This window comes from Zosterops lateralis (assembly GCF_965231275.1).
Source record: "Zosterops lateralis genome assembly, chromosome: 4".
Taxonomy (NCBI): domain Eukaryota; kingdom Metazoa; phylum Chordata; class Aves; order Passeriformes; family Zosteropidae; genus Zosterops; species Zosterops lateralis.
The window spans coordinates 38,979,295-39,123,473 of record NC_139765.1 but is presented as its reverse complement, the minus strand read 5'-3'; the positions used below and the strand labels follow the sequence as shown (position 1 = coordinate 39,123,473).

General features: G+C 39.3%; 3 protein-coding genes across 6 annotated transcripts in view; 2 read left to right on the top strand and 1 right to left on the bottom strand.

Moving 5' to 3' along the window:
• BEST3 (bestrophin 3) overlaps positions 1 to 17,099 on the bottom strand; it is a 21,809-nt gene extending 4,710 nt beyond the window's left edge. For 2 of the 3 annotated variants that reach the window (XM_083859642.1, XM_083859644.1), the window contains exons 1-9: positions 16,976 to 17,099; positions 15,484 to 15,541; positions 13,098 to 13,267; positions 11,319 to 11,413; positions 10,535 to 10,768; positions 5,241 to 5,395; positions 4,472 to 4,549; positions 3,902 to 4,054; positions 687 to 767 (exon numbers count right to left, since the gene is read on the bottom strand). In XM_083859642.1, coding sequence (XP_083715768.1) covers positions 687 to 767; positions 3,902 to 4,054; positions 4,472 to 4,549; positions 5,241 to 5,395; positions 10,535 to 10,768; positions 11,319 to 11,413; positions 13,098 to 13,249 — 948 coding nt within the window. In that variant the 5' untranslated portion in view covers positions 13,250 to 13,267; positions 15,484 to 15,541; positions 16,976 to 17,099. The remainder of the gene's footprint in view (positions 1 to 686; positions 768 to 3,901; positions 4,055 to 4,471; positions 4,550 to 5,240; positions 5,396 to 10,534; positions 10,769 to 11,318; positions 11,414 to 13,097; positions 13,268 to 15,483; positions 15,542 to 16,975) is intronic. The other variant, XM_083859643.1, reaches the window with a different exon arrangement.
• Positions 17,100 to 27,841: 10,742 nt separating this feature from the next.
• RAB3IP (RAB3A interacting protein) lies at positions 27,842 to 59,135 on the top strand. Of its 2 annotated transcripts, XM_083858734.1 has the most exons (11): positions 27,842 to 27,908; positions 35,786 to 36,058; positions 36,267 to 36,528; positions 41,997 to 42,092; positions 44,555 to 44,632; positions 45,021 to 45,224; positions 49,950 to 50,078; positions 52,293 to 52,405; positions 55,790 to 55,889; positions 55,991 to 56,060; positions 58,769 to 59,135. In XM_083858734.1, the coding sequence occupies exons 2-11, from the start codon at positions 35,811 to 35,813 to the stop codon at positions 58,849 to 58,851; spliced, it is 1,383 nt and encodes a 460-aa protein (XP_083714860.1). In that variant the 5' UTR covers positions 27,842 to 27,908; positions 35,786 to 35,810; the 3' UTR covers positions 58,852 to 59,135. The 2 variants fall into 2 exon arrangements, with proteins under 2 accessions (XP_083714860.1, XP_083714861.1); XM_083858735.1 differs by lacking the exon at positions 41,997 to 42,092.
• Positions 59,136 to 61,672: 2,537 nt separating this feature from the next.
• MYRFL (myelin regulatory factor like) lies at positions 61,673 to 101,448 on the top strand (the record flags this gene model as incomplete). Its single annotated transcript, XM_083860708.1, has 25 exons — positions 61,673 to 61,718; positions 68,375 to 68,465; positions 71,379 to 71,446; positions 71,540 to 71,798; positions 72,578 to 72,669; positions 74,478 to 74,625; positions 77,791 to 77,986; positions 78,461 to 78,537; positions 79,797 to 79,907; positions 80,464 to 80,554; positions 83,337 to 83,537; positions 83,922 to 84,030; positions 84,535 to 84,644; positions 88,035 to 88,198; positions 88,791 to 88,854; positions 89,577 to 89,662; positions 90,459 to 90,530; positions 90,651 to 90,702; positions 90,816 to 90,972; positions 95,193 to 95,267; positions 97,445 to 97,532; positions 97,754 to 97,828; positions 98,784 to 98,892; positions 100,929 to 101,003; positions 101,097 to 101,448. The coding sequence occupies 25 exons, from the start codon at positions 61,673 to 61,675 to the stop codon at positions 101,181 to 101,183; spliced, it is 2,703 nt and encodes a 900-aa protein (XP_083716834.1). The 3' UTR covers positions 101,184 to 101,448.
• Between the last annotated feature and the right edge of the window lie 42,731 nt (positions 101,449 to 144,179).

Below are 144,179 nucleotides of genomic sequence, written 5' to 3'. Positions count from 1 at the left end.
TTTGCTGAAGTGGAGTCTGACAGCAGCTCAGCCAGCCCTGTGCTTGGTTCTGTGCAGGGGGAGCAGTGGGTGCTGTGGGACCTCCTCATGTCTCTGAGCTCCTTGACAGCACAACAGCCAGAGCTCTTTGGGAATCAGGGGTAACTGGAATGAAACTGTACCCTTGTCATGTCACAGCCCCTGTGACAGGGGACACTGGCTCCTGTGCTGACCACAAATACTGCTGAGGGTGACAGTATCTGAACATGAATCCTGGTACTGGTTAGTTCAGGGCCCTGCTTGGTCTTTTTACTATTTTTGCCACCATTCTTTTTAAAGGAAAGTTCATATGCAATATTTTAATCTCGGGACATTCAGATTAGCAAAATGTGTTCTTATCTATATGGGAATGACTTTTGGATTTTGCAGGATTGACCTACATTACAAGTTTTTCCAGACATAGAGTGGTCTTATAATTTAAGGTCAGCTGTTTGCATGTTTAGTCAGGCATCGTAAATGCCAAATACCAAAATCAAGATGAATTAGCTTGTGAAAACAAACTCTGTGGATCACAGTCACAGGTAATCCTTCAGGGAAAGAACATGTTTTGCTGGCACTTGTTGCCCTGATTTATTCCTGAATATAAGACATAGTTAGATGTAATGATAACCTATGCTAAAGATGGAAGTAGAAATAACAACAGCAACCTGTAAATTTCTATCAATGCACCAGTTAGTTTCAAAATCATCATCATCTTCTCCAAACGGATTAATGAGTTGTTCAGCCACCTGGAAAGAAAATGAGACAGTGAAGAGAGGTTGGCATGCCATGTCAGGACTACTGCTGCAGAGAAAGTAGGATTGGATTTTCTCTCTCTCCCTGCCTGTCACTTGCAATCATAGCTTGAGCTCCAGTGTGATGGTTCTGCCAGCCTAGCGAAGGAACAGCTTGCTTTCACTATAGATTCATATCTCTGTGCCTCGCTGTCAATCACCATCATCAGCACTGGCCTACTGGGAACTGAGACATGTCTGGGCCAAGGTAATTGTCACATCCAATAGTCATTACCTTTCCTTACTGCTGTCTTTGGCTCATTTAAATGAATGGTTCAGCAGCTAGAGGCTCTATTATTGCACTGTTGTCTGCAATAGTCCATGAGCCCATGGGGTTACTATTCCCAAGCCTTGCAGCTGAAGTTGGCTGGAGGGTGTAGAGCTCATCTCTCCACCTCAGCCCTTAGCCCTTGCTTCTTTATCAGCAGTAACCCTGATGGCAACCTTCCAAGGCTTTTTGAAGAAAAGCAGCCTAGAAAAAAACTTGACTCAAGTGAACTCTGTGCATCATGCTAACCAAATCCCAGAGACAGAATCCGAGTCTGTTCTTAATTCAGCCTGCTGGCTTGGGTTTCTGTACCTGGAGTGGTTGAAACTGCAGAGCAGAAGCTTATCCTGTGGAGGACACAATCAGACAGTGAGCTCAGACACATTTGTGGTGAGGTACCTTAGTCAGGGAACTAGTCTGGAAAGGGAACCCCCTCTGGCTCCCCATATCCAGTGAAAAACCCCTAAGAGACTGTCCCCCACCACTGTGATCACTAAAGTACATTGTGTGGAGAGTAAGCACATGGCTGCTGATGGAGAAAAAAAAAAGATTAAATAGAGAAAACAAAAAAACAAAAAAACAAAAAAACAAAAAAAAAAAAAAAAAAGAAATTCAAACTGCTTCTCTATTTCCTATTTTCTTGGTTCTTCCTCTCCGCTCCATTCTGTTTATTTTTTTAAGCCCTGGTTTTGAAGCTGATCACATTATTGATAACCTTCCAAGCTTTGTTTGTGGTTACCAAGGCCATGCACGGGAGCAGCAGTCGGGTCCTTGGTTTAATGTGGATATGGGTAAAGCAACTGTATGATTAATCAGTCCTGTTTGTTAACCCCACTATGGACAGCTATAATCTAAATAAGTTATAGCTGTAAGGCCATTGCTCCCTGGATATTTTTCCTTTGTGCCTCTAGGTTGTACCTGTGGAAAAGCACTTGCAGAGTCCCCAAGGCCACCACTTCCCAGGCCAGCATTGGCATACAACAAAAAAACTGCTGAGTAGATTAACACTACAAAAACGCCTGTAAGGTGGGAGCAATGAAAGGAGACAGAGGTCACCTCTGCTCACACTCCTTGACATAGTATTAGATTATAGGTACATCTATGAAAGTAGTGCAATGGGGAGGAACCAGAACACAGTCTGTGTTGCGGCTCTCCAGGGAAGACATGGATCAACTTTGTGTAATCCAGAGGACCACCACCCAAAAATCCACCATAAAACATATCACATGACCTTAAAAAAGTGAGGACTGGAACAGAGCAGACAGTGGTGGTGGCTTTTTTTGGCTGACCTGGTCCTGGCATATGAGACATGACTTTATTTTTCAGAAAGGAATGTAGTGCTGGACAAGTAAACTCTGTATTTGGACAGTTCATCTGTCCCTGTAATGAAAATAGGGATTTAGAAGTGTCTTATGTAATGAGAAACTTTGGCCCTGTATTATAGGTGCAACAGACCAGGCTTGAGGCCAAGGAATGAGCTCAGTTTACACATTATTTCTGAGGAATTGCCAAGTTACTGGAAGTCAATACCTCAGGGCCCTTTTTACTGCCAGGCAGCCAAAGTCCAACATGCTTAGCAGGAAACTGGCTGTAACCTTCAAGACAAAAGTATCCCAACTTGGGACACTGAAGGTTTGGATGAACCTCCAGTCTGAGGAAACATGGCTGATATTAAATTAACTTTTAAAAACTTCTCCTCCCTTTCATTTCCTTATGCAGAAGATTTTTCAGTTACAATGGCATCTCATACCTGCCACAGCCAGGAGCTGGCTGGAAGCTCTGAGCCTAACTGGAAGAGATGCTATAAACATCCTTGGGTGCTGAAGAAGGGAAACCCATTTCCTCCCAGGAGCAACAGCAGGGCAGTCAGGAGGAACAGCTTACTGTTTTTAACCCTCTAGTATAACAGGAATATACTGCCTAGACATAAAACTTCACTTTTCTCCAGGAGAAGTTGTTACCTTCACTTAGGTACCAGCCTCCCTTTCTCTCTCTCCTGCTCCCATCCAGGCTGGTCCCTATGAGGCAAAATCCTTTTCCCCCTCATTTCCTAGGAGACAACACTAGAGGAGCTTGTCCGGCACACACTTTACTTTTCCTCACATCCGCTAGCTTGGTGTCCTGTCTTCTCTACTCTGCCCTTTGGAGTTGACTGTGGGAAGGTGTCTCTAAAACTGGCCAACTTTGTTCAATTTGTATTCTAATAGAAAAGTTAGCTCTTAATTTCCATCCATGATTAATAAACACAAAAGGGAATCTAATGTACATGGACCCCAATTAAACTTTTTCTAGTCAATCTATTGCAGAAGAGAGAACCATCTTGAGATATGTGGCATAATTACTCAACTATCAGATTGATTGTGATACGTTAGCCTAGCAGTCATCAACAGACTGATGGGCAGCATCCGATTCGTCCATGACTCTTCTTTTTAATGAACATTTTTATGCAGGGAGTTCTAGCCAATACTGTCCATCATTCTTTCATAGCCCTCTGGAACTGGAGGCCTTTAATTGCCTGCATCTGATGAGGGTAACAGCAGATACTATCAGCTTTGACCATGAAAAGAATGTATCATTCAGTCCCTTTCAGCTGATGCCAGGTCCACAGCCATAGTTCTTCATTGCAGAATGGTGTGGGAGAAAGGTTTTTTCTGTCACTGTATTGCATGATAATTCTATATGACCACAGAACACTTCAGGCTGAATTCACCTCTGGTGTAATTTCAGTATTCATTGGTGATTTTAAAGGTGTGTCACAGATCTGACACCTTGACCAGCCTCCAGGGATTCCCCCCATCACCTGTCCAGAAATTCAGTTTACCTTGAGCCATCCTGCGTAGAAGAAGAACTGCAGCAGTGTGAAGATTGGAATGTAAATATCTAAGTCATGTCCCTGGTACCCTTGGTCAGTATCCAAAAACTGACGTCCTATCAGGCAGGCAAAGAAAAAAGTATAGACTGCGAGAGTAACAACCTGCAAAGAACAGAACTTCATTGAAATAATGAACTAATACAATCTTACGCATAAGGCCACCCATACCCAAAGGTCTTTGTCTGCCTTTTGCCATACAATTTATAAATCTGTAGGAAGTATTGCAAATACAGAGGCCACAGGAATAATTATGGCCAGGAAGAACACTCAGGAAACAGAAAAACATTTCAGTGCTTCCCTCCCCTCTTCCAAATTATGCAAGATTTTCAAAACAGCTCTTCATTAAATACACCTTAAATAGTTAGCCAGGCCTTCATGATCCTGTGTGAGTGAACCAGTGCTCAATATTTCAGAAACTCTGGTCGAGACTATGAATGTTTTATACCATGAATGTTTGGTACCAACTCCCCTTTTATAGAAACTGTGTTTTAAATTTTCAACAGGATAATAGCTTAGTACCTGGGTATAGACCAGTGGAATTCCAACCCAGTCATAACCAAACAAAAGGCTACACCAAGACCGGTACTTATTCATCTCCTAAAAGGGGGGAAAAAACCAAAACGTAACCAGCAAGAAACCACAATGAAATAAAATTGCATGAGGTACAATTCTGAATTATAAATATTTTGCTGCAGTTCATTTTTGCAGATATAAAACAATGGGAGAAAAGAAAGTAAAGTATATGTAAATTGATACTATAACTGTACCCAGCACCCCATTTGAATGTTGACTTGCTTTATGGAGTTGGAGTTCTTAGTATACTTTGTAGTTCTTCACAATTCGTCTTCTGTTTTTATCTTATTCACAGTCTAGTCGTACATGAAAGAGAATATATTATGTCATAAAAAGGATATTTTACCACTTAATGAAATATTCAGGGAGATTATCTTCTCTGAAGCTGATAATAAAAATCTTCAAAATGCCAAATTATTCTCATTTCTCATAGTTTTAACAATGGAACGAGAATGAATTTAGAGTGATTTAACAATAATTTTTTACTCATCAATATTTTGCTTCTTTCAATACTTTCTTAGTCATATTAGAGGGAATTGCAGTGAACACTGCTGTGTGTGTTTAAGTGTACATTGGTACACAAAGAAAAGTGGGATAAATCCTGAGTGAAGTTATTTAGATGACACAGGAGATCTGTGCCTACTAAATAATACCAATTATGTAAGTGAAAAGCAATTTCAGATTAGTTTTTTGTAGATTTCCTTTTTCAACTTACATTCATCAGTGTCTGCAGATCCACACTGTCTCGAATTCTTCCCTCTTTTCGTGCCTTTGATGCCAAATTTCCAAACCAGACAAATGGGACCCAGTATTTCAGGTGGGGAGACTTAAGGTCATCAAAAAGTTTTCTTTCATATTTTGTCATAAAACCTGTTACCAAAAAACCAAAACAACCTTCATTTATTCTGTGCTTTCAGTACTACTGATACTATAACTCTGGAATATGTTTCTATCTGTTTACATAATATTTGCATAGAACTCTTTTAAACATAACTCATAATTCTAACTAGTAACCTCCTTTTTAAAACAAGAAAAACCCAAACAAACAAACAAACAAACAAACAAACAAACAATTCCAGGACAGATCTTGCTTGAAAGAACTTTTTTTTGCATTAATTACCTATGCTAAATTCCTCTTTACCAATATAGGCAAAAATTTGCTATAAATGTATTCTCATATCTAACTGGTGACATATGGTAGTTACATAGAATGCTATGAATTGTACAACTTACTCTCTAGTTTCATGTTCTGCTTTCATAAAAATTAGGAACTGGATATATCAGTCAAGAAACATTTTTCACCAATGATGGCTTTCCAGAAGCATTTTAACATATATTGTAAGGGCAGTTATATGACCTGATTCTGATTTTTTGTTGTATCTACAAAGCAGTGAGCAAGCAACAGAGGATACAAGTGCATACACGAAACAGAGCCCAACAGAGTGTGTGCCTTCTGCCAGTGAAATACTTCACTGACAGATTGTTTGATGTTTCTTTGGGGTTATGAAGGCATGCAAAAAGATGAAGAGGGAATTGTGCACAGAAATCCCGCTCCTAAGGGGGCCAGGTGACACGCTGTGTGCCTGCAAGCTGAAGCTGCTCTCTGCCTGGCAATTGGCCTTGCTGGGGTGCTGAGAAGGTATTAGGTTTCCTGAAGAGTTCTCCTGCCTCGTGAAGCCCTGCTTCCCCCTGCTGCAAGCAAGTCCAAGGTCACATAACCAGGGAGCCAGGGCTGTGTGTGACAAATCTTGCACCAGAGCCAATCTCTGCCTGGGACTGGCAAGGGAGCAGCTGGCTTTTGGAACAACACCTCTACCCTCCTGGGGAAGAAAGCTCTGCTCTGCTGTCCTCCTTCCACCCAGGCTTTGACAAAAACAACCTCAGAAAATGCACACTATCCTTTGTCCAAATCCTGGATTTTCTGGTATTGGAGTAATTGTCATGTTTGGAGGATCTGAGTTTTTGCTCAGGTGTGTAACATCTATCAGGGTGGGTATAAAGCTTCTTTTTGTATTGACATTAGCTCTGAAATAAGACAAAGTTAGTAAAATGACATCCCCAAAATAGGGACCTCAGCCAACCAATTACAAGTCTGAATGCTGAAAATTCAGTGAGGGAATTGACAGTAGGCTCCAACTAGTAACTAAGAATATATCTGTTATCGCTAACATTGCCAAAGATACATGACACAGCAAACAAATAAATATAAAGAAAATAATTTGTGTTGCATAGAAATGTGAATTAAATTAAAAGAGCTTTGCCAGTGCCAGTGATCTTAAATATTCTGTTGTTGAGGAAAGTGTCTGTATCGTACAGTTGGAACAAGCTTACACAGGAGGTATGAAATACTGCAACTACTGAGAAGGAAGGCAAGGACAGGACAGAAAAACACCGTGAAAGAGGAAATATCCAGTAGCAAGAACCAGTACATAGAATTTCAGAACAGAATAAGATAAGGCTTTTAAAAATTCCCTGGGCATTTCGCAGCCACTCCTCATAATCAACCTCACAGAAGCAATCAGGCAACCCTGATAAATTCACCTGCTAGTCATGACTCCTGACTCCTAAAAGACAGTCTTTCAGACTGCCTTTAGTTTTTGTCCTGCCAACCTGCTTATTACAGGAGAGGAAAAGATGCTTCTGTCAGGCTGAAACAGACAGACAGAAAAACCAAAAAATTGAGTCTGGAGTAAACACTGGATGCAAGTCACTTGGAAGTTCCGGAAAGACACAGACTGAAGGGGTCCCAAAGAACAGCAAGGATCAGTTTGGCTTGCCATTGAAACCAGGCGCCTTTTGTTTAAAAAGATCAACAAAGTCTTTGTTTTTAAAATTATAAAGTTAAAATTGGCATTGAAGTATTTGTGTTAATATTGATGAAATATTCTCTTTGATGAATATCAATAATGCCTAATATTCTTATTGCAGAAAATACTAATTGCTCTTACTGTTGGCAATAAGACAACATACAGTTCAGAATACCTCATTGTTATTTCAGTGGTAAAGAAACACTTTATATTCCATCAAATATAGAGGTTAGGATATCAAACTTCAGTTATTAAAATTCCATGGTTTCTCAATATGGTCACACTATTTTTATTTAGGAGTATTCAAAGAATTAACCAAGAAACTCTATAAACAAGAATACTGGTTTTGACAAGCACTGGAAGACTGGTGCACCTCCAGAAAATGGGAAATATTTGTCAAATATTGTGCCAAGATCTTGAAAAGAATGATCTAAGGAATGACAGGGCACTGAATCCTTGTGAAAGTATCAGAAGAGTGACATGGAGTACAATCAATAAATAATCAAAAGACACTAATGTGAACAGTGTCAGCCAAAGAGATCTAACAGGGAAATGATTGATGAGAACACAAGCCTGGCTGGTGAAAAATCACTCATGCTCTTCCATAAGTGATTCAAAGAGTATTCAGTTCTCCTGTTGAGACTCAGTGGTTTGAGACAAGACTGGTTCAGGTTATTCACATTAAATATTTTTAGTACTAGTGGTTAGAGAAGAAGGAACATGATCAAGTAGCTAAAAGTTTCATTTTCTGCTTCTGTGTTTTGTGGGAAAGAGTTAATTCAGGTTCTTCCTTCCAGCAGAGGATTTGGGACTGCAATCTTCAGCCATCAATAGGTATTCATGTTGCTGAGCTCACACCTCTTGTTTCTCTTCAGTGTTTCCCAACAGTTGTATTCTTGAGCATCCAACTTCCCTCTTGCACCTTGCAGCGAAGAGGATTGCTGTGCTCAGGATGGCTGCAAGGCATTTGACACTTACAGCATCTGTGCCCCAGCAGTCAGCATCATAAAGGAGTGAATATATGTGGAACTACTGTCTACAGTTCCATAAAGAATGTTAAAACATGAAAAAGAGTCAAAAAGAAGGTCCACCACTTGAGACTGTATCCTATAGGGAGAGACTACAGTTGGTGTAGCTTCTGAGTTTCATTCAAGCCTTTATGCAGTCTGCTAGCAGGTAACTATTGAGCAAAAAGGTATGGTTAAAAATAGAAGAACTCAAACCTCTTCCAAAATCCAGTGAATAGAAGATAACACTGTGTAAGTTCAGACTGAGAATAAGACGTCACTCTTCAGCAGCAAGTTTACTGTTGTGAATGTCTGTTCACCTAGGATGAGGTGTAGTCTCCAGTATATCCATCTGAATTTTAAATCTGATTATATTCCTAGAAGGTATTAGAGCTCAGTCAGAAATTGCAGCATGTTAAAGGGTGCTGCTAGCTCTTGTCCCTTGTATTATGGGTGAGTCAGACTAGATTATTGTGGTACTGTTCTCAAATTTAAAATCTATGAATTTAAGCATTTCTTTGCTGAAAAAAGAAGCTTGTAGCAATAGTTATGTCATAGCACTTCTCAGTTTGACAGCAAAACGCAAAATCATTGTAAGTTGTTTTAATGATGACTGTGCTGTAAGTATCAAATTTGTGCTGTTCACATTCATATTAAATGCCTCCCTCCCATGCAGTCTGATATGCAATGCCACAGGGAGCTAGGGAGGGGATGATTACAGAGTATTGTCTAAGTCACTGGATATTAATAGGAGCAAAATATACCCTGAAATGCTCAGTACTGCATCAATAAAAATTCTGCAGTACAATATGCATTAAAACCTACAAAATAAGTGCTGAAATCCAGAGCTGACTACACTATCTACATTTATATACACAGTTTATGGGAGAAGATTTTTCACTGTAAAAAATAACAACAATCAAAACTTGCTTTCCAGTCTACAATTTTGGTACAATGCTGTGACATTCTGTCTCTTTGGAACAGATTGTCTTTAGCAATAGGGAGGCAGAGCTGGATTAGCTGCCTGGAAATGTTGTAATTTTCCAGTGCGTAGTAGAAGCAGATTGCTGGGGAGAGTGACAGAAGCTTCCTTGACCTCATCGCAGGCCCAGGTAAACAGTTTTGTTACACAGCACAAGGAAGAGACCTTTAAAATTCAATGAATCCAACATAAATGGTTTGGGTTTTTTTCAGTGTTTGGTGCATTCTGCCTGGCTTTTCTTTTTTTTAATATCCAAAGCTTCTCACACATATTTGAAATGTGTGTAACACACTGCATATTTTAACTTGCTATGACTTTGCTTACTAATCTCTGAAAAAGGAATAATTTTAAGAAATTCAAGACATTTAGTAGAAAACATGACTTCTGTTTGGAACAGATCCCCATATCTTTGCATTGCTGTTCTACCTCTGACACTGACCATGCCTGTCAGAAGGCAGAGTGACACACCTTGCCTTTAAATACTGAATAGTTAGTCCTTGATAGACAATCAAAGGGTTACATGACTGAACTCTCTTCACCATCATTACACTCACTGTGTTATTGAAAGAAACAGAAAACAAAGACATTTTTAATACTTAGTATATTTATCCTTGAAAAACTAAGTTTAAGTTAAGTTTTTCAATATAAAGAAAAAACCCTTGGGGCTGAGGGCTTTTTTTGCGTAAATCACAACACTTAAAATGTGCTATCTATTTAAAATGCAGTCTACTTAAATAAAAATCTAGATAAAGCTGTATTTGTGAAGCACCTGCAGAGATCAGTCTCTGATACACCAGACCAACTTATACCCTAGACATTGAGGCAATACAATATAACAAGTCACCGCTCCTACCACATCATACTATATTGCCACTTTGGCGGGTTTCTGCTTTAAAGAATGTTGTACCTGCTCCATATGCCTGAGTGTTTGGGGCATGCCTATTGACTCCATGGGGCATGAACACAGATTCACGTAAGAGTGTCAAACTCATTTGATTTCTATAGTGTTGCTAAAGACTTTAAGAACATTAAAGATGTACTCTTAAGGTTATGTCATTTAAGTCACTTAACAAAAAGGTGATTGCTTTGACGCCAGTCAGTATGAGGCACACATGGGGCCACAGGCAAGAAAAAATGAGGCTGGCTCCTTCCCTCCCTGAGCCCCCACCTATGAGGGAAAGAAAAGCAATTTTGGGGAGGCAAAGTGCAGTACCTGCTCCTACCACATGGTCCATGGTGGGGAACCTTTTGTACACAGCTGTGCTGACAGAGCGAAAGATCAGCAGAGATGTTAAATTCACATAACGCATGAGAGTCCTCCTTAACAAGCGCCCGTACTCATCCCTGCCCTGGACACAGCTGGAGATGAGCAACATCAGACGATCTGGCCATGGTAAGTTCACAAACTGGTTCCACCAGCGATTCACCACCAAAGTAACATAGAAACCTGAGGGTCAGAAGGAAATAAAGTCCAGTGCCTATCAAGATTTCAGTCACTTTAATTTTAGTTTTCAGAGTGTTGTTCATATTACTAAGCTGCTACATTTCCCAGAATAAATGCAATAAGCCACATCAAAACCCAGGATGCAATAAATACTAATTATTCAATGGACATTGCAATGTAACAGTACATTCCAGCTGAGTATCTCATACCCACAAATTTCCAAATTTCCTCTTCTGTAGTAAAATTTAGGGTGCATTTAGTTCATTGTACAAGGTACAAGGTATCGCTGTTACTGGGCATGATCTAGAGATATGTATCTAGATCCAGATATATGGAAACCTTTATTGTTAGTATATTAAGAACATGAGCATAAATGTTGCCATGATAAAAGCAACTTGAACTTGAGAAAACCAGTTGGAAGCAGGTGATTTATTGTGAAACTCTAAGCTCCCACATGCCTCTCAGCTCTGAAATGCTTCCATACACCAACATTCACAAAATGCCTGAAGAGAGACAGAGTTGGAGAATAATTTCACATTTAACCGGTACTTACCAAGCACAAAAGTTACTGGGATTTGTTCGGCATATTTGTCACAGTAAATTGATAATTTTTCAAAGAACCGTTTTTGGCTACCTGTAAGAAAAAATCTGCAGCAAAAATAAAATGTATCTGTCCTTCCATAATATTCTGGCACTAGCTACTGAGTGCAAATGCATATAAATAATCAGATATTGCACTGGGGAGCAATCTTGAAGGCTAATGCCTTCAAGCAAATTCTTAAAGGTAAAGGTCTGAACACTTTTGGCAAGTATTAAAGAAGCTGGAAGAAACAACAGTATCATTCCCTTCTTTGTGGTTTTCTCAGGACTAATTTGACTGGCACTACTAATTGGATCAATATATCTGAAGAATCAGTTTGCTGTCCCATACAGAGCAAACATGACTGCAAGCTCTAAGTCTTCAAGTAGAGCTTACTCTTGTTTTTCAGACTGGTACTTAATGGAAATGCTTAGGTATGCTTGAATTGCAAAAGTTACCTATTGAATTCCTCTGATTTGAAAATGTTATATTGTTGCGACAGGTTTTTTATTCTTGCTCCGATGATTTTTTTCTTTTCCACAAGATTAAAATACAACTGTATTTATTTTGCAATCAGGAAAATATTCACCAAATGATAGCAAATAGACCATGGTTGTAGATTCAGCCCACGGGAAAAGTTATCTGATGAAATACAAACAGCTTCAGTATAATCCTTTTTTCATTTGTATAGGTGAGTATTATGGTTACTCTTTGATTTCTTATAAAAGGAACATATAACAAATATATGGTGGGTTTTGCTTACAATTGTGCAATAAAAACTGGAGCACATATAGAAAGCTTTCTGTGGTGTATTTACCATGGTCTTCAATTGCCTGACATTTCAATAAAAACTAGATTAATTTAAATAACTGTGAGACTTTCATGTTCCTTTACGTATTAATGCAATAATTTTCTTTCTTTGCTTACAGGTATGATTACTGAACAAAAAATTAGTAATTAATCAGAGAAAAATTGAAGCTTATTTTCTTTTTATTTTGAATAAAAAGCAGAGATCTAATTAGAGATCGTGGAAAGAACTGAACCACAATTTTGATATTTGTATGTAATGTACTTCATAAATTAAAAGTTTCACTGTACTAATTGATGCATTGCATCTGTCATATGGTGTTTAATTCACACCGTGGTGGAAAAAGCAATTCTTCTTCTAATGTGTTCCTCCCAGGTGCTGGGTGACAGACAGATAATGACCATGTCTGGCTTCCATGCAGTTTTCCTTGGTTCTTTCCAAGCTTAAAAATCAAGTTTGAATGCCTTCCTAGACTGAAGCAAAACTTTGCTTTTCCTGGCTATTCACGTTCACTCTAAAATTATTACCTCTCAGTGCTGTTAAATTCCCACCAAGCAACCAAAGAGTTCTGCAAGGAGAACAAAAGGTCTATACCTATGATCTAAAGCAGGGAGGCATGCTCACAACTGACAGCTCAAAGTCAGAATGACAAAAGCTGTATAATCTAGGCTAGCCCTGAGTTTTTATTCAGTCTAAGTTCAGTAGGATATTTGCTCAATGCTAGGCTAAAAGTACAATCAGCTGAATATGATAAACAGTATTGACACTCTACATACTTCCTCAGGAACCTTACAGTAAACATGGAAAGGTAAGCACATTAGAAAATGTCCAAGGAAAGGACAACAAGTAAATAGTAACCTCCCCCCATCATTCATCAGCCTAACACTAGGAAGTCTGAAACTTCAGTATAACATTTAATGAGATGTGAATTGGAAAGAGTGTACCTGTATAATACACTTATCGCTGTGTAAAGAGTAGCAAAAACAATAAATTCTCTGTACAGCAATTTGTAGATGCTGCCTTTCCACCTTAGGAGTAATCTGTGAAATCCAAAGAAAGTGGCATTTGCTACTTTGCTGGAATAAGTGACTGTCATCGTCGTGGTAGGCTGGGCCTAGAAACAGTAGAAGAGAAGCAGGACACCAACAACATTTTAGACAGCATATCCTAACCTGAATGTACCCTTGTATAGATAGATACATGGATATACATGTAAATATATAATAGTATGTGTACATAAATACATGGTGACTGTATTCATATATATATGGAAAGAGAGGGAAAAATAAAAATCTTGCATTTACAAGCCCTGTTGAGACCTGCAGACTGACTTACACGAGGCTGTATTTGGGCTTTATGTCAGTGACACCCAAACCCAGCAGTTAACATGGAATGTGGCCACCCTTCTGGATGGCAGTGGCAGGAACCTGTTACATCTCTAAGTCTCTGTTTACTCTCAGTTTGCTCCACACTAGTGTGAACAAAGGATAGGAAGAAAATTTGCTTGACATTTTTTTCAAAATTTTTCAGCCTCTTGGTAAGAGAAGTAAAGCTAAATTCCACAAATGCATGTACATCTCCAGCCAGTATTTTTAGCTGGCTGTGGTAATTATAATCATTGAAAAACCAAATGAGCTTTGGAGACTGCCCTTTTCATTAACAGTTACGACAGCAGCTGAAATCAGCTGGATAAATGTTGTTATTTCTCTCCTTGGCAGCTAGACACACTTGTCAATACTTCATCATTGCATGGCCATGCAAAACAAGCCATAGAGCTTCTCAGGTAGGTAGTGTGAGACACACTGTAATTAAAGTACAACTGAAAATACACAGGTAAATACTTTGTGCTGGGTTTGGTACTTACTTACCCAGTGCAAGGAGATGCTACAGAAACTGTCATATGCTTACAAAACAAATCCTAGCTCTAAATGTGAATGAAAGCACTTTTATACAGCACGCAAGAAAGAGAGTAATTAGGAGAAGCATAAAAAAATCTCAAGAAAGTTACTGTGCATCACAAATATGATTCTTGTTTATATTTTCATGACGCCACTGTAGCAAATTTACTGGGGGGGTGGGGGAGAAAAATCTGAACTCCTAGCAACTGTTTTTTACATCTTAGCTGTGTCTCTGATGCAGAGCATAAAGTAAGCCATTAAAATTCACCTGTAAAAGTGCCACTTTTTATTTTATGCACCAAGAGAATCAGCAGGGAAAAAACACCACAGGCCTTGTATTGCTGACAGGCTGTCTCTTTTCCTCTGCAGAATGACTGCTCAATATTTGCCAGCATGGCCCTAAAGATTTTTTTTTAAGAAGCATGAGTTCATGGGTTTTGGTCTTTAGAATCCAAATGATAGTTTTTCTTTTCCTGAGCCTTGGCATAGACCTTTAATTTTTTTGCTGTCATTGTAAGAGCCAACTTGTCTGACTGGCATGCATGGAAATGCAGTCCCATCTGCTAAAAATCTTGTGGTCAGGATGCAATATTTAAGAAAATGAAGGCACAGATGTCCATTCTCCACCAAAAGTGGGGCTTTATAAACAATGAAAGAAATCTATGGCTGGGCTAAAGGGGAGGAATGGGGTAAAAAAAAAAGCTTAAAAATCTACTGTGTTTCCTGGAATTGCTGTAGTAGCCTTTAGATCTCGCCCATTGATGCTGTGGAGAATGTGTTTAAGCCATATAACCAACAAGTGTATCTCTATCCTCCCATTAATATCCACTTTGTAATGGAAATCTCCAGTAGGAATGACTGAATGGGGGGACTTCCATCTAGAAATGATGTCTGATAATGGGAGGGCTTATAGCCTGGCAAGAACCCAGACCATCGGCACAACACAGGGCCACAAGGAGAGGATGAAGTTAGACAAACGCAGGATGAAATAAAATATAAATTGCTATTTATGCTATTTATTGCTGTGGGGGCAGCCAAATATCAGAAAAGGGGACTGGATAGTCACTCTTTGTTTAGGATCTTTAAGCTGAGGGCAAATTGTAGGACAGAAGATGATCTGCAGGAAGAATTCACGTAACTGAGACAGACGGGGGCTAAGGGATTCTGCTGGTCTCCCCTGTGATACGGGCACCTGTTAAACTTTCTATGAGGTCTCTTCTGATGTGAGCCACAGAGGAAAAAAGATTGCTTTCAGCACCTTCACAGCACCTGCATCTCTGCTGGAAGGCAGCCATTAGTGTCAAAAACATGACTCGGTTTCTGCATAGGAGGTTCAGGAAGGATTGGTTCCTCCCAGCTATCAGAAAGTGGAAAGTGCCAGAAACTGGTCAGTAGCTAAGCTGGACAAAGTGGGTCTACCTTCTCTACAGACCTGAAGCAAATCCTGTCTTGCGAGGCCTGGTGGATGGGCTTTGGCCACAAATGCAGGGCTGTAGTGATAAGAGGAATCAGGATTAAGAACATTTCCCCATGCAATAGACAGAGACAAAAGTTTTATCCATAAAATGCAATTTTTCTTCTTGATTCTAGCAACTATATTTCACTTAATCACACTCCAGCCATCTCTCATCACCTTACTCAATTCCCTTGACTCTGAATAAAAACTCTTGGAAGACACTGGATGCATCTGTTTTTTCTTTCTCCCTCTGAAATGGGGCAAAGAAAAGTGGGACTGTTACAGCAATTTTAGGCTTTGGTTCCTTAGTTTCCCTGCCTTTCCTTGCCTGTGGTACACTCCTGTTTTATCTTCCTGCTAAGCAAATGCTTTCCATAACATTTATCATTGGGTTCAAATAGGGACTTCAGGACAACATAATTCAATGTCTTTAAATATACATTAGGTCAGATTAGGTTATTACAGAACAGTTTAGACTACAAAAGCTATGCAAGACAGCTATGTGTTTGTCTGGTTAGAGTTCTCAACACAGCAAACACAAATTTAAATCTGCATTTTTTTTTTTCTCTGAGAACAACTTCTCTGAGAACTACCATTTAGGTACAGCCTCTCCTTACAACAGGAAGTTTTGGCATAAAGCCTTGCACTGACTTTGGCTCTTGCACGGTGGTCCCAAGCCCTTGGTTCACAGGCAGAATGTTGGCAGAGAGTCCTTCCTACATTACTTATGGCCACAGGAAATTAAAAAGCTAAAACTGAGATGGACAGGAAGAGCAAAGCATAATGATGCCCCCCAGCACATTCCTCCCTGAGCACTCTTTTGGCCAGGGCTGAAGAAGGACAGAGTACATTAGATCAGATACCACAGGCACCAGTGTCATGAAAAACATTTGTAATTATCATGTTGCCCTTAAATTCATCAGCAGATATAGGGCTAGGCTTTTTGCTGGTATGAATTTGTGAGTTTTGAGGACGTAACACAAGTTTATGCCCATTTCATTTGTGTAGAGACCTTGACTCATATCTATGATGCTGCTTTTTCTTTTACTCTGTGTTTATTTCCTTTCTGAAACTTTCTCAAACACAGACTGAAATGTGAGTTATATATTACTCCACTTTTGCTAAGATCATCAGAAGACTTTAGGCATAAACAGCTAAAAATAAAAGTGTGTCCTCTCTATTAATATTGAACCCAATTGTAAATGGATTTTTACCTGGCTGAGAATTTCAGGAGGCATTAGGATTTCAGAGAGAAACCACAGTACAAAATAACAGCCATCAGTGTTTCCTAACTGACCAAGAAAGTCTCGTTACAGAATGTACAAATAAATAGTATCTCTATGCAGACCTACTCCTTGTCATTGTTCACCTTATTTTTTAGTTTACAGCATAGAAGAGAAAGTAACTGAGAGATATTTGAGTTAAGCCAACTATAAAAACATATTAAGCTTATGCTGTATCCACTGACCTGCTATTTTGATTCAGCAATCCAAGCCTGAAGGCAAATCCTGGACCCTTCCTCTTTCTTAAAAGTCCTAAACCAAGTCCCGTTCAGATCTTTAATAATCACCTTGCTCTTCCCTTAACCTGAAGCAAGGGGTTGCTGGTGCTGAGCACTAAGAGGAATGGACTGACAAGAACAGGGGTTAAAATGTCTTTCCACTTCTGGAAGTCTGTTTTTGCCAAGTACTCTGTCCTGTCAGTTACACAGGGAACAAACACAAGCAGCAGCAGCAGCAGCAGCTGCTGATCTTGCTCTTTTCTAGTCTATAATTATAACGCCACTTGCCATCGGAAGGACCTTTCATTCATTTGAATGAAGAATCTTGCAGTGGTTTTGGCTGGCATATACAGGTTTTTTGCATTTTATTTCCTCCAAGATGGGATGGACAAGAAGGAAGCATTTTGTTCTGAGACTTGTCTTGAAAAGTGGTGTGTCTCTAACATGATACTGTGAAGACACATCAATGAATAGCACTGATTAACTACTTCTAAATAAGAAGACCAGAGACAACCCCACCAAACCTGAAAATGTGTTCCAGCTGCACCTTGGTCCCATCCTGGAGTACAGCATTTGCTGCATTTCTGCTTTGCTGATTTGATTTGGGAAATCAGGTCTCTGGGGCATGCTGTAGAAATCACTCATCCCTCAAAACAGGCAGAGTTGCTGCTGCCAAAAGTCTCAGTGGACCTATTCACAACTGTATATTTCAGCACGTGAAGACCCTTCTGCAACTGGAGGTTTTATATAGGACTTCTTTCCCTCTTCCCCTTTGTAAAATGAGATGAACTCTGTCTTTTATGACCCATGGCATTAAGAGTGAACTGTAAAAGGTAATAGACTGTGAAAGCCCAGGAGATATCATGTAATGTTGTCATAAACTTCAGTAGAGAATGAAATAATATGACTGTGAAGTAAATAAAAAAATGCAGGGAGAGAGAATAAGCAAGATTTATAGATTTAATTCATTTTATGATGAAAGGTTTTCCCCCCTGCCTTAGTCCCATTAAGCCACTTGAAGCCATTTATTTAATTAAAACTCCCAGAAAGAATGGAAGTTTCTGCCATTGTTTGCCTTTCTTCTTGTTAATGGCTGAAGAAAGACACTTTGATGTCAAAGCAGGCAAGATATTAGACTGTGGCATGTGTGTGTTAGGCAGTGGCCTGTGGCGAAAGATGACAAATCATTTTAGCATTCAGTGACTTGGCATGAAGAAACATACTGCCTGATCCTATTACAGAGACTGCCCTGTGCAAGGAAAATTCTTAACAACAGGGATATTTTAAGGTCACTGGTAAAAATAATTACTTAGACCTAAAACATTTTTCTTTGCTGGTCTTACTGAGCAGTAAATAATAGCACCTCTGTGTGTCAGTGGGTATCAGGTGGTTTTCCTAATATATTCATGTTAGAGGTAATAATGCTCTTCAGTATTCCTGCAGATCGGAGTGGTTGAGATTGCTTTACTGGCTCTGAGCTGTTTTGCAGAGGACATGAGATTTAGAGCGCCTATGTTTTCAGAGGCAGAAATTGGGACTGGTTCTGTAGGAAGTACTCCTTTTTAATCTCTAAAGTGTCTCTCTTTCCTTGTTGGATATTTCCAAAGATAGGCAATGTTTTTAGCTCTCTTCCTCTGTTTCCCTCTAGGGAAATGTGGTTTCATCTACAAAAATAGTTTTCAGAAGTTCCTTTCTAAATGCAGTTCTACTAATGATCACTGATAATGTGTATTTTGCATTCATTTTCTCTTGATGTACTTTGAACACATACAAGAGACAAAAACATTTTAGCACTGTGTAACTAGACAGGTTTCTGCTACAGGTTTCGTCTATGGGTGTTTAACAAGACAGCTGAATGCAACAGATAGAAATCCGTCAAATAAAACTTATTTAATATACGTATGCTTTTGACTTTTCTTACCTCTTTTTGAGCCCATTTCTACTGGAATATTTCTGAAAGAGACAATTAATACGTATTGTATGCTAGTGAAGCTTCAAGCAAGCACTTCAGTATCTGTAACAACAACACATAATGCCAATATCCAAAGAAATACAGTAAAAATATGCTAAAATGTGGTCTGAACAACATGAAAGAATTTTCTTATTGAAAGGAAGTGAGTAATTTAAGTGTTGGGAAGAGAGCAGTATTAAAGAACCTGCTGTCAGATTTTCTCAAATGAGAATATATTGAGTTTTGCTATACTTTTCTACTTACTGGCATTTGCTGCTGGAATTCATGTCTTAAATAAATCAGTAAATTAACATAAAATGTCCTCTGCCCATAGAATGAATGTGTAGAGACTTGCAGGGCTATCTTACAGTCTCTTTCATGAGAGAAATTGCAATAATTAAAAGTTAATCTAGTGGGAGAGATACCACTGTACTTAGCATTACTCAATGTGGGTTATGGAAATATAGTTTAAAGGAGGCTCTTTTATCTCTAGAAGTCACATGGTAGAATACTTGAGAGGATTACAAATGAATTTGTCTGCAGGATAAAGCCTGCTGTCCTGACAGATTAATTCTCTGAGTACTGTAAAACTGCAATCAAAAATACTATGCTTTGCAACTTCCATCTACATAAACATCATTTGTTATGCAGTAGTGCTGAGTTTGCTATTAGAAATATTGTTACTGTGACTCTTATCATCCTCAAGAATCCTTTTATTGGCAAAAGGCCCAGACACACAATGTCACCATAGGACTTATTAGACAGAAGATGAGATCAACAATGCATCAAGGAATAAGGTGTTCAGGGACTGGATTCAAAAGCCTGGTTTGACTGGGAGAGCTTTCTCATAACTTAAGGCTTATGTCTCCAAAGTGCTCCATATCATGCTCACCTGAAACAATCTGGGTAGTTTATTTAATATGTGCTAGCATAGTTTAAGTGAAAGTGAAATGGTTGAAAGGCAATCACGGAAGGAGAGGTGCTTGATTTTGCTCTATAGGTTGGCTTTTCTGAAGTCAGTGTCATTCTACTTTGCAATATGACCAGGGTTTCAAAACTTACTGCACATTATCAAATGTTAGATATTAGACAATGTCTTTACTTACCTAAAAATGCAGATGATTGCACAGCCATTTGCATAATCATTCTTCTTTCTTTAGATGATGCAAAACTGTAATTTCTTTTCTTTTTAGTGAAGAAGTTATGTTAACAAAATTTTGTATTGTTCTGGACATTGAAGAATACTGATAGTTGAGAGTCAGCACTTAATAATATATACTAATATCTCCTGCATTTCTTAGGGAGTTAAATTAGAGAAAGACAAATATTTTCTCCCATTTAAATGTTTATTTTGCACCACAAATATTCATCTAATATATTCATGTTAGAGTTAATAATGCATCTTTGTTTGCACAACAGGCATTTTTGTGCTCTCAGTCAAGATTTCTGAGTATCATTGGAAGCCTCATAAATTCATGCTCTTTATGGCTTAATGGTCTAGCTTTTCAGTGGGGGATGTTATATCTCAGAACAGCAAATGATGACCCATGTTCTCTGCATGGAAAATAATAACAACAACGACAACAATAATAAAAATAGTACATAAAAATTGACAATACACATAACACTACCACTGAGCCATTGTGCTTCTCCCACTTTTTAAGGACAGTTTTGCTTATTTGGAGGAATTCTTCATATGATTATATTTTGGTTTGTGTATATGAAAATCCACCCACAAGAATGATGATCCCAATTAGTGCACCACTTAAGACAATAACACCATGTAGTGATGAGTGATACAAAACTGTGGAGTAATTCACCCTATATAACACTCCTAGAGGTGTGATAAAACCATGCAGCAACTGATGGGAGAAAGTACACCCTTCATTATCTCTATTCAAATTAAAGGGGACTCCAACCCAAAATTTAGACTCATGGTACCAGCAAATGCAAATAGGACTTGTAAGGATAGAGGATTTTCTTGAGTTTGTCTCTTGGACAGAGAGATTTGTTGCAATACCTTCTTGTATGAGAGACAAAGGGAAAGGTAAGACAGAAGAGATTCCAGAAACAAAAGAGCAACGAAGAACAGAAGAACATTTCCAGGGAAATGTGTCTAGAAAAGGTGAGTTCTTTAGAGTTATTGTCTGGAAAGAATTCGGAATAGTTATTGTTGCTATATTTGTGAGAATAGGATTATTGGTATTTGTGCTAAAAAAGGATTACATTGAGATAGCTAATGATCATAAATTTATTTTTGTAAAGGGAAAAACTCACACAAGTTTCCTCTTATTTAACTAGTTTTATTTCAAAGAACCCTATTAATACATTCTGGTATTCAAAGTAGCAGTAGTACATACATGAAAAGGATAAAACTGAGGACTTTATTCCATCAGCCAGGTGGTTCTGCCAGCCCTGTATTAAAGCTAACTCTAGCTTTCCTCTTTTGCATACTTCAATGCCATACATCTCCCTCAGAAATTCATTTGTTCACTTTTTAGATATTGTTTAAGAGGGGAAAAAACAGAAAGAGTGTAAAAAGAGCAAGTAGCATGCAGGAAAAAGAATAGCGTGTTTAGTGAACCAACAGAGGCAAACAACTAGCCTTTTTCTGTGGACAAGCCTGATAATTTCCACCTGAATTTCAACAAACACCCTCATTCTCTGTTCTCTGCAACTTTTGACTTAAAAAAAATGCCTGAACAGCACATAAAGTCTCATTGTTCCCCCAGACATAACGTTCAATCAGTTAACCAAGAGCAGATGGAACAAACCTTCTGCTTGCTGTGCTGCTGCTGAGCCAGTTCGTGGCCCAGAACATGCACGGGCATTGAATGGTGCTAGCTGGGGAATTTATCCTTCACTCTCCTCTGGGTAAATCCATGCTTTGACTATTTTAATGAGGTGACAGAAAATGTTTCCTACCACGGTGAGTGTGAGAGAACATTTCCAATCAAGGTAACAGAGATGTATATGATACTGGAGACAAGACCTCTGGGAGGCCTAGCACTTTTAAGGTCACTTTGAAAAGTGTAACTAATCGCTCTCTTTTGTGCAACTGAAACTGCTCTGGTTTCAATACTACTTAAGCATTTTTTACCGTCTATGCAACTGAGTAAGGAATTCAGATTACTTTTCAGAAATGCCTCTCTGCTGCACTGAACTTGCAGAGCCTTGGCATCATGAGTGTGCTGAGCTCGAGAAGACAGAAAAAGACAAGGAGAAGAAAAGGCTGCTCTAAACTGGGATGCATTCCTATGTCCCACAGAGTGATGCCCATACCAACTAGGTAACTAAACAGAAGGTGAAGAAAACAGTATTTTTATCATGTAGGGAAATGGTTGGTACCTGTAGAAACTTATCCATAAAATCAGCTTCACTTCATGGGACAGAACACAACAATAACTGGCAGGCTTGACTGAAGTCTGATTTTTAATTTCTGCATTGTTGAGCAAAAATAAAGAAAAAACAGCCCATTAAAGCCACATATTCCATTTATATAGCAACTTCAGTCTGAAAGGATGAAGACCTTTGAAAACTTATTTAAATTTTATCATGTCAGTATGTGTTATGGGGAATGGGAAGAAGTTTCATTAATTTAATTTAGAGATGGAAAAAAAATTAAGGCACAGGGAAGGTACCCAGGCCCAAAGCAGGCTTGTGAATAAAGTAGGATTCACAGGATTCAGGATTCTTGAATTCTCACCTGATGCCTTTCATGGCTTTTATTTTCAGTATTTGGTGGAGCTGTTTCTGGAGTCTCATCAAGTAAAAGAATTCTTGAGTTTTAAGAACAGGTTTGTTGGGGCTGCAAAGTTTGTTTGGATTATTGGAGCGCTAACTTTCATGGGAAATGGATTTCATATTTTTATTTTCTGATTTCTGATTTCAGGTTTGGTATCTCTGCTGTCTTCCAACTAAGGATGAACATGCTGTACTATTTTTAATCGCACTCTGGATCCGTCCCTGGCTTGCTTCTAAAGATAAACGAAACCACATGTCAGTCCTTACATAAGTTGGTAAACCCATTTCAGTTGTTATGTTTCTTCTACTTAGTATTGTTACATTTATAAGCACCTTCAAAGAAATCTAGAGGCTTTATTTATTTCACATTCAACAGCAGAATCTGTCTGGTTGGGCAGCTTGTATACAGAATCAGTCTTACTGTCAAAGAGGACAATTGTAATCTAACGTGCTTGAATGGGAAATTTATTTTTAATCCTTGTCATTTTAATAGTTAATGAACAATTGATATTCTTTATTAATTTTTATCTTTCCTGGTTAGGTTGTGTTCTGCGTATTCATGAAACAGTGGAGGTTTTTTTGGTTTGGGTTTTTATTTTTTTTAACAGTAAAAACCATGCTATTGTTTTAATATGGTGTCAGTGAGTTCTGCTGGTTGTGTATAGATACATGCTGTTTACAAAAGGAATTTATTTGTCAAGTTCGTATTTTTTAGTATGCAAGCCTTGACTTTCAATTAACAAATACAGGGCTTTAATGAACATTTCCTTTTTAGACATCTTGTTTCAAGTTCTTGTTTCTGACATTAGTTTAGTATATGGACAAGAGAGGTGATAACATTGATAACAGAGGTGAAGACTATGAAGCAGTTTGAGGTTTTGATGCTGCAACATATTTGTTGCATGATTTGAGTACATCATTTGAAGACAGAAAGGAAAGAATCAATATATGTGATACAGATAGAGTTTGCTAAGGCTTTTGAAATTCCCTCCTGTGACATTTCGTAAGAACGGGAGGGGCACACTGTCCACATAAACTACTGTAAAAACAATACAAGATGGGTATGAAAACCCCACTCAAACCCCATGGTTTTAGAAGGTCAATACTTCAAGAGGAGCATCTCAGTTCAGAGGATCCTTCTGGATCTGATAACATGCAGTATTTTAATTAATGACTTGGCTGATGGAATTGACAGTTCACTTATCAAATCTGCAAAATATGAAGAGTCTTAAACATTTTTTTCCAGAACAAGATTAGAATTCATTAAGAAGCAGTGGACATAGAAGAAAATTCACAAGTAAATTTTCCACAAGCTGGAGAAGGACTGGTTAGACAGTGGAGTGGAGTTCTGCTGCCATAAGAGAAAAATCAAAGGATCTTTGGTGGGATGTACCAGCAGATATGTGATATCTTAAAGCCAGTGGTGGGTCAGACTTCAGCTGGAGTGCTGTGCCTGGTTCTGAGCACTGTTCCAATAAAGACCCACAGGAAGAAACCCAGAGAGAACAATAAAAACAATTGGAGGTCTAAAAAAATCACCTATGAGAAAAGATTAAAATAATTGTTTATTCTTTGACAAAATCGAGGATATAGATGATACTATCAAATGCCCTGAAGATGGCTGCTTCCTCTGTCCACTGAGATAAGCTTGTTACCTCCTCTACACTGGAGCACAGGAGATGAGGTTAGACTTTGGAAGATATTTGTAATTCCAAGGTTAGTTCAGCACTGGAATGTACTGCTTAGTGAAGCTGTTCTGTCTTTCACCTTTGGAAGTTTTGAGAAAGAGCTTCAGGAGCAGTTAATATCAATCCTTATTTTCTATTATTCTAGGTGTTTTTTAGTGGGTAGATTTGAAAAATAACACAGACCTCACTGGTTTAACATTCTATTAGTTGGATAGGGAGGGCAGCATAGAGATAAGTTTTAGGGCTCCAGTAAGCTGGAAATTTATTTATGCCAATGTACCAATTGGATTTGCTTTCAAAATGCTTAGCTAAACCTTGAAGAAATATGGCTGAGTGGGGAATTATAGTTCCCAATACTGGTAGCACTGGTTCAGGTGAGCTAGTAGAAGGGGTGGGGAGGGATTTCCAAAACAGATAAGACTTACAGTCTCTGTAACTTTTTTTGTATATAGTGGATCGTTCTTTGGGTTTTTGGTTTTTTTTTTTTTTGTTTTTTTTTTGTTTTTTTTTTTTTTTTTGTTTTTTTTTTACTATACTGTGGGGTTTCAATGCATACGTGACTACTATTGATAGATTCATCCTCTGGCTTTCTGGAGTATATTGTTTTATAACATCTTGACAAAAAGGGAGGTAATCAGTACAGTAGAATCAATATTAAAATAAATGAATAAAATAAACAAGTAAGCAGTACCACAGGCAAGTAGAAAGTGAGATTTCAAATTTTGTTTGCTTTATTTATCCATGACATTGTTGGGAAATCCTCTCCTACTATACACTTGAACATCTGCAAAGAGAACAACCATCTCTTTCTTTTATTCCTCCCAACCTGTAGGGGGAAAAATTACATTAGCTGGCGTTTGTGCTTCTGTGTGGACATGAGAAACTTTAACTAAATTCAGATCAAAGAAAAATGATGCTCCTGGTTTTTCTAAAGTCCTGCAGCCATCCTTGCCTTCAACAGGGAGCCCTGCCATGGTCTGGGACTACCTTCTGCAAAACAGCTTTGTCTCTTCTGTTTTCTCCTCCCTGAAACAGGTTTCTTAGGTTGAGTGAACTGTAACTATTAGGAAAGAAAACAACCACGTTTGAAGATAATGTCTCTCAGACAGATGGTTCAAACGTGATAGAAGACATTGACAGACAGACCTGCAGTTCAGGGGGACTCTGTGCAGTGCAGGAAGTGTTTGCAATTATTTTTATCACACTTTCCATCAGTATGACTGATGAGAAGCTACACAAGTGAGTTTTTAGTATATAGATTGCTCCCGTCAAGTCTGTGCCAAGGTACCTATTCCGTGTTCTATCTAGCTGGAGAATGGGAATTTCTGAGCTGGGGCCTTTAACCACACTAGGGAGCTCAAAACAAACAGACAAATTGTACTTTGTTTTGTGTGAGTCTGTCTCGGATGGTCCTTCCTTGGATGAGCCTCAGACCTACATTACAGGTGTAGGTCCACACACAGGTTGTATGTGTCTCCAGTACTGCCTCCTGCTCATCCTGACAAGACTTCCTGAATGGATCCTGGACCTGATTTGACATCTCACCTTGGATCACTGGTGTATGGCAAAGCTTGTTGCTATTGCCACCTGGTTCTGCTCTTGGCTGTGCCTCATTGGTGACCTTGGTTCTCAGTTCATGATGCCTGGAGGAATAGCTCTGCTCCGAAACTGATGTGCAGCTCAGGAAGGAGCAAAGGGGTAGATAAAAATACTCTTCTAAAATATCTTCTTCTTTTCCCCCAGACCCTCTCAAAATACTCTTTCTCTTATTTATAATTCTGGATTTAATTCAATTTATTTATTCAATTTATTTTAGCTTTTAATTTTAACCATGTAAATTATGCTTTCTGTGGTTTGTTGCTGCCTGACTTTTTAAAGTATTACACACAGCAAAACACAGGAATACTTTGACAACATAAATCTGTTGGTGATTAATTTTAGCAGTCAAATGTCTTTGGAACAGTACTGCTTTTATTTCTTGAAATGCAAGATGTCTAATCTGATTAAGACAGCAGATTGTCATGCCAAGCACAGTCATTGTACAGGATTAAGAACTATAGGATTACAGATCCTAATTATAGACTCTTGTTGGTTTACTATGTCTTAATAGGTTGTTTTCAACCTCTGATTCCATTTGTCATCTCTTTTGCAATCATGTTTTTAATAAACTTTCTGATGCATCTTTTACTTTGTCAAGCCTGTATTTTGATAGCACTGTCTGGATTCTACTTCAATTTTAGCAAATTAAATAATTTAAAGTTCAAGGTCCTTATAATGAACATTTCTGCTCTTTTGGGTTTTTTACAACAAGTCAGTGTAGATTTACATACTGGAAAGTAAATTAGAAGATATTAGTACTTATAGGTACTCTATTTACTTTATGATACATTTGCCTTTTGACATCACCTTTGTCATATTATTTTGCTCTCAGTGAACTTCCTGCTTGGTGGACTCCATGGGGAATGTGCCACAGAGAACATTATTTGTCTGTGGCTATGCCCTGCAGGACTGGCCAAACAGGATTCTTTCCCATTCAGTGGAAAGCTGTCAAGATAATTAGAGTTTCAATTATTGGCTGGAATGTGGCCTAAATTCCTTAGCTGATGAATGGGAAAAGGTCTTATTTACCTTAGATTTTTGCTCAAGTTCCTCACCACACAGCTCAGTTCAGCTGCACTAACAGCAAGCAAAGGACACGGTCCAGCTAATATTGCTGTCATGTGAAGCATATTTTTTGGCACTGTAATCAGACCAGTGGTGAAATGGAGTCTTATTTATAGCAGCTTTATAACATTTTGCCTATCACCTCTAAAGACACAGGACACACAGAACAGCGCAGACCAGGATTTCAAGTGCACTAAGGGCCACGCTTGAGTCAAGGTGGCAATGGGGATGGCTCAGGCCGAGCCCAGATGAGACACAGCAGTAATCGCTCTTTATCGAACTACTGGAGCCGGAAAAACACCTCTCCTTTTAAGTGAGTGCTTTTATAGCTCTGTACGTGGCCTCATTTCAGGAATTTTGTGTGTACAGTTCAGTCTTTAATTATGACATACATTAGGGAGACTCAGAAACTGATTTGGAGCAGTGCATGCCCCATGAATGAAAATTGCTGGATAACCACCTGGCACATCCTTCATTTTCTCATTTTTAATTGCACAATCCCGTGCCTTTGTTACTGCATACCATTAAACACAGAATTATCAACTTGTGTTTTTCACGGCAACAAAACACTCAGCGTTTACAGCGCTGTCCCCGCCTGCCCTTGAACAGCACCAATGTTGGGGGTTCCAGCCCTCCGGCCCCGGTGAGGCCCGGGCCGCCCCCGCCCCGCCCCGCTCCCTCACGGAGCTCACCCGCCCCGCCGCTAGGGGGCGCCAGCGGGGCCGCGCGCACCTGCCCCCCCACCCCGCTGCGGGCGCTGCGCTGCGCCGCGCATGCGCGGCCCGGCCCCGCAGGTCGGCCGAGGGGACGCGGCGGCGACGGCGGCGGCCGCTCCTCTCTCGAGGCTCGGCAGGTACGTGGGGCGGGGGCTGCGCGGCCCCGGCTCTGCCAGCGGGAGCGTGGGGTGCCTGCCCGGGCTGCGGCTCCCCGCTAGTGCTGCCGCACCTGCCCGCCGACGCGTCTGCGGGAGGCTGTGCCCAGGCGGGCGGAGCCGGCGCCGCCGGGGAGCGCTGCCCCTCGCCGGGCGCCGTGACCGGGCGCGGGCTGGCGGTGGCGGCTGGGGGTCCCTGCCCGGCAGAGCGTGGGGACGAGTGACGGCCCGGGCAGTGCCGCTCTGCCCATCTGCGGCGGGAGGGGTCCTCGGGTCCGTCGGGGCTTGCGTGGGCGCGGAAGGGGCACTCGGCGCCAGGGATTCGCTTGTCCCCGAGTCCAGTCGCGGTCGGAGGCAAAACTGGGCAAAAGTATTTCTCAGGGATCTCCCCGGGAAGTGCCGGGAGCACCTGCCCCAGGGGAAGCGGCGGCGGCGGACAAAGGGCTATCGCATCCCCGTGGCCGGCGGGTCGGAGCACCTGCCGTGCTCTCCCCGTAGTGCCCGCCCGAGGGAAGGGCGGCCTGAGGACCGAGACGAGGAGAGAGGGATGCGAGAAGAAGCTGAGCTGGTGCTGAGATCCTCGCCTCCGCCCGCAGAGCTCTCGGCCGGCGGGGCGGCAGGTGCGGAGCGGGGCAGAGCGCCGAAAGGGGCACACAGGAGCGGGGTGGGCCGGGCAGGGCCTCTCGAGGCGTCCGCAGATTTATTTCCCCGCTCTCCAGGGGTGCCGGAGCAGCGTGGGCGGCACCGGAGGGGCCTTTTGCCTCTGGGACAGTGGGGCTGCGCTCGGCTGTCGCGTTTGTGGTTGCTTTGTGGTCTGTCCAGTAATATTGAGGGTCATACTTAGTCGCCCATAAGTGCTCGTGTAAGCTGAAGTGGTAAAGTGGCATATTTGACTTAGCCTTAATTTCCGATGTCGTTATGTTGGACAGTAAGGCTCAGAAAGTAAATTTTGGTAACAAGTTGATTTCAAGCAATGAGCTATGCAGAAATTGGTGTTGCCGGGGCGATGATGCTCCAATTCCCGAGAGTCGCAGGGCTTTGGAAGTAGGAGAACACAGAGTGGCCAAAGTGTTAATGATGCCCTCAGAGTTTGTCTTGCTGACAAAAAGCTACAGTGTTTCCATGAGTTTGAAAGTGTTGTCTGTTTTGTTTGCAGATAACAAGTTTTATGCTGCTTGGTTTGTTTGCTGTGCTCATTTTAAAACATGTTCTTAGGAAGTCTCAAAAACAGTTATCTAGATAGATAAAATAATTAATCTTCTGCAGACTTGCTGTAACTGAAATTATCAGCTTCTCTTTTGAAGCAGATGTGAGGTTATTCAGACTAGAAGTATGTATTGGCAGCTACCATCTGTTCAAATATTTGTATTCCTCACTATAGGGCAAAACCTGAAATCTTGTTGCTTTAATATTTTTATTGTTGTTTCTATTATAGATTTGTTTAATGAGTTTTTGGAAGGGTTAAAGTTTGGCCTTCTGTATTTGTCTCTTGGCAGTCATTCATCTGTTGTGCTTGGTTAATGTTACCTAGCGAGCAAAGAAGGATAAATAATTTACTGTTCTCATTATGCTTTTAATAAATAACAAATGGGAAGGCACCTCACAGCTGCGACTGGAATATCCGTCCTCTTATGCCATATTTAAAAGGGGAATTTTTTTTCCGTAGGAGAACAGAACGGTCCCAAGAAGCGTTTTGATTATAGATTGCAGCTATCTTCATCGCTTTTATTGACTTGGTTTAAAAATTCATGTAAAATACCAGATGAGATGGTCACTCAGTGTTCCACTTAGGTTTATGGATTTTCTCAAAAAAGAGATGTGTACTTCTGATTTTTATTTTTAAGACCCTTTTTAAAACAGCATGTAAAATATTGTCTTACTGTAACCTGTCAAGACTTGTAATAGAGACTTTATTAGCACTAATATGCTAACCATTTTTTAGTTAATTAAGAAAATATTTCTTTAAATGCATTTGCAGATACAATGTCAGGAAATTATCAGTAATTTTACTGAAGTTTAAGTTTACTTACTGAATATTTTCAGTATTAACTGAAAACGAGAGGGTCTTTAGGTCTAAGTCTTGGCAAGAATGACACTACAGTCATTGTGATCAGGTTTAAACCTGAGATGGGCTTGTGAAATTGTTTCCAAGATAAGGCAGAACAATGTTCTGCTTTAAAAAGAACAGCAACTGCAAAGAGAATAATATTTTCAGTTTAATTAACTTGGTTTGAGAGTCTTTGTGAACAGGACAGCATTCTTTGAATGTTTGTTTACAATGAAAGTTTATGGTATTCTTTGCATTTGCAAAGCACTGACTTTTCACTCTAGTAAGAGGTGTACTATCCACCAGACTCTAGACCATATTTATTTATAAGTTTCACAAGAGCTTCATAAATATAGGTCATTGAATCTCGTGTGCTGCTTGTTTCTGTAAGAGACACACTTTCTGACTGTACCTATATTTTTCTAGTTGAAGATGCACCTATAATAAAGTTTTTAAAAGAGGTTTTTTTAATCATCGGTTCATCAAAACAAAAGTCCTTTTAACTTCATAAATTCCTTCTATCAGGTAGAGTGTGTTTCTTTTAATACAGTGCAAAATAGTGTTTTCAATGCTTAAAGTGAGAGTAAAAATAGAAGACCTGCATCACAGTATTATATGACAACACTAGAGGGAATGCAGTAGAAAAATATTCTCACATTAAACCAAGTGTGTTTCTGGTAGCTGTGAAATTCTGTAGACTTGCCAAACTTACAGATTACCTTTCTTTTACTGTCTTGCCTAATTCATAATTTGTTGGTGAATATGTGGTGTGAAGTCACTTGAAAATAACAGTAGAATATATAAAGACTGGAGTAGTCCAGTGCTTTCTTATTGACTCAAAAAAAAATTGTTTTGGGTTTCTGGAGCAGAAATTTCTATCACAGTTGCAAAATTCTAGGACTGGGAATTATTTTTTGCAAACCTTAAAGAAATTGCTATGCCAAATATTGAATTGTGTGTATGCAATCAACTGGCATTGATAATGGTGTTTAAACATGCTTGAAGTCTCTGGCTAAGCTTAAGTATAAAACAGTTTAGGAAGAAAATCTACCAAACTTTCTCCCGTGCCTACAGCTCATGTATATCTTATACTGGATAGAGCTTGAAATTAATGCCCGTATATGCCTTACAACAATTTAAATTTTAAGCTGCCTGTTTGCATCTGATAGATTTGAAGTAGCACTACTTAATTGAACTGCTTCTTTAAAAGGTATTCATTAGTCCACAATTCCTAATTCCCTACTGAGGTCTCTAGGATGTAAAACATATTACATTCCAGGCTCTATAATGCCAAATACTTAAAAAAAAAAAAAACAAATTCCGTAAACCGACCGAGAAGAATGCAGGCCCAGTGGTGGGCTAATGGCAGTCGCTTTGAGGAAAAACCCACTTTCCAGACCCCTCCCAAATCAGCCGAAGCAGATGTTGGAGTCTAATGAAGTCTTTGAGACTGAGTTACGTGTTAAAAGGCTGTGCTATGTGCAGGTTAAACCACAGTGGCTAATAGGCACATTCCTTTGATAAATACTAACTAGAATTTTGTCTTGGTGAAAATGTTTAGAGGTGTTAACTTTCTTCCTTAGGGGATTGTTTTTCTTCCTGCTCGAACAGGTAGCCATTCTGTTGTTAGGATTGTACTCTTTTACTATTAAAGCTAAAATGAGATTACTGATGTGTGAAATGTTTGGTGTTGGCGTTGCTTTCAATAGCTAAACCCCTCTTAGAGTTATAACAGAAAAACTAGGTTAAGCATTTTGATTTGACTGCTCTTAAAAATGTTTGTGGTTCTTGATTTCTCTTAGATGCTTTAGGAGGTTTTAAACCAACTGTTATTAAACTGATTTCTTTGTAGTACCTCTTACTTAGTTTACTATTAGAGAAAATACCAGATTAGAACATAGTTTCCTCATGAAGTTGTGGTTAGTCAGCAGTGCAGGTGTGGCAGTAAAGAGGTAATAAAAAGTGACATTTTGTCAGCTCCCTCCAAATTTGCATTATTTCCAGATGAAAGCATAAGGAAATGACTTATTTTATTGTTTCATCCCGATTTATTACAGTACTTGACATTTTTATGTGATTCTAATTGCATAATATCAACTAAGACAAAAGTAATTACGTTTGGTAGGCAGTAATGTGATTCCAAGCTTTCACCTTATATTAATGTGATAGAAAAAGTACTAAGAAAAATAATTATTTTATTTAACATGTGTGCTGTCCTGAAATGTCAGAATATCAGCTTTTGTTCACAGTAGCAGAATTACTACTAAAGAGGGCTGTGCCAACAGTGTGTGGATTTTTGCACACAGTCAGCTTGACTCCTGGTGAAGCTCTCTGCTTACCGTTTGCTTCATGTTCCTGCAGAGCAAGGCTGTTCATCGCTGCCTTAGTCAATAACATGAATCCTTTCTGCAAGCCTTAAGGAAGCCTCTAATCTTTAATGAAATCTAATGTGCATTTTTAATCCTCCTGCTTTTGGTTACCATTACTTTGAAGAGTTCTTTCCCAAAAGAGAGCTTTTAATTTTAAAACCACCTGGCTTTTTGCATGTATGTTTGGTTTATTAATGTGTGATGTGTCTTAGTAATGGTGTTGGTGAGTCTTGAAACTGAGATACTTAATATGATCTTCTTTGTCCTGTCTGGGTGGTGTACCCAGCTTCTGCCTGCTCCCTGCCTAGTGAGAAGTAATCTTAGGAAAGAAAAAAGTTGTGAATGGAAAGTGTTTTATGCAGATGGTTTGCTTATGAGTGCCCATTTGACTGGCTATGGGAAAAATATAGCTGAGGGACTTTATTTTCAGCTCTTCCAGAATAACTTGTATAACTTTTAAAACTTTTTTCCTTCCTGTATCAGAAAGAGCTTGTTTTTTGATAGCTGAGAAGTTCTGCATGGATATATTTACTGTTTAGGCTGAAGTCAATATTTAATATATAAGCAGAGTGATAGTCCTGTACCCTAATCTTTTTGATTTAGACTTTCTTTTTTTTACTGTTAAAAATACTACAGTACGCAGGCAGGTTAGGTGGAAAAGCTGTAGAAAAGATTAAAGTGGAACATTTCTCAAAAGAGTGGGACCACGTATGTAGGATAGATTCCTCCCATCCATCCCCTGAACATACTACTTTGCCAGGGTAAATTGGTGTGATGGTCCAGAGGGACAGCTAGAAATGCATTTGAACATTTGAAAGATAATAAGTAGACTTTCAATTGTTTTTTCTCTGTGTGAGCCAGCATGGCCGTCTGGGCTTCAGAATGTAGATGAATTTGTCTGTTATCACAAATATATGGGATCTTTTAACCTGTTGCTTACTGTGTAGTTAAAGTATTTGCTCCAAACAAAGACCCCTAAGATTTGAACAGAAATAATAAAATAAACTAAAAAACAACAAATAAGCTTTTCTTGAGCCTTTTTTTATTCTTGGAAAAGGCTAACTAGTATTTTTTTAAAAAGATTTTTGAAAAAACTTCGCATAGTAAAGTTCAGCCCAATGGGGTTTGCAACTTTAAACAGTCAGTGGTTATATATATATATACCAGTGATATAAAGTTCCATGATACTTCTATTGAGTATCAAGGCAGACCATGAGTTTAAGAGTGACCAGCAATGCATCTTTCAGACTTGAAATAGAAACTAGTCAACAGCAGGGACTACATGGCAGAAGCACGTTCCTGTGTTGGTCTCAGGTGGGTCTCAGTTTCTGCTTCTGTTGTGTGGATTGGGGTGCACTTTCCCAGGTGCTGTAGCAAAGGCAAGGCATCCAGGCAGCCCTTCTGCATCCATGTTCAGAGCCTGTGTCTTTTGTTTGTTAGGCTGGAATCTAAACAATCGGGAACGGTGGTGTTGGGTATGGCTGCCTGGGTGGTCAGAGAAGAGGAGAGTGGTGGGAACTAAGAAAGGGAAAGTGTTTGTGTAGATGTGACCCTTTGAAATATGTGACATGGATATTTTTCATCTGGGGTGATGAGCTATAAAGATTGCAGTATTTCAGCTTATTAAATGTAAAAAAAAAATTGATGTAATAATTTCATTGTAGAGCTGAAAATATTCTTGCAATTAAACTTTGAAGAAATGTCCTGTAGCTGTGTCAACTCCTTCATTTTAATTTGTCTACTTAACAGGCTTTATCATCATGTAGAGCATGACACTTCTAATAGTTAAGAAGAACTATAGGGGAAGCAAACAGCAATATTTGCCAAAGTTACTTACACTCAAAAATAAGCCTTTCATCAGTGTTATAAGAAAGCTTCACAGCCCTAAACTGTGACCGTGTTTTTTGGGTTTTTTTGCGTAAATCGTATTTGTGCAACTGCTCTTGATAGTTCAAAATAAAACAAATTTCTGCATCAAATTTTCTGCAGAAAAGAAACCCAAAGGTTTTATTCATGTAGGGTCCTTTTTGTCCCTTAAGTCTGGGCAGTTTCTCAGAGGGGTGTGAATTTTTTGAATTTTTTTCTTTTTGTTTTCTTTCCCTTTTTTTCTTTCCCCTCCCCCCCCCCTTTTTTTTTTTTTCTTAGCAATTGACATATTCTTGCTGTCTGAATGGCTGAATTTCTCCCACGTGTACCTGCTGGTGTGGCAAAGCTCCTTGTTTCACCCTGGTGTATACACACTGTAATTCTTGAGATGCAGAACAGTTTTGAATAGTGTTCTTTGAGTTTAAAGTGACCAGAAAGTCTTAATTTAACTAAAACATTACTTCATATGTAATTTTGGAATTCCATTTTAAATGTCTTCCTGTGTGTTTTGTGAAGTGGATGTACATGTAAGTTGATGGCATCCTCTCTTCATGGTTATGACAATCATCTTTCCAGATCTTCTCCCTACCTTGTCTTTTCAAGTGTAGGATCCAAGCAACTTTCTCTGTAAAATAGAATGTATTATTTTATTTAGATTTTTTTTTTGTGCACATTAAATATCTTTTTTGAGCCTTTTCTCTATTCTGTATTTATGTAATGTTGAAAAGGTTTGGGATTTTTTTGCAGTGAATAATCAGTGCTAAGTAATTCCTTCACAAATTTCTTCATACTACTTCCAACATACAGTTTTGAATTATGCAAAGATTTTTGTCGCCTTTGATAAACTGCTGGAAAGTAGGATTAGTAAAAATCATATGTTGCACATGTTTTCTGTTGCTCTTATGAAAAGCATATGTAATTAAAAAATTGAAAGATTGTCAATTAAATTGAGATTTCATAGTACTTTTTACTTATATTTTTTGTATACTTGTTCACAATTGTCACGTTGACTTGATCGTGTGATGTGTTAAATATATACTATCATACTTCATGAGAATTCTTACTGGCTATGTCTGTCATTTCAGTTAACAGTTAAAAGATCAGATGAGTAATTTAAGCAAAATCACTATGGACTGTAATTTATTTAAAGGTTCACTGATTTCTGTCCTAGATTATTTGCTTCATTGAGATGAAAAGTGGAAGTTTTAGGTTTAGAATTTTTTTTTCTTTTCTGATTCCCAGATCTACCCCTCTTTCATGAATGAAATATATTTGTTTTCATATGAAACAGCTCTAGATTATATTAAAAATTACATTGTTTTATGCCATAGAGCATGTTCTTGATTTCATCATCCCATTTAGATGCAGATCTGTTAGATCTTCTGGACTCAACAGTACAGTGGGTAGGAAAAATATTTTTGGTGGTTGAAGTTGGTACTTTTGCAGGAGTAGTCCACAGTTTCCATTCTATCATGAAGTACTCTGAACATATTTGAGTGTTTTTTAAATTCAAATAGCTCTCAGATATATTTAAGTATTTCCTGTTTACTTTCTGATAATGTGATTATTTCATTTAGGGATTCATATAATGAGGCTTTTATTATGGCCAGTGACCCCTTGGAAGGCTTTCATGAAGTGAACCTCGCTTCGCCTACTACACCGGATCTTCTTGGAGTGAATGAGCCCGGGACTCAGGAACAAACTACCTCACCCAGTGTCATCTACCGACCACACCCTTCTGTTGTGTCCACACCCATCCAACCCAATGCATTAAATGTTTCTGACCTTCCCACACAACCTGTTTATTCATCTCCCAGACAACTGAACTGTGGAGAAGTATCAGGTGTCAGGTAAATGTCATGTGTCTTTTTATTTAAATCGTTGATGTTTGTTGCGTATAAACTATTTGCTTCATTAAAGATATAATTTTAATATTATTTACAACGTCGTAATATTAAATTTTGTCCATAATTACATATTCAACATCACTACTGCCATTTCTAAAATACTTATTCTTAATGTATTATATGAATAAAAATTATATTGCTTTCTTTACAGCATCAATGTTACCGACGCAGTACTTTGTTCTACCTCTGGACCCCAGAGTGGGTCATTCAATCACAGTAATGCCAGGAAGGAGAGCAATAACGTAGAGAGAGAGCTTTTGCAGGGTACTACAGTAGCAGATGTTGCTGAAGGAAATGAAGATATTTTTGGGTTGAGTACAGACAGTTTATCTCACTTACGCAGCCCATCTGTACTGGAAGTAAGAGAAAAGGGCTATGAACGATTGAAAGAAGAACTTGCAAAAGCTCAGAGGGTAAGGTTCGTTGTCTTGTTTCTTCCCTCTTTTCCTCTCTTCAAAGTATTTCTAATATTGCTGAATGATAGATGGGCCAAAAGGTGCACTTGAAGTCTGCTCATTTCTTATAGATTTATTATGATGTAATTATTTAATGTAAAATTTTCTAAGTGCAGTGCTGATGTCTTAGAATTATTCTTTGATAATGTGTTTTTTTTTCTAGTGCTGCTGCTGCTTAACCATGGAAACTTTTGCTTCAATATCTGCTTAAACACACTGTTTTTGAAATGTAGGCTTTCCTTCATCCTGATATGTGAGAATAGGAGTAATTTTCTGTCAGTCTGTTGTTACAGAATAAGTATTTATAGACACTGATTATATACCTTTCAAGTCTTTCCTCTAGAGTTTAGAAGTGTAGCATGTGTCATGAAATTTATAAATGCTTTAGAAACAGGAATGTTTCATAAGGGAATGCCTGCATAGGAAAGAAGCAGTAAAAATGTCTCTGGTGTTCTTTAGAGTACTGTTACACCACACTTCAAATTGAATATGGATACCTTTGAAGACACTGAGTCTCAATTCATTAATATTTGTAAAGCGCTTTGTCTTGTTTGGATGGATGGTGCTATATAAATGCAAAGCCATTATTTATCATTTTAACATTTCACTGTGCTTAAGTTTTTGAGTAGATTTTGTGCTATTTGTGCCCTTTCTTCTCCTCTAGGTGGTTCCATTCTTGTTTAGGTTTAAGCTCATCTTGTGTCTGAACTTGCTACCCTCTGTTTGTTACATTATCTTGTTGGATGCAGTCATCATTACTGTCACAGTGAACCTTAACTATGGATTCAGACATTGTTTTTTCTTTTGATTGTTTTGTTGCTGAGTAGTGGCTTCCTTTGCTAATGCGTGTGTTTGCTTAGCTTTTGACCAGTGAAAGAAAACATTAACCTGAGCTGAACTTGAGGGCCTTGCATGTGAATATATAATCCTAGCAGTTAAACTTGGAACCCTAGAAAGTAAGAACAAATTAGCATCTAAGCTTTAGAAAACTTCTTTGCAATATACCAAATTACAGCTCATGACCTTGAAAACCACAACTTGGATCTGCTACTGATAGCTTGAAATGATGTAAAAATATTACTTCAATGTATACCACTTTGTCTCTTAAAGATTGAAATGGTTCCTATTTCACTCTGAAATTTGTTAAAGCTGTTCTTAAGGAAATGGCACGAAGGCTGCTAGGACATACTTAACTGCATGTTATATGTTTTCAAACTCTTTGTGTGATCTTAACAAAAGTGATTCAGCACTAACTTGAGACTGCTGATGTCAGAGTTCTTGGTAATTCTCAACTCTTCATGTGATTCTAACCAGTGTTACTGGAGAGGTAACTTGCTTTGCTTGTCTTTCTAAACTTGCACTGTTTCAGAATCGCTTAGTCGCGGCAGGGGTCTGTACAGACTGTACAACAAAAAACCCTGTTCCTTTCATTATATCCACTTTCTTCCTCTTCCTGCATGAGGACTTTTTTTTCATATCTCTAACTCATCTCTGGTGTCTTTCTTCCAAAACTCATGGCTGTTCACACAGTACTGTGTCCTTTCTGTGCAATTCATATGTCATGCAATCTTTAAACTTCTGTTTCCAAGCATATTCACTTTTGTTGATGAGTACTCAGTTCAAACCTGTAGGGATGTCATGACTAGGTAGTGCCTTATTTAACCAGTTGCTTTTGTGTAATGGTTTTAAATTTTCTCTAATTCTCTGTGCTGTTTACTAGTGAGAAAAATGAGAGTTACAATTTGCACTTGAATTTAGTGCACTTACTGAGCCTGGAAACTTTACAGGCTACAGAGAGTGAACAAAGTAAATGCAAATTTGCTATTTTGCATTTTTCGTTTGTTCCAAATTTCCTACTCAAACTGTGTGCTATTGTACTCTACAGTAAAGATTGATTTGAATTTGTTGCAATTGTGATCAGAAAAGGAACTAGAAAGGAGATGGAAATTTTAAAGTTTAAGGATCCACTGGTTTTTTTTTCACTTTGCTTGGAGTGCGACTTTTTTCTTAAAGTGTTGTCAGGTTTTTTTATATTAGATACTGTATGTATGCCATGTAATTGTTCGACTTTTCAATATGGTTCCTGAATAAATTATTCAGTATATAGAACAAGTATTTTTTTTCCTGCTTTGTGTGTGCCTTGGATTTCTCGAGACTATAGACTTCTTAAAATGAAGGGTGTTAGAACTGTATTGAAGTGCTTTCAATGCTCAAATCAAATTGCAGTTGAATTGTAAGGCCACAGGCATGTGATGGTTAAAGATGCATTGGTTCTTCGAAGGTGTTTTAGCAGTTCCTGGCTGTCTTTGATGAAAGTTTCCACACCTCTTATGCTGTTGCAGTGCATTGTAGGCAGAGAAATTTTCTCAGGCGAGTAGAAAGAAGACTACATGAAAGCAAAATAGAAACATCTTCACCCATACCATAAAATAATTCAATAGTGTGTGAAATGCTGCTCTTTGAAAGGAGATCCTGGATTGCCTGTTACATCAGATCACTCCCTTGTGAATTTGGTTGAAAGGACCGATTTTTATGTAGCTTGTTTAACTTGTGTGCTGAGTGAAGACCAGTCAAATAGGAGTGCATCTAATAGAAATACTTCTTTGACAACTTCAGAATTTAGCAGTATCCCACAGTTCAGAATTTAGGTGGTATCTGTAGAAAATGTTCTTTCTTTGGTATTATGTGTCTAGTTCTGACTTGGTTAAATTGCTGAGCTAGATGTAGGATGATTTTCTTCTTAGAATGTAAAGTGTGAATGGTTTTGAAGCAGTAATTTGCAATTCTTATCTCACAGTTCATTTTAAATACACACCCTGTAGTCTGAGAAGATCAAAGAGAAATAAACAACAATATGACCCTTTGATACAAACTTCTTTTAACTGTAAGGCTTTTCTTTTCCATGCAAGTTACTTTTTTTCTTGCCTGCTGTGAGTTTGTAGTGTACTTTATGTTAGTTCCTCATCTTAATGTAGTTACTTTTTCAGAACAGTAATGTGTAAAGGACTGCAGCATGAATGGTTAGCACACACAGTTATGTTTTCTGCTTCTTTATTGGGTATGGCTGGGAAGTCTCCAGTAATGCCTCTAAGCCACAGGCAGTACTAATGTTTCTAATAACTTCTAAGCTTTTTGCTTTGGGCACTCTTCATTTCTGCCCTGCCTACAAAACCTGAGCTTAAATTTGCTTGACAAAAATAATGTCTTACATTATGCTTCTCCTGAATCATGTCATGGAAGCTTGCCTAGTGTTTGACAAATTCAGCTTAGCAGCCATGTGTAGTAGACTGCCTGCTGTTGTCTTTTTGTTTTAGTTAAGAAACTTCACTCATCATAAATTTTAATCTAATTTCTCCTAATCTTTCCAGTTTTCAAGGCAAAATGTAACTGTTTTATGTAAGTAGCATAATGATAGTGGTAGGTGAACCTGGAGTAGTTTTCCATGCATTGTTAATTTGACAACTCTTGACCTGAATATTGATAGAACCTGCTTTAAAGATGTATTGATGTGTATGTAGCATTGTTCTATAAATCAGGGAAGTAAGCCAAAGGAAATGTTCATGTTTCCTCTGCATTTATCGGAAAAATTTCAACTCTTTTTTTGAGTTTTAAGCATTTTGCATCAGAATCTTCCATTTCCTGATTAAGAACCATACTTTATATGGGAAATACTTTAAACCAACGCAAAATAATTATTTTTTCCCTTTTTTAAACCTCCTTTTTCCTCTTTTTTTGTGCTTAGTTTTTTGTATTCCTTTCTCCTTCTCATGCCTCCATCTGTAGCTATCTTCCTGGTGCATATTCAGGGTTTTGTTTTGAGAAAGAGATAGGTCACTGTGTGCAGAAGAGTAGCTAGCAAGTAAGATTTGAATAGAATTTGAGAAATACCATGTTTGGAAAAATCCCCATCATTTAAATGGTACCTCACAAAATAGTTGCCTATTGAAAGCAAAAAAAAATCCAAATGACAAATGACCTAGACTAAAAATCAGTCCAAATGTTCAAAGTTGAAAACAAATAAAAGAAGGGTAGAATAATGCCTTTGATACTAAATGATTCTAGAAGAGTCCCTAAACTCTTGTCCAGTCTAGGAGCTGAAGTCAGACAGGACCCTTCACCTTACAGAAAAATCTATTGCCAATTTCACTGCTGAAATTGAGAGCAAGACCTAATTACCAGCAAGCTACAAGGCAAGATGCAGTTTCCCACATAGTTGTATGCAACTTCATTACTTCAGTCATGAAGACTTTGGAAGAAATACTAACCACCTTCCAAAACCACAACAGAAGCTGCCATTTGGGCCTTTTTTATACCTCTCTTGTGATTGCCTCCCACATTTTTCTGAAGGCAGCTATTTTTTACTGGCTTGTGGAGGTTTTCAGACCAAATCATTGCTAGATTGTATTTGAAGTCTTTAACCTACTAGTGACAGTTTTTGGTCTTGCATTTCAGGAGTGATGGCAGTGTAAGACCTTTCTTGGCAGGGGGAAGAGGAAAAAGAGGAGTTGGATGGGGATGAGAAGGGGGCTAGGGCCAAAAAAAGTTTGAAAGGTCAGAATTGGCTACTTTTCTTCCTTCATCTTTACATCCTTCTATTTCTGCAAGAGATTCCAGGGTTTAATGGATTTGGAAGGGGAGAAGAACTTTCTTTCAAATTTCTTGTCAGCCTTTTTCTACTTCTTTGCAAAGTACCCACTTTCTCCTCAATGGGGATGAAATTGGGCATATGTAACCCTTATACTGCCAAACCTGTGTTAAAATCTTACTGTAAAAATGGTTGCGGTCAGACCTTCACTCTAATTTTAGTGGGGTAGACACCAAATTTTTGAATTTATTAAGTTGCTTTATTTATAAATTGCATAAACAAGGGCAAGGATATAATTAAAGTATGATTTTTAGGAACATTGTAAGGAGATATTTGGAAGACAGTATTTATATAAAATACATTCTAAGATTTGTATAGAATTGCGGATTGTCCTGAGCCAGTGCTTTTTTGGTTTTTTTAAATCAATTTTTAAATTTTTTTAAGGATGACTTTAAGCATATTTTAAGAACTAGGTAGCTGAACTGGTGTTCTGTCTGCTCCAATAATTAATTTGATCTATATTTTAAGTGAATACAGCCTTTTATACTTCCAGGAAAAATAAAGGGTTTTTTATTTTGAAAATGTTGGTGTTTAGCTTAGGTATACATTAGGTTGTCCTGGTATAATTCTGTAAAGCAGGAAGAAACAGCTATATATGCATAGCATTAATTTAATTGTTTTTAGTGTTAAGATGACGATTTTGAAAGGCTTTGTTTAGCAAAGGTTTTATACTCCTCTGATTATTTGCTTTTATTTTTTGTCCCCCCTCTCTTGTGGTATTAGCTTTAAAAGGCCAAATTACTACTCTAAGTCAGAATAAATAACTTTCAATTTTCCATAGGAGCTGAAGTTAAAAGATGAAGAATGTGAAAGGCTTTCTAAAGTGCGAGATCAACTTGGACAGGAATTGGAAGAACTTACAGCTAGTCTGTTTGAGGTTTGTTGGAGTCTTCGATGTGATATACTTAAGGGAAGCTGAGCCAGATGTTTTGCGTAGAACCAGTATATTGTATGCTGAACTTTTCTGCAATAAGCACATAAAGGGATTTGTGTCCTGAAGACTTGGGTGTGTTGAAGTAAAAGCTTAAGAGAAGGCAGCAGGCTTTTCACTCAGATGCGAGACACCTTAGTGAGCTTGTCAATCTGCCTAGACACAAAATGAAGAAAATAAGGGAAATATATCAGCTTATTTTTTGGCATAACTATTTTGAGACAGCTTTTCTGTCTGACAACAAGGCTATCTAGATAAGAGCTAAATTTGGGGTTGCCATGGTGACTAAATAAAAAAATAACATAGTTCCAGATGAATGGAGGTAGCAAGTACATAACTTAACCATGCTTTCAGCTTCTGGATTTTGGCTCTGGCAGCATGTAACACTCACAGACTTCAAAAGAAACATTAGTGCTGAGTGATGCACCAGAGTGAAACCTGGTTACCAAGTGAGAGGCCTGAACTTCCAGTGGGACCTTTGCATTTGAGGAAAATGCAGTAATACCAGCAAAGATTGTGGGGTTGTATTAGACAGAAATAAAATGCTGAATCTATAACTTGGAGGATTGGTTCTCATGTTATCTTAGGAATATGTAGAGGAATGCTTTGGGCCTAAATTGTGGTATCTTTAACTGTCAGAATAGATTTCATAATCCATGGATGATTTATACATTGCTAAATTGTGAGTATAGGCTTTTGGCGTATGCATAAAGATACGACGTTAGACATGTTTTAGAAGCAGTGTTTAAGCCTATGAGCTTGTATAAAAGTGCTGTTAAACATTTGAAAATACTGGCATTCAAAAATCAAATTACAAACTACATCCTGGTAGACCAAGTTTACTTAAGCAGTTCCTTTGTGTAAAAAAGTAAATAGAAGCATGGAAGGGTATTTTATAGTATAAATATTTGTGTATGCTGGGGGGAGGAAAATGTCAGGCAGGTATTTTGACTCTGGAGGAGTAAAAGGAAAATTATCAGTGAAAATTTTTAATCTGTGACATTGCATTGCTCAGAACAGTGTGTCAGTTTGTTGAAAATATGTTTCAAATACAGTTTATAAGTAATAAAAAATAGTTTGAGTTTGAATTGTCCGGAATGTTACTCTAAGTTTTCTTTTGTGATTGGATTTCACTTAGAGGCACTAACAAGACAGGGTGGTGAGGTTTATTGATTGTTTGCACTGGGATCTGCAGCCCTTGAATTCATGTTTAATTTTGAATCCCACTAATTTCAGCAGCCATATAAATGGATATGCTAGGGCTTATATTGTTGCATCCCAGTGGAGGACTGAGACTTGTTTTGTACAGCTGGGTGCATATATTACACTATTACACTGTAATAGCACAGTAACATGCTTTGCTTTCAAAGATGCATCACTACACAGAAACTGCATGGTCAATGTTAAATGTATTTGTACACATTGTATAAATGTGTATGTTCCCATTCCTGCATGTGTCGTGTTACTTATGAGAATTTTACAAACCCATATTATACAGCTGTATTGTATGTAGCGGGAGCCAGATCTTTTGGTATGACAATGTATGAACTTTTTTGTTTTATTTATATAGTGTCCAGATGTGCTAGGCGCTTTACAGATATGAAAAGGATACTATCCTAAGTAATTTGGTTCATGGCTCTGATATTTTGATTTTTCTTGCCTTCAGTAAGTACCACATGAGAACAGTAATTTGACTGTAGGCACAAATTGCTGGATCAGAGCCTAAACAAATACATTATACAAACAAAAGGCTTAGAGTTATGAGGTAAAAGGATGTTGGGAAAACCCTCATTCCTTTTATGCTTCCTTCTTTATTGGCTTAGCCTTGTTTCTTTATTGGATTGTTTTATTAGTGCTTTTTCCATTCTACTTAAAAAATGTTTATTAAATGATGAAATGTTTTTATGCTGTTGTTCTGTCTGCTATATTGATGGCAAGAATTTAGGCTTCATAGTTGTTAGACTGGTTCCTTCATGCCGAAATTTACAGTTGTCTAAAACTGGTTGTTCTGGCTACAAGAAGGGAGAAGTTCTTTTGGATATGCCTGTGTTGATATTGTTGCTACTGGTTTAGTCTCTCTCATGGGGGTCAAGGACCTTGTCAGCCACTGAAGCGTGACTGGAGCCTGGTGTTCATGACAGGTATTGTTCCTGCTGGAGTGGGGTGGGTGGAGTTGCTGAATTTCTGAATCTCTGGGTTCAGGACCAAGGAGAACCTTACTTGGCCAACGATGAATCAAAATCATAGATTTATAGGGATTTTTTTTTTTTAATGTAGCTATTTCATTTCAGACTAATCCACATCTTAATAGTCACAAGTAGTCTTCATGAAGCAAAAGTATGTCATTAGTTGTTGGATTTTTCGTAAATCTGCGTGAAGCATTTACACCAGCTAAACATCTTTTATAGGAAGCACACAAAATGGTTAAAGAAGCAAATGTCAAACAAGCTGCAGCAGAAAAACAGTTAAAAGAAGCACAAGGAAAGGTGAGTTTTTTACGAACTTGTTTGCTTTGTATGTTCACATGGTTTTAAAACTGAAGTGTGAATCATAAATATGTAGATAGAGCATTACCTTTATACATTTTTAGAGTATATACTCAGTTGTTTTGTGTTGTTTGACATATTCTTAGCGAACCCCCATGGACACGGTGTTTGAGTGTCGTGTCAATCCAGCCGGGTGCATAGGAAACCAGTGCTACAACAGTATGCAATTGCCTAGGTATCTGTTAGTACTAACAGTGTTAGTACTGTTGGAAGATGAAGTTTTCATTTGCACTGAGATAGCTGGGCATCTTTTAAATTGATTTAATGTATTTGTAAACTAATATATTTTTATTTTGTTAATGACTTTATTCTCCCCTGCCCCGTGAAGATTGATGTCCTCCAGGCTGAAGTAGCAGCATTGAAAACATTAGTACTGTCTACGTCACCAACATCTCCAACTAAGGAGTTCCAGTCGGGTGGAAGAACTCCTTTTAAGAAAGGCCACACAAGAAACAAGAGTACAAGCAGCGCTATGGGTGGCAGTCATCAGGACCTTACTATGATGCAGCCAATTGTAAAAGACTGTAAAGAGGTAATGTACAAAGATTATTCTCTTTTTGCTGATAAACTGTCTTTATTGTTTTGTTTTACTCACAATAAATAGAGCATATCTTAAATCTTCATTTAATGCTTACTATCTTAGAGTTGTTTTTAATTAATGAAAGAACTTTTCTTACATACCAGTACGTGGAGATTTTTCCAAGTTTTATTTACCTTTAAGTCATTTAGGCAAGATGAGATAAAATTTCAAATATTGGAATTGCATGTGGTGATTAAAAAACCCCAAACAATAAACCAAACAATATAACTGAATAAATCCTGATTTTTTTTTATGAAGTCCATCTCTAAAAGTTCATAAACTTCATAGAGTTTATACTTGCTTCACAAGCATCATATAAACTGTCATAGAAAAGAGGAAGAGGCATTTTATAGGTCAGTAGTGGGTAAAAGAGGTGAGGGAAAAGATGAAATCAGTAATTCATTAGAGAACAGGTGATGAGTCCCTGGAATCCTGGGGCCTGTGGGGGGCGTGTTGTGTGGATTGGGTTGTTTTTTTTTTTTTTTTTTTTTTTTTTTTTTTTTTTTTTTGTTTCATTGGTTTTTTGGTTGGTTTGTTTGCTTGTTTTTTAAATCTACTCATGTCACGGAAAATGGGGAAATAATGAGGCAAGGGGTTGGCACTTGAGTCCTTGGAATGGTAGTAGCAAAGATTGACCAAAGTGTTGAGGAGGAGCTTATTTTACTGGGTGGTCAGTAGAACAGCAGATGAAATCCAAAAATCAATAAATGAGAAACGAGGCATTTATGAAAAAAATTCAACTGGCAAGCTTGCAGTTGTGAACTTGGGAAGAGCTGCATTGTGCTGGGGAAAAACTTAGTGTCCTTGTTGATCATTGTCTGAAAACCCTCTCTCAGTGTTCAGCGATTGTCAAAGACCTACAGAGACTTAGGAGTTCTTAGGAAAGGAATAAATGACAAAGGAAGTATTATACTGCTGTATAAACATGTAGTAAGAGGGTTTCTGTACATGCAGCTATGATATATTCATTTCAGAAAGGAAATACCAGAAAATGTGAAATAGATGGTCAAACCTAATGGAAAGATTTCTGTGTAGAGATACTTGAGGTGGAATAAAAATGACTGCAATCTCAGGTGACATGGGGAAAATGAATGATGAACAATTCTTAATGAATTAATGAAAACTCTGGGAGCTAAAAGGAAAATAGTTTTTAGTCAGTACATAATGAAACATTGTCACGAGGAAGCAAGATTAAAAATATGTTTAAAATAAAGTCATGCAAAGTGACAAAAGAAAAGCTTCTCAAGCTATATAGAAGATAGATATGACATTTGGTTTAGCAAACTTCTTTAGCTACTGGCTGCTAGAAGTTTTGAGACTGTAAAAAATACGCATCACTTCCCTTCCTCTCAGATGTCTCTTCAGCCAGCTCTGTGACTGCTGGCTATTGTCAGAGGAGTAATATGCTGACTGGATCTTTACACTTTATTTTGCCAGTCATCATTAACTGCATGTGTGCTAGACACCATTTTACTATAAACCTAGAAAATTAAGTCACCTCACAGTTTGTGTTTTACACTCCAAAAAAATCAGATGATTTACAACCTGCTCGCCCACTTTTAGTGGTATCCCGGATTTTTCCTTACTAGAACTGAATCCTTGTTGCCCTTCAGAAAAGGGAAGAACTGGAATGGAATCCAGTTACTTTGTAAGCAGCACACCGAGGTCACAACTCAGTGAAATTTTAAAGTGTTGCACAAGAGTGAGAGACCAGAGAAACCTGTTTTGCCTCAGTTTCTCATGGAGAGAAGGTGGTGATCATGGAGGACATACTGCAGAAGAACCACTGTGCCTGACACTTTTCTTTAGTTAATTCACTTTTTGTTGGCATGAGGAGGCACTTCAAGGCTGCTCAAACTGGTGACTTTTTCTTCCAGTGATGTCCCAGGGAATCAGTAAGAAACACATGGTTTTTCCACCCACTGGGTCTTGAGTATTTTTACTTCTCTTCTGAGCAGGAGTATTTAATGGAATGTATGATGGAGTGAAAAAAGCAAGAGTGCCTTTGGCATGGTAGCTAGGACATTGTTTTAAGCAGGGCATACATGCCTTCCCAGCTGTTCCTGTTGTCCAGTGCTTTGTCATCTTGTTTACTGGTTTTATTTATAGCTGCGCTAAGGTAAATTTTTTTACGTTTCTGGGAGCTTGTCTCTGAAACCCTAGTTCAGTCCCCTTCTTGTTTGTGCCACTGAGTTGTTACTGTTTGGATCTTATTCTTCTGATTTTAAGTGACTTGACTTCTAAAGAGGGTCAAGAGTACCTTTGCTCAGGGGTGTGTAATGGCCCTTTAGATCCTTTTGCAGAGTCTACCACCTAGAGCTTTGTGTTGTGGGCTGGAGCTGCATGTAAATACAGACCAGCTCTCAGATTTCTCTGTGGAATGTAGGCAGAGTCACAAGTGTCTGGCTGTCCACCCTAAATTGCAGTGGAGCTAGAAAGCTACCAACATCCCAGAGCAATATTTCCTAGCATGTGGTAGTAATCTCTAGGAGAAATAGACATGTCTAATGAATTTAGATATTAAAAAGATTGAGATAAGCTGATTAGCTGCCCAGTTCTTAAGCAAACAAGTATCATCCCCTCACCAGAAATGTTGATAAATGTATCAGTGTTCAAAGAGCTGAGATATTTCGCTAATGTCATATTTACTGTAATGAAAGTATAAAAATTTTAACTGGAATTATTATTACATTTGACTGTATATTTAATTTCAGGTAATCAAAACTGGATCTAGTGAAAGGATATGTAAAGGCAGGGAGGAGATACACTTGCATCACACATTGTAGATTGAAAATTAAGATCATCAAGCTAGGGTCACTGAACAGTTTTTTTCAAGGCAGCTTCTTTATAAACTGTGGTTTGGGTAAAATTGAGTACATCTAGAAAATAACCAAGTTAATAAGAAATGCATCTTAATTTTTAGACTTCTAGAATACAAAAAGCCAGACTTAAGATGGTTTTAAGTTATGGGAAATGTTCCTTTAAGGGAGCAAGTTACACCTATTGAATTCCACTTGTACAGTGAGGCTGGTGGCTTAGCAACTAGAACACTTATGGATTAGCTTAATTAAGATAGTTGTTCCTGATTGTACTTGAGCATACTGCAAGTGGCTCTAATGAAAACAAATTTTCCAGTCTAATTTTTGTAGGTGACTTTTCAAGGAAAAAAACGAAAAGAAAAAGCATAAAGTTTAACCAAAAGCCCCTGAAAGTGATGAAAGAACTCCCCAAAGCATATATGTAAAAGAATGGCAAAGTGCTGAGAACTCAAAAGGGGTGATGCATGGGGAATGAAAGAAATACTGAGGTTGGTTCAAAGCAGCATACTGATCTTTTAAATAGGATTAAAAATCAATTTTTACTATATGCTATTTCCACATTTCATTACCTTTTCTGTATTTTTTTTAAATTATACAATATTTTAAATTGACATCCTGGCTTATATTTCTCCTGCAGTATACATAATTTCTATAGTTTAGGAGTATAGGTCTGCTGTAGTTCAAGAAAGGGATTTAAAAGGGCAAAAGGTGCTGAAGCAGAATGTCAAAACCGATCTGAGGATGGTGTCACACCTGAGGAGCCAGGATGGTGCTGCATATCCCTTTGGGACTGGAGTTAGTTTTATATGCTGCATTAGGAGCATGTGTCAGAAGCACTCACCACCACTCTGCTTGGCTTGTGTCCTGCAGCAGTGTTGGAGCCCATGAAAGGTCTTTCTCAAGTAACCCTACAGCTGATGATGTGCTGTGGCTGTTAGTGGGTAGCAACCCCGTGGGACAGACTGCCCCATAATGCAAATAGATTTTTAGTAACAACTTAGTACCTCTCTGTGGACCACCACACTGGGTAGGTGCCATCCTACTGCTAACTGACCTCAGCCTAGAGATGACAAAACAAGGTGTTTTCAAAGCAGGTACAATTACCTTTCTCCTAACACAGAACAGAGTTCATCCAAGCGTGATTTAGTGTGTAATTTTAGCATTTCCTCTTTGACTAGAGGAGCTGTGGGGGAGCAGGCTAATAAATCATTCCCAGCAAACATCCTTGCCTTTCTGTTGTAGGGAGGTGTAGGAGAGAGTTTTGGCATAAAGATGAAAAATGAAGAATAACAGTGTACCTTTAACTGAGTTGTACATTGACCTGATGTTTTCTTTTCTTAGTATATTTAGTGTGTCAGTCTGTTTTCTTTTAGTGTTTGGATACCAGCATATTGGAGTCAGATGCAGCATGAACATGTAAAATATCTAGGATTGCAGTTGTTTTCTTTGAATTACTCTGCTTTTCTTAACTTACATAAACGGAGGTGAACTAAAATGCTGTTATGAAGATGTATGAAGATGGAAACTGTTTTCTGGCTCTTCCCAAGTTTTTCAAAGCTATCTGTAAGCTTAGGAAATGGGGGAAAGGTAATTAACTTCGCTCTGGTGTAGTGGTAACCAGTAGATGCATAATCTTTGTGTATTGAAATTTTTATGTTTTAATTTGCTTGAATTTACAAGCTTAGGAAAGTGGATTTAAGAAGGTATTCATAGCTGAACTGTGACAGCATTCTTTCAGTTTTTTACAGTACAAGAGAAAACATTTTAATGCTTATTAGTGACCTGTGGATATTTGCAAATGATAGACACTAGTGTGATAATTACATTACTGAAATAGGTGAATCTCTGTGTCTTCTAGGCTGACCTGTCTCTGTACAATGACTTCAGATCTTGGAAGGATGAGCCTACTATGGACAGAACATGTCCTTTCTTGGACAAAATTTATCGGGAAGATATTTTTCCATGTTTAACTTTCTCCAAAAGCGAGGTAAAGGAAATGGTCACTGATGTCTTCCCTTTAAATTTGTTACATGGAGCCAAAATACTATTATATTGTTTTCAATATGCAGTTTAGTAATTTTTGTTTCATTAGTGTGTGACAATTTACAGTGAAATCCGTAAGTTTGGTCTGGAGTATTAAAATGACCTTTTTTTTCTTCACTATTCTATTCCATTTCTGCTCTTTCAGATATGGCCTTTCTATGTCTGTTTCTTCTAATGTTACTCCTGTCTGCTAGAATTCAGTCTTTGTAGGAGTAGATGGAAGTTTTCTTCCTGATACTTCAAATACAGTGTAAAAGTTGTGTTCCGTCTCTTTCTATAAGGGGCAATAGAGACCAATATATTTATTTTTGTGGACTGATTTTTTCTCATATCAGTCAAAGCAGACTGCAAGCACAGTCTGGGTCTTTTCTTGAAGAGAGGTTTGAGTTACAAGAATTAGACTTTGGTATTTAAGATTCAACAGGGAGAGTTGGTAAATATGGTTTTAGAGGAATCAAATTATGAGACTTTTTCCTTGTGTTATTCTCATACATTCTCCCATACAGAAGTAAGACTGTAGTTTTACCTGTCCTGGGAATAACATGGAACTGATTCCAGATCCAACTGCCTTACTTAGTTTTTATTCTTAAGCACGATTTACTGGGTGTACTTGTAGTATCAGTTAGTAGGGAAAAGGGAGCATGTTCTCAGATCTTTATTAAAATAAGAACAAGAAGTTTTCGAGTCCTACGTCTTGATGTTCTTTCCCAATAAAATTAAACACCTCACATAGAAAATCCTATTTTTTTTTTTTCATGATGTTTGTCTGTTGTTTTCAGGAGGTGTTCTTTTCCCATGCTTTTCATCTACTGTTACATGCTGGCCATAAGCACATGCAGTCTTTTAGTTAATTGTATACCGGTTTGTTATGGTTGGTGTACAGCATCATATGAACCTCTCCCACTAAAGAGTTTACTTGGTTACTATGGGAATGGCATTATATCTGCAGTATATATAAGTAGGCCATCCTGTTGACTTTTGCAGCAACTTAATTTTGGATTTTGTTCTTCACTGGTAATATAATTACTGTAGATTTGTATTGCCTTTTGAAGGAAGAATGAGACTTCTAGGACTTGTCAGTTATACCATTTATTGTTTCCAGATGCTGTGTGTAGTGACCAACTTCTGTTTTACTTGGCTATTGGTAGGCTAATGTTCAGTTAAACCAAACAATAAATTACACATGTATTGTGTTTTTGAATAATTGAAAGTGCAGTTATGTGAATAGTTGAAGTATTACATTAACTCTCAGTAGCCTCTTGTGTGTATGTATGGTGTTCTGCTTTTGGGAGATGGCAGAGAGAGTATTTCATATGAACTACTTTAATAGTAACATTCTGGTCTTAAAATAATTAAAATACAATAGGAAAAATACCTTTATTACTTAGTAGGAAGGAACCTTGCCACAAAATTACTTAATTAGTAATGTAAATTCCACCTTTTTTTAAAATCAGGTAATGGCTTTTACTTGAAACAGAGGTCCTGGGCAAGTGTTCAGTCCAGTCAAGCAAAATGGTCACATTTCCAGTGTCTCATGATTGTTTATAAGGAGTAAACATAGAAAACCTGAGCAAAGTTACACTTTAGATAGACTAGTGTTTGAAAGTTGCAGCTGGCTTTTCTATATATTGTTCAGTCTTACTTGTTTGAACATCTTGCTAGAGGTATCTTCAGCTGAAATACAGTGACATAACATTTACTTGTTTTATTCAAGATAAAGATGTATGCAGCATAATTTTGTATTTGTCATAGAACACAATAAAATTAACCAATTTTTGAAGACAAAGTTTGTCCCATATTGTCTCTGACAAGAGCACAGCATGTACAAATACATATGCTGTTTGGGTGTATGAGGAAAGGCTGAAAATACAGTTAGTGTTTTAAACATGCTTCGCTACGTTCCTGTCTGTAAAGGAAGTTAGGTTGCTTCAGGGAAGGCAGGGTTATTTGTAGGGCAGAATTTAAACAGGAGCTTGGAAATGGGACCTCTTGCTCATGATGAAAGTGAAATGTTATTTATAATAGAAATTTTGTTTGGTGGGTTAATTTTTTTTTTCTCCTGTGTTCTTAACTTTCCAGAAGAAGAAATATGTCACTGCTTTGAGAAAATGGATGAAGCAGAGCTGTTTTTTAACTGCCTTCTAAATTTCTCTTGCAGTTGGCCTCAGCTGTTCTGGAAGCTGTTGAAAACAACACTCTGAGCATTGAACCTGTTGGCTTGCAACCTGTTCGATTTGTGAAAGCTTCTGCAGTTGAATGTGGGGGACCAAAGTATGTTGAGCTAACAAGGGGGATAATCTTGACTCATTTGAGATCTCTTGGCTTGAGAAAACTGCCATCAACTGATTACATCAGTCAAATTTGTGTGTCTTAAATTTAATTTCCTAAAATCTAAGACTTCAAGATTGTTGTTACTTTAAATTTTATGGGAAAGTAAGCCACTAATAAATGAAACTCAAATAAACCCCTAATATAGTAGAAACCTTATCATTTGGAGAGAGGTTAACTTTAGCTTGTTTTGATGCATTGACCGCAAAAGTAACATTCATCTCTTTGGAGAAGACCATTCTGATACATAAACCAGATGGTTTTGAACTGGGGCCTCTCAGCTGGAAAGCATCATGAAAGATAGGTCTTGAAATAATACAGGCTGGGTTTATGACACCTGGAGTATTTGTGGCATAAAAAATTTAGGACATACATAAGACACTGACAAAGCTAGCTGAAATATTTGAGAAATACAGAGAGAGTTAATCCTCTGAATTTTAGCAGGAGGAATGTAAGTGGGAATGAAGATGAATGAGTTTGAACCTACAGTAGGAAGTACGCTTGAATGACAGAAAGGAAGGTTATTTTAGAAATTCTGGAATGGTCCTAGAGAAATTTGAAGCAAGACTTGTTGTTGGGTACGAACACTGAAATTGGGTGGGAGGGACTTGCCTGAGGCACTGGGCCTTTGATGACATGGAGAAGGAAAGTGGTTGTAGGATGCCTTAGTGGATCGAGAAAGCAAAGTCAGTCTTGATATTAATCTGAAGCCTTTCAAATCTTGAAAAAGACTTGACCTTTCTCTTGGAGGTATTTTGGACAAGTAGACAATTTACTCTGTAATACTTGATTTGAGAGAGCTCAATTTTACAATAGAAAACTTCCATCAAAATGTTTTCATCTGACTCTAAGATTTTTTTTTCTTTCTCATTGCCATTGCTTTTTAACCCTTATTTTTCCTCTGTTGAGTGGAAGAGAAACTACAACTGACACATCTCAAAAATCTTTATTTTGTCTTTCAAGAGGCTGTGTAAAATGGAAATTTATGTTTTGTGTATTTTATGACTTAGTCTTTGATCCATTCTAGCCTGCAAAGTTCAGGCATTCAAATAGATTTTCAGCTTCCTCCTATCACTAGAACACACTTCTTGAGCTGTAGCAGCCTCTCGTTGGAAGGTCCTACACCAGTAATGGAGCTACTCAGGGGGTAGTGAATTTCTATCTAACATCTGCCACTGTAAGCTGTGTTCCATGAATGAAGTAGAGAATCTGAACAGTCAGGAACCACTGAAACAAGTAATTTGTCATCGAAGAACAACTGGCAAATGGATTTAAAGTCATTGTGGTTCAGGCAACTTTGCTACATCTTGATGCGGTGAAGTACTTAGCCTGACAGGAGACTCAGCTGCATCATTCAGAAATTTTAACCTTTTTTCTCCAGTGTAGGCTAACTTTTAAATCAGAACTTAGTAAATGCTTAAATATTTGGCAATATAGAGATTAATGGTTTGAGATGACAATGCACAGGTTATAATTCAGTTATTTTAGATATACCAAAAGGTCAGGCAAATTCTTTTCTCCCTTTTCCAACTCTTCTGTACTGACAAAAACTTCTGTGGTGCTGCTTGTAGATAAGTAATAGGTAAGGAGTCTGCAGTATTTAAGTGTAATTTGACAGCAATTGTGCTTTGCCTTTTATATTATTACTGGCACTGAGTGGGAAACAGGTGTTGCAGTTTTCACAAATCAGCGTAGCAGTTTCAGGTTTTTATTTTTATATAGTGAGAAAAGCTTTGTTATTGCAACTATCTTCTTAAATGGGTAACTTAATATGGACAAACTGAAAATAAACAGTAACAAAAGTGAGAGTAATGTTTTTAAAGAAATCAATTTGTTGTACATTTGCATTTTGTTGTACACTCATGTGGGGTAACACATTGATAAAGTAGTGGATTACAGCTCAAGTAGTGTAGTGAAGGATGGAGGACAGGGAGCTGTGATAGTAGTACAGAAAGGTTCTGAATATATGGAAATTACTGAATGGTAAATGTGATGGTGTGTAGTGAGTGCTGCCTTAACAAAAGACAGCTGGGTTTCCCCAGAAGAGTCATGTAATTGTCCCCATGGGGAACAAAGTGCTGAGCTGCGTGTGCTGTGCAGCACAAAACTGAGTCACCAGCAGGAGCCCTCAGCACTTAACTGGTGTGATGGAAGACAAGATAGAGAAGGCAATTATGTAACCAGGATTTTAAAAAAAGGGGTTTATTTTCCTGGCATTGAAAGTTTGTCTTCTGACAAAAGCTAGACTGAGATTGTGATCCAGCCTGCTTCAGCTACTTTAGGCTTTCTTGTATCAATGGACTGCTGTCAGTCCTCATAAATTGCTATGGAAAATTGTATACACACTTCAATTATCTTCTGTTTTAGATGGTTCTGTGGACCAGCTGCAGGCAATTTAAAAGGGCCTATGAGCCACTGTTCAGAACCACAGAAGCTTAGTAATTTTTGTTTCACTTTTGAAAGACAGCTTGTTCTTAGACTCCCCAATTTCATGAGGTAGAAATGGGAGAAAGAAGAACTAGCAGCTTTTAAAATTAATGAAACAGTGGTTGTCATGACAACCCAATTCATCTGAGATGCTGTAATACAGACATTCTGAATAAATCAAATTCTTCTCATCTTTAAAAATTCATTGTTTTCCTGAATTGGTTTTTTTTGGGAACAGTTTGTGGTGATTAATGACCTTTCCTGAATACTGCACAGTTGCAGTCACCAGAAGTAAATTTGATTATTTTACTTTCACTTTTTGTAATGGTAACAGGAAGAATTACTACCAGACAGTCCATTTTCCTTTGTCCCAAAAGATTTTATATTCTGAATGTAAAATATGATTTCAATTTGGGCATAAATGCAAAACTGGATTTAAAATGGATCTCAGAGAATTGACTGCTCTTCTGTGGAGCTGATTTTTTTTTAGGATGAAATACAATATCGAGCAGAACTTTAAAAAAATCTTTTTAAATGTTGGCATCAACTGATAATTTAAAAAATGTTTATTTGACATATCAAGAGTTAATTAAAGAAATCCCACTATGCCAGAGTTGTCAAGCCAATTTAAATTAGTGAATATGGAAGTGTATTCCCAGAGCTGAAGAAAGTTTTAGAATTCAAAAAAAGCATCATAACACACCAGTATTGAAATTAAATTAGGCCTTGTGGAACTAAAATAACTGACAGCATAATGTAATAATTGCAGCTTGTAAAATGAAGATAGAGACTCATCTATCTGTGCCAATATGAAGCAGTTACATTAACACCAGAAATATGTGCATGTGTTTAGACATTGTCAGATTTGTTTATTGAATCATGTGACCTTTATATTTGTAGGAAATGTGCTCTCAGTGGACAAAGTAAGTCATGCAAGCATAGAATCAAATTAGGAGATTCGAGCAGTTATTACTACATTTCTCCTTTCTGTCGTTACAGGGTGAGTAGATTTACTATGATTTAATTTTGTCTAGTAGTAATTTTTTTTCCATACTTCTATACAAAATTACATTAACCACCATTATTTTTATATGAGTTTAGATCACTTCTGTGTGTAACTTCTTTACATATATTCGATACATCCAGCAAGGACTGTTGAAGCAGCAAGATGGTAAGTATAAAAAAAATTGTATTTGACCTACAATAGAGAGACATTTACATAATGCTTGTTCCTAAAAGTTGCTCTCTGTGCAACAAAGTTGCTAGCTGTGGTTATCAGCTAGGTTATCAGTTTATAGTTATTATTGTAATTTCAAGAATAGGATGATATTTTACTCTCCAATGAAGTTATTTTTTAAAACAGCAAATTATAATGCATTGATTTCAGGCCATTTAAAAACCCCTTATACAGTAAGAAATGTTATAACAAAATCTATTTAGGGGAGTTAGTCACAGTTTTTCCACACAGTAGTCAAAAATCAAATCTCTGTCACAGAATGTGGAAGTATTTTGGTTGCAAAAAACTTCCGTTTGGTTTGATCTGGGCCATATTTTCTTTAGCTTGGTGTTTTGGCATGTCTTCTCATTTTGTGCAGTGGTAATTGAGACAGCTGTTCTTGTCAGACTGTTTTTTTTCAGGGGAGACTGGCAAGAAAGACAATATTTTGGGTTAAATCGCAAAATGTAAACAGGTAACCTTTTATATATATGGAAAACCTGCAATCATTCATCTGAGTGCAGGTGAGAAATGAGATCATGGTAGTAGCATGGCCAAATCTTGATTAGGGGTCTGGTTATAATGTAAGGCTTGATCACCCTCCACCCCAAAAGAAAAATGTGTTTTTTACTGCCATTGCTTCAGGCTGTGGCTTGGGGGGGAGGGTTCCCTGCCTTTGTTACCCAGTTGCTTTGGTCGTGTCAAAATATTCCACAACTGCCTATTTAAACTGTGTCTGCACAGTAATTCAGAAACTTGCTTAGCTGTGCTATGTCGTTCCAATATGTCCATATAAAAGAAGATGTTTGTGAAAACATATTTGTAGTACACCTAATTACTTAATTCTAGAATTTAAAAATATATTGCATGTTGGAGGCATAGTTTTGTCTTCATTTTCTAGACCATTTTACCTGTTTATCAGTATAAAAGGAAAAGAAGATAATTTGATTGTGTTTAAACTGCACACAATTCATTTAATTGTATTTCCTGTCCAGGTCAACAAATATTGCCCAACAGCTTCCAGTCCAAAGTTTTTTTGAAACCGGTCATATCACTCAGGCTCCCAGAAATACTGAGCACAGATAGTGGGAAAAGTGCCATTAGCCCTGTGTCAATAGGAAATTAAAATACTTGTTTTCACTGTGAAGATGTAAATATATTTTTAGCTCAGTTGCATTTTTGAAAGTAAAGTAAAACATTGTAATATTTATGGATGTCTGTGCATTTCGTTATTCCAGTTTTCAAGTCTCTTTGGATTTGCTTCATCAAGAATTTGGCTAGAATTAGCTCCGCTTTGCTACTTCAGCTATAGTCATCTCTTCCTGATGTTTCCAAATTTCAAGAGCTCAGGATTTTAGCTACACCCAAATATTTCTAACCTGAAGTACTCCTGAGGTGATAGATAGATGTACTTACAAAAAATAATGCTGTTAATTTTCAATGTTAAAGGGTCAAGGAATTCACCAGAAATTCAGTTATTTCCTATACTTAATTATGTTTAATAAAACTTTCAAATGGTGGTAATTTTTACTGATTTACTAGCATCACTTAAGATCTCGAAAATGTGTTATTTGAGTTTTAATATGGTTTGTAGTTAAAAGGCTTTTATTTTGACCAAAAAGACCTGTGAAATTTCAACTGAAAATTGTTTACTTTGCTATTAGGATAAAAAAACTTAATGAGTTTTTTACATCATATAATGAAAATTTTTCAACATTATCAGATTGAGTTATTCTTCTCAAGAAGTTTGTAAAAAAAAGTTTGGTGTTTCAGCTCAGTTCTTATCTTTATCACTAGAACATACAATTTGCATTTCTGGCTTTATGTAAGGATTTCAACAATACATCAACAAGAATGTAGGCACTCATCATAATTGTCTGTTTAATGTGCTGCATGCATTTCTATTAAGACACCATATAATTTTTAAGACAGAGGTCACTTTTGTAAAAGTATTTTTTGAACTATGATGGGGAGACCTTGTACTTGTTGTTCAGGTTAATGATATTTGTAGACATTTTACATCAGGATCTTGACTGCATGGAAATTTTGTCTTGAATAATTATATACCCCATGATTTTGATTTGTATTGCTGCGACATCTAGAAGCTTAAGCTATGCATTAGGCTTTTCACATTTAGGAAGATACAGATGAAATAAGAAAAAAGTGTCTTTCTTCCTACCCAGTTTATTGTTGCTAGCAGATTAGTATAGAAAAAAAAGGGAGCAAGAAAGATTATAAAAATTATAACAAAATTACAGATTCTTTGGTGAAACAATTCTTATTCAACAAGCTGTACTTTTTTTTTTCTTTTTGTAGTCATTTAGTTTCACAGAAAATGAGTCAAGGGGCAGGGAAGCTTAAATAAGAAACTGCAATTAATTGAAGCTGACAAGAAGTACTGATATAGTTCTGTTCTCCATTTTAAAGAAATCTAAAATCTGAGGAATTTTTTATAGGACTCTCATTTAGAATGCTTAGAATATGTAGTTAATCAAATTTTATCATAACCAAGCACAATTAGCCCTTACACATACTAATGCTGGTTTTATCAGATGTTTGTTGTGAAGTTCCCTGAAAGTCATGTAGAGTAAGGCAGCCTGAACACATCAGTAGAAACAAAACGTGAATTTGGTGTATTTAATGATATTTCTGTCTTTTTTTAGTGGATCAGATGTTCTGGGAAGTTATGCAGCTGAGACGAGAGATGTCACTAGCAAAACTTGGCTATTACAAGGAAGAGCTCTAAAACTTTTTACTCTTCAGCGTGCATGAACTTCATTGAATATACATAACTGAAATTGCAGAACCTTTTTTTTCACTTGATATTTATTTCCACAAAGTGGGTCCAAGATCTTTCTCCATTTGCAGATGGCACTAAGAAGTACTGTGATTGTTTTAAACTGACCTATGCTGTATATGCGTACATATAATACTTAGTTGAACAAATGTGGTAAGCACTTGCAGGTGTATTAGTGATTGTAATTTGCATTTAAAAACAAAACTTCTGATTAAAGTGTTAATCTGAAACAATCTCTGTCTTCTGTTCTTTGTGATGCAGAATGATGTGAACCTCCCCAGTAGGACACTCCCAAAATGTAAAACTGATTTTATGAAAAGCAAATAAATGCCTGGTATTTTCTTCACTGTAGTGTTTAGGTACACAAATGTAGCTCCCTATGCATGTATGCCAGTACAGTTAATAGACAGCTAGGAAAACTTGGAACTGTTTGAAGTGCTGCTTTCCTATACTTGTAATTTTTAAAAATATGTTTGTAAGAAGAGAAACATACTGTGAAGAGTCACAGCACAATAAACCTGAGTATCTTCTCTTTGAGGAGGACTGCTTCTCAAATATGAAGGAACAATAAAAATATCTTGTTTGCTCTTTCTAGAAATCTATTCTGACGCCTATATGACTGCTAAAAACTTTCTCTTTTCCTCTAATTTTCTTTCAGTAGAATTTTTTCATTCTTTTAAATTATTTTTTTTCTCCTACTCTTCTGGGATTTCCAGTTTTCAATTCTTACGCATAGTTTTCATGATTTGTTCTTGAAACTCAGAAATTTCCATTATGTGCTTCCTTTAACATGCTGATGCTAATTTCCATATTATATTACAATCTGTGTGTATAAAAAAAAAATGGCGTCAGAGAACCCCAAAAAAGGATCCTGGCCTCTTGAGAGATGCTTTTTCTGTTGGAAGTGTTTCTTTGGCACTTGAAGTTCAAGTGGTCATCTCTTTCCTGGGCTGTCTCAGCTAAAAGCAGACAGTTGATGATGTTACAAGGAACATGTCTGTGGGTATGTACTAGACTGCCTTTTTGGAAAAACTTTGGATCTTAGTGCTGGCAACTATTTTTCAGTTGCACACAAGGTTAAAACTTTGACAGGTAAACTGACTAGAAGGTGAGCTTAAACAAGGTGAGCTTGTTTTTTTAACAAGAAGCATTTCAGTGGATACAGATCTCTTTGATGCTGAACAAAACCAACCCTATTCATCATGGTGCTGCAATGTTCTCTGTTTTCATGAAAGTCAAGAGAAGGAGCAGTGAAATTTAATACCATGCTTGTGTTGCTTGTATATACATGAAGACACTTTCCAAGTGTTGGCTTTGACTGGACACTTAAGGTAAAAACAAACAACTGAACCTAGATATTATTAGTAATGGAGTATGTATGTCTAACCTGGGCTGTTTAAGTACTGAGGGAATACTTTTCTCAATCTCCTCTCACTGGGTGCTACTTGCTGTTGTAGAAACCTGGAATAATTCTACCAGTGGTTGTTAAAGGATTGTTTATCCATTCAATAATGCTAAGGAAGTCTGGTTTTACTCACTCTTAGAAAACAAGCTGTGTTTATTGGTATTAATGTTTTATGTTAGGCTCATAAATGCTTCCTAAATGTTTGTTAATCCTTAGTTTAGATAATGAGGTAGAACTTTTTCCATGATTAGCTAACAGTAAGCAAATGGTAGCCAGTACCTGGTGCTATTCTGACTTAATATCCTTTACAACAACAAAATCCTGTTGGTCATTTAAGCGGAGAGAAGAGTCCTTTTGTATACATGGTAATATCCCAGATGTATTATGCTGAGGTGATTTTCTTGTACAAAGATGCACCCCATGTGGTGCATCTCAGTAGTAACGACTGGCTCAATTACATCAACCAACGTCTTGTAAATGCTGACTGACTTCTGTCTTCGTGTCCCTACTCCCAAATTTTTATATTTTTCATATGAGCTATTTATCATGAGAAACCTGTCTCATTGTAAGTGCTTGGGGCTTGTAAAAATTGGACAGCAATTACTTGTCTGGTGGATATAATTACTTCCAAGTATGTCCCAATTCCATACTTCATTGGAACTTTTGTTCATAGCCAAATGCCTTTTTTAGATGTCTACTCAAAACATTTGAGTGTTTTTCTCTTGTTTGCTTAATGGTGACAGAGTGGGCAATTTTCAGTGTTTAAAGATGAACTAAGAGCAAGTGAAGTAGAGTTTGCTCCTAGCCTTAAAAGAGCTTTATTCCATGTTCTGCTTTTCCATATGTTTTCTAATGTTACCTTAGACAAGCAGGCTAATGTGTGATTTAGTTTTGTGAATAATAGTTACAACATAGAAGTTCTACTTCCCTACCCATGATGGCTTTGCTCTTGCATTTTTGATTACTGTTGCTTTCATCGATAGTATTAATTACATGACCTATGTGAAAGTACAAAGACAAGATAAGTAATTTTTATTGCTGCATTTTTTGCGCATGTGTAATTAGTACTGGGACCAAAGGTCCTTAAAATGAGAACATTAGACTTACTGACTGGCTAGAACCCACATCATCTTGCCTCTAAAGCCTTGTTAGTTCTTTATGTGTAGTTTAAGTCCTTTACATAAAGCCTAAGTATTATCCTGACTCTAGTTATGGAGGAATGAAATCAGCTGGGATAAAGTCATTGAAACCTCTGACGAAAACATGATGTCTTCCTTGGCATGTTCATAATCATCTGGAAGAGAGTGCATTTGTCCCAGCAGGAGCTCTTCAAGTAGTAGGAAAGCAAAACACTTCTGGCTTTTCATGGATGTGGTGGGAGAAAATGAGGCCTTGCAGCAGTTCTTTGAAGGTAAGATTAGTTTCAAGAGACGCCTTAACAGTTTTTGGTGGCAGCAAAACCAGTTGTTTGGGGGTAATTGAGGAAGAAGGGAGGAAGAAAAAATGCTCTGAAATCCAAAGCTGTATTTACACTAAGTTATTGTGGAAGACAATACCAGAGTGAAGTATTACAAATAGTACAAATGTGTTGCAGTGCCTTTTTTTCTTTGTGCTTTGGCCAGAATATCAAGGGAAGGCAGACCCAACAAAGCCTGCAGTAGAGCGAGGTAGTTGCCTTGAAGAAAATCTGAGAAGTGCCTGAGGACTCTTTGCAATGTTACACTTCTGAAATCTTAGTGATTTTCGTGTAGTTAGAGATCTCACTTCATTCTCAGTTTTAACATGTCAGGTGCAGAGGATTTTTTTGCCACTAACCTTCTGAAATGACCTGATTGTAACTGGTAAAATGGTAATTGTGTCAGTATCATCAGGACCCTTCTGAAGGAGTTAAACTTGGATATTTTTGTCTTTTGGCTGGGTTCATCTGTCCTGCTTTTTTCTCCAAGACATTTTTTTTCAAGCTGGTCCAGTTAGTTTCCTAACTTTCTTTTACTACACTGTTGACTTCCTAATAGATTCCATAATAAAACTGCATTTTTTAGACTCTCTGATAATGTGTTCAAAGGCTTTTTACTTTTATATTTTTTACCTAAGTATTTTCTTTCCCTTCTTCCAGTTTGCACTTCGCTTTTTGTTTTGTTTTTAATATGTTAACCATTCTGTTCTAAGCTGCTTTTATTGTATTTGCTTTCCATCTATTACCTATGCAGGTATTCACTGATCTCAGAGTAACTTGGGAAACTACCTTTTCTGTTGGGATTTTCTTTCTGTGGTTGTTTTTTTTTTTTTTTTTTTTTTTTTTTTTTCTTTCCTGACCCTCTGTTGGCCTCGGTGAAAGGTGACAGCTGTAACTTTTAAGTTTTAATTTCAAACTAGGACATTAAAAAATTGATCAATGAAATGCATTTAAGCCAAGAAATTTAATTGGTGAGCTATAGTCTAGGCTGCTAGCCAGCAAATGTATCTTTTATAGATGGTAGCAAATTCATACCATTCCTTAAGTTCAGTTAACGTCATGGAGTTGAAAGGCTAACAAACTTTTTTGGCATTGCTTTCAGCAGCATAGTACTTGTTTTTATCAGGCTGCTCTTTTTTTTTTTATTATTTTCTCCCAACTGCTGCATTGCATAGCTGTTAAATATCAAAATAATGTCGAATATGAATTATATTTAAAAATCCCCACATTTTTTAGGAATCCTCTTAGAAAACATGACTTTCTAGGGAGTATAGGTTAGGTACTGTTGACTTACCTGACAGTGATACTTTGAGGGTAAGAAGGTCTGGCAGGGGTTTTAGCTGTATGAGCTCTTTAATGAGAATTACTATTTTTAATTATATAATTATTATTTCAGGCTTCTTTTTAAAAGGTCTTTTGGTAGTCTGTGTGGGGGAGAAGACCTTTTGATTCCTTTTAATTACAGGAAAAAGGAAACATCTTGGGATGTCATGTCCCTTCCGTAATATGTGGTTCTGCTGTGTTCCATTAGAAAGTGACAAAGGTCTACTAAGGTCATACAGGGTGCAGTGATTTTGTTAGATGGCTGAATTTTATTATCTGGACGCAGATACGTGTTAAGGCTGCAAGAGCTAATCATTCATTCAGCATGGAGCAGACTCTCTTGCTGTTACAAACCATAGGTAAGTCTGAAAAGGGATCAAGCTGAAGTAAAGAGGTGGTTAGCTCTCTTTTCAAGCAGGGGTTATATTTACTGAACACAAAGCCAGTTTTAAGTAGAGGTGGTTGCAGCTGAACATTTCAGCTTGTGGCCTGGCTTTGTAGCACCTCAATGAGGCAAAACCTCATGAAGCAAGAGTCATAAATTTCTAGTGTTGATTTGATGGTCTCTGTGATTAGTCATAGCAGTGTTAGAGCATTGTTTTTCAAGGCTATGAAAAATGTGGATCTTTTAATACCAGGTGGAGAATGCTGCTACTGAGTGGTTCTTCAGTGGTTCAGTTTTGGTTTACAAATGCATCAGCTGGCAGTTAATGAATCTATAGATTTGCTTTGTAAGATTATATGAAATTCATGAACAAAAAGAGTCCCCTCTGCCCTGCGCTTTAGTTCCTTGCAGTGCTTTTTTGTTTTGACACTCACTAGTAAGACAAAGTTGCATCTGCAGTATTGAGAGGGGACAGTCTGAAACAGTAATTCTTTTTCAGGGAAAGTGAGATAATGTTTGTTTTCGTGGCAATCACTTCTTTGAATAGGTGATAGATCTTTTAGATTAGATATGACTCTGGGATTCGACCTTGGCTTTTTCTCATTTAAGTAAATGGCTTTTGTCTTATGCGACTGGGAAATTCTCATTTTTTTCTGTTTCATTTCATTTGCGCGTTAGAAATCTCATCTTTGATTCAGGGTTTTTTTCCTATTATGAGGAAATAATATTTATTGAGTATTTATAATTAAAAATCAGTATAATTAAAATATTTTGCATTTTAGAGTCAGTAAGTTTCTATTTGTCAAGGGAAGGTCAGAGCTCCTGATTAGCACTTCCGCCTGTGCGTGGCAGAACAACCTGTTCTTGCTGATGTTATCAATGGGTTGAGAGACCTGGTAGACCTTCAGGCTAGTTACACTGTTGAAGTCGGTCTTTTCTGTTGTAAGGTACTCTGATGTGTCTGAAATGCATGTTTCATCTGTGCTGTCTGTGATCTAAAGAAGTCTCTTCCTTAGTGGAATCATCACCTCTCTGTATACTTATGCCTCTGCATGGGTAACATGGAATATAGATTTGAGTTTGTGGTAAGTAATGAAGGCACTGGAGAAACAGAATACAAAACACTTAATCCCCAGAGGTGCTGCATACCATTCTAAGGATGAGAATTTGAAACAGGGATAAAAGATTAAATGAAAAGTATAAATTATTGGTGGTAAGATATGTTTCTATAGAAAATGTTATTTTGAAGAAAAAGAGCCTCTCTTAACACAAACTCACTCCTTAAAATTTGGAGTAACAGGTCTTCCTGAAGTTGAATAACTTAGGCTGTTATTCAGCCTAAGTCAGCTGCCTGGCTGACTGCACCTGGTTTATACTTATAACTCTGTACCTCTGCAGCTTGTGCCAACAACAGCAGGTCTGTTCCAGTCAAAATGAGTTGGACATTTGTGCACAATTTAAATGGCAACCAGTCCTTGGAGTCCTTTAGCATGAATGAAGGGCCTATAAGCCCCATAAGTAACACCTTAATGTAAGTCAATGAGGTTAAGCTGGGCTTTGCATTGAGCCTGCATAGTGGAGCTCTTAAAGTGCTGAAGCCTGTTTTTGTAAAAAAAGACTTACTTTCATGGTAAAGTGTCTTTAAAAGGAAGTCAGTTATTAATTCTCAAGCAGAAACATATCCCTCAAGTTGCAAGGCTTTGTAGCAAGCATGAATTTGTCTGTTCAGGAAGCATTACTGAACACTGACCATATTCTCTGTGCCGTTCTTACACCTTGAGCTGTATAAAAGGATTGTTTCCTGTGTAAAATAGTTGATATTTTAACACTGATCTTACTGCTGATAGCTGGGCTTGGCTGGGGGCTTCCTGGCTTCCTCTTCTAATGTCAGGAAACTATTAGTTTAGTATTGATTTTTAGTCAGTACTGTTTCTCTATCTCCCATCCTTCACTTTCCATTTAGATACCACTGGAAAGGAGGCAGCTGATTTAAATGCAGATATACATAAGGCTACAGGAAAGTGTTAGGAGAATTGATCAGGATAGATTTTTCAGGGATTGAGACTTGGTCACAAGACCATAGAGTCAAGCTGAGAAGCCAGGTGATGGGAGCCTCATGTGTGGAGGAAAGAAGGGGATGTCTGCCAAAGAGTAACTACCAAATTAAGAGGCTGGAGTTCATACTTTTCCTTGAGGGACTGTGGCTTGGTATTGGGGACAGGCTAGGTGAGAGTGGACAGGGAAACAGAAGACTGTAGTACTGACAGGTTTTGGACTTGGGGACCAAATAACTGAAGTATCAAGCTTATGTTGAAATGAGAAAAATAAAAAGAAAAAGCCTGTGACTGCAGTGTGTGCGCTGCAAACATCTGTGTGCAAACCCCCTGCCATGGCACTGCCTTGTCCTTTCACCTTAATCTGTTTGTTGGGTAGCTGGTAGTCCTTTGCACAGTGACACTGAAGCTGAATGTGTCACTCAGTGCAGACTCTTCCAGAGATGCCTGGGCACATTGCAGCATGAACTGAAAACGGCAAGCAGAGAAGGCTGATGATTGAGGCTGCTGACTCCATGTATCCTCCAGCAGCTCGTAGCTAGGCACATGGTTCTGTGCAGGAAGCTGTGTTCACCGAGGCCTCACTGCAGGGCTTGTCCTGCCACATACATGCAATTCTCTGCTCTTACAAGCATGTACCATCCAGCTGAGTGACTGTCTTGCATACTGCCCGCATCTGTTAAGTACTTACTGTGATCAAATGCCTGTGAAATAGATGCCACCATTCAAAATAAATTTGCATGTGATCCAACAAGTCCTCTGCTGAAACAGATGCCAGTGCAAGCATGTGATGCCACTGACCTGGAAAGTACATTAACAAAGTTCTACAGGGCAGCAAAATGTACCCACTCTTCTGTGCACCTGCATCACAAACATTCATTAGTGGTGGCTTGTCTTCCCAGTGTGCTTCCTTCCTCTCCCAGCACTGCTTATTCTTTCTTTCTCCTCCTCCCCATTTAGCGGTTCATGCAAAATGGAGAGATTAAGAAGAAATGATAGATATTTCTGTTATCATCACTTAGCAACAGAGCTGATCTCTGAACTGTGGGATGTCCATTTGAAAGGCCTTGTCCATGTTCGATTTAGAGCTGTATTCTTTGATTCAAAAGAGCCTGTCTCTGATCTTGGTTAAAATGAAGGATTCTTGGTTGTGTGGCACAGGAAAAACATTTTGTATTTGACTTTTTGCCTCAAGTTAGTAGTGAAATGATATCATTCTGTGTGAGGGTTTGGTGATTTGAACAGGAAGAGCAGGCAGGGTAAAAAGAGAAGGTGACTGAATTATTTTCCTGTGGAGTACATTAGTAAAAGAGAAAGGTTTGTAATTCAAGGTAGAGGGACCCCACATTAAGACAGGAAGAATGAAAAGATGAGAATCCAAAAGGTTTGAGGAAGACTGCTAAGGAAAGCCAGGCTCTTTTGCACTCTCTGGCTGGTTTTGCAAAGTGATCTGCTGCTGCTTCCAGAATTTGTGTGTTCCAATTTTGCTGAGATAAGCTGCACCTATTGAATATCTTCTCTGGTGTGTGTGAGACAGGTTTGTACAAACATCAATACATTGCAATGTGAGGATCTATCAGTAGCACACCTCCAAGTTGCTATCCCCCAGTGAAAGGCAGTCAAAATTAAGCCTGCAGCACCAACAAGGAAACAATACCTAGATTAATCTAGGATCACAAAGCCATTTGGGGAATGTTTATTAGCAATGTGGATTTATGTATTAAGACAGATATTCTGCTTGTATGAATGTCCTTTCTAAAAACAGACAAATCAGAAAAGGAACTGAAGATATATTAGGATAAGTGTCCTATGCAAGGTAGGACAGTGAGAAGACGGCAAACGCACCAAAGGCAGTGGCTATTCCTTGGCTCAGAGGCAGCAATTAACCTTTTGTGTTCTCACGTGCTGCTGCTGAACTCAGGGGACATGGTTGGTGTCACACTCTAGGGCTGAGCCTCACAGCTCTGGATGTGTGGGCTGGTCCATTTTATCCTGTGTAAAGTGGGATTTGCAGCTCAGGCATTTGCAGCTCAAGCAGGAAAGTCAAGGTCCTTGTCTTGTTTGCATTCTGACTGGCCACACCTGTATTTATGGAAGGCTTGCTGCAGAGGTGGAGCCTGCAGAGTAGGGCTGCTTGGCTGGGCTTTTTTTGTAATGAGTGCCCGTTGACTTTCTATGAAAGTTGTCATGAATTCCGGAAACTTTATAATCATAAAATCTCTTTATAGCCTTCAGTTACTAAGCAATAAAGGACAAAGTACTGAACATTTCCATTCGCTAATACATTTAACATGTTAGTGGGCTGGTTTTTCTAGGCAGAATAAAAGGAAGCCACCAATCAAACATTTTTTAAGCTTTATTTGGGCTTTATTTAAACTCAGGTGGTGAATTTTTAAATGGAGTTTTAAATCAGAAATTCATTTGCAATACTTGTGAGTACTGATGCGACAAGTGGATCTGTGTAAGACAATGTCTGAGCTTCAACCCAACAAACTGTTTAGACCTCAATGTAAGAGATTTGGAAATTATGTCCAGAACCCTTTTTCTCAGTTGCAGACTGAGGTCTTTCATCATCCTCCTGTAGTAATTCCCTGAAGCCTTAATGCCATGCATAGAGTGGTGTTTGCCCAGTGCTACACTGTCGTCTGCAGTGCCCCTGCACATTGTTAATTACTCTGCATTTCTCATCCTTTTTTCCCAGAGTGACTAAACCAGAAGCATAACCCTTTTGTTACACATGAGACAGGATACATTTTGTTTTCCTTTGTGTAGGACCATCAGCAACATCACTTATTCTGAAACACTGACAATTCCCTCTGAATTTCTGTCTTTTTGACTTTTAACCTTAGGGCAAGATGTCCATGGAGCCTTGGAAAATCCCATGATGGATACAAGCCTCTTGGAAGAATTCATTAGTAGTGACATAGAGTTTGGAACTTTGTAAGTATTATAGCAACATGTACTTCCTCTCCTTATCCACAGCTCTTGAATTGTTTTAGTTAGTGCCATGATAAAGTCTGAGTTGCAATGCTCTCTTGGCATTGTTTCTTGAAGCTGCATAGGAAGACGTAGAAAAAATGAACTACAAACAGGAATGGAAATATGGTTGTCTTCTTGTTCAACAGAACAAATGATAATGAAGTCTGAGTTGATTCACAACTGTTGAGCTAATTGTGACATTAAATGCAGAGCTGTTACTTTAACATTCCTTTAAGTGCTAATTTTCTGTTTATGTACAGAATAGGTGATAAAAGTGAGACTACTGTATAATAAATTGAGAGAACATTGGAAGTCTCCTAGTTTGAAGGAAGCAGTTTGAAGTTTGTTTTCACCCTAATGCTTAGTTCGGAACAGAAACTGTCCACCAGTCTCTTTTGAGATTAACTTTTATAGTTTTAAAGGATGCATAGTGCAAAGGCTTATGGTCAAGGGTGGAAAATTATGTAGTCTAGAGCTGTCAGATACCTAAACCCCAAATCTTTCATCTAGACAACTGGCAGATGATTGTTGTTCAAGGCAAAATACTACTAATAGGCTGACACTCGCACTTGCCAAGAAGCAGAGCAAGAAGGGATGTGTTAAAAATAATTTAAACATGGAATTTTTCATTCTAGACAGGTTCAGCAGCATATGTTTACTTAAAGTGGCCGAATAGGCTTCTACCTGCTCTAAATCATGAACAATGATTTGATTCTCTTCGTCCACACTATAAAAGTAAAGAAGAATGAAGAGGACATTGTATATAAATATCCATAACCTTTATTTTTAGTGACTAAATGTGGTTTAGGTTAACAAGATTATTGAACTCCTGTATAACAACCTTAAAATGTTATTATTTTGCTTTCATACTCAAAATACAGCAAAACTGTAAATGTGTGTATATATGCTAATATGTACCTTAAGTAAGTTAGATATTATAGTGCTACAAATTACTTACATGCCAGAAAACCACCTGTCAAACCATTATGGGTTTGGAGGCTGAACAGGATTTTACATTAATACTACAGTCCTATTTTGCTATTTATGGGATTAAGAACATTTACTGAATCATTAGATCTGGACCGGTCAAATAATTAAGCATTTATCTGTAGTGCAGAAAATTTGTGCATAAACAATAGAATCTCATAAAGGAACATGTCAAAAGAGAAAAATATTGAAAGTCTCCATACATACATATAAAATGCAGAACTTCATAATGTCATATGCAATGAAAAGGGTGCTGTTACCACCAAGGTCTTGGGTGTACCTTGAAATTTCTGTTAAAGATCATCTTGCATCAGAAAGGCCACCAGCATTACATTTATTCTTCTCTCACATCATGTGTGAAGCACCATGTGATTTCCTCAGCTTTTCCCACAGAAGTACCTTCCACATTATCAGTGAAAGGAGAAAAAGGTTGTCATGTCCTTTGCTAAGTAGGCATTTCACTGATATACTGTGTTTGTAATATAGAATCATTTAAACTACAGATTATTTTCCTTTCCTTCAAAAAGCGCAGTGTCAGTTTCAGTAAAGTTCTAACTTGGAGATATATCCCTACTACCTCTGCACTTCATAAATACTCTGTCCTAGAAAGTGTCTGTCACTCTATTTTACTGAAATAATCTATGTTAAAGCAGAAATTGAGTACCCAAGGCAACATTTGAAGCTAGAATATGAACAGAATGTGCAGAAGGGAAGTCTTAGACTTTTATGTATGTATCTTTTAAAATTTTACAAAGCACAATTGGAATTCAGTATATATGGATCAGGTATACCACAAGAAAGAAAAAAAGATTACTATTATTCAAAGTTGAAACCAAGGTTTACAGTGTAGTCATGGTATTTAAAAGCATCAGAGATTCTATTTTGAAGGAAATTAAAGAATATTCTAAAGTGGAATTTTAAAGTTTATTTTTAAAGTGGAGCCATGTGGTTGAAGCTAACCCAAAATGCAGGGTTGTGGATGTGACACATTAGAAGACCAGTAGCAATACCATTAAGAAATGTAGAAGCACATGTCTAAAGTAACCAAAATGAAACTGCTGTCTTTAATGCTATCCAAGCTCAGAAATACAAAACTTGAAATGGAAACAATAGAGTGAAAAATTTCCATTGATACGTGAAAATATTTGCTCTCTGTGTGTGTGAACAAGTTTTTTATGCATATGAGGTTGTCTCTTTAAGGAATTTTATTTTTATTCAGCTTATGTGTGAACACTCAGCTTTGGTAAAGGAGGGGTGTCTCATTTCTGTCATCCTTCCTCTGCTGCAGCATTTTTAGTGTAACATGCATCTTAAGACCTGTGTTTCAGATTGGGCTTCAGAGCAGTGTTTGAGCTGACAATTCATAGGAACACCTGAAAGGGTTGAGAATCCATTTTTTGAACCTCTATCTATTCCAAATGTAACAAAGGCACCCTCTGTAGCTCCTTTAAATGGCAGTAAGGTGGCATAGGATTTTCTCTTCCTTAAGACAGATGAAGATGCCACAGATCTTTAAACTTTAGTCTAGAGAGAATGGGGCTTAAATCCCTTGTGAGCGCTGTATGTGAGAGTTACTGGTGTGCCTGGAGCTAACTAAGGAACCACTCATGGGAAGGAGGATTGAAGTCAGCAGATTGTGAAGGGGGGATTTGAGTAAGAAGGGATGGGGACTGGGCCTTCCTGCATGGCAGAGAACCACAGGAGACGGTCTGATGAAGTATAGGTGACATTGCTCCTGTGAAAAGAGATGTCAAACATGGTGAGCAATGCTTCCTGAAAACCCTTGTCAGTAGCCTGGTTGTCCCCCTCCACTTGCTTTCAGCATCAGTTGCTGTTGTCCTCCATGTCTTGTTCCAGTAGAAATTAAAATCTCTTTTTTATCCCTAGGCAAAGCCAGTTGCCAGACTCCCCACCAGACTCTGGATCAGAACCATGTTCCCCACCACAGCTACAAAGTAGGTGACATGAATTTGCCTCTCAAAAGCTTGTAGGAAGATCGCCAGCTCCTCTTCCTTGTTTTTATTTTCTTACCTGTTTATTTCCTTCAGCCCCAAGGTATGATGCTCTGTGGCCCAGTGGACTGCAGCCTCCGCAGCCATACCCATCTGGTGTGGCACCCAGCAAGCTTCCCTGCAGGTTCATGGAGACTTGCTCTGACCCCAGTGCCACGGGGTATCCTTGCACCATCTCCCAAAGCTACTGCCTGAAATCAGAAAACGCTGTGACTCCGTGGAATCATTCTACATCCTCCGGCTGTTTGGGTTTTAATTATTCATGCTTACAGGCTAATGCATCTCAGAGTTCTGGGTAAATGATAAAGCTTTTTTATGCAAAGGGTGAGACATGCAAAAAGCAGTAGAACTAGTTTAAGATTGGTTGTAGATCCCTGTGCGTGTCGGATTTTCCACAGGATGGCAGTGTTCAGACATTTTTGAGACACTTGTGGTTGAGGGCTCTTTAAAACATCTTGGTTCAGGTTTAGATTGGAAGTAGGAATGCATTTGAATTTTTAAAACAATAGAAGGCAAATGAGATATCAACCGGTTTTTCATAACTGGATTATAAAAACATTAAGCTGTTTTGCAATACCTGTTGTAGAGTTTGTGCATGAGTATCTTGTAAGTGTTCTAGCAAATTACATAAGAGAAAAGGAATTGTCATGTCTATGTAAGCAAGTGAAGCAGTAATCATATTCTGTCTGCCATACTAACCCACCAATATGTTCTGGATGCTCAATTATTTAAAATGTTCTGGTGTTTTAACATTAACTGGTAAAAAGTAAAATTATTCAAGATAAAAGCTGTGATTTTAAATCAAATGTCAGGAAACTAAACCCCTGCCACTTATGCACTGTCTAAAATTTTAAAATTCTTTATTCATGTGAAATTTAAAAAAAAATTGGAAGGAAAAAATTGGATAATTAAATTTTAAAACCCCACCAACAATCTCCTCTCTCAGCAAATCAGAATTTGGATGACAGTGCAGTTAAAATGAGATAAGAGGTAGCTGGGTGTTCTTTTGTAATGATTCTGTAATATCTGTATTTAAACTTATAAATGAGTAATGCAACATGTGTCTTTACAAAGTATTTCTGCAGCATCGAGCAAAAAAAGGAAGCTCTCCCAATTACTAGGAGATGGGATTGATTTTCCAGCGCAGTCTCAGGATTCCAGACAAGGTGAGCAAGTATGTGAAGAGGAAATTTAATCTTATGCCATAGACAAGTGAATACTTGAGAACATAGCTCCTGCTGGCTCAGAAAAGGTAATGGTATTAATGGCCTGTAGTACACTACCTGGTTTGGAGGAATTTTTTTTGAAAACCAGGATTTATTTATATTTGGCAAAGAGAGAGGAGCATTAGAGGTTCATGTTTCCTGAGGCTTTTCTGGATAGAATATTCTGTCCCTTTTCCATATGTGAACCTCCACTACAGAGATGATAATATGTTTTGCTTACTTTGCTTGGCACTAACTTGACTGGGCAAAGAAACCATTTTGGGTCAGCTGAACAGGGAATTAATAGGGTGTATAAGCAAAGAGACTGCCATTTCCCATAATCTCCTCCACTCTGCTTTTTTTCTACAAAGTCTATGCATAAGCAAGGTTGGTAAAAGCTGTAGGATCTTTCCTGCTCTTCCCCATACTGGTTTGGGTCATTGTTTTATCCAGATAAAAATAATAAGCTTCTACCAATTGATACAAAAAACCTTATCAGGCATGTAGAGAAATGACTCAGCTTCTGTGAAGTGTGAGGCTCTCTCTGAATGAACAATTTATAATGACTGGTTTACCTGAGGAATTTCACCCATGTCTGTTAGTGAAAAAATCTGGATTGCTTGTTATTTCTTCAGAGTAAGTTATTTCTCTGCGTTAAATCAATCTTTTAGAACACTTGTAATGAATACCAACCGGATTTAGTAAGTTGCTTTTCCTTTGATATCTTTTGTTTAATCAGTGTTTCTTGATTGTGACTAGTCCTCTAAGTCAACCACTGCTGAAAGGAGAAGACAAGCAGACACTTCTGTATCTGAAATTGCTATTGCTGTTTCTAATACTGAAAGATATAGCTTTGAAACAAGCTTTATTTTGGTGTCATTCTTAGTAAAATCTCAGTGACACATACATTGGAAAAAGAACAGAGACATGTATGAAAATGGCATGGAGATAATTTAGAAGTGAGGTGTGAATTTCTTTACTGTGGTGTTTTTATATCTATCTGTCTGTCTATCTGTCTATCTTTACTCTGCTGTATGTCAGAAGTGGGGACTTGCAAATGAAGCTTGGCCCTGAAGTGATTCTGAAAGCTCTATCTTACTATGCTGTCACTGGCTGTGGATGAATCTTAGTTATATGCTCCACGATGTATTTTCTCCTATCCTTACTGCACTCTATTTATCTCTCTTTTCACATTCTTCTCTGTCTTCATGAAATGTGTATCTCAGAGAATTGAGGTTGACCCTGTCTGTCAAAGAATTCTCTAATGTATAGGCAGAAAGCAGTAAGGAGATGGACCAGATGTAGTGGCAAATGTGCTTGCTAGTAGAAGAGCGTGCTTCCTGTAATATATTCTTCAATTCAAACCTGTAGTAGAGGGAATGGGAAACAAATGCAATTATTTTGCTTAATTGCTTCTTGCAGTGTTGCAATGTACAGTAGAAATCTTAGCTTTCCTTCTTTAGTCCCGCACTCCCCTGCCCCAAGGAAACTGTTCATCCTTTTGGAGAGAATGAAAAATAGGAAGTTCTACTTGTGTACAAATTTGTATTTTGCAAATCAGCAAAGCTGAAAAATTTATTTTCTAGAGCAAGAGAATATAACACAATCTTGTGGAATAACTGCAAAAGATAATCACATTTAAATATGTATGCAATGCATTTGTGATTTATATGTATGTGCATTTATGTTAATATATTTATAAAAATGTCTATGCAGGATTTTTGGCTAGTGCCAAAAGAAATAACTGAATTATCACTATCTCTCTACAGCAACTGTAAAGGACTATGCTGCTGAAGTGCAAGAATATGACAGTGATGGACAGAATGCAGCTTTGGAAAAATGCAGTCAAGCTCTTACATGGCAACCATATCAAACTTCTCAGTGGAACAGCTTATTTGACTCTAATAATGAAAAACTGTAAGCACTGATGTTTGCACTTGAAAAAAACCGGTTTCTTCTGGGTTTGTTTTTTTCCTTTTTTATATGTTGTAGTTTTGTAGGAATAAATGATGCATTTGGCATCCCTTGTTCTTACTGGAAATAAAACTGGAAGTAAAACAGATATGATGAAATACGAATTTGCAGGTCCATCAGATAAGATGAACTTGAAACTCTGCTTGAAATTAATGCCAGGTTTTCTGATTTCCCTTCAGAGGTTTAGGGGCAGAACAAAAGTAAGTTAAGATACCTGGTAAACTTTTGTTTATTTTGTTAAATGCATTTGGGCAAGTAATTACTAAGCATATGGCACCTTTCCCTCTAGTGGTCTAAAACATTCAAGGAAAACATTAGAAGTTACCAGTATTACTTCTGGGCTCGTACAACTTAAGTCTTAATAATTGTAGACATGTGTGTGTGACAAGTGACTGTTCAATCAAAAATTTAGTGTTTTCCTGTGTTAATCAAACTGTAAATAATTTTGTTTTGACCACACAATCTGGAAAAGTTCATTCCAAGGTCACTTTACATCCCTGATTTTCTCCATTCTGATATTTAGCATATGAACCCTTTTAACAAATTCGCCCTTTTCTACAGCATCTAGTGAATTCTTCCAGATTGACGCAAAAAATTTGTCACTGTCTACATGGGACTTATGTAGCACAGTAAATTTTAATGTTCCTCTTACCCAGCCTGCCAAAATATCTCCTGGGAGCTGGGTGCATATCAGTGTCATCTCTGGGCACTGATGTTCCCTGTTTGCACACAGGAGATGGGGGCATTGCACATTTTACTGTGTCCCACACAACCCTTCTCCTCAGGTATTGATTGACATGACAAGAGAGCAGATCTTTACACTCCTTGGTAGCTGGATGGACCCAGAAACTTCCAGCTGCATCTGTGATATGACTATTCACTCTAAATGAAAGTGGCTTCCAACTCCTGTTGCACTTTCAATAACTACATGAGGGCTGTGTGGCGATGGTGGGAGATTGCTCTCCTCCCACTACCCAGTTATTTTTTGCTTCCCATACAGCTAAAATTAAGGTTCCAGACACATTTTTTTGTGAATGAAGACTATGTGAAGCTGAACAATAAAGTATCCCAATACACGCTCTGTTGCCATTACTGTGGGAGGGGGTTGAGGCGTTATTTGCAGAGGAATTCAGCATTACTTTTAAGTGAGGTCAATGGCAGTGCTGTTGTTCTAAGATGCACTGTAATTATCGAGCATTGCACAGATTTTCTGAGTAGTGATCCTATATTCTGTTGGCCTCAAACCACTCACATGCTTCTCATTGCTTAGCATAGATGGATTGATCCCATCCCTCCAAATTGCTGCACTCATTTTTTTTAAACCTGAGGGGTGTTTCTCAGGTTAATTATTATTTTCCATTTGATTCATACAGTACTTGAATGTCTTAGCTATTTCATTTTCACAACAAAAGTGCTGTTAGCTGAGGTAGACTCATTAGAAAAGGTTACTCTACCATTAATTCTGCCCTTTGTTGTGTCTGCTTGGCACATTCTTGGCCCTTGTCTGATATTGGTGGTGCTCTGTCCCAAAGATGTCTGAAGACTTAAATTCTGAATAGAAAGAGGAATTTGAAGCATATTTCTAGTAGGGATGTTTGTGGGACAGGGGTATCTGTTGCTACCTAAAAGTTATTCCAAATTTTGCTGTACTGCTTGGTAAGAGTTGTCATTTTTTGTGCACCAAGAACAAAATATATGTTTGCTATTATTTACTGTAAACTACATACCCAGAAAATTATAATGTGAAATTGCACATTGGGAGCCATTGTTCCAAATGCTGCAGCTTGGAGACGTGGATGTTTGTAATTCAAGCTGCTAGCCTGTGTGTAGGCAAATAGTCTGAAATTGCATTAAGAATATCCGCTAATGAACTTGCTGACACCTAAATATGAAAAACTACTTGTTTCCCTACTATGAAATATACTAATTTCCTATATAAATTTAAAAAAATACCCATTGTAGGAAAAAATTAGTTTTACTTCTTTAATAATGATGGTTTAAGGAGGTGGTAGAACCTTCATTATAGTTTTAAATATGAAGTAACACATGACTTAGTAGTTTTGAAGTAGTTATAAAGTAGTTTTCTCTTTATTCCCTGTCCCAGGTAATCAATAGTTGTTTGAAAGGGGACTTCTGATCAAAATTTATGAAGCAATAATAAAGTCTGTATATTTCCTATGAAGTCTGTACATTTTGATTTTTCCAGCTAATAATGGAGGAGGAATGAAAATCCATCTTCAGTAATTGTGTTAATGAGAGGTTCTCAGTAGCATCATAAAAGGCTATCATTATCAAAGTTATCATTAACAAGAAAAGCCAATATCTATGTAAGAGAACCTTGCCACATAATTCTGTTATTTCAGAATTACCCATTGCTTAAATCAGAGGACTTTAAACGTTGTTGGGATGATGAGTTCACTGTCTCTAATGGAAAGATCTTTTGATACCTTTCCTTGTTTACTGTGAATCATAGAGACAGAAACTCTTGCTCTTTGGGTGACAAATCGCCCTTTGAAGAAATAAAATAGAGTTGCTTTAGCTAGAATAGGATGGACAACTTATAGTCGGGTGAGGGGGTGTTATATCTGGGGTACCAATAGCTTTTCTTTTAGCTTAAGTAAAGCCTTATTGGAATCCTGGTAGCTTCTGCAGGAGCACTTGCTGTGGGAATTTGTGAAAAAAGTGGGGAGTCTTGCTGGCTCATTAGCTCATTGTCTGCAGCACTAACTGCAGACTGCTGTTTGTAGCAGTGGTCTAATGAATGATTGAATACACTAAAAGGTTAGTTTGTGCTCTTAGATGCACAGAGTTCTTTATATCAGAGTTGTTAGTGAGGATTATGTAAGCTTCTCAACCTCTGGTTTCCAAACATTTTGTTTTCAGACTAGAATTAGAGAACATTTTATATGTGTTTTCATTTTCTCACCTTTGACAGTCTCAGAAGAAAATGCTGGTAGAACTTGTGATTGTAACAATGTATTTTTAGTCCAGTTCTGTCACAAAAAATCAAATGGATTTTTGGACCACATTAAAAAAACATAGGAACTCAAGATGTCACTCAAGTATGTCAGTATTTATAGTTGCTGTTCCTTCTCCTTGTTTTTGTAGACCTGCTGTAGGATATCACATTGTCACAGATAAAGGATTTAATTTTTCAACAGCAGATGATGCCTTTGTGTGCCAAAAGAAGAATCATTTCCAAATCACAGTTCATATTAGAATCACTGGACATCCAAAATATGTCAAAACTCAGCAGGGGAGGAAACCAATAGAAAAGTTTTACTTGAAAGCTTATGGAATTAAGGCAAGTGTGTCTCCTCTTTGAGATTATTACTTTTAATTGTCCATGTAATGAAGTAAACAATTGAAGTCAACTGTTTTCTTAGTAATTTTTTGACCAAGAACTTGTAACTACCTTATGTAGGTTCTGTTCTCATATTGAATATTTGCATTTATGCTTGGGCATGGAATGACCCAATAACAGTCTGGATTCAGTATCAGTCTGGATTAATCTTTTCTTTTGTAAATGAATGCACTTACTTTCCTTTGGGTTTTTCCCCTCCTCTTTCAAATTACATCTGCAAAAAGACTCGGGTCTTCAGATTAGATATCAATTTTCAATTGATCACTAATCAGTTCCTCTATTAATTTCTATGTTGTTCCATTAGAAATGAGGGCATTTTCACTGTTTTAGGCACAATTTGCCTTTTAATTTCAATTTTTATGTGTTTGAAAATTTAATATTCTGTCATTTTTGAAAATTATTTTTATTTTATAGGTGGAAGCTCCAAATCAAACAATTACTATTGAACAGTCTCAATCAGATCGAAGCAAAAAGCCTTTTCATCCTGTTAAGTAAGATTTTTGAGAAAATTATTCCATTTTGTTTCAATACGCATTCTTGGTTTGAAATATGAATTAGTTGTTTCTTGAAATCTTACAGTAGCTCTAAAATAGTTTTCTGATTTTTATCAAGATTCATTGTGGTCGCACGCATGGAATCACAGTAGCTATATGTACCTGATAACACTTCATTAAGGAAAATTTTCAACAGCTTTACAAATGTGTTACGTATGTCTATCCAAAATATTTATATTCAGCTAGAAACTCTCTTACGCTGCTTAGAGCTGTAAGGCAGATGCATTTCCAAGCTTAAAAAATGTCAGAATGTTCCTGTCCTCTATGGACATGAGATACATTTACAGCATTTTTTAAGGGGGAATGCCTCTGCTAGAAACACATATGCAGCATCTTTCTGGAGCTCTGCCATTCTTGAGCATTTAACTCCCTGGCAGAATCAATGTTTATTCTTCTGGCATAAGTTTCCTATGTTGGAGCTACTCTGTTCTCTATTAATAATTAAATAAGCTCTATAGTACAAAGAGAGAAGACAGTGTTAAGTTAGACAGGACAGTGCTGGGATAAAGGCTGAACTATATTATCACCTAAACTGAACTTTGAGCTTGGAAGAAGAGCTCGATTTTCACTAAATTGTCTCTCTCATTACATTTTTCTTCCTTTTGTGTACTGACAAATAGCTTCTGTGTGTATGTAATTATTTTATGTGTGACCATTTGGAGAAATGGTAATTTTATCTACAAAGACTCTTTATTTGTATTATTTATCACTTTCTGGAGGACTACCACTATGTATTTGAAACATAGGTATCTACTGTGTGCTTCCAGACATGTAAATTAGGTGCAGATGAGCAGAAGGACAAACAGTAAGATCTATTAATTTTCCTGTGGAAATTCAGGCCCAATAATAAGCAAGCAGTTATTAATCCTGTCAAGCAGCAAATAGCCATCATATGGAACACATGCAGTTTTATTATATTCAAGACTGTGTACAAACAGACTAAGAAACATAAGACTCTTATTACTAAGAACAGTTTCCTACTGCTGGCACTTTATCCTGTTTATCTCCTTGATGTAGCCACTGTTTTTAATACATTTTTTTAGAAACCAGGGTTGCTGCGTTTTTACTGGGGTTCCTCTGTTTTATTGATTTGTCAGTTTTTCTCAGAGTTGTTTTAATGAGTTTGGGAAACCTGGTTTGAACAGATCGATCTCCAAAGACTTACTTCCCTGATCTTGTTTCCTTTTCTGTTTTAGAGTTGATCTGCCAGGGGACCAGATAACTAAAGTAACGCTGGGACGTCTGCATTTCAGTGAAACAACAGCAAATAATATGAGAAAAAAGGGGAAACCTAATCCTAATCAGAGGTATTGCTGTAGCTAGTTGACCTGTGTGTTAGAAGTAGAAAAGAGAAGGTCTACTTGAGAATGGAGCCAATGTTTGTGAAAAATCTCTGCTATCAAATCTGTGGGTTTTTTCAGTAATACTTGGTATGTGCTTTAAAGCCTCTTTCTCTACAGAATCACAGAATCTCGTATCACAGAATGATACGAGAATAAAACACCCCAAACTTCATCCTCATGGTTTGAGATAGTTTCTGGAAATCATAGCTAGAATAATGGCTGACAAAATCAGGAAAGAAAAAAACCCAAATAATGGTCATTTTCTTCTGAGGCAGGAAAGGTTTTCATCTTTGAGGCTTCATTACTTGAATTTGTGAAAATTATTGTAGTCTTCACTAATTTGCGGTGATAGTGAGGTTTCTGAGAGCATATTTCTTAAAGAGAGAAAGAATGTTGTAAGAAATACATTTTAAAAACCGTTGTCTTTTTACATATCAATAACATCTGTATTTAAAACTTCCTTTTTCTGTGAGAAACAATTACTTCAATTATTCTCTTGATTAAATCCATTTCAAATTAGATACTTCATGCTGGTAGTTGGACTGTATGCTGTCTCTCAGGACCAGTTCTACTTACTCTCTGCAAATGTCTCTGAAAAGATCATTGTGAGGGTAGGTATAAATTTGTATTACTTTCATGTAAAAGTATTTACTGTTTTGATATTCACAGGAGATTGAGGGGTCATGATTCTTGGGAATAAAAATTACCACTTAGTCAAAAAGGTTGAGAAAAAACCTACTGTTGCATGTTGTATGAGTATGTTACCTTTTAATTATCAGAAATTAAAGATGTTATAAGTAGAGCTATAGAAGGATTTTAAAACAAAGGTTGTTATAAGTTCCAATACAATATATATATATTTCCAGACTTTTTTGTATTTGCTATGAAACAATTTACTTCACTGGCCAGGAATTTATTAAAAGCTTTCATTAGCTAGAGTCTTCATTTTCCAAGGAGGATGAGAAGGAAAAAAAGGAAGGAAGATCAAGCAGCTCTAGGAAGGTTAAGAGCCATAGCTTCACCTTTCCAGTGTATATCCAGAGTGTCCCACCTCTCAATTAGATGGTAGCAATATAGGTTTCAAATTTAAAAAATGGAAGAATAATCTCTTTTCCTCTTAACTGTTACTTTTAAGTTGCCTGGTTCACAGAACACTTTTCTTTTAGTGCTCAGCTTTAGCCTACAGTTAGACTCAGAGAAGAGAAAAACCCCTGATCTGTAGTGCTGACAAGAGCTATGGAGAATTAGGGTTAGGAGAGAGAGAAAACGCAGAGCCCCACAATGAGTGGGATTGAAAGGGGACTGCCAAGAGAAGGTGAGGACTGCTGAAAGCTTTCAGTCCTGCCCCCTTTTTCTTGTGATCAGTGGATGGTGGTTGATGTTTGAACTGGGCATAAACTGGAGTTACAGTTATTTCTAGGGGAATATTACATTTAAGGCTTAGAAAGATGGGAAATATGTAATGTGCCATGTGGCCGGGCTGCCAAAGATGGAGAGGGCCTCTGGAAGATTGCAGCTCACTGAACTCTTGCATGTGGGTCAACTGAAGAGCTGCTGCTTGTTTGCATGGACTCTTTCTAGCCCTCAGCTGATGGAGAGGAATAGGCTTGGCATTTTGGCTTGGAGTCAAGCAAGACTGAAGCTCAGGTGTATTAAGTAGAGCTGGGAAGAGGCTTCTAAAGAAAGCTGAGGGCTGTCAAAAGCTTTTAGTCCTGGCATTGTTTTTTACAGGCTATTGCTTGCATCCTTTTTGGCAGCCCATCCTCTGCCTAGGCTTGTGACTATGGTCTGGTTTAGCATTTGGGTTTGGAGGGAGCAAAAGGGCAAATCTTCAGCAAGTGAGTTGTTGCTCAGGGGTTTCCAAAGGAAGATGGAGGCTTTCAGATGGTTTTCAGTCCTGGTTCCGTTTTCATCTGAGCATCCTCTTGTGCCATAAACCCTCTTTCTGTAGTTAAAGTTAGGTTTTTGAGGGGCATTATGGCCCAGAGCTCATTTCTGGGTGGAGCTGTAAAAAGGCTTTGAAAGCAATATGTGGAGTTCAGAAGTTTTCTGCCTCACTGAGACGTTTTATCAACCTGGCTGCTGCTGTGGGGTTTTTTTGCTTCGGGAAACTGAAGCAGTGTTTGCATCATTCCTTCATGTATTATATAGTTATTCTCCTTTATTTGTCCATTAATTTCCACAATCCTGTTTTCATCTGGTTTTCTCCTTCTGGATCTGACAGTGTTACAGATGTCACTACATTAATAATTTGGGGAAGCTGTTGAATTTTCACATTTGTCTCATACTTGTTACTTTACAAGATATATCTTTTTAATGTAAGATTTAGAAATTTATATTTCCCACGATTTTTAATATTAAATTCCTTTGAAATTCCAATGAAGAGGGCTCCTTCCATGCATGTGAGACAGTTTTTGAACAGGAATTAGTGGAATGAGATTTTTCAAACCTGTCCACTATTTCAGACAAAGGAAAAAGAAGGCAGTAAGGCAGCAAGGTCAAGAGGCTCTGGTCTGAAGTGGTGAAAATATCTACAGGAAAAACAGAAGGAAAAGAAGTAATTTTCTAGCTGTCTAACAGGGCTTCAGTGGCAGGGTCAAGCGAGTCAGCCACTGGCTGCCTAAAAGTGGCAAAGCCATGCAAATGCACTGCGAGAAAAAGCAGCTCATCATCTGGCCCTTTACACACTGCAACACAACAAAGCTACCAGCTGAGTGGTGCTCATCAGGCATATCAGATCATGCTCTAATTGTGACAAACAGTGGTGAGTACACAGTGCCTGGCCTTGTAGCTGGCAAAGCCTTGAGAAAGACTGGCTTTTTTTTATCATGATTGTGCTTTGGCCTGAATTCAAAGTTTAAAAAAACCCAAAACAACCCAAAATGAACTACTGAAACCAAATACCTTTTCTTGTTATACACATTCGGTTGTTTTATTGGTGTTCTCTAAAAGACCTTGTTTCCTTAACATGAAATTTTCAGTATGAGTTGATTTAAAACATTACAGAAGATTTTATGAATCACATATGTTTAATCTGTGCCTTGCCTTATCTTTTCTGATTTCCAGTCACAGCTAAAATTTAGTGGTAGATAAAGAATGGTTATGTGTTATAATGTCAGAGTTAAAATTTGGAAAGCTTTGGACTGAGTCAATTTAGCTTAAGGTGCTAGTGAAGTAGAATTCAAGGGAAAAAAGCACGAGGTCAGTGCTGTGTGAGCAGAAACACTTAAAAGTAACTCCACTCTGGTTCTTTCTGTTAGTGTGCTAAAAAAGCTTTTGAATACAATTTCAATATTTAAGATTTGGCTTTTCATTTTCCCTGAATTTCTAGCAGAATACACAATAGTTTATCTACACTATACTGTATCTTTAAGCAAAAATTTTTTCTTCCAGGCATCTAACCCGGGGCAGTTTGAGAATGACAGTGATGTGCTGTGGCAGCGAGGGCATGTTCCAGAGACAATAGCCTATCATGGTCGAGTAGGAATTAACACAGATGCACCAGATGAAGCTCTGGTTGTCTGCGGAAATGCCAAAGTTATGGGCAGAGTCATGCACCCATCTGACAGCCGCGCAAAACAGAACATCCGGGAGGTGAGGGCCGTGCAGTATTTAGGGCACGTATGTTTGCACCACAGCACGTGTGGATCATTGTTCTGACACATGAAGCAGCTCCTATATCCTGGCTGTGCTGAAAAGCTGGCTTAAAGAAACCCAATATACCATTGTGCTCTGTAGAACTATCACCTACAGACTTTGGAGAAGGCTCTCTCTAGAAACTGGGAGTTGTCAAACAGAAGGGTAACTGGCAATACAAATACAAATAGCACTCTGGTAGTGGGGAATGGGAAGATTGTCTTTTTTTTTTCAACGTGATGATTGGCCAAATGACTTTGTCAGGCTAGTTGCTCTCTCAGTTGTGTCCTAGGTGTCATGCTTAGTGTTTCAACATATAAATCTTGGTATTTTTCCAACTAGGTCGATACAAATGAGCAGTTGAGGAGAATAACACAAATGAGGCTGGTGGAATATGACTACAAGCCTGAATTTGCATCTGTTATGGGAATAAAAGATACCCATGAAACAGGTATAAAGTCAGCTCTGTTCCCATTTTGCATTAACATCTACTGATATTTATTGTGCCATAGGGTCTTTTAATATCCTGCTATTTCATCCTCATTATTAGGTTTCTGCAATTGCACACTTTGCTGTGTATTTCTTGCGGTATAAAAATGCCAAAATTGGGTATTGCTTGTAATTTTACAATATCTGTTTCAATTTTTAAAGATGAGAAGTATTTTCCAGAAGTTTAATGAGAATTAATTATGTCCTTACAAACAATTTTGTTCTGTCTGCAGAGAAAAGAATTCTAAAGGTTTCTGGTGGTGGTGGTTTTTTTTTTTTTTTTTTTTTTTTTTTTTTTTTTTTTTGTTTGTTTGTTTGTTTGGTTTGGTTTGGTTTTTTTGGTGGTTTTTTTTTTTCCCACCACAGAGAAATTCTAGATAATTTTTGCTTTGCCCGTAGTTTTTAGAATGGTCAGTGGATATGCCAGTGTGTTTCCTGACATTAGTTTTTGTTACCTCCTGAACAGGAATAATAGCCCAGGAAGTGAAGAGGCTTTTACCCGAAGCTGTTAGAGAAGTTGGAGATGTTGCTTGTAATGATGGAGAAAAAATAGAAAACTTTCTCATGGTTGACAAGGTATGGTCTTGAGGGAGAAAGTGGGGGTGTGTATTGAGACTGTTCTTTCATGTGCCCCACACACTGTGTCCCATAGGAAACTGTAGTCCCCCACATGTTACAGAAATGATGTTCAGTGAATCATTGAGAAAAACTGAACCACCAGCTGTTAGTAAAGGGCTGAATCTTTTAATGAGAAGAAGTATCTATATTAAAAACTGATTACAATACTACATAAACATACAGTTAAAAAAAAAAGCCCTAACTTTTCTGAACAAAAGTGGGCAGTGATTTCATAGCATTGGTTCAACAAGTGGTACTCCAAAACATTATTTTGTGTTTAAGTGTTTCAGTTAATTAAGTGTTCCGCAAGTGAATTAAGCAATGATGGCATTCAATATGTTAAATAAAAACTTACTCCAGTCCTGGTATAACCTGTACATACCAAATCCAAGTGCTAGCTCTGTGTGTAGGGGCTTTTTTTTTTTTTTTTTGGTTAACTGAAATGCTTTTTATAGGTTCAAATTCATATACTATGAAATGGCACACAAAATAGTTACCATGCTCATAGATCGAAAACACTGCCGAGGTGTTGTCCTGTACTTGCTTCTCCTCCATTTCCTGTAGAAATATGACTGCAAGTCAGTCACAGAGTCCTGCAAGGCTGCAGACAGCACTTGTCCCAAAGCAGCCCCTCTGCTGAGTGCCGGTTCACTGCATGCCGAAGACCACTTCCCAGCTTTTTCCCATTTGCAGCTGATAATGAGAAGAGGGAGGTTTTAGAGAAAGGTGACCTTATCTTGTCTGGATGATATAATGAACACAATCCTGCATTCATTATCGTAATGCATTCTTTTATTATTCTATAGAAAATGCCACCAAACTTGGAGAAAATATCTACAAAAATGTTGCATTTCATTTATCATCTTTTAATAGGCTATAAATAATTTAAATTCATAGTTTAAATCTTCTAGGTTGCATTCCATATAAAAGAAGTATGAATTAGATATCTTGAATAAAACTGAAAGAAGACTTTTAGAAAATTTGCTCTATTTGGTCAGGGTTCCAGCCTGTAGCTGATTTCTACATGCTAGTAGAAGAGCTATGGTGGTAGATGACTCCAGGTTAGTTTTGCCCTTTAGGCCTTCCTATTATATTGTATGACAGCAGTAGAATCATTTGCATTTTTGAATGCCTCCAAAATTTCTTTGGGGTAGTTAGGTTTTTTGTCTGACAGAAGTTGAGGTTGGAGAATTGAACTTTTGATTCATATCTCCTCCTTGTTGAAATATCACACGAAATACCATCTCTAACAGTGCCTCACAGCACTGTGGTTTGGGCCCATCATTCTCTTTCTTCTCTGTATCTTGGGTCTCTGGAGAGTGCTTGCCAGGATGTCTTCCAGGGATGTGACCTACAAATGGAAAATGCCTACTTTCTGTTCATCCCTGTAGGGTGTAATTCTGCTGTGTATGTGGCCCAAACAGGAATGGATTGTTACAGCAATGGCTTATTTGCTGCTTAGCATTTTCTTGACTACTTGTCTAGATCTGGATCTGGGATTACTTCACAGGCACTTTGGTGCTTTAATATGGTCAGATAAATCTGGGCTTTCTCCTCTTTCTCCTAACACTTGTGACTGAGTGTAGGAATGTCAGTTCCATGACCTTTGAGGTGACAGGATCAGGAGAGATCTGTATCTAACAGTTTAAGGTTTATATTGAATTCGGAGATTTGGAACATATCTTGTTCAGGTGGAACATCTGATTTGAATTTCTGGAGTTTCCAGCAGCTTCAATAGTAAATGGCAGCTTCATATTTTTTCTTTCAGTTTGGCAGGTGATGAGACCTTGAACTTTGTTATCTCGTATTCCATATTTATTTCCAGATAAGTAGGGTTGTTGTTCGCTGTTGTTGCATCTCTTTGTCATTTTGGAGCTGTTGAACTCTGTAAAATTAATTGATTGCATTACACATTTGAACCAGCCTCTGCTACTTTCTAGAGAAATATCTCAACTATGTGCAATTTGTTTTTTTGAGACAGAATCTTTTTCTTCTCAGTTGTAGTGTGCTCAGTACTTTGTCACTAGAGGGGCAGTAAAATTCTGATCAGTTTTTTTTCCCCTCAAATAGAGTATTCCTTCTATTTGCGAGAAGAGCAATTTTCTCAGCTAGTTGAAGCCACCTAGAAGCAATTCATGCTTGATTTGAAGACTATGGAAAGGGCAGCTGCTGCATATCATTGATATGAGGGCAAGTGTCCATGTAAGTGATTTCACTTACAGGAATTCTAGGAATTCTAGGTACAAGAGATTATTTTGAAGTCACTTTTTATTTAAAGGGACAATTGGTATTCTGGCAGTAGGGAAGTTTGTGACTTGACACTGATAATGTGCTCTGATTCAGATTACATGAAATGCTGTCTGGTTTTGTGGAATGCAGTCCTTTAAAAGAAAGGTATGCATGGCTTTTACAATGTGAAAGGCAAAACTGCTTTTACCTTACTTGTGCATAACTTGACTAGACTGGAACACTTAGCAACATTAACTGCAGTAATGGCTTCCTCCAATGGCACCAGTCTGGTTGTACATTAGTATGAGAAAGCCATTCTTTCAAACACAGCAAACAAAGTACTTTTCTACTATGCTCCTGCAGTGGATCAGTAACCATTTTTGACTCAGAAATGGACAAAATAGTTACTACTTGGATGGCTATACTGAGGGCTTCTCCAGCATCAGATAGATACCTAGATCATGAGCAGGCGTAGGAGAATAGGAGGCTTTTCCTGGGTAAAATATCTGGGAGTAAATGGAGGGTGTCTGAACTGTTTTATTTGCATAGATGATCATGTTATTAGAACCTCCAAGATTCCTGTAAGAGACTGGAGAGGGTGAAGGGGAGAGCAAAATATTGTACAATCACAGCTTGACATCTGGTTTGGTTTTTAATCTCTTTCATTTATCTCTGTGTGATTAACATTATGTGTACAACATGGATAGAAACTCTGGTTTGTCTGAGCCTACCTAATGCCTGTAGGGAGATGGTTGGATGTACATTCCGCTAAGGGATTCTAAAATCTATGTTCAGCTGCAGCACTGGAAATCAAGTAGTAGATGCCTGTTGGAACAGTGTTAAGGTTTCAACACAGTATGAAAGTAAAATACAGTTTAAATTTTTGGTGTAAAAAGCCTTTCAGCCTCTTCAAATTTTTCTGCAAGTCATCATTTTCATTTTACTCCAAATTAAATGTCTAACAAAAGGGTTTTATTGTCATACCTGCATGCCATCTACAGTGAGATAACTTGTATTTATATAGGTAAATTCTGCACTCATTTTCTGCTTGTTACATCTGATTGATGAATGTACTATGTATCTACTATGTACCTACTTTTGTCATTGCTTTCTTCTCAGGATCAGATCTTTATGGAGAATGTTGGTGCTGTAAAGCAGCTTTGTAAACTAACAAACAATCTTGAAGTCAGAATAGAAGAATTGGAACAGTGGAACCGGAAGCTGGCCAGGCTGAAACGGCTCAACAGTTTAAAGTCAACAGTCAGTGAAGAGAGCAAAGTCAGGTACCTCTGTCTGAGATGTTCTCTAATAGTTGTCACACAAATTGTTAAACTGATCTCTGTGATAGAAGTGAAAACTGATTTTGCTTGACAGTAGAGTTCAGCTATTTTCCAGTATTTAAGTTGTGCAAAAGACCCCAAATTTCCCATATTTATTTTAGTCACTGACAAAATTAATGTTTGAAATGGCTATTAAACTGCAGTAAGTTTTGTAATTACTTCTGTTGCGTAAAGTAAAGGGTAGATTTTGTCCAGTTACAGCTCTGGGACTTGGAAATTGCTTCTGAGGCAAATCCACAGAGCTTCTTCTTCAAGAAAGAATCTTGACTGGTGCTTCAGTGGAAGTGGTGAACATTTCCTGTTTCTAAGCCATTTCCCCAGGTTTTCTTCAAAATCAAATGTAGCATTTAAGACCATTCACCTGAATGAGTTAACTGGAGACCTCTGTCCTTGAAAATGAATCTGACACTTCTGCCTTTCCTTTTGTAAATGTTAAAATTGCAAAAGCAAGTGACATTAACACATTAAAAATGTATTTTCTTCATTAATTAGTTGCTGAAGAATTTGAATGTTAAAAAGATCTTGTCTCTTACAGCAGGTATAGTCAAGCTAATAGTCTCTTGCCATCAATAAAATCAGTCCCACTAAAATCCAGGAAGGTGAGTGAAATTAAATCCTTGTCTGAGTCATTCATTGTGATTTGCTTTCATTTTCTCTTGCCTATATTGTGGTATAGGAAGTGGATACCTCTTTTTAAAGGGATCATATGAGTGAGGAAATACATATATTGACCTTTTTCAAGACAGTTTTCCTAGGCTGCCAAGCCCTGTTCCTTAAGGTAAACCAACACTCATTTGCCTACCTTGCTTTTAACAGTGCCAAAAGAGAAAATATTAAGTCAAATATGCTTTGTATCATAATGACAGTCAAATGCTCCATCATCTAAGATTATCCTACTTGTTTGGAAAGTGCCTTTCTTCTGTATTTATACCAGTCTTGCTTTAACACAGTCTGAGCATGTACTGAAAGCTGCTGAGCTTTTAGTCCTGGACATTTACTGGGCTCTTAATTTGATTTTGAAATACTTCAAAAGTATGAAAAATGGCAGGAAGAAAGGATGAGGAGCTGTTATTTTTATCTATCCTTTCTTCCTCTGTAATGTTTGTGTCCCCACACTATCAACAATGCACAGTGCACTCACAGTCTTAGGGGCCTTTTCATTACTAAAGTTTTCCTCTCTAGATATTGACCCCTATATAAGGGTGCCCATGAAAGAAACAAGGGTGATGTAAAGTCAACCTAGTGTAACATTTCTTAATCTACTACTAGTTGCTTAGATATGTGCCACTTGAATTAACCAAACTTTTTTTTTTTACCCTAGGTTTGTTTGTCAAAGACCAAAGAATCTTGCTCTGTGAAGATTTTCCGTGTGACTATAATAGCTTTGATTGCTATTATGGCACTATGGTAACAACTGATTAACAACAATTTGACTTGTTTCTCCTTCCCCCTTTCTATTTATCTGAAAGAATATAGCACTTTTTCTCCTCCTCTTCCCTTCCTAGTCGAAGAACCCAATGTATTAAAATTAACAATGAATATCCCTGGTAATACTGAAAAGTTGAAACCACTGTTTAAAAGTAAGGTACTTGCGTGATGGACACACAGCTGATCTCTCTCCATGTCACAATGTATGGTGAACTTTCAATGTACTTCAGTGGCTTGTATTACAGGTGTAAAACTGGACTCTACATGTTTTATCCAATCATTCTGTGCCTAAGTACAATTTCTGATGTACAGAGTGATTCTGTTATGTGAAATGAAGCTGAATTCAATCCCACTGTGGTGGGGAATTATGTGACTGTAAATGTAACTTGTGACATTGGACTTGTGCAAAGGAAAGTATGGACTTCTTGAAGTCTCTGGACTTCTGAGATTGCCATTTTCTGTCTCCAGTCCAAAAACCCATGGCTTACAATCTCTTTGTGACCTGAATACTTTGACCTGACAATGTGATTCTATTTAGGTTGGAAACTGGCCATATTTTGTGTTGAATACAAGTATATGAACACAACATTACTGTATACAAGTATCTGATCTATTAACCCCATTAAATTCAGCTGAAATTTTTCCCACTAAAGAGAAAGGGATCAGATAGTTAACACTTGCATGTCTGCATTTTGACACAATGCTGTCAAGGTATTATTCATATTGTTTTGCATAAAAGATGATGTAGATCTACAGAACAATTCTCTTTCTACAGTGCTTTGACAATATGGAGCCTATATTTACTTAGCATTCATGACAGCCGTTTTGAAAAACATCCAGTTTACAGGCAAGTAGTTAAATTTATTAGTGAATTCAAATTAGTAGAATCAGTAATAGACTGTGGATCAATTTGTTTTGGTCCTCCGCTCTAATGTCCATTTCTTAATGAATTGTTTCTCTTCATCAGCAGTACCTCAAGTTCTGTTGTAGTCTCTCCCTCTACCACCACAGCAGGTACTGTGTCTTTGCTGATCAGCATACACATAATGGGCTATTATAAAATGCACTGGCATTTGTGAGAATTATATTTTGGTTTACGTTTTTTTTGGGTTTTTTTCCCTTAGCATTGCAGAGGGAAACCACAGTTTCTCAGAGCACACAGCCCATCAGCAGGATCCCTGAAGTGAATTTCTGTGACATTTTGCCTTGTGACAAGGCCTATTGTTGTCCAATTCATCAATCAAAAGTCAAATCTCTGAGTTATGAAAGAAACAATGCAAAAGAAATACGTAAGTTGAAAATTTAATTATTTATAATTTGAGCAGAGACTGTATGGAAAATGTGGGGGAAGGTGAAAGAATCTTTAAAGATAGTTAGCTTTCTACAAAAGAGCTTAGCTCAGAGGATTAAAAAATCTTTATATAACTAATAATCACTACAGTCAATATGTTTTTGAAAAATCTGGCCTGGTTACCCTTAAGAATTTGGGGCGCTAAGATATTTTGTCTGGTGGCAGTGTTCTTCCTGGCCATTCTTGGTAAATTATTTCATGTGAACTGAAAAGTCACTAATCCCTTTAATTAACCTTTGGTTACAGTTGGATGGAAGTTGATTAGGGGTAGTAGAGAATGAATTAACAGATGTAAAAACCCCCAAAACACTGAATTGTGTCACAATATGGTGGTACTACATCTTTTCTATGGGCAGAAACAGAATGCCAACTGCCTGAAAACATAAAACTTGCACTTAAAACTCTGATTGTTAAGGCAGGGGTTTTGAGTAGCATTATTTGAAGGCAGAGCACTATAAAATGAAATACTTTTACTGAAATGCATTTTTTTACTGATATTGTCTGCCAGATGTTATATATGTACCTTATGAGAAGATGTGTTGTTTATAACTTTTATAATATTTGTAAGAAAGGGTTAATGCATAAAGGTATGCATAAGTTATAGGAATCTGTATTCCTCTTTCCCAGCCGTTAACACTTCCAGGGTCTGGAAGCAAGTGTTAATATTACTAAACCAGCATTCATACTGTTCCTATCTTGGCCGTGGGAACAATTCTTGCAGCACAATTGACAAAGTGAAGTGAAACTGGGGATGGATGCAGTTCAGCCTCTGAGGTACCAATGTCTGCCAGCGCAGGCATTACCAACTGCTGTGACACTCTCACCATGAACTGTTTTAGCGGGGCTCACCCACTTGCCATTTTTTACTCTGCAGACAAGCTGTATGTGAGTGGTCCTTGTGATTCGTGTGATCCGTGCTGCAGTAAGCCCTGTGGCAGATAGAGCTCAATACAGTGCTCTCGAGAGGTCATTCCTGAGTGATTTGTATTGCTCTGAAGCCTGAAAGAGTGTTGATTAATTAAGAAGACATTAATCTCATTTATAAGTGAGGGAATTGTAGTTGGATGAAAATGAAGTATGAAAACCTATCCTCAGCTGGCTGCTTTTGATATTAGGTGGAAAGAGAAGGTAAGAATAAACACAAAGCATTACCTTCTCAAGGTCTTATGCTCCAAATAGCATTAAAGGTGGATCCAAGAGTGAAAAATCAGCACAGTACAAAAGCTACTGAAAGATCTCAGTTCTGCACAAGTTTAATGAACCTGAATATATCCCCAGATGGAAGGTAACAATGTCAATATTAAATCCAAACAGAAGGAAAACCAACAAGCTGTTTAATGTAGCTGTAGCTAAGATAAATTAAAAGGAAAATGTTTTCAGAACAAAATGCTAAGAGTTAAATATAGGGAATAATCAAGATAAAAAGTGGGTACTTTAGAATCAGCTGAATAGTCCGATTCATGGAAAGGTAGAACTGTTTGAAATTGCAATTAAATTAAATACTAATTTAGGAGTTATTACAGACCTTTTGCTGCTCCACAGTGCAATACCTGAATTCAGTGGGTGCAGACTATTATGGAGTGCATCCACTGTAGCTCCTAATCCTTTGCATCCTGGATTTGTTGATGAAAAGGCTGTTCAAAAAGTTCAAGTAGTAACAAAAGCATTCATAAGGAAAAGAAAATTTATTAAACAAAGACTCAGCACATCTGTATGTCATCTAGCTTAATGTGACCTTTTTTCCTCATATTTTCTTTTAACTGATTTGTCTGGAGGCTTTAGGCTTTTGAACTTCCTTTGATTTCAGTGGAATTGAGGACTGTGAATACCCTTCAGCATTTGGGCTTTTTCTGCTCTCTGCTTTCATGCCATTAGTGCTCATTGCTCTCCCCTTAATGTTAAGTGTCACCAATAACCAGGAACTGTCCTTGTTGTTTTTCCCCAGTGTTTCTCCTATCACAGTAAAAGGCTAGTGAGAGCTCCTGCTGGATTTTGGTCAGCTTCATGCATTCACATTTATTGCCTTCAGAAGGTAGTTAACAGATCCATTAGTAAAGTACCACCATGATGAGAAATCATCAGCAGATTTTTCCCACGCTGCTTACAGAATATTACAATTCACTTGAATCAAAACCATAGAGTATTTGAGGGGAAAAAAAAGTCTTAAGTTTATTGGATGAGTTTTTCTTAATCTTATCTGAAGATTATGGTTTTCCTCATTACATTCTTGTCATGCTTGTAGTTCTATATTTGGTATTGAATTGGGTCTTCACATCCCACATGGGCCTTTGAGAAAGCTCTCAGTGTTACTATATGTGAAAGAGTGGAATTTTATTTACAATTTATAGAAGGTTGCTGTGGTGCTTTGTGGTAGTTCTTGGTGTTCTCAATTGGCACCTTGTATTCAAAATTTAGATTGCAATATCTGAAAAAACAATGAAATGGTAATTTATGATGAGGGAAAACCCAAGCGAAAATAAAGTTCTATGCTGGTTACTGACTCAGTTTAAATAGACAAAATCTTAGTGAAGTAAATCTGTCTTTGTCCTAGTTTTTGTACAAAATTCTGATACCGATTAATGCTTTCTTCTACTATCTGCAAAAGAATCACAGTTTTAAGTGTTTACTAATTCTAAGTTTTTAATAAATATTCCTACTGACACTTGCACAGGCTGAAATATTTTATCTATATAAGAGTAATCTTTTACCTCTACTAAGGGATATAGGTTTTCTACAGAATAGCTCTCTGTTATTGAAAATAAAAAATTACAGAATTTAATACATTGATAGCATTAATCTGGACTACTAAGAGAAATCAGGAGAAAATGAATGTGTGACAATTAGTTTTTGAATTAAAGGGAGGAATGAGAGAATGGACAGACTTTTATTAGATATGCCCCAAGATGACTATACATGTGTAAGTGATTGCATGTGTCCAGTAGCCATTTTTCTAGGTGTGTGGAACTGCATAATGAAATGGGACAGCAGATGACTACAAAATGTAGCAGTTACCACCAACTCTGGCAGAATCTGTAGATCTGTATAATGAGCTAGAAAATAGGAAATGGATTCAAGGAATAGCTGTCAGCAGTATGAGAAGTTTCTAAAAAAACACAAGGCAGATTTAAATCCCAGAGACGATTTTGTATTACATTGCTTCTGGGCCCTTGGATTCCAGATGTTACAGTTGCTTTATGCTCTTGGTCACCTACTAGCGTGAGAAAAGTATGGATTTTCTTATTTCCCAATACTGAAATAAAATCCAAATCTGGAATGAATACGAAAACAATAAGGTCAATCCAGCTGTCTTGTTTCAATCTCAGTAATAATGCATTTTGATCCCTCTTTCCTTTCATGAAACAGTAATTCTGAAATCAGAAAGTTTCCTTTGGAAAACATGGTAATGGAGTATTTTGGTATTCTATGATGTTCAATGAAGCACATTAGTTTAGGCAAGATCAGCATTTCCCAGGGCCAGTTTACTTGCAATGTGTCTCTGAACAGATTCTTCCCTGGCAATCTGCATAGAAGCACAGGAATAGCATTACACCATGTCCTATGGGCTTGAAGGGCCATTTGCCTGCCCCAGGTTCTACTACGTAGTAATTATGAATAAGACCTTTAAAGTTCACTTTTCTAGGCAAGTGTTGAGAAAATTAATAGAATAACAATTAAAAGAAGAAGTCACCATCTTATATTACACAGCCTAGTTCCATGTTTGGAGTTAGAGAGGTGACATCAGTGAACATGGTGATCATGTTGTTAGAGATGTGTATTAGCTTTTTACATTTGGTTATGCACACTCTCTCTGAAGTACTGGCTCAGCCCTCAGTAACTTAATATCTCACATTCAAAAATCCAAGTTGTTCCCCCAGCCTGTATTTGCATGCCAGATGCCTATAATTCCTAATGCCATTTTCTCACTAATAAGAAAGGTGTAGCTTTTTCTTCAGATTAGTGCTGAAGTGCCTGGCTGCATATTGACTTTAAGCTTGGCTCTCTGTTTCTATAGAAATTGGTGATGTTCTCTGTGTGTGATGAAGTCTTTTCTATTAGGCTGTGTTTTGGAAATATTTTTATTCTAGTTTTGTATTTACACTTTCCTGTTACAGTCGTGCAAGACTAATGGGCAATATTTGTACATTCATCCTTTCACAGGAAACAAAAGTGACCTGTTACCCAAACGAGATCCGGTCAAAAAACCTGGTGCAAAACCTGGTCTTGGAAATGACTGTAAGTCCTCTATTTAAATGAAAAAAAAAAATTACTTGGATAACTTTCAAGATCTACTTTTAGGCTTGGAATTCTGGTTCTGGAATTTAGAGACATTTCAGTTATAATTCTCCATTATAGAGGATTAGAATTAGCCCTTGTGAGTCTAGTTCCTGTGAACCACAGGAAACTTGTGAATCACTGTAAATTTCAGTTTTTTCTTACATCTTCATTAGATTTTTATAGACATTCTGATTGCCCTCCCTAGAGAGTTCTTAGGCTTGGCTTCAGATACAATAAAATGACAAGTGGCATTTTCCTTGATGAGCTAAAATCTTGTGCTTAAGGATATGAGTGTGATATTCATGTGCAGGAAACTCATGATACGGTGTGAAGGAAGTGTTTGGGGTTTGCCTCACCTAAGGGATTAAAATATCAGCTGCTCAAAGAGGCCATCTCTACCTTCAGATCCTGACACTGCCTTCAGAGGAGATGAAATTAAGTTCCTTGACACAGGAAGTTTGGCTTGATTTCAGGTTCTCCTTTTAGTGACTGTAAACTGCTGTCAGAGACAGCCTGGCTGAAAATATTGATTTTTTTTTTAATGTAAAGATGAGTGTCTGCTGACTACATATGTTGTAACAGCATGCTCTGGCATTCATTCAGTATGAGCAGGATGATGCCTTGTGTCTTTTTGGTTTATGTGGATCCTCTGCTTTAAAGCTTGGTGTTTTTTGTATTTTTTTTTTTAAATAAATATTTGATTAAAGACTAGGCAGTATTTGGATGATAAAACATCTAGACTTAGACATCTACACCATGCACTTAAAGCAGGTGAGGAATAGAACACAGGTTCTGCTTGCCTGGATGTGCCCCAGTGGGATGATCTGGAAAAAATCATTCCCCTTCTGATTTTTTTTTCCCATGGTTACACACACCTCAGATGAGATCCTTTGAGGCATCACTGTTACAGGATGTAATGAGTTGTTGTGCCATAGGGAAATGTTCTCCTGTGCTACTTCTCTGAGATGAACGTGCTCAATTTCCCTCTGTCACTTGTAGATATTTGCATGCTGAAAATTAAGTATATACTACCACACAGAGATTTGATAATCAGTGAACAGGTCACCCTATACTCATCAAGTTTCTCTGCAAAGTAGGGAATGGTTGCTGTAGACCAGAGGAATAGAAACACAAACCCAGTGTGCATAGTGTGATGTGAAGAGCTTGGGCCTGCTGAACCCAGTCCTCCTTGTGCTTTCTGCACCACATTTTAAGAGCAGGTGAAGGCTCTGCAGAGGAAGCTGCTCCTCATGAAGCAGCTGAGATCACTTGGTTTGTTCAGCGTAGAGAAGAGGATACTGAGGGCAGACTTCCTGGTGGCCCACAGCTTCCTCATGAGGGGAAGCAGAGGGGCAGACACTGATTTCTTTGCTCTGGAGATCAATGATAAGACCCAAGAAAACAGTATAAAGTTGTGTCAGGGGAGGTTTAGACTGGATATTAGGAAAAGATTCTTCACCCTGAGGTTGGTCAGGCACTGGAACAAGCTCCCCAGAGACGTGGTCATGACACTAAGGCTGCCAGAGTTCTGGAAGGATTTGGACAGCCCTCTCAGACATGTGGTGTCCACCAAAGGGAAAAACAATGTTTTCGTGGCTATACTCATCATCTATCTGTAGAATATTACAAAACTCTAGCAAAAACAAAAGTTCTTCCAAATTCAAGGCAACATTATATGCAGAAATTATAATTTTCATTTAACTTGGGTAGTTTTCTTCCACAGAGAGTTAGAAACAATTTTTGTTGCATTCATATTCCTCTCAACAAAGAGTAGATTTTTCAAGTTAGTGATTACTCGAATGAGTATAGCTTCTAATACATTAAAATAAATGTTGAGATATTTGAGTTTTACTTGGGCAGCTACCAAAGTAGCCTTCAATGTCTGTGCAAAAAAAAAAAAAAAAAAGGGCAATGTTAGGTTCCCAGGATATTTGTCCTTACAAACTGAACAAAGATCTTATCTCCAATGGCAGAATGAAGGTAATCAACCAGAGGTTTTTAACTGAGTGCTAGTTTAGACCTGCAGCAAATCCTGTTGTGGCAATCAAGGCAGTAGACTAACTAAAGCTTTATTATGCTTTTATCTAAGATTTCTGGAATAACCAAGAATAAACCACTATTCTTAATATTTTTAGGGATTGATACGACAGTCAGTTCCATACAGATTTTGGAAACTCAGCAAAGAATTGACCATCGCCATTGTAGTAAAAATCCGCAGTGCAGGTAGGTGAATTCTTTTATTATGCTGTGGTGGAATAAAACACCATTAATGTGGCCTGGTTAGCTCCTGCTCACAGTTGCTTCCTCTAGCATGCAGTAGTCTTTGATACCTTTCTATTTTTTGTTTGTTTGTTTGTTCGTTTAAATTTAAGTGCAATTTCCAGGTTTTAGTGAAGATACTGTCTATCTCAAAATTCCATGTGTATTAATGCAACCTTTTTCAGCTCTGGAAACTACAGCTGTGTTATTCCTGTTAACAAATACACACCCATGGATGTAGAAATCTCACTGGAAATAAAGTAAGTACAATCAAAAGGAATACATACAAAAGAAAACAGTGATTCTTTATTTGATAGAAATTCTTGCCTGATATCTATTGTTACACAAATTTGTCCTTATCAGAGGAGTGGGAAAAATCTATGCAAAACTAAATTGTTAATGTAGACTTTTGGGGTAGATTCCTTGCTGTTGCATGGGCCCAATACCAGTCTGAGCTCAAGGAGAATTTCACTTGAAGTTGCAGGTATTGAAATACAGAAGTCTTAAGCTTTTATTCTAATAATCATTTAAGCAGACGTGTATGTGTGCTCAAATGTATTGGCAGGATTGTGGTCTCCAGCCAAGGGTTCTGATTTGTCTTTTGTCTTAGAGAAACATTGTTAGGAATATAGCATAAGTAACTCCAGAGAGTACCTTCTTTGGGCCTGTTGTACCAAGCCCTATAAAAGGGGGATTCTTGTGCAGGAACTTCTGCTAATGCATAAAATTGTGACTTACAGCAGGGAAAAGCAGCAGACTTACTCCTTTCAGCAGGTATTTTCTCCTCAAAAGCCCACCTCCACCATGTTCTCCTGGAGGGAACAAATCCTTTCTTTTGGACTTTTTATTCTGAGAAAGGCCAGCAATAGCCAGAACAGCTGCCAAACCATCTGCTTGACAACAATTTATGACTCCTGTCTCTGCAAGATAGGACCTGTCCAGCATTTTGATCTTCAGTGTTAGCCCTATAAACATCTGCCTTTTTCGGATGAAATATAACTACTCCTGATATGTCTGCTTGTTTTCTACAGCCACTGAAAATTTGTCTTTTAAATGTATGTCATTATAATCCAATAGTACAGCCCCCCCATGTAGGATTAATACATCATATTCAGAGTTTCACTGAGTATGATTTTATTTTGAATATTGGTTTGTGGACAAATTATTTTATTTTTAATAAAGTAATTTATTCTTATTTTTCTCTGTTTCTTGAAGCACCACAGAGCCATTAATTATATTTCTCTGTAAAGTCACATTTGGAAATTATTGCTCTTATTATTCTTCAAGCCAAAACAGTAGGAAGGATTTCCAAGAAACCACACAGGTAAGATTTTTGTAGCAATACTCTGGCTTTTGGGAATCATTTTGATAAAACTAATGGCTGCAAAATTCTGATCTTTGTTGGAGTGCTAGAAATCCAAATGCTGGTACTTTGAATCTGTCAGTCATGCCTGGTTTTGGCATGACCATAATAAGATGCAATCTTTTTGTAGGAGCCAGTCTTCTGCTGACTTTTATAAAAATCTATCCAATGATTCTCTGCAAGGACAATTTTGATTCTGCTTCAGCCGAAGTCACCACTACAACTCATTATATAACTTCAGCGATACTTAAGAAATGGGAATAACTTATCACTCAGAGCTTTAGGAGACTCCTCTAAACTCTCATCTACTTTACAGTTTTCATTATTATCTTATGGGTAATGAATTCCAGTTTTAAAGTCTAGAATTTGCTGGTAACAATGGTAGTATTTTGCTCTATTTCTGCGCGAACACGAGTTTACCAATAAATCCCTCTAGGGAAAATTCTTCATTTTAAAAGTAAAAGTTGTTAATGTGTCATTCACTGGATTGCCTCAATGGGGACTGGCAAAAGCTGGCAAAACAGGTTAGCTTTTCCCAGTTAAAAAATATTTGGTGACCAGGTCTTGCAAATATTTAAGCATCTCCAGTAAATTGATGAAGGTTTTAGACTCTCTTCAGGTTCCCTGGACATACAGGACTCCTTCAAGTCTCCCGTTTGTCAATGTTTTTTGGAAATGTTTATTCTGGTTAAAACAGTAGGAAAAGCAGAAGCAATGATAATAGCATTTCTGAACACATTGTAGGAGAAACATCCCTGAATCTGGAAGTAGTTTCAGAGTCTTCTTCAGAATTCTGATCTATGCTCCCATACATAACATGTTTTTAATTGATTTTAATTTTTTTTTTTGTGCTTAGTCAAGTTACAGCACTTGAAATACCTCCAGTCTTAAGCTGACTTTTTGCTAACTTTTCAAATGTCTTTGCAAAAAGTTTTAGGCTTCTCTGTAACAGTGGCAACATCATCTGAAAGCCCAAATTTTGACCTGTCTGCCATAATGTCAACAGAATTGGAATTAAGTCAGATGTAGAGAGTTTTTTAATGCAGAAATGTCCTTGAAGCTTACTGACAAAACTGGTCAAAGAGATTTCCTGTGTCAAGCTGAAATCCACATCAAAAGACTAAAGCTAACTAGCCTCCAGCAGCAGTGAGCTTTCAGATTTGATGTGACTTAGAATAGAAATGCTGCCTGGTTGAAGAAGTTTCTTTCAAGAGGATTTTTCTAGGGCTAGGAAGGCTTATTCCCTACCAAAAGGCAAAATAGCAATCATTTGGACTCATCAGTCCCAAGTAAGTTTTGTCATGTGACATCTCCAGCAGAGAGGATGTGTCAGAAAGTGAAGTGAGGAAAGAAGGATGGATTTGAGACACTAGAAATTTAAGTTACAGTGGATCATTAAGTAAAAGCAAGGCGAGGATTGAATTTTGTTTTATTCATTGTAGCATAAAAATTTCAGGTACAAAATATGTTGTTTCACTTTTGCATGGCAGAACACTAGCATGTGAAAAAAATAGCATGAAATCTTGCAGGTATGTTTTTGAAATACTGAGTGAAGACGCTACCCATATCTTTAGAATATATGGAGGAAATTTTCTGTCTTCTGGGCACTGCTAAAGTTGCCGTTCCAAAGTCAGCAGAACTGCCATTTGCTCATATTACAAATTAAAGCTCTTAGGCCATGTGGCACATCAGGAACAATCCCTATTTATTGGGGGATTTGCTTAGAAAAGAAGCGATGGAATCCAGTTATTCAGAGCCAGCTGAGTGTCACTGGGAGTCAGATGCCTGCCAGTTCCCATGTGGAGCTGATCAGAGTAAACCCACATTTGTAGGGTTTAAAGTCAGCCCTTGGTCTTTAACTACTCTGACTGTAGTTATCAGGGCTTGGTATAATTACCTTGCACTGCATTTGTCAATTAAATATTGCCAGAGTCTATCCTCCTCTCCAATTTCCCAGGAAATGAGGTTATCTAATCTGTCTCTCATTTCTCACCCAGGGGCGCCAGCACGTTTGGGCTCTCCCTGTAGCTAAGTTGTTTGACAGCGCATACTCTTTCCGCGTAGCTGTGCCGGTAAGCCTTTCCAAATGACAACACACCAAAAGACAAATTGCGTTTGAACTGACAAAAGTTCCTATATGAATCTCCTTTATTCTTTTTTGGCAGGGTTTTGCTAGCTGCTCAACAGACCGTTACTTTGCTGGAATATTTTTTACTGATTACTACTTCTACTTTTATCGGCAGTGTAACTAAAATGTTGTAAATATTCAGTTCTTTGCGGAAAAAGATGAAGAAACAATTAATATGAAAAAGAGACTTGCAAATAACCCTGGATGGGACTTTCTTGGGTTTTTTCACTTTTAAATTAAAAAAAAAAAAGGTTGAAAAATAAAGTGTTTGATAACAACCATAGGTCTGCATTTCCAGAAACTGTTTCTAAAAAAAAATGAGATAATGGAGTATATGATGTTGTTTTGGGTGGAGTGGGAGCTTTGAAGTTTACTAGAGAAGCCTTCCCATTGAGGCACAAGGTGCAGAATGACCTCTGGCTTTCTAAACTTCTCAGTGAGGAGGCTAGGTGTGGTTGGATCCAGTCTTAGCTTCAGATTTGATCAATGGTTTAACTCTAAGGAATTATACACATGTGATTGTACAATTTTGTCATGCAGATATATAAATATAAATTATTTATTATGATAAATTATTAGACAAAAATACCTAAATCAGAATTATTTACTACATGGTATAGAAGCTAACCCTACTAATACAGAACATGATAGTGTACTATATCAAAGCAATGATATTAAAGACATCAAAAAAGAAACAAATTTTGAGTAGAGATCAATGTTACTCACCCATACCAATGATTGTGGGCAAACATCTTTAGCTCACCTTAAGAGGCATCCCCACCCAAGGGAGGAATCTCCACACACACTCCAAGGAGTGTCGCAGTAAGGGACACGAAAAGAACCATACTCACCCATCAGGTAGAAGCAGGGAAAAGAAGGCAGTTTATTATGATTCAGGGTTTATATAGTATTTGGGATTTGGTCAAGGATTGGTCAATGAGAGGAACACCTCTCTGACCCCAGTGGTCAATCCACAAGTCCATCACTGAGAGGAATGAAAGCAATATACATTGTTTTGAGAGACTCCAAGGGAAAATATGTAAACAATCATCAGAAGGCTAAGGATTAGGGTGACATCTCACTCTTTCTGCATTAGGAAAAAAGAAAAATGATCATTGTTCAGTCTGGTGGAAGGACCAGCGGAGTGAACACTCACATCTCGCATCTGAATCATCACTTGATGGTTCGTCCATTTGCTGCCTTTCATTTGGTCACAGTTTCCAGCTTTCAACATGGCAGGGTTAATAGAATTCTGTGGCACCAGTCAGGTGCTTGATGGCATGCAAAGCTTTGCCAATCAACTGTGGGGTTTCACCCTGCATTCCCCATTTTTGTTTAGAAGTTGTTGGGTTTTTTGGGTTTTTTTGCCTCAACAACACAACACAGAGTCATCAACAAATGAAGCAAAGCAGCATCGCTGACTCTCTTCAAAACTGAATGACTCAACTGCTGTGCCATGTTGGCAACACAAGCGAAGTCCGTGACTAAATGGAAAGGTTCCTGGGAAAATTTGGAAATGCCATGACAGTAAGCCCTCAATACAATTGGGATGACCCATCTTCATGACCTACCAAACTGGCCACTCAGATCCATCCTCCAAGTACCAATGGCCTTTTGTGTCCTTCCCAAACCATCAGTAACGACAGTGCACTGGCTCCTCGGTATTATTATAGAATTTTGCCATGTGCAACAGCTCATGGCGGGGCAGATGACAGGTGATCTGCCCTAAAAAACTTTCAGAGCACTTAGCAGAAAAACACTGCTTACAAAGCTCCGTTCAAATGCCTCCCATAAAACTGAGAGTACGAATTTTACAAAAATCTGCACCCATCAGTTGCAAACACTGTTGCCTGCATTTAATTATCAATTGAGCAATGAGCTCAAACAAAAAGATTTCCGTCTTTTGTGGCTGAAATCGAGCGATCAGCTCAAACAATGAATTTTGCCGTCTTTTGCGGCAGATGGGGCAGGATGACCCAGTCCAAAAACGTGCAAGGGATGGGACATTCATCATTCCATTGGCCCATGATACCTGTAGGATGCAACTGAATCACAAACAATCTTTCGGATTCACAATGAGGATCGGCCAATCTGCGGGAAGCCTGGTGGCGACAGCCTATCAGCCTGAAACCTCCCCATGCTGTCCACCACGGCATTAACTTTTTGGAGGTCTTGCAACAACCTCCATTTCCCAGAGTTCTGTTTTGATGCAGAAAACAGGAGTGTCCCAAGGACCGGTCGAAGGTTCCAGATGACCCTGGTCCAACAGCTCTTGAACAAGTCTCAAAGGGCGACTAGGTTGTCTTGAGAGAAAGCCCTTTCCAGAGTGCCAAGCGGCAGGGGGAGGATCACAATGTCCGCTCCAGGGACAGACAGGGTATAAATCGTTCAGAACAGTCTCTGGCCAGAACCACAATTCAGTGAGCTTGAGCCAGCCCGGCAGCTTCAGAACAAGCCGTCCTCTCGCCACCGGCTCTCTGTTCTGTGAAAACTCAGAGAACACAAGGTGAACAGTCGAAATCTCCCCAGGGCGGCACCGGCCCTCTGGAGCCCATGTCCCCGCCTGTGCCCAAAGCGCATCCCCCGGGGCCGGCAACTGCTGCAGCCCCGGGTTCTGCGGGAGGCGGCGGGGCCGGGCCCGTCGGCTCCGGGGGCGCTGCAGCCCCAGTGGAGCCCGTGTCCGCCGGAGCCCGTGTCCGCCGGCGTGCAGGAGCGCTGGTCACTGCAGCCCGCACGGGACCCCGCTTAGAGCCACGGGCCGAGCCGGGGCCTGCGAACCCGGCGGGGACGGACCGAGGCCGCCCCGCTGCCCCTCCCCGATCCGACACGGAAGAGGGGCGGAGCGCCGGGAGGAGCGCGGCTGGCAGAGACACGGGTCCGCCACAGCCACAACCTCAGCCTCGGCAGGCGGCGGGGAGCCGACACAGGCCGCTCGGGCCCGGCCCAGCCCCTGCGGCGTGGGCAGCCACGGGGAGGGGCCGGCACGGTCCCCTGTGCCGCGGGGACCCATCGGGGTCATCGGGCCGGAGCGCTCACCCCTCGGGGTCTCCGTCACCTGTCCGGGCGCAGAGCCCGCCCGGGGCCTCCGGCACAGCCTCCGCCGCCTCCCATCCTCGGACGGAGTTAACTGCACGTCCGCCGCTCCGAGGGGCTATTCGGTGGCTGTGGCACATGGAGCCGCCCCGGCTCCGGCCTCCGACAGAGGCGCGGGTCGAGCCAAGGACCCCCCATCCCCCCGGCGCCGGGAGGGAGCGGAGAGGGAACACCCCCCAATCCCCCGCCTCCCGGGCACAGGGACGGGCGGGATGGGCGGCCACAGGGGCGACACAGGCCCCCACGGGAGCCCCCGAGCTCTTACATCTCCTTGTAGCATTATCGCACTCTCTCAAAGCACCGCCAGCTCCGCCATGCATCGCGAGTGCGGCCAAGGCCCCGGTCAGATAATCTCCAGGGCGGCCCCGGGCACCTCTCGAGGCCCCCGCCCCGTCACAGCAAAGAGGCCTTTCACCTTTCCATAATAATATAGACGCCGTAAATCAGCGTCCGAAATGGGAGCCTTTGCCCCATCCAGCAAACCCCGCCAGACCTTCAAGGCCTCGGCATCAATCACGGAGATACAGAATATCATTTCTGCAAAGGCCGCTCACACCCACAGCCGGCACCCGAGAACAGTCTGACTGCACGCCCTGCAATCTCCCCCGCGGTCACCAGTGACCCGGCTGCCGCCCAGACACGGACGGGGTCACCAGATGTCACAGTTCGGGACATGAAAAGAACCACACTCACCCGTCAGGCAGAAGCAGGGAAAAGAAGGCAGTTTATTATGATTTAGGGTTTATATAGTATTTGGGATTTGGTCAAGGATTGGTCAATGAGGAGAACACCTCTCTGACCCCAGTGGTCAATCCAGAAGTCCATCACCGAGAGGAATGAAAACAATCAAATTGTTTTGAGCTACTCCAAAGGAATATACGTAAACAATCATCAGGTTAAGGATTAGGGCGACAAAGGAGCATTCTAGAAATCCATGCCAGCTGAAAGTGGCCCTTGTATAGTGTCAGTCATATGTCTCCAGATCCGCTGTGTCAGCTCAGTGTCTTTAGATAAGAACACTTCACCATATCTGCCACACCTTCACCTCACTCTCAGCCTGTTTGACTTTGGGGTTGATGACTCAGATTTGGTTTTGCATAATTTAACACCAAAAGCTGCATGACACTTCCTCTTGGTTCAGCAGTGATAGCTTTGCCAAATTTGCTTTGCTTAAGTTTTTACTGCATCCCAGACAGAACATCCTGCTACAGATGTGTAAATAAAATGATGGTATGGATCATGGTGAAGCAGACGAGCAAATGGGTAGGAGCACTGCTGAGCTGGGATACCCTTCCGTTTTCAAAAAATGGGAAAATGATTAAATGTTATTTGCAATAAGGAGGCCTACTTCTGTCCTACAGGCATATGCCTTCTTTTTGTATCTGTATCTGCTGCCTTTTTTTAGATAGGAATCCTTTTTTTTTTTTTTTTTTTTTGGTAACAGAACCAAAACAAACCAAAACTCTAAAAGAGAAATGTAGCACTCTGCAAATGCCCTCTAAAATAAGTGTAAGTTAGAAAACAACAGGTCAATTCAGTTGTTTCCATTTCAGAAAGCAGTTACCACCATCATTACCACCACAGCTGTGTGATTTAACAATGCTACTGCTATTTCAATGGGTTATATTTTAGCTACCTTTTTTTCTCCTCTGAAACTGTACACCAGGAATGAACTATTTACTCCTAAATTCAGGTTATATTTTTTCTTTATGATTTGTGTTAGTATGATGAAAGAATAGAAGTATTGAGAAGAAGAATGTCTTGCCTTCATGGCTTTCTAAGTTGCATATAGATACACACCTGCATGGGAAAATTCTTTCTGGTTATATTTAGGAAATGCATTTTTAAGGAAAAGCTATAAAAATAAAATTTTACATTAATTGCTCAGAAAAAAATCAGATATAAAAATCAACTAAAGTGTAAATAGTATTGTAGGGTATATTTAGATCAATTTTTTTTGTGTAGAGAAGTGAAAGTAAATATAGAGAGACTGTAGGGTTTTAAAGATGTGAAAGCTACATTTATGATGTGAAAGCTATATTTGAACAACTGTCCTCTGAATAAAATTGTTTAGCAGTGAAAGGGACACATTATGAAGAAAAATTTATGTCTAAAAAAGACCTTGCCATAGTCTTTGTAAATACCAGTGTGCCTTAATTGTATATTTATTGCCTGGCAATGTGATGGGAGAGTTTAATTTGTTGCTTTGCCTTGATTTGGCATTTCTTTTGTCACTATTTTGGGATTTTCTTTAAGGATCTCCTTCTCACTCATTTTTTTAGATGCATGTGCTTTGTTGGGGTAAATTACAATGTCTGGCTTTTTTTCCTTAAATGAGTCATTTGTTTGACCTTATGTGTTTAGAGGTTTTTTTGTGGTGTGTTTTTTTCCTGGAAAGTATTTGTGGTGTAAACCACTGTTCTATAATATTCCAGAGACTAACCTGTGTTGGAACTCTGGATACAAAAGAATTAGAAATTTGTGCCTTTAATTTTCTGTAGTCTGTACTTGAGGGTAGAGTCAACCAGTCACAGGTGATAACACGTGCATTTTGAACAAAATTTCTACTTTTTTAGGCCCACCTGGTTTTCATCACACTATTCTGGATTGTAATACCCTTCCCAGTGGTACAGAGCACTGCCCAGGAGAATATAAACTCTGTTTCCTGTCATCAAAAGGCTTTCTGTGATTAGAGTGTAGGGTGAGGTGCATGTGGGATAGCAACTATTTTCTTACTTAAAAAGCTTGTGGTGATTTAATTACACATCAGTTTGCCCATTTAAGAATTTTCAACTAGTTCTCTAGTCCTGTCATATGTTTGTGGTAAGATATTGTTGGAGATTTCATTTAGGTTTAAGGCGACATGTCCTGTATGAAGACTGTGTTCTAATATGTCTGAGATAACAAATATCAATCTTGGCAAAAGCTAGGGAAGACCTAGCAGAAATTAAATACTTGGTTTTAAAATAACTGTGGCTGGGTGCTGTTTAGCTGTTAACTGGAGTTAAACTGTGACACAGCCCCACCAGAGACCCAGTGAGTGACTGACCTACATGACCGGATTCTGATCTATTTTGGACTGGAAATATAGAAGCTCTAGGAATGATTCTCACTCCTCTAACTGCCTAACTTCACTTTACTATGTTTGGAGAAGTGTAACTCATCTTGACAGCACTGGACTGGTGACATTCTTGGCTCTTGCTGTCCTTCTCCCTTGTATGGCATTGAACTAGAGCTACTGGAGAAGAATACCAGAGGGAAAACATGGCCAGCAGCATTTTCCATCCTGTACAGCCAAAGGAAGTATGGATTGACCTTTCCAAACGAAAAGGTTTGAAAAAGTTTAAGCATGTCCATTGTTTGTTTTGGGTTGATTTTTTTTTTCCTTTTTTTTTCTGTGTCCTCCGTAATGAAGTTACAACATTTTTTAATAGTGGTCATTCTAAGTTGAAAGAATTTTTGTGAATACTGAATTATTAATGGTTTACATAAATTCTACTTGGAACAGGAAATTATCTTTCCCTTATCTATTTTTACCACAACGTGGTTGTAAAAGACCTTCAGGCAAACATCACTGGAATATTTCTGCATAATTTAAGAGGAAGCTGAGGCAAAGCAAACTGCCAGGCTGTATGAAAGTCACCGCTGTAAGTTGCAGAAGGCAGATGCAGGGCTAAAATGGGGTGATTGAACCATCTGATCTGGGTTTCAAACCATGTTGTGCAAACCAAGAACCTGATGTGGCAATTCATGTTTTTACTTGACCGTAACACAAATTACTTTGCTATGCTTTCACTAAATTTGATCTAGCAGTGGCAGCAGCATTTGAAGTAAGAACTAGAGATCCCTTCAAAGCCCGGTGCATTAAGCCAAGAGGCTGTAAAGGCTGAAAATCCTGCATGGCCACTTCACAGAAACCAAGGACAAGGCAGAGGAGCAGAATGAGCAGTTCTGAGGTGCAAGTCTGCAGCTGGAATTGCTGATAGCCTTTGGCACAGCTGTAGACAGCTGTGAGCAAAGAGTCATTTGGGTCTCTTACTGCAGCTCAGCTCAAATGACTCTTTAGTTCAGAAGATGCCTGGTAGGTAGTGAGGAGGCTGCCTGGTGACATGTGAGCCCACCCTGAGAAGTTAGCAATCCCAAAAGTGAGTTTGGAGTCCTGCATAGCACAGGTCTGAAGGCAGACCTGGGGGTGAGCTTTTGATTAAGTCCTGATTATCTACATTTTTCTAAGATTTTAGCTTGCTTTATAAAATCAGAAAATTACTTTCATTAGGATTTGCTATTGGGTTAAATTCTGCTTACAGTACAGGAAGTTCCTCACTCAGGAGTCACTGACTTCCTGAACTACAAGTCTGTTGCATATAACTGAACCAATATTGCTGTGGAGGTCCGGTGTGTCTCGGACCCCTGTCCGCGCTGCCCGGCCAGCCCTGGCACCGGAGCCGCAGGGAAAGGTTCGGTTCTGTGTGCTACTTCCCCATCCTGTGGGCTCTTGCCTTCGGCAGAAGCGTGAGCAATGGGGAAGAATAAGGGAGGACTCTTGGGAGAAATTCAACTGGGGTTTATTATGGGGATGGAGGTGGGGGAAGGGGACAGCCTGGAACCAATCCAGTGGGTGAGGAGAGTGGCTCAGAACATAAATGACAGTCAATGGAACCAATCAATAAACAAGGGCGGAAGAAACGGGGACCCTGCCAATCACTCGACGCCCTCACTACAATCTTCTAGACATCATGGTGAGGCTGTAAAGTGATGGACAGGATCCATAATTTGACTGACATCTGACAATCACTCAGGGGAAACCAAGAAGGGTTTAACATGGGAGTATGGGACAAACCATTGTAAAACAAAGAACGGATGCATACAGAAACTGGTAAAACCCCAAAACACACCACAACACCAATCCATCTGCAAAATGCAAACCTGATTTATATCAGGTTTACTCTTTCTATTGATATGAGTGCTAGAGTGTGTTTTAAATAAACCAGTTCATTTTAAGTTTAGAAACTATTTTCAAAATATGCAAAAAAATAATCATAATTTTTCAATTGCAGTGCTGTAAGATTTTTATATATGTTGCTTTATATGAAGACATGGCTTTTATATGTGACATTATAGTACACTCAGAAGCATTGAACAATTGCTGGAAATTCATGATAAGGAATCATTTACTGATCTTGCCTTCATCTTGGAATAATTCTATTAACGTCCCAGATAAATTGTGTTATTACAGAGAAACAACTTTCTTGAGATTTGTGTCTTGTATTGCTGATGGTCTGCCACTGCAAAAATCCCAACTGCTCTGCTGGCTTTTGTGGATTGCTCCTTCACAAGATGTTTGCTTCCTCCCATGTTCCCTACATGTTGAGCAAGGCAAAAGGCATGTCTGGCTTTGATTTGAGCTTTTCTCATACTGATGGGGTATAACTGTCTTCTCTCTCATGCAAGGATTTCTTACTTGCCTTTGGAAATATTAAATTGTTCCTATCTGTTTCTTTCTGTGGGCACAAGTTTTGTATTTTTCAACTTCCTGGCTTCAGATTTTCTTGCATCTTGAAGAAACATAATTTGGCTGACCCTCCATCACATTTGATTGTAATCAGTCAACACCTTAAAATTATTAGTAAGCAGAACAGTGAAGATGATCATATGGGCTTGTGAATTTGATGTTGGGTTAAAAGCCAGGATTTAGTTCATTCCAGACAAAACAATCTTGACTAATATCTCTCAGGTGTCTTAAGGGAAATGCTTCTTTTTGAAAGAGGATATTTGGGAAGTTTCAGTTTGTAGCTCTAAAGCTTTGGGTAACATCTGTGACACAAGGAGGCTGGGATGCAGTCCTTCTCCTCTGTAGACCTGGGACCACTGATGAAGCCTTCATGCTTCCACTGCTCACTAATAAAACTTTGCTAATTGTGTTTTTACTTAATGAAAGGGTAGAGGACTTGGAAATAGGTCAGTGTTGTAAGAGTAAACAAATTAGGCACACTGAGATTCTTAGATGTGTTAGGATTATATATGTCTGGGACTAAGCAAACAGGTCTTGTTTTAGTAAAACAATGTGCTTAGCACTTTAGAAAAATCAGGCCCAGTGAGGAGTGTACTAGCTGTAGATTTAGCTTTTCAGCTTAAATGCTTTGATTCTGGCATGTTAACTCAATATCCTTCTCAAGCTACAGAAATATTTCTGCAGAAAAAGTATGATTTTCTTTTTCTGTACAGTGGGCATCAAGTAATTGAAAGAAACTGTTTTCACTGTTACACTTCCACACCCCCTACCTTGCACTTATGCATGCAAAGTATTTGTTAAATTCTTCTAATATGGACAGAGTAACTTTAATTAACATCTGAAAACCATCACATAATACCTGGAGTGGCAGTTGCTGGCTATGAGTCATGCATTTAGCGGAAAGAACTGTGCTTTCTAAGGAAAGGCCGAGGCGTAAGTATGTCCCAGTCCTAGATCACATGTATTTGTCCAGTGACTTGCTTCCCCTCCTGCTTATCTTTGGGCCATGCTGGCAGGTGGTCAGGAGCAGCCTGGCCGATGCAGCCAGGGCACCGTGGGCATTGCCTGAACCTCAGCAAGATTCAAGGTGTGTAACAGCACTTTAGTTAGTCCTAGTGTGTCTTGTCCAGGTACAGTGCCAGTGAAAAAAGAAAAATTCATGCACTCACAACACTTTGGGCACTGATTTCCTCATAAGCATAGTTTCCTGTCCACTCTTCAGCTTCACCAAATAGCATGTTTTCTGTCAAAACAGCACATGAACGAACATTCTCAGTGCAAACCCTATATTCCAAATAACAAGTTTTGCACTGGCAATCCTGACCCAATTTTAACTCTGGTTGCTATGGTGCTCTGCCGGCTGGGTGGCCAGCAGGGCAGGACGATGTGGGGATGGCACACAAGTCTTTTGTTGCTGCTTGGCCAGGGTCCAGCCAGCTTGTTCCCCCCTTGTCTCTCCACCCCACAGCAGCTGGCAGCAGCCTACATCTGCTGATCAGGAGCAGTGGTCAGGCTGCAGCCTCTGATGCCTCTCTGGGTCTGTGTCCTGGAGGAGGGACCTTCTCCCAGGCACCCAAAGCTGTTCCTCTGCAGACCAGAAGTCCCATCCTTTGGCTGCATGCCCTTGTATTGGATAAGCCTTCATCTTCCTGCTCCTGGGTTTTAAGCAGGCTCCCTCTCCTCATCCCTCACTAGTTGCTTTCCAGACATCCTGTGTCCTGCTTTACTCCCTCCAGAAAAGGAAGTCATCACAATACTTTTAAAGGATGAGATGTAAAATAGGTCATCTTCTTAGTAATGGATAGAAAGTGACTTCTGTGAACAGGATTTGAAACAAAACTCATTATTTTAAAGGCAGAGTTTAAAATTTCTAGTTGATGTTAAATATATCACAATTGCCTACATGCAGTAATATAAGCACAGGATTTGCAAATTTGAGTTTATGTTAATTTAGCTGGTAGATAGTCTGCAGGGTAATCAGCGCTTTGCATTTTTCATTCCATCTTAATGTTACACTTTGCCTTCCACAACATAATCCAAACCACAGACCAGCTGGCTGTGTTGATTAAAATCCTTTTTCTGCTTTTTATTAATCTTCATGGTTTTGCCCTAGAATTATGAAGTGGTCATGGTCTATCAGGAAAGAAATCTGCTGGGCCAGAATGCAGTGTTTACGAGCTGAGATTTCTGCCTAAAGCATATTGCTGATTCCTAAAATAAGTTGTGTCCTGACTATTTTGTTATGTCTGCAGAGCTTGACATAAATTTGGAACAAAGCTCTTTGTGTTAAATTACTTACAAATAATTCATTATGTATTTGGATGACACATTTCCTCACTGAATACCCAGATTAAGAGAATATCATCAGGGGATGAAGGTGACAGAGGACTTTTGTTGTCAATAGGCCTAATCATGCATTTTGGAGGCACAGAATCGTGCAAGCTCTTCCTGTGGGCCCTCATGACCTTACCTTGATGGTAGAGGGGGAATGATTGGGGTCAGGATAGTGCTGCAAGGGGGAACATCAGAGGTTCCTCAAGAGGCACAGCAGAGGGACAAGAATAATTCTCAAACTGGAGGTGATGGAGCAGCAGGAAGGATACTCTGATTTCCAAAATTAGCCCAAAAGCTGCTGGGACACAGTTTTGATCTTCCTTCCTCTGTAAAATTCCTTGCACAAAAACTGTTTGTTCAGACTTAGTGAGATAGACCCCAAACAAGTAATGTGCTCTGTGTGTTGTTGCTTTTTTGTAAATAACTATTTGATCATGCTGAATTGAATTTTTAACAAATTTGATGTGATGATTAGGCAATCACTTTAGCATGTATTTTTTCAATTATCTCTTGTTAACAAAATGAGGCAGTAGCTAAATATGATCTATATTTTCTGACTTCTCACAGTGTTAATTAGAGACTGAATATTCTTGCTGATGTATTTGGACATGTTTACATCTAGTGGTGGTTATAATGGTTGTGTCCTGTAGTTATGCCACCCATACATGGGCCAAGACCCTACACTTAGGGACGATACTCTGAAAATGTTGCACAGGGAGACAGATCTGCTGACAGGGCTTTGCTGTGCCCTGCCCTTCCCCGCTCCACGTTGCTGCCGGGGACTGTGTCAGTGCATACGTTTGGGGCAAAAAGAACACAATATGATGATGCTTATGAACAATGCCTACTAATACCTCAGGGGTTTGTTGCAGGGAGTTCAGTTTTGTGTTAGGCTTTACTCTTTTATTTCCATAGTTGCATTTAACTGCAAACACCCATTTTTACTACTCAGGGTAAATTTCCTTTTGGATTTTGTACCATTACTATCTGATTTAAGCTTTAGCAAAGGGATGTGGGATGTGGAGGTTGAAGAGTTAAGGCCCCAAATTTTTCTAGAAGGTTTTCTTTCACTCTGAGGAATGACAGGCTTCAGCTCAGCATGTCTCTTACCAGTGCAAGGATATCCATCCTACAGCAGAGCAGGACAGAGATGGGCCAGGATGACATAAAATACCTGCAGTATTAAACCCATGGTCTTTCATGATACCAAGAAGAATGAAGTTTCCTCTAGGCCAGATCTGCTGTGACTTGGACCATTGAGCACAAGCTTTGACTATCTGTGAATGGGGTTGTTCCCTGAATCATTGCAGGTGTTGTAAGCCTTATTGGGCATGCTTTCTGCAGACTCATGATTCTCAGTTTCTAGGCTGCTTGGGAGTCTGCTGCAACCTTAGGATTTTGCAATTTTAAACTTTAGGAAGCAAAAAAAAATCAATTCTTTTTTGCTGCACTTTTTTTGCAGCCAAGACCCTCCTCTTCCTTTGGAGGGTCTTGGCTGCAAAACAAGTGGCTTCCTGTCTTTCCAATTTACTTTTGTCAGTTTTTTAGGCTTTTATAATAGTTTTCTGATTTCTTCAGGCAAAGAAACTTGCAGTACCAACTTGCTGAGGTGACCTCATTGCTGGTAGGGTGCTGGTGAGCCCTCCTTGGATGGCTGCTGAAGACTCATGACACTACTTAAAAAAAGAAGCATGGAACAGGTTAATGGCCTTGTTTTTACCCTCATGACTGCACAGCTCTTACTTTCACTGGACTTTTGCCATCTCAGGCATTCTCTTTACTAAAGTGCAAATAACAGCTGGACTCTGGTTGCTGAAGTGACTGTAGTGGTATTCAGTTCCTTCTGTCCCCCTGTAGCCTCTTGTGTTCCCATGTAGCTTTCCCCTACAGCATCATGGCCAAAGCAGTACCAATTTTGCTCTTGTCAGTTGTTTTGTCATGTTCCTAGGTGATCTACTTGCTTTAAGGATCTGATTATTGCCTTATCTCTATAAGATAACTATATGGTAACTATAATCCCCAAATGAAAATTCTTACCTTTATATTCCAGAAATATTCAATGTGCTTGGGATCTCTCTGCTGACTTTTGTGTTCCTTCTTCCTTCTGGGCCATCGCTTTTGTCCCTATACTTTCTCATGTAAATCCCTCTTTCAGGTCACTGTTTCCTGCCAATACTAACCTAAGTCATCAAATGCTCAGCCATGCTACTAAATATATGTTTCATGAACTTTCATACCAAACTTTTAGTTTTGTTTCTTCAACATCTTCTGTATTTGTGATGATCTTAATGACTTCAGCCTGTGCTCCAGGCAGCACTGATGGGCCTCTGGGATCATATAGCAGAGCTCCAGGTGCTTTAACTGCACCTGCTCCTGGGCACAGAGCACAGGCCGGATGCTTCACAAGCAGAAAATACAAAAGAACCCCAAAAAAACCAAAAAAACACCCAACCCTCCCCCCCCCCCAAACCAAAACAATAACAAAAAAAAAAAAAAAAAAAAATAGAAGTGCTTATCAAAAAGAATGGAAACTCTGTGTTTCTGTGTTTTTGGTTCACTTTACTGTCCCTTAAGGATTTTTTTTTGCATTAAGTCATGTGGTTATATGTGTTTTTCAAGACAACAAAGAGTGACATGAAGGATCTCATTTAATCCATCTGTCTTGGCAAGGTTTAGTTTCCTTGCTTCTGTTCATACCCTGTGTTTACTTATTTAAACTGAATTAGGTATGATGGTTACACAAATCAAACAAAAACGGTCTGGGTATACAAGAAGCAACAATGTTCTGTTTCTGGAATAAGATATATATAGATTTTTTTTTTTTTAATGTAGAAATAATTTTAAAAATCTGAATCTGTCAAAGTCAAGCATATTAAAGCAGATGGCTGAAAGAAGACCCATATGCTGTACATAGTATACGATTTTCTCTCTCTTCCATGTCTGCCCTCTGAGAGATGAAAAACTACAAGGGCTGAAACTGAAAGCATCATTAAATGTTAATCTGCTGGGGCTTCCTTGATGCTAGCGAGGTCAAGCTCTGCCGCAGAACGCGGTGACAGATGGAGGGAGCATCCTGTGTGAAATGTCTCGGCGCTGCCAAACGCCGCGGAGACGCGCGGGTCTGTCACTGTGCGCACCGCGGAGCTCCGGGCTGGGCTGGGGGCGCTCCCAGGGACCCACCGGCCCCTCGGGCGGGAAAAGGGTGGCACAGCCTGTCGTGCGGGGAGGATGCCCTTTAGATTGGGGCGGTAATGAGCTTTCTGCCTCTGTGAGCATATTGTAACCTGCAGGCAGGAAAATGCGGTTTTTGAAAAGGGTTTGCCCTGGCGTAGTGCTGGGCTGGGGATCTCTAATTCCCTCTGAAGGGCGATGTCCCTGCTGAGCCTGGTTCCTGTGTTTTTCGTTGCCTTGTATTAGAAAGGCTCAAGTCTTGGAGACTTATCGTGTTTGCAAAATTAAGTTGAAAGCTCCTGACTGACAGCCTTAAGGGCTTTTCACATAAACACATAAAGCTATGCTGTGGCTTTGGCAGAAGTATAGGGTTTTACTCGGTCTCCAGATACACCTGCTTGTGACCAGGCTCCCTGAATTGCGGCGCTTTTGGCATCACTACTTTGTAACTCACTGGCTAATTTAGTCATGAAGCTGCTGACGGGAAAACAAACCAGCTGAGTTCCTCCCTAAATCTTTGGCTCAGCAAAAATGGGAACAATACCCAAATCAATGCCCAGCCCAGCTGCTTTTTGCCGAAGTCCTTGGCAGTGGAGGAGCTGAGGCTGCTCCCCGGGGCTGCCAGAGCAGACACCGTGCATTAGGACCTGTCTGCTCTCGTTCAGGAGGGAGATAACATGAGCACCAGTTCAATGTGACCTCTCCCAGTGGCACTGCACACAGTTGTCTGCAAGCCTCATCCTCTGTTACACTCTGCTGCAGTGTAAACCTGTGCTATAAGAGTGAGTGTTCAGCTACGTGGTGCTATCCAGGGAGAAGCGGGCAAGCCAACTAGAAGCCACCCCAAAAATATTAGCGAGGTCTCTACAAATATTGCTGATGAGCCCTGCAGCAGTGTAGCTAGAGAGCCCTCACAACTCGTAAAAACTCTCCTAACATTTCCATCAAGGGTTAGGGAAAGAAGAATAGCCCTCTTGACTCCTTAGGTGAGGTCTTTTGACATCTGCTGCAGGGTAATGGTGGTCCTTATCACAGTTTCCAGAAATATGAATTTCACTTTAGGGAATCTGGGCAGGACAGTTTATGCCAGCTCAAGTATTGAATGGAATCATGTATAATTTTCTGGGTGATCCAAGTTAAACATCAGCTCCCACACCACTAAGTGGTTCATTGGAGGTTTTCTCCTTGCTTGCATTGCCTGCATCTGAGCTCTGAGCCAGAGAGTGCATCAAGGTGACTTTTGTGGGGCACACTGGGAGCCACCTCAATGCTCCATGAGAAAAGCCATTCCCAATACTGACCATTAGCCTTGCCTGTGATGAACAGCAACTCTTCTCCCTTTTCTATATTGTTGGTGCTTTTTCCTTTGTTAATAAGGATTGCTGGGGTGTTATTTTGACCCATTCTTAGTTGTTTTTCTTAATGAGTTCCTCTAAGGAAACTTGTTTAAGCAAACAAAATTTGAAGTGTAAACTTTAGAAATATCTAAGACACATATGTATCTTTGGCAGGATTCAAGCACAGAAAAGAGGGAACAGATAAACTGACAGATGGAAAAGGATACAGCTGAAGGAACTGATCCATGAAGGGGCCTCTTTAACATGTGAGGCTGCTTTGTACTCACTACCTTTGCTTTCATTTGGATTATAATGTCAAAATAACTGAAATGACTGAAGTATAGACAGTCGTACTTGAAGGAAATGAAGCATTTACGACATATTAACCATTTCCCTACTTGAGGAGAAAGTACCTTAGGCACAAGCTAGATGGTGCTAGAGCATATGGCTGAATGATGTTCACCTAACAGCTGTGTGAAATTAAATTATGATGATCAAAACAGACTACTAGGGGAACCTCTGTAGTGTTAGAGGCTTTTTAACACCTGGTTTTGTCTGCTGCTTTTTGTTCTGACTGTATAAAAGTTGTTTCTACATCCCTGAGCCTCTCAAAATGCTCTGTCAAATATATCAACTTATGGAAATGGCTCTTTGATATTCTTATTTTGCACTACTCTTTGATATTCTTATTTTGAACTGATTAATACAGACAACACTGCTCTGTGATTTGAAGTAAGGTCGGTTTTGTCTCTCTTTCACTTCTCTATTTGCATTACATCAGGAGAGCAGTCAGACATTCCCCATTGCCAAAGGGCAGTGCTGCTCAGCATGGAGCTTGCGAGTATGCATTGTGGAGTAAATGTTCAAAAGCATTCGTGGGACCGAAGGCCATAATTTCCATTGAAAACCAGTGGGAGCTGTACTTAGGAGTTTCCTATGCTGCAGAGCTTCCCCCAGCATGCTTGTGTCTGTACTTCCCCTGTTCAAACTTAGGGAAAAAAACACCCATGGCTGTGATTTAAATGGTTAAGGGATTTTTAGAAGTTTTGACATGCTTAAAATGTGAATTAGTTTGACCTGAGGAATGAAAGAATGTCATTCTTTCAGCTCTAACTGCAGTCAAAAATTTGGAACCCTAAATGCAGTCAGAAGGAACTAAGACTAATAATGCCTCTGGGGCCTGTGCTGCTGCTGTGCATTTTGATAGCACTTCAGGGTGATTTACCCCATGCAACAGAGCCCAGAGTGCCATTGATTGGAAGCATGCATTTGCTTCAGAGAAGAAAGGAGAGGGAAATTGTACCATGCAAAGTTGGTTTTTTTTTTTTTTTTAGACTATTTTTACAGATTTGGAAATGTAAGATCTTTACACTTTTTAAAGCATGGCCTATGAAGACTTTAAGGTGCAAAAAACTTCATCCATGTAAGAAGTTGAGCAGAAAACCAAGAGACCATTCACTTTGGTAAAAATCCCACGTGCTCTAAGATTTCATACTTAGTGCCTTTGTTTGCACTTGTACAACTCTGTCAGCATGTGGTAAACACAGCAATGTCCCTACACTGAAATGTGATGTGATGGACAGAGCACTGTATGGTGAGTCAGGAGGCATTTCTCCAGGCTCTTCCCTTGACTCAGCATATGATATTCTGCAGGACTAAGGCTCTGCTATTCTTCACTTGCAAAATGTTATAAAAATGTTTTCCTAGCCACATGGAGTGCTGTGACATGTATGGGTCACTGAGTGTAGCAAAAGGAGTAAAACTGGAAAAGCTGAGTATGTTCAATGCATGCAAATACGCCTGGAGGTTAATAATTTAATTGGCAGAGTGCCCTATTTTTCTGGCTAATGGGCCTGTTTAGTGAGCTCCTGCAGTGCCTGACATACTGGCCCGCTGCTGTTCAGACACAGTTGTACATCTGGTGAACTGAACTGTGCTGCTCCATCTCTCAAACCCCTTTGGTGAGTATGTCAGAGCTGAGGTGATGCCTAAATTCCTAGCCAAAGAGCTATGCTTTTGTCTGAGGGTGGAGGTCATGCTGGAATTGGTCCTTTTTGCAGTGTGTGAGATGATGGGTGGGCACAGTGGGAAACTGCTGTGATATGTGGAAGAAACAGTGCTTGCAGAGCACTGGTGCTGCTCTGTGAGGTGTACACGTGGGAATATAGGTCAGTGAAACATCCAGAGGGGTTGCACAGCTGCGAAGGACATGTTTACACACACATGGTGCAGATGGCAGGCTTGAGCTAGACAAACTACTGCTGAGCAATTTAGTGTGTGCCTGGGGAAGGGGTGCAAACACTCACTGTCCGAGGCTGGTCCTCACAAATGGCTACAGTGCTTTGGTCCAGAGCAGCTCTCAGGCTGGCACGGCTATTTTGTCTCCAGAATGGGGTGTCATCTGTGGGGCATTAGGATTGCCCATTAGGATTCCCATGGCTCCCCTACAAGCCCTGGCAGGGCTATGTGCCTGGTTCTTGGAACTTCACTGGGCTTTGTCACAGAGAATGTGGGCAAGGTGAGGCTTGGGGGTTAGAGCAGGTATTGTCTGTGTTTTCCAGCTGTAACAACTGATCCAACAGACATGGGCTTGGACCCACAAGCCTTTTTTCATGCCTGAAGCAGTGGTAACTAGTTTTGCTCTTATGCAAACCAAAACAGCTTCACTTGCATCAGCTGGTGAAGTATTTATAGGTTTGTACTATGAGGCGTCCCAAGTTTCATGGTCCTTTCCTGCTTACATGTGTGTGCAGCTTCTTGTAAAATCTCTATCCTTTGCTGCTTGTGTTTATTTGATTGCCATGATTATCTGGGTAGCAATATTGGATGTATTGGATGGCTGAAGGGATTGAGAGCAGCCCTGTGGAGAAGGACTTTTGGGAGCTAGTGGATGAGAGGCGGGATATGTGCCAACAATGTGTACTTGAAGCCTTGAAAGCCAAATACATCCTGGCCTTCATCCAAAGCAGTGTGGCCAGCAGGGCGAGGGAGGGGATTCTGCCCTTCTGCTCTGGTGAGATCCCACCTGGAACACTGCATCCAGCTCTGGGGTCCTCAGCACAGAAAAGATATGCACTTGTTAGAGGAAGTCCAGGCTACAGCTATGAAAATGATCAGAGAGCTGGAACACTTCAGCTATGTGGAAAAGCTGAGAGACTTGGGGTTGTTCATCTGGGACAAAAGAAGGCTCCAAACTCCAGGGAGACCTTATGACAGCTCTGCAATACGTATAGAGGGCTTATAAGAACGATGGGGACAAACTGTTTGGTAAGACCTGTAGTGATAGGACGAGGTGTAATGGTTTTAAACTAAAGAGGGGAGCTTCAGATTAGATATAAGGAAGAGGGTCTTTATGTTAAGGGTAATGAAACAGTGCAACAGTGTCTCTGTTGCCCAAGTTTGGAAGGCACATGCAGCTCCACAGGGGGTCTCTCTGTCTCTTAAGACTGTTGAAAGTTTTTGGTTTGAATGCAATGTGATGCTATCCAAGCAGATGTTTGGCTGACAAACTTGCTTTACTCTGTTGTTCTGTCCTCTGCAAAAACATGGAAAACACAGTACTTTGCATCTTTCTGGAGGAGAACTTGAGGCTGTGGGGAAAAGAGTTTGCTGATTATGGAAGCCAGATGTCCCCAGCTGGCATTCAGTGTGTTTCCCTGTCCATCTTAGAGTGAAGCTGCAAAATTGGGTTCAGTGGCAGCCCTTCTGAGTTTGTTGCCTGTTCTGGTTTGTAAAATAAGCTCAATAAAGCCTGTTCCGTATATTTATTTTGTCAGAAAACCTATTTGTTTGTGATAACAAAAACTGAGCATGTTCATGGATATTTAATCCCTTCCAGGATAAGACAAAGATTTGCTCTACAAGGAATTTTAAGTCTAATGTTAGTTCTGCCTTAGCCTGGATTATGCAAGTGCTGACAAAAATTAATTTGGTGGTTTATTCCTGCTGTGAACAACTCAGGGTTTTCCTTTAGGGATTCTAAGATTGTTCTTACCTAGTAATTAAATCTTAATCATGTTTTTGCCACAAGCAGAGTATTTGGCTCACAAGGGGGGAGATCGCTCTGTATCTGTCTGTCTGTCCCTCCTCCCGGTCATGTTTGCCTTGTCAGTTTTCAATCTCTGACTCTGCAAACTGATACCTGGATCCGCTGTGCTTGAACAATCCCCGTTCTGCATCCTGCCAGGAGTCGTTTCTTTTTGTTCCCCTAGCATCCAGAGGAGGTTTCTCTTCCTGGGAATGACACGCTTTCTCTGCCAGGAGCCGCGGATGCACAGTGTGGCTGGCACAGGGCCATCGTGTGCAGTACCTGCCTGCTGCCAAGCGGGGACACAAGGCAGAGATCAAAGGGCTCCAGGCAGGAGGCCCTGGAGAGCTCCTGCTTTTCATCCATCCCGAGGAATTTCCTGACAGAGTTACTTTGGGTAAATTACTTCTGTCCTTGTAATAGCCAGCCTGGAAAACTGTACGTGTGTGACAGAGCAGGGAAACTTGTGAGATTTAGAAAAAGATAGTATGTAATGCAGTGTGCAGATGTATTTGTGTATATTGTCCTGTTGTGTAATTAATTCCATATGTATCCTACTCCGGATTCTGGTATCGTATTCGTCTTTCCAGGACTTGAGTCCTTTCCTTGTTCTCCCCGAACCCACAGAATCACAGAATCAACAAGGTTAGGAAAGACCTTTGAGATCATCAAGTCCAACCTATGACATAACACCACCTTGTTAACCAGACCATGGCACTAAGTGCCACATCCAGTCTTTCCTTAAACACCTCCAGAGATGATGACTCCATCACCTCCCTGGGCAGCACGTTCCAATGCCCAGTCACCCTTTCTGTGAAGAATTTCTTCCTGATGTCCAATCTAAACCTCCCCTGGTGCAGCTTAAGACTGTGTCCTCTTGTCCTGTTGCTGGTTGCCTGGGAGAAGAGACCGACTCCCACCTGGCTACAGCCTCCTGTCAGGTGGGTGTAGAGAGTGATATGGTCTCCCCTGAGCTTTCTCTTCTTCAGGCTAAATGAGCCCAGCTCCCTCAGAGGCTCCTCATAGGACAAGTGCTCCAGATCTTTCACCAGCCTTGTTGTCCTTCTCTGGACATGCTCTGGCATCTCCACATGCTTTAAATGTCCTTTAGTGATATTCTGCAAGAATTCTGCATTCTTCTTGAATGCCATATTACTATTATAATTTTGTTTCTAGAAATGCCCATAAAAGCCATGTGTTTATTCAGGAAGGGGAATGGTTATCTTACTGGTTTTCAACACCAGCACCATCATCAAACCAATGTTCTGTGGTAGTGGTTGTGCCAGGATAATCTTCAAAAGCATGAAGTCAGAAAGTTCTACAAAACGTTTTGTACAAGTTAAGTTTGTAGATGAATTAGCTACCATCAAAAAAACAACATCAAAAAAAGTAACAAAATCTGATAACTTTTCCTGCCTCTTTCTCACACTACTACATATATATGTCCTAATGACAAATCTTTAAAATGAGACATGGATTTGCTTTTAGGTAAGGACAAACTACAACAATACAATCTATTGGAATGGAATTTTCTTTTAATTGTTTTCATTCTGGAACCATATTCTAGACTATGGGGCTTTCCAATTTAATGTACAAACCTTTTTTTTTTTTCCCCAGTCAAGGGTCAAACAGATATGTATATGTATTAATTCTCATTTCTGTGACAACTTCTTGATTTTTTACTTTTGGGAGTATTCATAAATGTTTCTAAATGTGAAATATTTAGAGCATGTAGGGCTGAAAAATGGGGTTATACCACCTAGCTTTGTCACAGCTTTGTCCTTTGCATGACTCAAGGACTTACTCTGCTTTGAAAATTACATGCATATTCTTGGAGAAACCTTTTCTTTTCCTTTCTTTGTTTTGTTTACTTTCACAGACATAGTCTACACAATGGTGACAAAAATTAGGCCTCTGTAGAGTTTTGCCAAGGAAGAGTATTGGGATACTTTCCCATTCTTCTCTTGTTTGTCTTAGAGGACTCTGGGGGATTTGGTTTGGTTCTGGTTGCCAGTGACACGTGCATTACAGAATGACCTTCAGGAGACTCAGACACTGTCATGCAGGAGCTACCAGTAGTGACAGCTGCCTGTGATTTAGAGAAGGTATTCAGTAATTCCTCCTGTTCTTCTCACATGGGTTTGTGAAAATGGACCAAAATGGTGGTTTCTACTGCTCAAACCAGTGACCAACATAAAGGACTAAAGCTTTTTTTTTGGGAGTCAAATTGTCTGCAGCACATGCCAGTGTTCAGGGTTGTGGCACCACAGCCAGATCATTTCAATAAGGGAGCGTGTTGCAAGGAGAAGCTTCTGTCATTCATTCAGAAAGCCTTCAAGATGCACATGTGTTTCACACTCAGCAGTAATTGGTTTCATGTCAAGCCTTGGTATGAGATTGGGTTTGGATTTTGTCTAGCTGAAGTAACACAGCACTTAAGATTTACCTACGTTATAGTGTTAAAATTGCATTCAAAGTAATTTACTGAATGGCTAGTACCAGAATTAGTTTCTTTCAGGCACTCTTGGTGGGTAAATGCACTGAAAAAGGAGATGCTGCCTTCACCAGTGGTAGGATCCATACCCTATTCTCTAGCTTGGATAAACTTCCTTATACTATGTAGGGCATTCAGCTTCTTTGAGTGTCTTTAAAAATGGAAGTATTGTGACGCCCCTAGATGTGTCAGAGTTTCCTCTGGATTTTCACTCTGAGCAATCTGCTTTCCTCCTCTCCCATCCACAGGTCATCAGAGTCTTCTTCAGTCCTCCTCTTCCCACATTCCCCTGTCTTCCTCTGGCTCCCAAAAGCCATCTCCAGGTGCCGCCCTCCCAGTACCTTGCCAATAGCAGAAGCCAAGTAAGCTGCAGCTGGTTTGACTCAGTGCTTTTGCTCCCATTTTGTGCCCTCCAGGTTGCACTCAGGTCAGCCACTTCTGCTTTGCCCCTAATGCAGCACTGCACTGTCTTGCACTGTGTTCAGCAGGAGAATTAGTGCCATTTAAGAGAGTATGGTCATTTTTCTGGTGATTAAAGGGACAGAAGTTGAAGGGTGGCCAGTAAGATCCTCGCTGGTCAGTGCCAATACCCCAGTGAGAACCCTGGCAATGCTATGGCATCCTTAGTGGATTCCCTTTGAGTCAACCATGAATGCATAAAGGTAAAGCCAGGATTCGGTTCCACATTCAGCCTGCCTCTAGAAATCCATATGAAGGCTTTTTTGGTGGAAATGGGTGTTGGATTCAAGCCTCAGCAGGTCTTGAAACCACAAAAGGCACTCAGTCTTGCACGTGTCTTCTGTGCCTTTGTGAAAGTCAGGCTCCTCTGGTGGAATGTGGAAAGTATTTTGAGAGATAATGTCAGGAGTATGTGAGTTCCCGGAGAGACAATTGCCTGCTTGTGCATGTGGACTGTTTCCACTGCTTCCAGTTTTCATCTGTGTTGTACTTAGGTGAGGATGAGGAGAAGGCAAAGTCAAGGCTCTTTTTATTGATTATGTTTAGACAGTGGATTGCTCCAGGATTACTGGTGCGATGGGGCAGTGGCAGCAGGAGGGATGAGAGTTAACTGCTCCTTGCCTGGTTTCCTGCCTCTTAGGATAAATCTAGAGCTTACATTTTTTTCTGCAGCCTTCATCATGCTGACATTGATGTGAGTCCGTGCTGACTTGGTTTATTCACTGCAAACACAAACAGTGCTTGATGTGCATATTGTTATTTTCACAGCCCATATGGTCTTCTCAGGTTCCTCAGGTGCTTGGCAGAAAGAGGTTTTTCAGCAGCAGCTTTAATTCATGGCACCCTGGGGAGTCAGGGATGGTCCTCAACGAGGGCAAGCACCTAATCCCAAGCCTAGTATTAGCCTCTGTCTAGGATGGTCTGGTCATTGGCAATGTGGAGCCTGGGAATAATTTAAGAAAAAAATGAGTCTCCTTGAAAGGAACAATTCCTGAAGTTACTGTCAAACTGCATGTCTGCAAGGAAGCCCAGCTGGATCTTTGGGGCTGTAGACTTTTGCCCCATTAAACATGAAGTTGGAGCTGGTTGTCCAGAGGAAAAGGCAATGAAGTGCAAAAGCTTCAAAGGCTTCAGCTATTGTTTTTTCTACCTGGAGTCAACTTCCTTAGAAGTGAGACTTTCTGGATAAATGAGCCTAGGAGGCACGGGAATTTCTGCCAGTACAGAGAGGCTGGGTAATCAGTCACATTAATTTGGGCTAAGCGAAGCATGAATGAGGCCTTTACTATTCATTCAATGTTAATCATATTGTTAGCTAGAATAACAAAACTGACTCTGTAGAAATCCAGTCTAATTTCCTTTTGTTGTAAAGTTAATCCAACCATGTTGTTATTGCATAGAAGTTCCGTCTTCCTAAAAGATCTTTGACATTGCCTTAACATCTCTTTCATAAGTTTAATTCTCCCAATTGAATATTGTTTTGGTATTTAGCAGAGAAAGCCACTCCACATACTTTGTGAAAATAAACTTTTAATGCTCTGTATACCCTTGAAAAGGGAGACTACCAAACATGCATCCAGGCAGAGTATGATAACTCTGAAATAATAAGGAATAATCAGGTGAAAAATCATAATATATAGTGACATAGACATTGTCCAAAAGGTAAAATCACATGAGAAATATTAAGTATATCTCCCCCCAGAGATGAGACAGACAGCTATGTGTTTATACTAATTTCAGGGATAAGAGAAAACAAGGCTTGGAAAAGATGTCTTAATCAATGTTATTTAATCTGTATTGTGGGTCAATTAATAATTAGATTGTATGTATTGCCTCAACTTTGGCTAATGATGGTTCTTCCTTAATATGTCCTTAAAATACAGAATCACACGTAAGAAAAGGTTTAGATGAGTTAATAGAAACAATCCCAGCCTTGACTTTTGATGATGACATAATCAAATGAGTTGAATCCTATTTTCAAGTCTGACTTTTGAGTGTGCCTTGTGCCCTCTGCTTAAAATATTGCCTCACATATCTTGCATACTTTATATGCAAAAGCACAAAAATATATATACACAGACACAAACTAAAATTCACTGGTAGCCAATGCACCCAACTTTCAGCCAAAAGTGCACTTGTGTGGTGCATATTCTTAGTGATTTAGTGCTATTCCTTTTGTTTCAAATTCATATAATGTTGGGTTTTCTTCACAGAAGCAATGAGGACATGTTCAATGGTTGCTCAGATCAATGCAGAGAATGCTACTGGAGACATCCCAAGTGTCAGTATAACCATCTTCTCCAATAACCATCTTCACCAAGTCTATCTTGATATGCTTAAGCTGAGTTAAGAGTGCAGGGGGATGGCTGAGTCTGCCCTTTCCACCTTGTGCTCCCCTCTGTGTGGGTGTCAGTATCTGCACTACGATGCCACTGTGTCATAAAATAATTAACAGATGTCTGTGAGAGATTCGCAGTAATGGGTTGTTGTCACTGTTTTGTGGATGTTGGAACTGCCCTCCAGGATAATCCCAGGTCCACATCTAGATCAGCATCCTATGTTCCACACTTGTGAATGTTGCTGGGAAAAATGCCCATAAATGCTGTAATAACATGTTGCCCATGTGTTCCCCTTGACCTGTGTGGGATGCCTGAGTACCAATAAAGCTTTTATCTTTTTCTCCAGTGTGTTGAGGAAAATGAGAACATTTTTGTAGGTTGCATTTTAGGGAAAGTGTCCTGAGGATTGTCTAATGCTGCTGAGGTTTCTGAGCGCTACAAAAATATGACATATTTATGAGCACATTTCAGTTGTAATGCTAATCAACTAAGGCTGACATCTGGCATTTTGTTAGGGAAGACTTTCAACCCTACAGTGATTTTTAAGGTTGTTTTCCTGCATACCTCTATTACTAGGCTTATTGCCTGCTAAATCATCCCCAGTATTCTCAATACTGGGATTTTCATGTGTGGGTGAGGGGCAATTTCTGAGTGGGTGGGCAGGGGGTCTCTGCATCCTCATCTTCAGGTGCTCCTGGTGAGGCTGCAGCTCTGGCCCTGTGAATGGGAGGGGTGAGTTGAGCCATGCTGGAGATCTCCAGCCCAGCAGCTCAGTCATGAGCCCCCAAAAACACCTCTAATTGTCCATCAGGTGCTTTAGAAGGCAAAGGTAAGTACCAGGTCAGATGGTTTTCAGATCTTCTCTGTTGGAATTATGGCTCAGGTGTTACATTTTTTATCATTAGCTGGTATTACATTTGCCTGCTTGTGTTCCAGAAGTGTTTTAATTTGTTATTTCAGAGTCCCCTAAGTGACACAGTTTTAGTTGCCATATCCTTTTCAGGGTCATGACTTCTTATTTCTCCTCTTCTCTTTGACTTCCTTTTTTTTTTTTTTTTTTTTTTTTTAATGGAGCTTTTTGGCTTGCACCTCAGTGCACAGAGTATAATAGCCCATTGGGAATTATTTTTCCACAGCAGAGGCTGGGAGATCATTGTTCACCTCTGGAGAGGTTGTGTCTGGGTGAAGGCCAGTAGACATGACCAGAATCTTTTCACAGTATCCTTGAGCAGTTTCATGTGACAGAGGTGACCTCCTTTGTCCCTCAGGATAAATCTGGCTTCTTCCAACTCATTCTCATTTTGCAAGAAGCTGGGGACAGAAACTGTCCTCAAGCAATTTTGTTATGAAAATGTAGTTGGGGCTTTGGCTATTTTATTTAATGGAGTTGTTAAGAGATAGAATCAAATGTCCAAAGTTGTTTTAGTTTTGACCAAATGGTATAAGGTTAATTAATTGCCAATTGATTTTTGCAAACAACATTGGGGAACAGGAATTATGAAACATAAAATTAGTCACAAAGTTATCAATCTTCAAAATGATTGGTTTTAATCATATGCCTTTTAATTAATCTACAATTGTTGCTTTTTATTTAAAATTGTATTGTGATTGCTAAATTCTAGTTAAAGTACAATGTATTATTTAAAATAGAAGAAGGGAAAACAAGAAGGGAAAACAATCTGCTCTGATAATGTCTTACTTCAAGTATAGATTTCTACACCCCTGCCAGTGCTAGCCCCATCTGACATCAGTAATATTTTCTGTTGGGAGAAAGACTCTTTCCCAATGAGATGTAATTAATCAGTAAATTAGTGTTGGTCGTGCCAATGATGAAAACTCTGGAGCTCTTTGCTGGTGTGTGCAGCGACACCGCCCCAGGCTGAGGGCAGAGGGTGTGCAGAGTTCCACCAGCCCCGCCTGGAGAAGGTCCTTGGGGTATGAGTGTGGGATGGGGAGCCCTCCTGTGCCCACCCTGCCAGAGCACCCTGCTCTCCTTCTAGGGCTGTAAGGAGGGTGTGCTCTGGCACTGAGCAGCATGGCAAACCCCATGGCTGATCTGAAGTGGAGGGAAAAACAGTGGAATTGGATTTTGTAGCCCACTGGTTTTTTCAACATGCCTTAGGCAAAGTTAACTTTTTGGTTTTCATTGGTCAGGAAGAATATGAAAGGCATATAGTGGCTTATACATTACAAACAGGAACAGAGAAATTAGTTGTATCATTAAGGAAGGTGAAAGGTGATACAGGGATGCTCACCAAGCAGGATTTTAGAGAGGCAGAGCGTGAGAGGCAGTGAATGAATCATCCTCTGCATAGGTTGGAAACAAAGATTGCTGTCCCTTGTGAGTTTTCATCCACAGCTGTCACAATGGGACATGGTATCATGGATGTTATTCTGTGTCTTACTCAATCACAGTCAAGGAAGCCTTTTCCAAAGCTGGTATTGTAGAAGCACTCTGCTGCTCTGCTCCCAATTTTGGCAGAGAGATCAGGGATGAGAAAAGAGAGATTTTTTCATGCTCTGAAAGCCACAGCCTTTCCCATAAGATGTGGAAACACGAAGATGAGTTGGTTTGGAGGAGCTGATTCTGCACTGTAGGGCGTCTCTGAATAAAGGAGCACAGCTTCCAGGACTGTCGTTTCAGCACTTTGCCTATTTCAAACACAGTGACAGGGGTTGTTTTGAATTAGTGGCAAAATAGTCATTATCAAAACTGCTTACAGTATGATGGGCTTTAGCATTTGCCAAGAGCTATGTATCTTTGGTATGTTTATCAGTATTTAATCTGGAAGATTGGATTGCTTCGGCAGAAAAGTTGACATTGAACTGCTTTCTGGATTCTCTCAAGCACTATAAAACACAATTATCTCTACTCAAGCACTCTGCAGATAAACTAGAAAATTAATTACTCTCAAATATTATCCTTACAATCTTGTAAAAGCATTGAAATAGCTCCTGTAACCTAAAAATCCCAGTGAGAACAATTTTTCTTATTCTACATAGTTACTTGAGGCCAAGCCTATATGTTGTTTAGTTGAGCTTCACCTCAGTGGTATTTAGATTAAAAATAAAAAAATGGATCAGAGTGTTTTTCCTGTCAGTTTTGCACTCAGCCAGCCTGGCAGGATTTCTTTTCCCATGAGGCTGCTGAGGTTCTGTCACACAGAGCCAATGCTTTGAGGCTTGAAGTGAGTCCAGTCTCTCAGTGGTCACCATGTCTCTACACTTCCAAGGGGAAGAGCTCCTCAGGAGCTGTGGCTGTATCCTCCCTGTGAGCTCAGAGGGAAGGGTTTCCATTAAACTGAGTAGCTCTGATGCCTTGAATGGATTGTGAAAATAACTTGGCTCAAATAAAGGAGGTAGGCAATAGGTGAAGCAAACAGATTTTGCCACCTTTTTCTTCCAATCAAAAGAGAAAGGGCATAATTGGTTTTGAAATTGGCACTGTTAAGCAGCCCAGCACTTCCACCTTCTGTAGGTAAGCCATGGAGTTATTTGCTCAGAGTATAAATCATCTCAAAAAGGGATGATAAGACAATAGATTCATAGTTGGCAAATGATATAAAATATTTAACTTAGAAAAGGAAAAAAAAGAAAATATGCAAACACTCAATTCATTATTCATTGGCACCAGCTATTTTCCCTTAGAGCAGGCAGATTGGGAAGAAGAATTAACTAAGATCTATTTTTTGGTGTGTGTTAGGGGGGAGCACAACCCTTTTGGGTTACAGCATGCAGTGGAGTCAAAAAGTACTTCTGTCCCTCTTGGATGGTGAATGAGAGCAAGCACTAACCCGACCTCTTGCTGAGAGACAAAATGCCTTGTATCTTTGTGCCAGGGGGTGGCCTGGCCCTCGCCATGGAACAGGACTCAGCCTGGCATGGCACTGAGCAGCTGTGTCCCAGCTGAGGTGACAAGGTCTGGGATCAGTGTTTGCACTGGTGAGCCAGCCAAGACCTTCACAAGCTGCTGACAGGAATGATTTGAACAATGAATTTACCCCAGGGGATGCTGGATTAATTTGCAGATGGGATGGAGGGAAAAAGCTAGATGTGACTGATGACAGAACACAGAAAACCCCCAGCTGATGTAGTTAATGATTTATAAAAAACAACTCAAGTGCCAGACTGTGTAAGGGACAGAGTGGAAAAAAAATTACATGGGGTTATTATTTTTCCTTTCAAGGAATTTGCTGTCCACTTTACTAGAAACATGACTTCTGTTCTGTTTGCCTGTTGTTTTGCAGAGGAGAGAGTGGTCTGGACCAGGCAATAAAAATTAATGAGCACAGGAAAAGATCTCCGGGAAATACAACAGAAAAAATAGATTTTTCCAGCTAGAGTGGAGATGAATGCAGAGACATGTGGAAGGATGTGCATTAACAAACAGTACAGAGAAAGCAAATTGGCCCAACTGACTTTCCTTCTAGTACCAGCATAAGAGGGGATTTTGTAAAATGAATCCATTAATGTAAAATGAAAGACTTAAAAGAAAGTGTTAGCAATCTTAGTGAAAGGAACAAGCCTAATGTATTTCAAAAGCCCTGCATATCCTAAATCATCCAATTATACAGCCTTTGCTGTAATCATATCACTATCACAGTATTACCATTTTACAAAATATCACATTGAAATACGGCCCTTTTTTGTGATGGCAGGTTTCAGTAAAGAGTAGGGTGGTTTTGTAATTGGAATAGCCTTAATGTTCTCCATCTCCACTTCAAATATATAATTGTGCATTTGTTTGATAGCTAGCTAGGGGCAAACACTGCAGAATTCTTTGTCCTGCCTTCTAAAAGAAAAGAAATAAAACATGTCAGAGAGATTTTGGGTTGAGATCCTGGTGAAATCCAGCACTCAGCTCTTGAGAAACAAAGGGGCTGTTGGTAAGGGGCCATGAGGTGCGTGATTCATCTGCCAAGGCAGTGCCATGGTGCAGGGATACAGCCCTCATGTGTCTGTGGCCAATAAGCAGTGGCTCTTTCTTCTTGGTATTCTCTGGAAAAATCATTTGGACCTTTGCAGTGTTGTGGAAAGGCTAATTCTTGTTTCAGACCTGAGGAGCACTTACTTTGGCATCATCAGAAGAAACGGATCAAATCAGAGGTCCCTCACTCCTTGGTTTTAGTCTCAAGCATTTCACTCTGTCCCCCCTGTGGTTACTGAGGGGTTTCCAGTGCCTTTCAGTGCCATCCAGCAAAGTCCAGCCCTAGGTTTTTTTGCTTTTTTCCTAGATGACTGGTGCATATGTGGGAGTGCACACAGCCTGACACAGGTCCTCCCTTCTGCTAAATGGAGAGGTCTGCAGAGCCTCCCCCTCTTTCCAACCAAACCTGTCCAGTGAGGTTTTGGCATAAAAGTGAGCAAATCCATCCACGTTTTTCTCTGCTCAGTACTTTCATAGGTATTTCTCGATAATTGCTCCACTGGTCAACTAAAAAGTGTTTTTATTGTTGCCATAATGTAACAAGATTTCCTTTTGGGATGTTTTTATGTACCTTTCAAAGTACAACCAAACCAACTATAGTTGGTTTCTTATGAGATTGAAATTGTGCAGGGTGCAGAAATTAATTTTTCCCCCTCTTTCATTTTAAATTGGTTTCTGATCTCCCACTTTATATAAAACTGCTTACCTGGGACAGTAATTTTTGCAGTGCCACACATTCTACTATTTCCACTTTCATTTTGTTGGGTTTTTCTCCCTGAAATGTGGGAGTAATTCCTAGTAATCAATGCAACAGTTCATGCCAAAGCTAGTAAATTAAAGGCTTGAGCTAAAGTATGAGGTCATCTCTCTATTTTTGTTCATCTCTCTATTTTTATTCATCTCTCTATGTTTATTCATCTAGTAGTAAGTACAGATGTCAAAAGCATTCCTCTAGTTCCTGCTCCATGCTCAGAGCAGGCAGAGACGCACCCACAGAAGTCTATTTAACCTGCAAATCTGAAACCCTGAAGGAGATGATGTGATATTTGGACATTCTCCCTTTCCCCTTTGCCAGAGGAGAAAGCCTGCATGATTAGATTAGACTAATCTAGCCTACACCTAGGTAAAGCAAGTGCCATCCCAATTTACCAACTCACTGGCACACTTACAAAGGTCTTCAGACCACAGGGTTGTGCAATGTCCCACTGGCCAGAGTGCTCATTGAGAATAAGCCTGGTTTGATACCTGGACTGGAATGCAAAATTTATTTCAGGGAAAAACCACCTCATAACAATGTTAAACAAAAAGTGCTGACTTACTTAAATAATACTAAGTACCGTGATATTTAAATTTAATTAAAATGTCTCATTTTCAGAAGCAATTGTTTCAATTTTTTTTCCTGCCTTATCCCTGTTATATATGCCATTTGTACAAAGAACAAATTAAGGAGTTTCAACAAATATTCTTCAACGGAAATTGAATTGAGCCAAGAATAGAAATGACAGATCCAAAGGCTTAACCTCAGTTGTTTAAACCCCAGTCCCTCCTATAAAGTAAAGATTTATAGCATCCCTGGATGAAGCTCTATTTAGTATAAAAAGAAGGTTTTGAAAGTTTGAGGGCTTTCTGCTCCTCTGCCTTGTCCTCTGGTACTTTCTGTAGGCTCCTCTCTGTCTCCTCTTTTTTGGTGGAAAGACCCTGAGATTAAGAAACTCTGGGGTTTCACAGCATGAGAAAGCCATTTTCCAGCCAGAGGTAATCTCAAGCACAGTACACTTGGGGGAATTGATGAGGTGAGTTTTATTTAAAAAATAAAAGCATGTTAATTTTATTACTACCTTTTCTACCTAAATATTTACAGGCCACAGCAAGATACCCCAGCCAAAAAATAGACACTAGAAAGTTTAAATCCTTTTTCTCTTCTTTTTCTCTTCTTACTGTTTAGCAGCTGCTTCAGGTCAGTCTCCAGGCAAAGTGTACCTTGGTTTTCTCCTCATTTGCAATCCTCACCATATGAAATTCACAGCCATGCCTGGCCCCACTGGGTCACAGCTAAACCTTTTCTCTCAAACAACAATGCAAGGTTTGCCTTTTTTTTATTTTTTTTTTTTTTTTTTTTTTTTTTTTATTTTTTTTTTTTTTTTTTTTTATTTTTTTGAAGAAGTGATTTATCCACAGTTTGCAAACACAAACCCAAGAGTGGGGTCATTGCAAAGGGGACTTGGGTATTTCTCATCAATTTTATACCTCCATCGCTTACTTTTAGATGTGTTTGTCTGGAGTGCTTTTAATTAAGGTGTTAGTCAAAACTGACCCATTCCTCATATGGGCTCAAAAATCCCTGGATGAAGGACTGCCCTGTTGGTCAGGCAGCAGAGATGTGTTCTCTCATCCCTTTTTCTGTGATTTCTGATGCTGCACAGGGAAACTGCCTGTGTCCTGATCTCATTCAGATTATTATGGGGTCTAGGGAAATGACATTCAGATCAAGCATATTAAAAAAAAAAAAAAATCCCATATGCCATGAATTCCAAACAAAGCTGAAGTTTGCTTGGGATATAATGACACCAGCCTGTTGTGCTCTTGTGCAGCAGCCTGTAATTATATCTCTCTTCAAACTGTGCATACATCATTGAGGAGGCTGAAATATAAATTAAAAGGCTGCATTAATTTCAAGCTACATTAGGAATGCAGGAGAAAAAATAACCTGATAACAAAAAGGGCAAAATTAGAATAAACTTGACTGTGAGGTTTCTAGGGAAATACAGAGCAAGGAGGAAAAAAATGTCAGAAAGCAAAAAAGTTTGATATTGTTGCAGGATTACATACAGCATGTGGGCTCTACAGCCTCCTGCAGGTGTTACTCTTGCAGAATCATATAATTGTTTATTCTGGAAAAGAGCTTTAAGATAATAATGTCCAACAAAAAACGCAGCACTGCTAAGTTCACCAGTAAATGACGTCACCAAATGCCACATCCACAGATCTTTAAATACCTTCAGGGATGGGGAATCAACCACTTCCCTGGGCAGCCTGTTCCAATGCTTGACAACCCTGTCAGTAGATTTTTGCTAATATCCAGTCTAAACCTTCCCTGCATTGATCACTACAGGCTGGGCTAAGACAAGGCTGTAAAGGCATAGTGAAGCCCCTGTTTTTTTCATCTTGTCTTCTCCAAGATGATGAGGGAAATGTGGTCACATGAAGCCCAGTGTGATTTTCTGAATTGCACTGGGTCTGCAAGATGAACATGTTTTACGAAAATGGGTAGAGGGAGTTGGCAGAGGCTATCAGGGAGGTGATGGATACTTTTGTGTTCCCTCTGCTCTTTTGGAGCCTGCAGTTCAAAAGCTTTTGTGTGCCTGAGTACTAGCTATTCAAAATAGAGGATTATATTGGGACTGAAATTTCACATGAAGCTTGGATTTCACATGATAAATCAAGGTCTCTTCCCAGCCTCCCCATCTCACAGCTGGTCAGTTTATCTTTTCCATCTAAACACAGATATCCTCCATGGACTCCCAGGAGATGCTGGTTTGGTTTTTAAAACAAACTCTTTCAGGGTAAGGGGCATTCTTTCATAATTTTGATTTTTCCATGTCTGCTGCATATAACCAGGAAGGAGGTGACTATTTTTCAAACCAGCATGTTACAAGTTAAGCTTTTAAAGCCATAATTAGGTACACAAATAAGAGTGATTCAGTTCCTGGAAGAGCTGAGCATTCATATATTCTGCTGAAATCCCAAGGGTGACCATTTTGTCTAGGAAAGAATGTATGCTATATACAGAGGTTTTTAAAACAAATCAAATAAATTCTAATCTTACATTAGTTTAGACCTCAAGGCCCTTGTTTAGAAGAAAGGAGCACCAGGATGAGTTACCTGCCCGGTGTCAGCCACGTCCTTCCCAGAGAGCATGCTGACACACCTGTCCTAGAGATGGTCAGCAGTTGGTCTTGCTGCTTTATTTTTCTTGAGCTCATACACCAGATCTAACTTTTCTGGCTAGGAACCAAATGGGGTTCTCATCAGCATCACCCTCCTAGAAAACTCCCTCTGGGTCTCTGGCAGGGGCTTTTCCTGGAGACAAAGCCTGGTACTCCTGGCCCTAGAAAGAGAGTTGGTGTCTAGAGCCAGGAGGGAGGCCAGAGCTGAGGTGGGGTCCCAGAGAGCATGGCCATGAGTGGGGTGCAACGCCAGCAGGGGAGTACCAGGGAGGGCTGACAATGTTTGGGCAGTGAATGCTTCAGATGAGCAGGAGAGGTGAGATCTGGCCCTGAATCCCCATCCTGCCTCATGTAGGGGAGCACTCTGTGGTGCAGCAGTGCTCTGACCATCCCAGAGTCCCATGAAACTGTGAGCTGGTGGTTGTCCAGTGTTTGGGGGCTTTCCTGTGCCTTTTCTGAATGTGCAAGGCCTTCCTTGTAATCTGATCCCAAATCTGACTGGAATTCAAGATTTTATTTTCTCTCTTACATACTTCAGTATTTGGGAAAGACAAGTGAATTAAACAGAAACAAATTTCTGTTTATTTTTTTAAAGGACTGTGGCATTAGTCAGTTTTCTGTTTGACTTAGTAATGCTTAATGAGTTACCAAGGGCAAGAAATGAGCAACCAAGGGTTTTTTTCTGCAAGGTATTTTACAGAAATCTATTAAACCCTGAGTGTTGATAGGTCATACTTTCCACTAGAGTTTAAGATTACATTGCTGCTACTGATGCTATGACTAATGTTGTAGCCTACACTCAATTATGGGTATTCTATGGCAGGTTTTACTAGACTGTATATCCAAGTTAATCTCTGTAGCTTGACTAAATGGCACCAGTGAGAAACCTGACTCATGCAACACAAGCTAACCACTTGCTCCCTTATAAATACTTGAGAATTGGCTTTTTCATGAGTGCCTGCAGGAGCCAATCCAAATAAATTCTTCTTCTGGCAGAGGTTGCTGAAGGACATGGAAAATTTTCCTCTGGAGTAACTGCATTTGACCACAGAAATACTGAAGTAACAAGTGATTGTTTGGGAAAATGTCAATTTCCTCCCTCCTTTCTTTCTTTTCTCATCATTGTCTCTTGCTTGCTCTTTTCCATATCAATCTCCTTAAAGAAGAAGCTGTTCCACATGCATCAAAATAATTATTTTTAAAGGTGCATGTTTTTATTTTGTTGATCAAAAGACATTAGAGTGAGAAGAGCTGACAGTTTCACTGAACTGTCAGTGAAAATACCATAATGACCAGTTCATTTTGAGATAACCAATTCTACCATTAAATTATCTGCAGCCCTGGAGGGAGAAGAACTGTGTGAGGACAAGAAATATTGTTTGTTGCAGCATTTATATGTTGATTATTTGATGTTTTCTAGGAACACAGTAGTATCAGTAAATTGACAGGAACATTAGGAAGAGTGAAATAGGCTGCACTGTACCAGGATCTGACCTCACACTGGTGACCACAAGAACTTTCCTTCTCCTCTCAGGGACATTTGGGTGTTTTCCCTCTGTCAGAGCTTTGCTAGAAAGACAGACCTCTGTTTATTAAAAAAACGAGAGAAGTATGCCAAACCTAGCTTACTGGTCTTAAATAATGTTATCTGTTAATTGCCTCATAATCCCAACTATATGTGTGTAATTAACCTTTTTTTTTTTTTAATTGTGAACATAAATGGTTTGAAGCACACTCCACTTACACTGGGAAGGACTTTGTAGGACACCACATGTCTTGACGTGGGCTGTTAGGTATGCACATATAAAGATCTTTACCTCATTTCATAGGCAATTGCATCCAAAGAGCATCAGCAGGTGTTAATGCAGCACATCTCTGCACCAGGCATGGCCCACCTGGGAGACCCCAATGGCTCTTGGTGGTCACAGTCTCATGGGAGCTTTGCCTGCCCTGCCCAGAAGAGAACTGAACAGACCAAGGAACTGCTCATGAGGAGATGTAGGCACAAAACCAGATGCCAGAAAGATGTTACATCCTTGGTGGAGCATCAGAGGAGTTTGCTCACCTCATGCAATGTGCTCAGTATATTTTAGATATACCTTGCTTAACCTAAAATCCATTAAAGAAATGTAATAAAACTTGTTTTGTGCTCTTAAATTCTCCTTCTCCCTGGGTTTCCCCAGAACCAGCCATGCCCAGGCTTTTCCTGCTTTCTACTCTCCTTTTTATGACCTTCCACATTTTATACATCTATGGCTTTTCCCAAATTCCTAGAAAAGTTCATCTCTGGCCCTCTCAGCCCCATCCTCCTTCTCCTGTTATTCTTTCCCCAGACAGCCTCTCCCCAGGCTGAGCCTGATCCTTGAGTTTCTGAGAGCATGAAGGAGAAGAGTGTCCTCTCCTCTGCTGTCTGATCTCCTTTTGCACTTGACCTATTCCCAGGCCAGGAGCCACCACAGCCGAGAGGCCGCTACCCATCTCTGCAGCTCACAGATACAACCTGTGCTGCATTGCTTCACAACCACAGTGAAAGGAGACAGACTAACTGCTTCCCTCTTTATCTGCTGTCTTGTCTACCTCCCTAACAAAGCAGGGAGAGGATCTTTTGCCTGGCATTGCTAGTCCTCTCTGGAAAGGGAAATTTCTCGAAATGCATCTGAAGTTAACCTGTCTCAGAAATGGTAGAGCTCATAGTTTTCCCTAAGTGTTCTCTCCTTAGCCTGAAATTTGAAGGACTTCTCCACTTTGTTCCCAGGCCAGGGCCAGGGGTGTGCTTACCATGACCTTCCTGCAGTGAATCAAATGTTGAAGGGCTTCTCTCTGATACACTCTACTGAAGCACTCGGTCTCTGTGGCACACTCAGGATGGCACCATTTATTTGGGACACATTTTCTTGCACAGGGTCACACAAGAGGTAGCACACTGCTCAGCTTTGCACACATGATGTGACCACCCACTCTCCCCACCTTGTGACTCTGAAGCCAAGGTAGGTGAGCTGAAAACCCCAGAGGAATGTGTGATCTGCAGCAGGTATGTGCAGAGCTCAGACAGCTGGCATGAGTGAAAAGCTTGGCAGTCTGAAGGTTTTGCCTGGAAGGTCTCATTTCCATGTCTGTTTGTTACTCATTAGACCAAATTTATGTTTTGTAGCACAAATATCAGAAGTGGCCTGTACATTGGAATGACTGACTGGCATCCATCACAGGAAGTCAGGCCAAATAGTCAGTAATCCCATTATGACCCTCTTTCCTGATCCTTGCTGGCCTCTTGGCATGGCTTTTATAAACATGTGTCACGGCTGCAGCTCAGTCACTGATGATCTAATTCATTTAGGCATCTGCTTGAACTACAAGGAGTTCCAAAAATATGGAAGAAAAATTGCCTTCCTCAAGTATCTTGTGGTCTAGTGTATGACAGCCAGACACCTGGCTGCATTTCACAATGGGCTTCTTTAAGGGTATAGTGACTAGCCAATGACTAGCAAGAGTTCAGAAATAGCATTGAACGCAATAAAAATGATCAAATTGGTGTCTTTTCTCCCAAAGACCTGGAAAAGGGGACTTTCTCTTTCCTACACAATAGCCAAATGCCCCACATGTTACAGCAACCCTCAGACTACTGCTTCACATTCCCACTCCAGTGTGTTCATCTGAGAATTCAGAACTCATTACATATATTTCTGGTTATGCCCATTTTCCTAGAACAATTTCTTTTGCATACTCCTCAGGATGTGGATTTTATAATAATTCCTGTGGTTATAAAAATCTGTGAAAAGCCTTCTCAGGAGGGCAAAATGGATCCCAAATTATTATTTCAACTTAGTTATTGCTTCTTTTCCCAATTATTGTTTCCAAGTAAAACTTGCCACTTTATGCCTTCTGACCCAGATGTAATTATAGCTTGACTGTCTAATAAGAGATGGTTTAGTGCCAGAACTGGGAAGCCTCCTGCGTAGAGACATAAGGAGACCATTACTTGCAGCTTCTCTTACAGGGTTTGGGTCCTATTTAAATAATGAGAAAACAGCTGTCTGTCTCCAGGAGAATACTATGAATGGCTGCCTGATGTGGTTTGGGGTGGGATAGGCTTAATTTTCCTTCAATAACTGGTACAGTGCTGTGTTTAGGATATAATATGAGAATAATGTTGATAACACACTGATGCTTCTAGTTGTTGCCAAGCAGTGCTTATAATACACCACACACTTTTCAGCTTCTTATGCCCTGAGAAGGCTGGAGAGGCACAAGAAAGTGGGAGGAGACACCCCTAGGACAGCTGACCCAGATGGGCCAAAGGGATATTCCAGACAATGAGACATCATGCTTAATACAGACACCGGAGGTAAAGTGGGCCAGGGGCTACTGCATGGGGACTGGCTGGGCATCAGTCAGCAGGTGATGAGCAACTGCTTTATATACTCTTACAGTTTTATTACTATTACAATTATTATTATTTTCTTCCTTTTCTGTCCTGTTAAATTCTCTTATCTCAAACAATGAGATTTCTAACTTTTACTCTTTGCTCTCCCATCCCACTGGAGAGGATTGAGTGAGGGCTGGGTAATGCTCTGGCAGCTGATAAACCATGACACAGCCTTTGAGTGAAATGTTTGGTGCTGGTTTTATGCTTTTTTTGCAACAGCATGCTGCTTCTGATATAGTCTGATATAGTATAGTCTGATACAGCCTCTAATGTATCCAAGCTGGAGATGGGAAACAGCAACATGACAATTTTACTGGGCTCTTTGTCAGGATATTATATGGAGTTTTCCAGTGCTCAGGGAGGTCCCAGCTCTGTGAGATGCAGGAATGACTTCCTGCTACTCTTCCTGAGGCTGGAGCTTCTCCCCTGCTAGAAGCCATGCCAGACAAAGTTTCCAGTTGTCACGCCAAGCCTTATTTCTCCATGCTGAGCACCATCAGAAACGTGGTGCAGGGTAGAGTTGAAAATTATCACCTGATAATTGTGTTCACCTGGGTTGTGTGCAAGCTTCCTAGAAGTGAAAGGGCTTCAATCCATCTATTCCACATCCTATGGGATCGTCTCCCTGACTGTGCTTTGCCTGGTGGCACAAAACTTGTTGATGTTACCCCTGCCTCTGGGTTGCAGCAGCAATCCTGAGTTTAGTGTGTATAGTACACCTGTGCCTTCCACTTGCCAGAAAGTAGTTGTAACATTAACAACTGTTAGTAACATTTATTAGTAGTCTCTGAGGTTAAAGCAAACAATGCTCAAAAATTGCAACTTTCCATGCAGCTTTTATACCACTTCAGGGGCTGGGCTCTTGACTCCCCTCTCCATGTGAAGGTAAGGTATTGGCAGTCATGGAAGCAGTGCTGAGTTTGGCACGTTGGGCTCTGTGTGTAACACGTTCTGGAGTGATCAGCCCTATATAGGTAAGAAACAGCCTTGGGCTGTTCTCAGTATTGGTGCAACCTGACAAAAAGAAGTGCCCCACAAAGCAATGCAGTGCTGGGCAAGTACATCATGACAGGTTGGACACCTTCACTCAAAAGCTGTGGCATCTCCCACTCACCTTTCCCAGGGATCCCTTCTTCTCCAGGACACATCCTGCCCACGCTGCCTATCTTCTTGCCCTGGCTCAGCTGCGCATCAGCTTGTGTGTCCTCCTGACAGATCCAGCAGCACTCCTGCTGTTGAGCAAACCAGATGTACCTCCTGCATGGCCTGTGTGTGCTGGGGCCACAAGGCACCCTGGAAGCACCACAGCCTCTGTGCTGATCCCCCACACCAGGGAGAGAAGCTGCCATGTCTCTACTCTGACTGCTTTGGGCTTACAAGGAAGACTGTCATGGATGGATGGATGCTGGGGCATGATAAATGCATCTGGGTAGAATGCATCCAGGAAGGAATGCATCCAGGAAAGAATGCATCCAGGGGTGACCTCGTGCTGCAGCCACTTGGTCAAGTAGCTTTGCTAAGCTAGGGGTGGGAGCTGAGCTGTGCTGCAAAGCTCACAGCAATGCACTGGCAGGCAGTGTTATTCAAAATATCACAGCCTACAACAGTTCAGCACAATCAAGTAATTAGCAGCTCATAAAGGGCCTCATAAATCCATAAAACTGTTGGACTCATAATGCAGACATTCGTGGCCTAAAGGAAACAAGTGATGGTAAATGAGGTAAGGTATTATGCTCCAGTCCTATTGTTAGCCTAGTTTGTAAACTTGCAGGCATCAAGCCTGATAGGGGTGAAAATGGAGTTGCCTGTATTTGTGAGGCTGGACTTTAAGTTTTGGCAGAGGTACAAAATCCATAAAGGCAGCAACACCAATTGGCAATTAAGAACATTTTTCTGAACATCTAGATTTACTCACAGCAGTAGAAAATTAAGTGCCCATCACTGTGATTTTGGCGCTCAGCACTGGATCAGTGCCTGATACTAGGGAGCAAGGATATTTTACAGCACTGTATTCCATCCTCTACATCAGGTTAATGAAATTACTCCAACAAGAAAAGGTGCCTTTGCAAAGAAGGAGGTTGAGAGAAGGAGGTTTTGAGGACTGCAAGAGCCCCTGCTTGCAAAGTCATAGAATGTGTGTGACTGAAGATCATGCCTATTTCATATATAATCTTAATATGTGAATAATAGAATAAAGAAAATATTAGTCCTCAGGTTATGATTTTCTTGATAAGTTGGGCTTGCTTAAACTCCCCATTTCCTGGGTAGTATCTGATGACAAATATTCACACGCCAGAGATTCAGTTGCCACTAATATAATTGTTTTGTGTCACTGGAGTTTCATTTCACAGCAGGTATATCTACCTTGACGTCACAGAGACCTGACTGTGTAGACACAGGAGAGTGGCTTCAAGTGCTGAATTTAATGTCCATTCATTTGTTGTTCATTAGTTGTCATACATGTAAATGTGCTTTCTTTTTTCTGCTCTGACGAAAACTACAAACCCCCAGATCTCACCCTGAGTATGTGAGTGATGCTGGGTGGGAGGTGCTCAGCACACAAGCGTAGCCCACTGCCTCATCTGCTTTTTTCCTCTTCCCTGATAACTGGGATATCTCTGCATGAGCCATCTTTTGCAGCCACCACCCTGACCTCCAGCTTGGATTGCATTAAGAGGATCATCTCTAGATGACTTTTCTTAGTCTGGTCATAGGCTGTCCCCTGTGTTAGGTATCTTCTCGTGTTCTTAGTCCTGATGTCTGGAGAAATTCCTTGCACATGGGATTCTGATCATCTGCTAAGAAAGGCTCTATTAACCCCTGCCATTCTTCTGCTGTTTCTCCTAGACTATCCCATCCATTCTTCATTCAGAGTAAGCATTTCTGTCAAATGGGAATAAATCGTAATTATGGCATCTCTGCAAAGATGTCTGGAGATATTTAAGAACAGGCCAAACCAATATCTGGCAGAAGTGATTTAGGGAGCACAGAATCCAGCCATCAGAGCCAAGGGTCAGCTACATGATCCTCGACATCTCTTTCAGCCCCAGCTCTGTGGCCCATGTTAATATTACTGTATCCAGATTTCTCCCTTGATAGCACAAAAAGCCCTAAAAGCCTGAGGTGAGATTAACCAAAACCTTCAAACTAGAATGTAACCAAATAATTTTGTCAATAAGGTAATTAATTCTAACAGAATATCCTGATATTTTTATGCCTAGGACAATTTTCTGAATTCTTAAAATTAGCAATTTTAAATATAGATATGGCATATAGGGTTCCACAATAACAGTAAATAAATTCAGGCCCACATTTGCATCTAGAGTCCCCTTTCTGTGCTAATCATGTTCATTCCACGACTGTACCCTAAGGGCATGAAGGCATTTTTTTTTAACATTTAGCAGCAACCAAAGCTAATGCAGGTAAATATTATAATGGGATCTGAAGCCATAATTGATGTTTTTGTAATTAGACTCTTTGGTGAGGAATCCTTTGACAGACGGTCATTGGTCTCAACAAACCTAGCAAGAGTCTTGCAGCAGTGATGCTCTTCTCCCTGAAGAGATCAGGGTGAAAAGCTCAAGTACTTGTGGCCTGAATGCAGCACTCAGGTACACACAACCAGCTTCACACTGCAGATGTGGTAGATGAGTAGATTCCATGCAAATCCAAGTACAGCTTGTCCACATTGATAATCTTGGCTCAAGTCACACCTTTGCTCACCAGTTCACTAAATAGCCTGTATATTGCAGGGGAAACTCAAGTAATCTGTCTTAACTTAGCACTATGAGTTCCTTTATTGTGAGTGAAGAAAAAGGGGCCCAAGGAAATGCAAGGAGAGGTGTTATGTCTTACGGCCATTCAGTCTTCCTCCTTGGGCCAACAATTACTGGCCTGTAATGCCAATTGCTCCCAGGATCTGTTCCCCAGTGGTTTTTTAAGGCTTAACCTTTTATAGCAAAAGGTGTTTTTTAATGCAGAAGGTCCAGGAAGTTTCCTGAAGTTACTCCGGGAATTAATCCAAGGAACAGGACAAATCCTGGCAAAAGGCCAGCCCTCCCTTTGAGCCACCTGGGTTGGGGCTGTTCTCAGGCAAACGCTCTTAGTAAAGGTTTTCTCCTCAAATGGTGCTTTGCCTGCATGTAGCTATTTCAGGCTATGGTCAAAGCTAAATTGGAAAGTTATGCTCTGAGAAGCTTGGCTCCACTCTAATTATATATTTAGTTACACCCTTATTGGAATGTTAGAAATACGTTTCAAAGTGGAAGAACAGCCTGCACTATATGTGCAGTTTGGTAGCTCCTACCTCAGACAATGTTTACCTCTGTGAACACATGAAATACTTCTGAAGTCCAGAGGAAGCTCCTCCCAGCCAAATCCAGCAAGAAGTGACATCCTTTACCCCAAATTCTTGCTAAAGGAGTTCAGCAATTTGGCTGCCAGTGGGCATAACAATTTGGGTCACTGCAACACAGGTGACTGAGCAACCTATTTATGGTGACCTTTCCTGTGAATATGCCACAAGGTTTGAAAATGGGGAGAAAAATATCTCTGTGAACTGGAGGATGGCTAAATGAGTTTCTCTGTGTACAACACTAAGCCTGCCTGAGCTTTGCAGTTTTTATCCTGATGACTGCAGCTGAATGGAAATAGAAAACAAAAGAAGATTCAGTCTTTTTGTCCTGAAAGTGGACTTATTAGTAGATTTTATTCCAGCTACCGTGATGCTATGGTTTCTAGTTTTCTGTAAACTCTCTGTTACAGGCTAATGGGAAGCAGCTGTTGTCCAGGAAAAAATTCCAGGTGCACACAGCCTGCAATACTGGGCTTCCTGCAGCTATGCCAGGGCTGCCACATCTGCATGGAGCAGGGCACCCTCAGTGCCCAGGGCAGGAAAGAAAAGGGTTCTATGTTACTTTATCTTTTACTGATTTTGGAATTTTTGAGACCAGGAACCTGCACACCTTGTCAAAGATGTTTTACTCCATGTACATGAGAGCATTTTCAGAGCAGACAGCAGGGTCACAGCTGGGAGCATCACACACTGGCTCAGAGTC

Bases quoted from the DNA above. Each gene is read 5' to 3' on its own strand.
- RAB3IP (XM_083858734.1), top strand. From the start codon at position 35,811: ATGGCCAGTGACCCCTTGGAAGGCTTTCATGAAGTGAACCTCGCTTCG. The intron at 44,633-45,020 runs GTGAGTTTTTTA...TGCCCCGTGAAG, and splicing joins TAAAAGAAGCACAAGGAAAG to ATTGATGTCCTCCAGGCTGA. The intron at 45,225-49,949 runs GTAATGTACAAA...TGTGTCTTCTAG, and splicing joins TTGTAAAAGACTGTAAAGAG to GCTGACCTGTCTCTGTACAA.